Genomic DNA, 121,896 nt, shown 5'->3' on the forward strand with positions numbered 1-121,896 from the left:
AGGCTGTCTGTCATCTGTCCTGCATCTCCTTGCACATAAGGAAATAATCCCTTTATTCTTATAAATGGATCACTATGTACATGCAGGCAGATAGTTGGGTTCTTGGGAAATAGATTGAAACCCACATTTTTCTCCCTGTGAGTACAACTCCATGTAATTGTGACTACAACTAACAAAAGAGAATGACAGGCAGAGAAGTTTCCACTGCTCAAGTGAAGCCAGGAAGAGGTTAGAAAAATATTTTGATGCCTATGAAATCATCTGAAAAACACATTTCACTAATGTAAAGGGTTTTTCTTTCTCTTCCTGTTTAACAACTGTGAATATATTTTTAACTGGATTTCCTTCTGAGCTCATACTGAAGTTAATTGCTTCTCTATGGAGAAATTCCCTAGTGCTAAATGTGGTTCAGTCCTGTGTTGCTGGATGTGAAGGTGTTCGGAAATCACACAGCAAAGGCAAGTGCCAGCCTGGTGTGAAGAGAGTAGGAATTAATCATTTTGTATGTGTGTAATAGTGGCTTCTGAGTATCAATCCAGAATTCTTCATTGTATTCTACTGGAGATTGTTTTGGATTCCTACATTTCAGTTTCAAAATCACATCCCAGTCTCCCACTCTGTACCTTCCTTCCCCAGTAGTTCTCCTCATAGTAGGAATGTGCAGAACCCTCCTTTGCAGATGCAATTTTTCCAACTATCCTGCAGAAAGTATGCTTACAATGCTGCATTATATGTAAAATATATGAAGAACTCAATCTAAACACTTAAGAAGACCTGACATAGTCAGGCCATGCAGAGATACTAGCCAGTCTGAAGCTGAATGGCATTCAAAGAGCAGTATTGGCTTCATGTCCTTGCTCAGGTGGCAAAGTCAGTTCTGAACCTGCAGGAATCACAGGGGCTGTACCTTTGGAAGATGATCAAAAGGACCATTTAGAGTTGTAGTTTTCCCTGATCTCCAGGATCTTAACTCTTGTTCACACATAAACTACTCAACTGGTTTTTTTGTTTTAATTCTCTCCCTGTCCTTTCTATGTGTATTTGGACACTTCACCTGTTACCATTCCCTTCCAAATATATCACCATCCTCTTCTTCCACTCCTTTCTTCACAGTCTTGTTTGCTGCTCCCTTCCCCTTCTTATGTGTCCCTTCCCCATTGCTTTTGTATCTAAAGCACCCTGCCAATGTCTCTACATCACTACCTCTTTTAACAAGTTAATTTCAAAATGCCCACAAAGAGAAACTAATAATGGGCCAAAAGAACACCGTGAAGTTATTCACCTCTTTGACACTGTCATGTGTCCTGTCTCCTTGTGTTCAGTCCTCCCCAGTGTGGGGGCTGCCTTTCCCCTCTCTCAGTGCTGCCCAGTGCCAAGAAACTTCATCAACAATTAGGGGATGCGCTTTGGTTTGGAGAATGAGGCTCTGACCTCGCTCTGTTCTCAGCCCTGCCATTAAGCTGCTAAATGACCTTGAATAACTTGTGTAACCTCGTCTGTCCCAATCTGTCTCATCCTGTGACTTTTCCCAACAAAACATGTAAGCTCCTGGGATCATGTAATGTGCTGTTAAAGCTGCTTGAACAAAAGGGACCTATTTTCCCACTGGCTGGCTCAGCTGGGACTTATCCCCTGTAACCACAGACATCTATACTGTCAGTATTGACATCTGAGTTATTTGCTGAAGTTTCCTAGACAGTTAGAGTGGAACAATAATCAGGTTTAGGTTGAGATTTACCTAAGCAAAAATAGGCTTTGACTTTGGGATGAAATGAATTGCTCTGTCAGAATGCTTACATGTTGAAAACACTCCCAAAAATTAACTGATTGAGATTCTTTGTTGAATTTAGTTGAAATATTTAAATGATTTTGGGCCAACTAGATTGCATTTTTCAATAAATGAACTATTCTGTTAAAAAAAATTACCCAAATCTTTTGGGAAATGTTCAATATTTGAAAGGTGAAATTTTTAGTTCTTTCCAGATTTTTTTGTAAGTAGATTCTTGAGCTTCTGTTTCAAGAGGAAGTTTTATCACATTTCATACTCCTGAAGAGATCTAAGTCTGCACAATGCATGTAGACATACTGGTACCAGCAAGTCAGCACACCAGACCCACCTCAGAGATCCCTTGTTTGTTTTCTGTAAGCAGAAATCATGAGATCTTTAACATCTTGAGAGCTACATGAGTACCTAAACCTGGATGTAACCACAAATATAAGATACTACAAAGATGCTTTTGCCATTTTAAGTGAGAACTTCCATGAAATGGCATCTACTGAAGAGCTCATGGGAAGGAATATTCTGCTTTTCTACCCAAAGGAAGAAGTTTGGAGAACAACAGACCTTTTGCAAGGAAACTAGATGGAAAGGTCATGTCACTCACCAAATATGCAGAAATGGAAGAGCTGAATAACTGAACAGCATGAACATTACACCTATCACTGCTAATCAACATCACCTCATACAGCTGAAATGGCAGTAGAATAGTGGAGTGTCTTTGAAAAAGACTATAATAACAGAATGAACTTTGAAAAAAGTTAAAGTTTTGCCAAAACCTATTACATGTGCTCTACAAAGGGGTGTCTGTGAGCAACTGGGAGGGAAACAACAAAAATAAACTGGAGGAATAGCTTTCACAGGGTAATAAATGAATTGCAAATAGCACACATGTCAGACACACTAATTCTAAACCAAAAAACTCTTCCAAAACAGAAATAAAATGAGATTGTGACTGGGACAAATGGTCTCTTCATCCTTAGAAAAGGAGAGAAGCTTTCCTGTGTAAAGGATCCATTTATTAAAAACAAAGAAATCTTTGGAGTTTAAGTGCCATTTTATGCAGCAAAGGAGATAAAATATATGTGCACCCATATAGCCACCTTAAAATCCCAAGCACCTAGAAAGAATAGTACACTGAATATGAGGTCTCCAATGCCCCATCAAAGGGACCTTTTAGGGACTACCTGAAACTGGATTAGCCAGAATTAATCTAGTCCTAGAAGAAAACCTTCCGCAAGGAATAAATTCAGGGAATGATTCAGTTATTAGTCAAAGTTATTGAAAATGCCTGTGCTAACTGTATGAGGCTGGAGAAGTCATCGTGGACAATGGAAAATGGAAATGGACACAGATCCTGTGAAAGAGACAGAGGGGTCAGTACCTTCCTGTGAGTCTCTTCCTCCCAGTGCTCCTCAGGAAGGGCTGGTAAATGTGGAGTCTTAATTATTTCAGCTCATGTGAGTTTGATCCTCCAGAGCAATATCAGAGTGGCTTGTAATTCTGAAAACTGGAAGTTGCTCAGCCAAAACCTGAGTTTGAAGCCAAAGAATTCCCCTCTCCATACAGCAGCTGGAGATGTAAAGAAGAGGAGATATAACTAAATAACTGGACAGAAAGCTTCATCAGTCCCCACATCCTCCAATCCCATGCCACTGCACTGACCTGTAGATCATTGCTAAGGAAAGAGGAGATTGTCTGATTTTAATAACTCTGCTGAGACCACTGCAGTGCAACTATGTAATGTGAACACCTGGAAACTGAGGACAGAATGGAGGCTAATCATCTCATTTTGCATGGGCCACCGGCCCAAATACCATTTGCATTTATTATCAGGCTGGACTAGATTTTAGCTGAGCTTGGAAATGAAAATTGTATCTTTCAACAAGCCCCTTGAGCCAGCCTGTCTGAGGAAGAAACAGCACTGAAACATCACAATAAGGTAATGGAAAAAGAGTCTTCCTTGAAGTATATGTCTAATATTTAGAGCCATCTTCCTTTGGTGGGAAGACCATGCAGGCCTATAGGAAACAAAAGCTATGTGCAGGTGCTCAGAAACACCCCAAGAGCAGCCACAGATGAACCCAAACTGGGATCCTCCAGTCTTTTTCGAGGTAGGGCAGTGTCAACCTGCATCTTCAGACAGTTCTACTGACACATTCTCAAAGAGGATCAGCAGCAGTCTTGGAATCAACTTAGGAGTCCTAATATTTATGTCAAAGACTTTTGGAACTGAACAGGGCTAAAGAAGGAAAGTGTTCCGTAGACACTAGTCTGCGAAACAACACAATGTCACAGAGAGTAAAGCCTTTCAACATGAAACATATAAGTTTTGTAGTCTTCAGAAGAATTTGATCGCTGGTTCAAATGTAAACAGTTTTCATTACTTGGGTTAGTAAATAATGCTCTGTGGTAATGCCAGTGCTTGTGTCTGACACCAGTAAAATTACTGCTTATTTCTTTCTTTCTGGTCAAAGAGCACTCCTGATCGTGGTCAATAAAGGATCGGGATGTCTGAGAAACAGAAGCAGGAGAGTGGCTTTATAGTGAAGATGCATTTAGACAATTTGATATCTATTACAAGCTGAAGTCAGACAAGTGTCTGCATGCAAATGTGGGGAGGTAATGAAAGGGAACCTCATACAGTGAAAGGGTTCTTTTTCTTCATTAGCATTTAGAAAGTAAGAAAGTGGCATAAATATGGGATCTGATGACTGGAAACACACTGGACATGTCCTGCATGTCACAAGGCTCTCAGGGCTCTCTGCTAGCACCATGTGCTACTATCATGTTCAGGTGATCTCTTCATCCCATTGACTTTGAGCATTTATTATCTTTGTGGAAAGGGTTTGTTATCTCACATCAGCAGGATGTGTCTGTCTGCTGCTGCACACAAGGAAAACCTTTGTCACTTAATTCTTTATCCCTTGAGCAGAACAACTGCACTTAGGGGAAGGTAATAAGGACATTCTCAGATACCCTAAGTCCTTTACTACACTGTCTATGTGTGGAGAGCAAAGAAAACAGAGGGTGTGACATTGAAAAACACAGAGCATGCCCCAAACCTGTCAGTATTTAAAAAGCATTTGGACAATGCCCTTAAAAGGGTGCTTTAACTTTTGGCCAGCCCTGATTTGGTCAGGCAGTTGGATAATGTGATCATTGTAGGTCCCTTCCAACTGAAATGTTCTATTCTGTTCCATTCTATTCCATTCTATTCTATGATAAGGGCAGAGGTTGTATACCAAGAAGAGGGGGCAGTTGTATTTGCCTTCAAATTGTGTCAGGAAAACAAGCCATAAATTGCTCACAAAGCATGGCAACAACAACTGGCTATATCAAATCATTTCTGTCATGTCCTGTCACCACTGTGTGTGCAAGAGGGGATGGGAGCAAGGGAAGAAGGCAGTGGATAGGCTTGCACTGGGGCAGGTGATCTTAAACACCTTCCAGATGGCACTGGAGCAATGTGTTTTATCTGCCTCATGAAGAAAGGGGATCTGTCATTCAATTCATCCAGAGGGGGCTTCTTTTCACTCTCCTGGAAATGTTTGACTTTACCTGGCAGTTTTCTTACTGTTACCCATGAAATAAAGATTTCTATCAGTTACAGTTGAATAGACATAACTCTGTTGCCAGCTCTGTTGAAACAGGAGGCCAGCAATGACTGGAAGAGCTGGCAGCCTGTGCAAGCTGATGTGAAAAATAATTTGCTGAGCCCTGTCATTCACATAAGGATGAAGGACCAGGTCCAGCTCTGAGAAAGAGTGTGGCTTAAATGAAGGTCTGCAATTTGGCAAGAGCCAAAGCAGCAGAGGGGCACGGATGGGGAGATAGTTCTGAAGTGGGTATTGTGTGAATAGCATCTAAATGATGAAGCAGAGGTAGCTAAAAAACATTTACAAGGTTCTGTGCAGAAAGGAAGAGACAGAAAAACCATATTGCAAGACCAAGCGTGCAAAATCTTCCCACTACTCTCATCTAATCCTGCTACTGCACAGAAAAAAAACATGGAGGTATCTTGGATACAGCTTTAAAACAAGCAATCATTTGCTTGAGATTACAGAAAAAAGCTGGTTTTAATTTCCCTGTTGAAGTACTTAATTCTGCTTGATGTCAGTAAGTGGCCAGAACAAGACAGCTCAAAAGAACAGTAGGAAGCTTTGTGATGTACGATGGCAAAAAGGAGTTAGCAGGGACAGTAATCTGAATGCCTTTAGACCTAATATTAATTCCTTTTAACCTAAAAGTGGAAATGGAATATACCATTAGTAAGCATTATGTGCCATACCCTAATTACAGTACTTGCATACAAGAAATAGTTGCAATGCAACAGTGCATGCCTTGGCCGCCTCACACACAAATGAATGAGACAATACAGTTCCCACGAGTCTTTCAACATGCGAGAAAAAATGTTTTTTCCAAAGAAAAGATAAAAAACAAAAGGAAATTTGATGAAGGCTGGAGCAGGGCTGATGAGAGGAAGGAGAGGAAATGGAGAATGATAAAATGGTGAGTAAAGAAAGGCAATTGTCTGTGCAGAGGGATTGGCCAGGCTGTGGCACCCTCTTTTTTGGAGCATGTAGTAGTGTTTGGTCACTCGAAGACAGAAGAACTGGCACCGGGATCTCCTGCATCTTCCATCCCCAAAGATACAATCACTGCTGCTCTGGACCATGAAAAGCAGCAGATGAAGAAGATATTGCTGATATTACTGCATTTAAAAGACGGGTTCAAATTAAATTGCTAAAAAGTGTTTCAAAGTTGGGTGTTTTTAATCTCAAAACATTCCTTGAAGGCAATTCCTCAGCAGGAGCTGAAGGAAAATAGGCTGGTTATGGTTTAATGGACGAGTCCCAGAGAGCTTTTCATGAAATAGTAACAATATTATAAACGAGAAATGTTGTAGGAACAGCTAAAATGGGAATTTGCACAAACTATAGTGCTTTTTATTTGCATATGACCTCAATGATTATGTGCAAGATTTGGCCCCCTTCACAATAAGTGCCACATTCTGGTTAGAGAAACATGATGCCTTTGTTTTGGCAGAAAATAAATCTCTTAAGGCAATCAAAAATTCATGTAACATGTTCTAAAAATACCCCCTCCAAAACTGTCTGTGCCAGACAAAACAGGAGGAAATATTTGCCTTTGACAGGGATATTGATCTGTAAAATGTTTCTTCTCCTTCCTTTGCCCTCTTGAATTTCTTCCAAGCTCCCCTTTCCTGGTGCTTTCAATGGAGAAAGGGTTTCTTCTGGGAAGGAATTTCTTGAAACACAGCTTTACCATCTATCCCCTGGTTTTTATTTACACTGAGGCCCTTTGCACTGTTCCGCAATTTAGAGAGGGATTACATCCATGTTTAGCTTTTTAGACTTCCCCCAGCATGTATAAGGACCTTTGCTTGAACAAGGACTTTAATATGCACATTACTGCAAAGTTGCTTTGGATGCCCTCTCACCTGCATAGAAATAAATGGAAGTGAACCTGGAAAAAATGTTTTCACTTCCTATGAAAGTCAATCCACCAAGAAATGAATCCTCATAAAGAGGAATACTGCTCAAAGCAGGGATTTCTCTGAATAAAGTAAGTGTCTAGATGCTCTGGAGGTGGATTTCCGATTCATTGGTGCACACTAGTGGTTTTACAATGCTATGGTGATCCAAAGCACCTATTCTAGCTTAAAAATACAAGGTTTAGGATCACTGGAACAGCAGTGCAAAGCAGCTGGGATAGACCAATATATCTGGCAGTGCTATATTGGTTGTGGAAGCTAATTTAGACCATCTGTGGCTTCCTTACATTGGTCACTGCTCACCTCTCGCATCTTTTTAAGCTTGGGTGAGGAGAAATTGCACCACTATACCCCTCCAAAAGCAGGATTTTGTTTAATGACCACTTTTCTTCAGAGGCCCACAGTGCCAAAAGAAAACCTTAGATCTCTGATATAATTACAGAATGGGGGGTATTGGGTAGAGTGAGGTTATTTCTTCTTTAGCACAAAACACCAAGTTGTGGGGGAATGGCATTTCCAAACAACAAATATCCCACCTGTCTCTCTGACCTGGCACACTGTCACATCAGAAGAGTGATGGATTAAAGCTTTTATACAGTTGACTGCTGTTTCTGGGTCTCATCTTTCCACCAAGGGCTCTATTTCCCCATTAGCAAATGGTTTTATTTCAGTCAGACTACAGTGCTTTGCATTTGCCATAAGCCATGGTTACACCTGGTCAAAAGAAAGGTGGAGACACATCCCATCCCTTCTTTGACTGTCTTTTAACAACACTGAAATGCTGCTGATAGGCAGCTGTCCCTTCTGCTCCTATACTGTACTTTAGGCAGACCATTACTGAGATAAACCAATATAACCTATCAAGCATCAGCTGACATATGGCTTTTGAGGGGCAAAATCAAATATTGAATCAATTTGCATTCAATCAAAATATTGAATCTATTTGCACAGACTTAGAATTTCACCGTTTGCAAGGAGGAACAACACAGAGGCTTACTCTGAACTCAGTCAATCATTTCAAAATGCAGTCAATAAAACCAGTGTATAATAGCTGCTGGTAACCACAAGCATGTGTCAAATGAAGCATTGTATTTTCTAGGAAAGAGGATGTAAGAAAATCTGGTTTTTGGACCATTCTTTTTCCTGGAATATTATATGTCTAAAATAGCAGCTTAACAAAACACCACAAAGATCAAGGGACGTTTGCTGTCAAAGAACAAAGAAATCACAGGGTTCCTAAACTGAGAGGCCTTCGAGGCCTGAAGGAGCACTTAGAATGGTCTTTCAGCTTCTCTTTTTCTCCTTTCTAGTCTATTTTTTATTTGTAGAAGCAAACCTTTATTTCTCCAAATTCTCAGTTCATATTTTGACATGGAATAGGCTTAACATTTGTTCAAGACCTGTGACATAACCTGGCATTCAGAAATCCAAAAATATACATCCATATCTTTGTGCATACACATAAGACATGAAGGGCAGCCAGCTACTCTCCTACCAGTTTCAGGCTAACAATATCATAAAATCATCAAATACTTTGTGCTGGAAAGGGTATTAAAGTTCATCCAGTTCCAAATCCTGCCATGGGCAGGGACCACTTCCACTGGAGCAGCTGCTCCAAGCCCCTGTGTCCAATCTGGCCTTGGACACTGCCAGGGATGGGGCAGCCACAGCTTCTCTGGGCACCCTGTGCCAGCACCTCAGCACCCTCACAGGGAAGAGCTTCTGCCTAAGAGCTCAGCTCAGTCTCCCCTCGGGCAGGTTAAAGCCATTCCCCTTGGCCTGTCCCTACAGGCCCTTGTCAAAAGGACTTTGTTAAAAGTCCCTCTCCAGATTTCCTTGAATTATGTGTCTAAATCGAATAATTTGCATCTATTGTTGCAAAAGCAGAAAGAATCAGATGTAATAATCATTCACTGCATGGAATTACAATGTTTTACACAGCTTGGTTGAGTTCCTTCATTCACCCCCTTCTCCTGCCAGATCCTCCCAAAAAGAGCTAAAATAATAATCTCTTGAGACTTTTACTGACAATTCATTGCACTAATTTGAATGGGATTCTTGCTTTTAATTTAAAACTGGAGATGGTTTTGCCATTCATGAATGATTTCATATTTGTTACAAAAACACAGCCCTGCGGGAGTACGGCATTTCAGTAACAAACTACTTTTCAACAACACTGTTGGCCCCTTTCATATTATAGTTAGAATCACTCTCTGATTTTGTTTTAAAAGATAGGAAAGTACTTAGGAGCTCCCTCATGCTGGGCTGCTCTTGACTTCTTGCTTAGAAGATGGGTCAAACAATATGATAAGACCTTCATGTCTCCAGGACCAGCGTTAATAAATCAGTGGGACCTATCCTTATTTGTTAGTTTCTGCTTTCATTAGTGGGGCAATATTTTACTATAAATTTGCAGGAATGCAGCCATGTTCAAAACTCTTCTTCCAGAGATTTGCCAATTTATAAATTATTTGTAATCTGTAATTGTACAATAGTCCTTTTTTCTATCCCTGGAGTGCCAGTATTTTGTATTAGGATTTTGCATGTCTGTGAAAGAGCTTGTATAAATACTCACAGAAGCACATACTGTTGCATGACTTGCCTTTGAATGGAAATTTCCCATAAATATAAATTAAACTATTCCACACAAGTGCATACAGTGCAAACACAATTGCATCAATGTGTTTCTTACATATTTTGGCAAATTAGTAGGATCTGGTTATCAAATTTACGATGCTCTGCTCCCGTAATAATCTGTGAGCCCATTAAAACTGTGTTTCTCATATGCCATTAACTACAACAGACCCGGCACATGTGGAAGCATAATCTCCTTCCTAAAGCCAGATACTGTGCATCAGACTTCAGGGTTTTCTATGTGGCCTGTTTGTAATATTATTGGAACCAAGGGAATGAAAACGTTTGCTATATACCTGAGACCTATAAAAGATTGGGTTCATTCCTCCAAATGTCAAACAAGTTTTCCACTCAACAGATTCATCACTGAGTTTTCATTCAATACCTCCCGCCATCAGATCCAAGCCTCAGTCTGCTAATTACCAGCAAAAAGCAACCCCTCTACTCTTAACTTGCTCAAAACTGCTGGGAGAGAGTATTTCCTGCTGATGTAGCACCTTCCAGCTTCAGTGTCAACTCACCAATATTAGACCACTTCTGTTGCCCTCTACCCTTCTATCTATCCATTTTACAGCCATGAGCAGGAGTTTATTTTCTTAGCATCCTGCAGTAATTAATCTCCAGAGCATTTTATATCCTTTGCCTCCTCCACCAAATAAAACCAAAACCACCTTGACTGTGAAAAAAACAAGGGACAGAAAAGTTAAATGATTTGCTCATGGTTGCAGTGGAGCACTGTAAATAAGGCATCTTGCGGAGTGCCAGCTCAGTACTAAGCCACCCTTCCTTGGGGTAATAAATACTGATGCTTTTGCAAATACTCTGTTTTCAACCAGAGAACAGTGTTGCTCTTCCATCCAGCAGCACCAGCTCTCACTGCAAAAGAAGCAAATTGCAGTTTGAATAAAGTATGGCCATTGTCAGCACTCTGTGCTATTGTGCAGCAGCAGAAGTTGTGCTCAAGCTTCCAGATATTCGTCTCTCCCTCTCAACCACATTCATTTGTGAATTTTCATTTGTGAGAACATTTTCACCCCATTCTGTTTCTGACAAAGCTCAGAGAAGAAGCCTCAGTGATACTGCAGCCATCTAGCATACTGTTTACTAAATAACTCTTCATCACATCCCAGTGACTGTTTTCTTTGGAGGGAAACAAACACTCTTACAAATACAGCAGATGACATATGAAATGCTAAAAGTGCCTATTGTGTAAGTGAAAGATCTCCTTTATTCTCAAAAACCTCCAGCTTTACAAGTCTAATGTGGAGTGCTGCACTATGCCAGATACACTTGGAAACCGTCCCAGCTATCACTTTGAAACTCTGCCTATTTAAAAGTTTTGGCAACTTCAATCACAGCCACAAAAGCTTCAGCAAAATTGCTGTTTTAATGAGGCCAGCCCTGCCAGGAAGCGACAAAGTACCCAATGCCATCTGTTTGCATCTACCCACATTTAATCTATTAATGGGAGCCAAACTTACAGTCCTCAGTATTGTTTTACTGGTATCATTATCTGGCCTAAAAATAAGCTATGTGTCTTATTCATTGCTGAAGTAACAGAAATCAGCACTCTTACACCAGATAGAAGCTTGACCATGGTTTTTCGGCCAGGAAAGAAAACAGGAAAAGTTCGGCTCCATATGCCATGAACGCAAGTGAACCTTGGCTAAGCAGACAGATGCTTTTTTCACATATGCATTACAAGCTGAGAACTAACTACACTTGTGGGTCACAGTGACTGTGTTTGGAATCTCTGTGGAGTTAAAATACATGGAATAAGAACAAGTTTAAAAGACGTTACTGTGTTCCTGTGCTACTATCAAGTTTCTATCCAATGATCCAACATGCAGTAGCTAAATAAATCCAACTGGCTTCTTCTCTAGGTCCCTGAAGATATTTTTCTTTCCATATATTTTCCACAGTTATAAAGTCTTTGGATAATTGCAATGATAAAACATGAATATGGGCATTAGTGGCTTCCTTACACTTCAGTGCAAAACTTCAAATCATGAATCAATCTGACACTCCAAAGGAAGACTCTGCAGAGAAATGTCAGCTTACACTTCGTGATGTCTCTGTCTACATATTAAGAATTGAGTAATCAGGGTTGAGCGTGAATTGCAGGAACCTAGAGTGATTCTTGGGCTTTAATTCTAAGTATGAGCTCTAGTTACTTCTCAGCTCCCATGCATGGAGCACCACTGGCATAAATCTCTACTTTGCAACTCTTTATTCCACCCTTCCCCAGTTTGTCCTCATTTTCTAGCCTCCGGGACCCCAGAACACAGACTGAAAGGAAGCCAAAGCAAGATCCACCAATATCCCTGCTCTGATCAGCACCAGGATTGTAGAGCTTGTCTTAAAGCACACTTGTCCTGCAGTCTGAGGTAGTTTAAAACATTTCAAAACTCCCTGAAGAACATGCAAGGCAAAGGTGAAGGTTTTCATATAGGGAGGACGTCATCCTGTGATGAACAGAGAATTATCCTCCTTGGTTGGCAACAGCCATCCTTGCTGCTGGAATATTTAAACCCAGAAAGAGAAATTCTTTATTTCATTTTTGATGTTGTGAGACTGTGCACACACAGCAGGAGATGGACAGACAATGTCTACATGTTGTTTAACAAGTTCTAACACAAAATAGGAATAATAAAAGCAAAGGAAGAGAAATCGTAAGCTTTTTAACACCTGTAGGATCTGGAATAGGAATTTCTAGTGGGTAGAAAACCAAATTTTCCTGGTTTCCTGCTTGCTTCCTACCCATAAGAATAAAGGTGTGTGAAAACACCTTTCTCAACACTTTTAAATGCAGTTTACAACCAGAAAGATGTTAGTTTCATTGGCTGACTATAGACATTCTCCTGCAATAGGGATAATTCTTCCCAGTTCCTTAGGCCTTTCATGACTATTTCTTACTTGTTTGAAAAACTGCTTATGATCACCTATATCCTCTGAGATAATGGTGCAATTTTTTCTTGTTGTTTTGGGCAGCTCATGTTATGATCTCTGAGGCTAGACTGGATTTAGGGATTTCACTTTGGTCTTCAGTGGCTCATAGATATCGCAAATCTAATATATATCACAGGGCACAGACTAACAAACTGTGTAACTGAGGATGGCATTTCTGTGAAAGCTCAGAGTGCTGTAGTGCATTGGCAGGCTAATCTGTCATGACTAAGAATTATTGTATTCATAAGTCTACACCACTCAAACTGAATCCTCTGATCTAAATGAAAGTACTCTGGTTTCATGGCAGTTTTACTTAGATTGCATTATAGTCCATTATCCATGGCCTTGTTCTGGCTATAAGTGATGACAGATTCAGGTACCTTATATGGTTTGCCTATTTACTTTCAATGCTAGAACTATAGGTGTAAACAAGTCTATTTTGTAGAGACTTGGTACAGCTTAGTTCCCGTATCTACCTCAGTCTTCTCTTTGGCAAATATTATATTCTACTTTTTGAATATATTGGTCTTCTCTTTTATCAACACTGCTTTTTTTATTTGTGTGCCTGATTCTTAATCATTAGGATTTATAAACTATGACATAAGCAAATTTTCCAGCACTTTCTGCCCCTTTCATGCCAAAGTTCACAGTGGTTTATGGATTTTAAATTACCGTGTTTACTTCACATTTCATTCATATGATATTAGTGTATCATATTCTGGCATTGTAGAAGGCCAGGATTTAAAGTTAATTTCTCTTAAACACAATAAATCACAGTTCTCAAACCCAGATTACCTTAAGTATCACTGGGCTGGATGACCCCAATGACATAAGCACTGCTGCACTCCTGGAGAGAAGCACAGTGACCACTATGCCTGGTCCAGCCCTGACTCATGACTCTTACACCAGCTACTGCAGAACAAAAGGTGAAAGCAAGCAGATTTAGGGGAACATCCATAGGAAAATTCTTCCTAACCATCCAGACCTAGGTATTAGATTAAGCTCTGAAGAAGATGCATAGCAAATACCTATGGAGAATGAGAAATGTATGTTTTTGTTGGTTTAGTTCCCTATTATTTTCTTAGTGCGAGAAGAGGTTTGTACTGGCCTTGGGCAACGTGGCAATGGGGTGGCAGCAGCAGAGGCAAGGGAACATCATGCAGTAGTTGCATTTAGAAAGGAAAGTAGTAATGACTGATAACATATTTCTGCGCTTTGGACAGTATGCTGTTGTACAGGAACATATAAATAATTCCACTAAATACATTGACACAACCTCTGCTGTCTAACACCCATAAAACCAGACCTTCGCCTCCAAATGCAAAAGGGGAGATAAACTACGATCTGCTTGATTTTAAAATAGCAATTTAACAACTGTTATAACAGCCTCTGATATTTATTTTCCGAAGCTAAATCCAGACCACCAGCCATATTTAGCAATCAGTGGAGCATGAGCTGCCTCTCCAGCGCCGGTTCCTCCGCACGGAGCTGGAACGATGCAGCAATGAATCAGTTACATGCTGCAGACCACACTCCAGCTGTCTCACAATAAACTGAACTGCAGCAGCTCCAGAAGTTCACAGTAGCGGCACTAATTTTTACCAGCTGAGGGCTTGAGTCTTTATCTCTTGTTTAGACTTCAGAGCAGACCTCAGCTTCCTGCAGTGTGGGTCTCCTCTAAACAAAGGGCTGATCATTGGGTTTTCCCCTTGTGCTCCGCTGTCCCAAGTACCCAAAAGCCCACAGGACCCTTTCCCCACAAGTGATGGGGTGTTTACATGGTTCACTGAGAGCACAATCTCCCTCACACTGCCATAGCGTGCAGCTCTGGTGACAGAATGACCCCTATTACCTGGAACAATGCTGCTGTGGATGCGGGAAATGGAGTACCTACCACATGGGTGCTACTGAAATGAAACTGGCCCCATGTGCCAACTTCACAAAAAAGAACACTTTGTTCCTGCCTGGCCTTGGCAAGCTTTTTACCCTGGCTAATTTAACATTAAAGCTACACTAGCTGTCTCAGATCCATATTGTTAAAGCCAGCTGGGTATGCCAAAAACTACAAAGAGAGTGAGCTTTTTGCCTAAACAAATAATACGGACTGTCACTTTGTATCAGGACTTAATCCTGTTAATGAACTACAGGTGGGGCAATTTCCCTGATTGAATGCATTTTTCAGGGACCATTTCCATTCACTGTATTGCCTGCTGATAGCCATAAGGTATGTACGGTAATCCGGGCTTCGCTCTTACTCAGCAGTTCATTATTTAGAGTGCCTTTAGTCCGCTCAACCCTATTATCTCCACCAGGGCCACAAGAAAATGCTGTTCCCACTTACTGCAGGGTTTTGCAAGCTGTATTCAGATTTGCATCAGGCTGCAGATCCATATTTTGTGTTGTGTAAAGGGTTTTGGGAGGTTTCAGCTGGTTTCACGTTAGTTCCTTTCTGCTGGAGCTGAATGTTGGAAATTTCACATGGAATTCAACTTACAGCAATGAAAATGAGGTAAAATCATTGGTTATTCCTGCTCAGATTGTAAGATCTCAGTCTGTGATGCATAGGAACATGGATTGGACAAGTTTAACATCTGATTAGATCTGAAAAGTAGTCCAGAAATCCTATTTATGTGAATAACAAAAGACCTTTTCACTTTTCATATATGTTGCTTTAATTTGATCCCACTGTGTTTTCATGGATGTAGAAGCAACAAGAGAAAGTTTTTCTTTGCTTCTGAAAACAAAAGGTTGAATTCATTTCACTCTATGCTATATGGAGATCCTTGGAAGGAAAATCCAGTGCTACTGAGTGAAAAGATGCCACCTCAGCCCCTAGTAAGTAACAAGTAACTGTTCTTGATTAATCCTGTTCAGGTGACATGAGTAGTTCTTTAGCCAAGTTTTGCTACTTAACATCTTTGTTTTCTTAGCTCCATTTGTTCTCCTGGGAAGAAAAAGGAAGAGAGGAGGCTGCTAGGATACCAGTTTACCTGTTCTCTGAATATCAAAGTACTATTTCAGGTAAAACATTTTGGGTTTATGATCTTTTTGGGTTAACAAGTGGCCAGGTTGGACATAGCCTTGGGGGACGTGGTCTAGTGCGGGGCATCCCTGCCTATGGCAGGGGGTTGGAACTGGATGATCTTAAGGTCTTTTCCAACCCAAACCATTCTGTGATTCTGTGAAGATGAAAAGCCTATGTGCTTTTCACTGAACATTAATTTGTTACAAATCACCTACCTTGGAAAACACACTTCCCTAAAAACCAGTTCTGCTGCTGAAAACCACAGAAAGACCAGTGCTAGTTGCAGGTGTAGGGCCTGCACACCTAACTTCCCTAGGCTGTTTTGCAGGTCACTAGTGCAAATGATTTGCTGTTTTCTTTTAAACAAAGTATTAGACAAAAGGGGCTATTTTGGGTTAAATGAACAAACACCTCTTTGACTACAGGAACTAATAAAAGGCTGGCCTCCCGCAGACTGATATCTCATGCTTTGTTTGTTTTTACCTGAATTAGATTAGTGCTGCAGTGTGATTTCACCCTTATTAGCCACTAGGAAGGCTACACAATGTAGCACTAAGCTCAAGGGAAAGTTCAGACAGAGTTCACAGCTAATTAGACATCCCAGGCTCCTCACAGAAAAGCAATCTGGATGGTGGAGCCTCACAAGCTTTACTGTCACCAGCCCATGGGGCTTCTCAGGTGCCTGAACACTGTTGCATCCAGCTGGTTGCTTCCCCTCAATGGTGAACTAACAAGTGCTGTCTCTCCCCTCCCAGTCTGCATGCAATGTTTATTGGAAAACACTGAGAATTCTGTTAAAAGTGAGAGGTATATGTCATGGAATCATAGACTCATAGAATAGCTAGGGTTGGAAAGGACCTTAAGATCATCTAGTTCACATACTATTTATGGCAGAACAACATAACGAGGCATAACTGGGACCCCAAGAAAGGATATATGTACCTACTACCATTGAGTAGAACTTTTTGTCTGAGTTCTCTAAATAAATTTTAAAGCAAGTTGGTATTTTTGTTCTTTTTTTAAAAACTTATTTTTAGACTAAATAATCAGAAGTTAAAGCTATATTTGGTACTGCCAAAGCAATAATACCCAGTTTACAGAAAAGAATTCAAACATAAACCCCACTAATTGTGAGGCAAACTTGTTACCTTCCCAATTATAACAACATGATTGCCAGAAGCTTGGTTATTTACGAAACCATGTGGCAAAACACATGCATGTATCCCTTTTTAAACCACCAAACTCGGGCTGTGGGTAGGAACTATGACCATGGCTGGTGGTGTTTCACCCTTGCTTGACTTTTATGGAAATTGTTTCTTTCCCTTTAGTATAAAAGAGAATTGCTTCTTTATTTTAAAAGTAATTGTTGGCAGCAAATAGTCATATTCCAGGCACCTCTGCCCAAAAAGCTTCAGAAAGAACACAATTCCCTCTTACTCAGATGGTCAGGCTCATGTATCACTTCTGCCCTGCTTGGTTGTATTTTTGGGGTGAGTGGGAGACCACTGGCTCACAAGCTGTTTGCTGACAGTCTCTGCTGGGCTCTTCAATGGCAAAGTCTGGCCTGTGCCCACTGTCCTGGCTTTAGCCATGCTGTGTTAATATACTCTTTCAGGATCTGCTTATAACTGCTTAAAAGGAAAACATAAGGGGCTGTATTCCCTGAATAGTCACAATTTTCACCATCTTGGGGTATAAAGGTTGTGGATTAAACACTATATAAAGTTGGGGAAAATATAGAACTGGTACAGCAGTATCTCATTAAGTGTGATCTAGACATTACATATGGTGTACCCAAAAAGTTCAATACTGTTGACCAGCAATTCAGATAAAAGAAAACATCCATTAGCATATCAGAAGAAAGCTCTAAACCAGTCTATATAAACTTCTGTGCTTTGATTTTTTACTCATGAACTAATTAATTTTTTTTTGAAACAGGCTGCACTGATGAATTTTGGAAACAAAACGAAGCACGGCAGGGATTCCAGTTTATTGCCTAACAAAAACTATTACTCTTCTAACAGCTCTGACAGGCACAGCTGAGTCTTACAAGAGCTATTCCCTTCTCTCCAACCCATTTCTTTTTGTCCCCTCAAACACTCTGTTGCCATATTAACAGTCACTGTAGAAAATTTGCAATTACCTCAACAACACATTGTAGGGAGCTGATTTTTGTGATTTATAAATTTCTCAACTGATTCCCAAGGAACGGTGTCTGAATTAACCATTGCAAACAATGTGGAGGTTTTCAATGTGTATGTGTTTTATATACAGTGCATATGTTATGTTATATAGCTTGCATCTTTAGTGGTAATATTTATAGCTCCATCATCAATAGTCTAGGTAAGAGTTTTAAGGGAATAGTAGTTCAAAACTAAGATTGTCCTAAAGAAAGAGGGCTCAAGTTGCGATGCATTAAAATGTTTGCACATATGAAAAATACTCATGAAGTCACCCCTTGGTCTGTGTTACAGAGCCAGAATGCGTGGAGCACATTTCACTGCCGAAGTGTTACAACAATTAATCATGGGCTGTAGAAAAGTCACTCTGGAGAGTTATGGGAGGAGAAGTGTAGGGGCACCACCATGCAAGGACTCCAAAGAGGTTTCCATACGCAGCACAGAGATGACTTTCTGCCCCATCTACACAGTTCCTACAAAGACTGTCAAAAGCTGCCAATTCCAGCCCAGCAGTGAGACTCTAAACTCCTTATTCCTTAACCCCAAAAGGCTGCTGTTTCATCCAGTGTGCAAAAAGGCTTCAGCACTCTGACGCCTTAGCATTATTATTATTAGCTGGCTGTGATTTATGGTGTGGAGAAGAGGGACTGTGGCTGGGAAGTGGTTTGTTAGTTTCCAATTGGAGTTGAACTGGAAATATATAGCTGCTTCCCTCTAAATCTGCAACCACAGCATCAATATTTACATGAGCAAGTGAAGATACAGATATTCCATGTCCACGTGCATCTATGGCAGGGTAGTAACTTATGCATACGCACACCTATCACTGCCTCATAAGTGTCCTGTAAAATGTGACTGGATGGGTTCTTTAACAAAGAAATCACTCTGGGGGTTTGTGTAATTATTTTTAGGAGGGCAAGATTATACTACCCAGCATATTGTATATGGCAAGGGCTGTGAGAACACCAGTTAGGTTGAAGGAAAAACCCTTGATTATATGTGAAAGCTGCTTTATAATTCATTTGCACATTTTCCACGAGAACGATTGAAAACCCTGACAAAATGATATATGAGCAAATAAAATGTGAGTTTACTGCAACCAGACTCACACTTTCTGATATACGTTTTTCCCGAAACTCAGTGCCAACTATTTCCCTTGCCATTTTTCTCAAAACCCACTGTGCCAACCAAATGTCACTGATATGTGACTTTCCATGCAGACAGATAGTATTGCAATTTTTCAAAGTCCTAGACTAGGGCTATTAAGCATATTGCTTTAAACCAGCACCAGAATCAGAGGATATGAAGGAAGCAGACAATTGGCAGAGCTAGCCTCTCCACCACATATGTCAGCAAGACCTATAGCTCCTGAAAATGATGCTTTCTGGAATATAACACTAATGTGTTTACCGTATGCTGTGCTAGAAGCTTTTTACATTCATGCTAATGATCTGCAAACTCGGTAATTTCACACACACACAGACTAGAGCTCCCTTTTTATGTTTTAGAACAGATTTAACGTATGTGCTGTAATGTTACTAGGTTGTGTTACTTTTAGCCACACACCCCATAGACTCTACTGGTAAGCTCTGAAAGGCAGTGAGAAATAACAGTAACTGCACTATTCTTAACAAAAAGTCCTAAACCCAGGACACTCCTCTATATTATGAAGGTTATGGCCTTGCTTCTTATCCCTCATCTATTTATTCCTGAGAAAAGCTGCATAAGTTGTAAATTTGCTAGCCATTACTAGGAACTGCAGAGATTCTAATAGAAGGGGAAATACTTAGAAAGCTGTAAATGCCTGTTTCAGAGCTTAAAATGAAAGAAATAAATAAGACAATCTAGGTGTGCATATGTATTCCAAGAAGAATGATCATGAAGCACAAAAGAGCAGAAGTCTTGACCAGGGGCATTCAACCAGCTCTCCTTTAGGTATTCCACAATCTCTACAGTCTCTCCTTGCTTTTAATGCCTTTCAGGATTAGTCTACCACTAATGTTTCATGAGCAACAGCAGAAAGTAGAACATGAATAAACACCTGAGTACACAGAAGGAAAAAGCTGAGCAAGACTGGAATGAGATTGTTAACACTGAAAACATTCCTGATGCTCCTGGCTGCTTTTGTTCTTCCTGTCTTTATGCTTCCCTCTATCTCCCAACTAGGCTTTTCTGCCCCTCCCTAGCAGCGTCCCCAGTGTATAATGCTTCCATGTTAACAAGAAACTGTTAGCATAACAGAGAGCTATACGCTTGGTGCTATACGCTTGGTCCTCTTGGCAAACTTAGGTCAAAACCGTAGCTGAAGGCCTGACTGGGTAGTCCCAAATGGCCCATCTGATCCTTGATCCCTTCAAGGGAAGCCTTGCCCGTCATCACCCACTGTGACTCTCAGAGCTCTGACCTGCCTGTTTCAAATCAGTTGAATTCAAAGGTGCTGGAGGTGACTGAGTTTTTTCACTGTATTCTGCACAGCCAAATGCATAAAGACACAGATGTACTTAGACCATCTCCAAAGTCAGCTTCTGTTTGGCTCAGCACTGAGCTGGGCGAGGATGTCGAACATGGCTAAAATGTGTGCTTGGTTAAGGCAGGGGCCAGAAAAAGCCTTTAGGAATGTCTAGTGGGACTGCTTTCCCCTTCTCTTTTGTATTTTTCCTCCAGACGTCTTAACACAAGGATAGACAGCCTTGATCTTGTTATGGAGGCTGCCCTGAGAGCAAACGTGTTATATGCCTTTATTTGAGAGGCCCTGTGTTGGTTAGGACAAAATACCGCCTGCATGGGGTGATTCTTTAGAGTGCCAGAAATAAAGCAGATTCTCTCAGCACTGCTGATCTTCTGCAGAGGTTTTGTTTGCCTGTGGGCCTTGGCAGCACAGCTGGGGTGAGTGCCTGGTTTCAGAGTATTGCAAGGTGGACCAGGATTTAGAACAGCCTCTTTTCAAGCTTTGGTGGCTTCTGAATAGCTCTATGGCAGCAAGGTCAGGGACTGCTGCTTGCTATGGGCAGGGCTGTGAGGAACCTTTCCCACGTCCTGCTTTGAAAAGGAAAGCAACTCTTTTCATCTGCAGAATAGAGATTTCCTCCTTTGCTGGTGGTAAATTGTGAGTAACTTGATAACACAGCTTGTTCACTGACTCCTAACACTGAAAAGCTTTTAATACATACAGTCATGTCCTTCCCCACCTCATCACCACACAAATATCACTTTGTCCCAAGAAAGTTCTTTCCCTATCACCTCCAGACAGCTGGCACCCCAGTCCCTGGTACTACTGCACTCTCATGAGTTCAGGATAAATGTTCCGTGTCTTTTCAAGGGATAAAGTATCAGGGCTGTAGAGGGAAAAGCTGACCAGAGTTCATGGGGCACATCAGCCAAAGGATCCCTTTTTGCAAGACATCACTAACCTTCTTCATGAAGCCATTCAGCAAGCTCATCTTTTCTTTACAAGGGACACTGGTGCATATTGGTACAAACTGGGCAGTTTTCCCTGCAAAGTGATGTAGCAGTCAAGGGTTCTAGTGATACCAAATGATTTAGTGACTGCAAAGCTTGCTGTAGCTGATGGGATACTAAAGGTGCGATATGAAGGATCCTCAAACACTCACAGCATGAACATGAGCAGTGTCCTCCTGCCCTCACACATGGTTCTATTTGCATAGAAGAGATTTGTAGGCTGTCTGGCACAACAGCACGTCTGACCATCAGACAGCTCCAGTGCACACAAAGCTGATGTACAGACTGAAGCATGTTGGCACATTTGAGATAGAGACCACAGGAAGATAGAATTATCAAATTGCATTTCCTTAGGTCATGAGCAGGTTAAATTTGAGAGGAAAAATAGGACTATCCTAGATAAGCCAGCAGTGCTGCATCTTGATGAGTTATGGCATTCTTTCCTAACTGCTGGAACATGAGAGTTCAAAAATAAGTGGTAGCAATTTCGCATTTTAATTGGCACAATTGTAGAAAATGCTACTTGGCAAGTATCAGGTATTATGTCCAACATAATATAGCATTTGTCCTCAACAGACTTCCTTTGTGTTACAAAGCAATAAATAGACATAATGTTACCTTATATAGTATAAGTGTCACCTTGTGAAAAAGAGAAGTGATGACTGTGAAATGAAGCTGAAGCTGGCAAAGACAATGCAAACAAGAGGATGCCTTGAGTGTTAGTGGTGACCCATTGCATGAATAGCATGATTCTGACTTGTAATAAAATCTCATGCTATTGTTTATATGTGCATAAAACACCCTTAGAGTGAAATATATAGTCTGGTTCCCTCCCAGAAAACTGCAAAAGATAAATTAGTGCCTTCTTATGACTTCAAACCACAAAGCTGCAGCCAGAAACATTGGAAAGAACTTCAGTTCAGGCTCTGTATATAAAGCTGTACACCATGGCTTTAGCACCAATATCTTAACGCTGAAATCCTGAACACCCTCTGTGATGGTGCACTGACCCTATCCCAAGAGACCAGCACCTTGCTGAAGTACTCTGTTAATAAAGTTTCCCAATATCAAGCCAAATAATTTCTTCCTTCAGACCATTACTGCTTACCCCACCAGCATGACTAATCCCTGCTACCTTTTTTACCCTTCACATATTTGTGGACTCCTGTATCTGAATTACTGTTTTAACATCCAGTTCACTCACATTTGTTTCTCACCTTCAGGTGCTTTTCAGATGTTTTATCTTCAGACTCTGCATCACATTGTTACCCTTCGGTTTGTTATCTGTACCTTTTCTATATAAATTCCAAACTGAAAAGGCCAGAATAGTACAGATGTTACTCAAGCAAGAGTGCTACGACTAAATAAATGTGTTTAGAGGTAAGTTAGCACCCTCTGGTGTATCATTAGTGTACTGCAAAATTCCTTAAAGATTAAAGGACGTTGATTCCTCATAATAGCAAGAAAAATTCGGTGAAGATGGGTGTCTGAGAGATGTATATAGAAACTTTAGTGCTTATTGGCAGATAAAAGAAACTGTTTTTCCATTTTTTCTGAACTGGGAAGAAGATGATGCTATTCAAAGGTGTTTTGTATAGTTCCCGTGCCTTTTCTTTTAACACAAATTACATTCTATTTTCTCCTTTAAATGCATTTCAATGCTGTAACATCTCTGAAGGTGAGCAGTTTTTTTCCCTTCAGGATTGGGCTGTGGGCTCAAATAGATCAGGTAGATTACCTGTTAAATAGAAGATATTACTAGATAGCACTAATTAATTCAAACCAGAAGTAAATTCTATAAATACCCATTTTTATATTTCTTTTCTTTATTGATGTGATGTTTCAGGCTCTCTTCTCAATCTACAGCCACAAAACACACTCTGCCTTTGTCAAGGGTTTACCACAGAAAAGGGTAACTGGGAAAGATTACCACGGCCGTGAAGATTGTTACTGAATGTGTGTGGAAACCACAGTGGTGAGCAGCAATGCAGAAATCATTCATCTCTTTGGGTCTACTTATCCACATCTTTGAAAGACAGGGTGAATTCCTTATTATTATTAGTTCTGCAGAACTACCATATGTGACTCCTTCCTGTACGATTCCTACCAGGGAAACTTTAGATATGTCCCATTTATAGACACAACTTTGGAGCTTCATCAACCTCAAATTTTGTCTTCCTTTACAACCATGCAATTGAAGAGGGTGAGGGGGGAAACAAAGCTAATAAACCCCAGATATTTCACCTGATAGTGAAATGCAACTTTCAACAATTATAAACCTATGGTATGACATTACAGACTTCAATGATGACTGCAGTATGATAAAGTGGAAATTAGAAAGAACACCATTTGGTGACCCGAACCAACAGGCAACCACTGGGGCACAATTAATGTGGAAGCTGACAATCATATTTTACTACCCTCATTTTTCAAGCTATTGTAGCTCATATGGAACTAAAGGAGAGTATTAAAAATTTACAATATATCTGTGGTATTGTAAAACTAAATGTTTCAAATGGAAGTTTGCTTGAAAGGAAGTTAACTCACAAATCCCAACCTCCAATACTGTACAGGCACAACCTATTAAAAAGAGAGCTCTGCTAGGGCTCAATATGTTCACAGCAAGAAATGCTCATTGACTGTTTTGTCTTAACACTTACTTAATAAAGGTTGATAATTTATACAACATATATTAGGCAAAAATTTCTAATTCTAATGCTGAATAGGCACCTCGTTTATGCCAATGTGATATTTTATAGCAACTACTTTGATATACAGAGACTGTTTAGGGCTTCTCCAGATGTTTCTTGACCAAAACAATTCACAGATGCTTGCTTATCTTTCTGTTGAATGTCTTCAAAAATTAGTTGGTCCTAGAATAGGAATACAAGTACAAATGGAAAAAAAACTCAGTAAGACTAAAGGAAAGCTTTATTCATGTAAATTATTTGGGGAACTTATTCAAGGAAGGAAGTTAAAACTATCAAAAATTAAAAATACATTTTGATGACACCTACTGCATAGCTCTTTTTAAGGATATGAATATGCCCCTTTTTATTTCTGTAAAAGAATTATGTCTCTCTTTCCCTTAAAAAAACTTTTGCCATATTCCAATTTCAGCTACACAGGTGAATGTCCAAACCATTGTTCTGAATACGAACTGCAATTAACTTGCAAATGTATCATTCAAAACATTTTTTTTTCTTCCTATCATTTCCTTATTCATTTGGGGTTTTTTGGTCTGCTTGTTATAACTATCCAGAGATCTCTTTTCTGCTTTTCTTGCTTCACAGGAAAAATAACCTTTATTGTCCTCCCATCTTTTTCCTTTGGTCCATCCTGCTTCCTCTTTTGTATTGATTTTCTGCATTTTTAACTTAATTCTTCATAAATTCTTTAATTTGTTTCCTCAATAGCATTTATTCTGTCCCATGCACTGTTCTAGGCTCCTTTTCTAATCACAACCCTTTTAGTATCCTCACCTTTTTTTTTAATATTCCTTATCACATCTTCCTTCTTGTTCTCTCCCTCATCATATGCTCATACTCTATCCTTTCATTTCCTCAATGACTTCATTCATTTGATCATTTCCATTAATATTCCTTAGTTCCTAATAACCAAGTGACTAATCTTAATCTCAGAATACTGCACTTCTTAACCTCAGAATACTGCAGTTCACTTCTACATTCATTTTTTCTCTGTTGCACATACTGAGATGCCACCTGTCACCTGCTTTCTCAGCACACCATTCAGTCACACAGGAGTTGTCTCCCATTAATTCTTTTCATTACAGACATTTTTTGTCCTTTTCCACGTGTTATCTCAAGTATTCTGCTTTAATAAAGGACTCATGTTGACCATCTCAGTCTTATTATAAATCCCACAGAGTTCATTGCACTTCCTCCACTCATATTTTTATTTTCTCTACTCCTTACTTGAGATTTGTTGAAAGATTATTTTCTTGCCAAATTATTATATGCTTTGCAGTATTTAGAAATTATATTTTTTCTAGGAAACAATTATGGGCATTATCAGCTTTAAATCTCTAGTAAAATATCATCCTGATGTAAAGCAAGAATATATTTTCACAGCAGATATTCTATCACCTAGAAGACTAAGGAAAAATACTGATCATAAATATTTTTCATATTTGGCCAATAGCCTACTTCCAATTATGAAATATCATTTTTGTGTTGCTTTATTTATTTCTCCATTAAATAAGTAACGAGCATTATGTTATGCTGAATATTTTTCAGGAACTGGTAAAAGTTGCTGCTTTATAAAATTCACTTGCCTAAATGTTGTCTTTGCAGAAGTCCAGAGATGGTGATTGGATGTCTTGTTGCAGATGGCTGTGGGGAAGGTGACGTGTATGAAAACAGCTGAGGGGTTCTGAGATCTGAAATTCCCCATGTCCCCATTCTGCTGCTTTGTGACACAGATGATGAAGGAAGTGAACATCCACTATGTGGTAGCCTTATAGGTGTGGACCTGTTAATAAAAATAATTCATGGGTATGATTTCAGGCTACTTTCAATGTACAAGAGATTTCAAACCACCTTAAATTTATACTGTTAATATTTTAAAAGAAATGTTACAAGTTACTGTATTCTACATATTCCTTATTGGATTTTTTACTTTAGAACTCTTACATATTTTCAAAAGCAGAAAGATAAAACAAATTATGTGAGAATCAGAGATGGAATAAAACAAATATTTCGTTATGTACATTTTAAACGTGTGCTAGGAGGATGTAATTTGCTTAATGATTACAAAGAACAAAGGTTTACTTTTTATGTAACCATTATAAGTTTGCTCTTGATGTTACTAATTTTCACACTTCATTTTCAATGTTCAGATGAAAAACCTGAAACACCTGTTGCACGCTGCATGAAGTTGTTCAGGTTATTCAGAAAATAGCTTTTGTGTAGATACTGTGCTGTCATCTCTCATTTTTAGAAGAATTATAAAACAGACACATTGTTGCACCTTCTTACTATAAAATTGCAACCATTTTTATAGAAGTATTGTGACTGTAGATCTTCACAGCTACAGGAACTCAGATTTTTGAAGAAATTGATTTCAAAATAAAACATTCCAATAAAACACATTCATATATATGATGACTAGTCTGCACTATAACATTTCTTCAGTTATAGAATATAACCTTTAAATGTATAGATTAATACAGGACAGACAAGAAAATTCAGTCTCTCGTAGGAGACGATAACATCTTAAAAAGGTATTTAATTACCTTGTAGATCCTGCTCCACTATATTGACCCGATGTTATACCAGATGACTGAGAACTTCTGTAGGATACACTACCTGTAAGAATTGAATTTTTGAAAACAGGAACAATGTGAATTACCCATTTTACTAAACAGATAACTTTGGAAACAAAGATTAGTACTTTAATTGCCTCATTTGCGACAAATTCATGGTCGGTTTATTAAAAAATTCAAAAATGGTGTATAATTACAAAAGACAATGAAAGATAAGGATGTGGCTGATGAAATAAAGTCACCATGTCACTTAAGAAAGGATTAAGATAGCTATAAAAATTAGAAATGTATTTTTACAATTTAACACAGCAAGGTATTTTCTGAGGCATGAGCTGTCTTCCAGTAGTACCTCTTCCTGGAAGAAGTTCCAGCAAAAGTAAGTTATCAAAAGTCCTCAGCAGTACTCCAACAGAGCATGAAGGTGAAAAATTGTCTTTAGCCTGAACAGGTAATTCCTACATAGAGCTTAGCGGTCACAAAAAACACCATGTTGCATCATTCCTGAAAATCTTTTTCTAGTTAAACAAGTTGCTGTCTTTAACCTCCTCTCATTTATTAACGATTATTAGGTTATCAAGATAGCTCTGCTGAGGTCCTTCAGTTCTTCAGCTATTATTTTTTGCCCTGTCCACGTCTGAGAAGGAAACACCATTAATCATTTTTTCTATTTGCCCTATTGCAAGTATGCTTTGATTCGTTCAGCTTTGTCCACTGCAAAACTTTCTGGGTTGAGTCTGAAATGTGCTGAACAAAGCTGTTCTACATATAGTTTTACTATCTAATTAAATATCTATTTATATTTAGATACAAAGAAATACAATAACCTCACTCACTATCTTATTATCTATAAATTTATAGACAAGCAGGCAGAAGGATCTGAATACATAAATCAGACATAGCAATGAAAAAGCAGGTTTTGCTCCTTCATTACAATTGCATTGCAATTGCATTTGTCTTTGTTTCAGGACATTTGCACCATGCAAAAACACGAGCGTTTAAAGCTCTTTTATGTGGCTGGAGATGGTTTCTATTAATTACTGAAACCAGATGAAAGACTGCCTGAGAGCAAACTTTTGTGGAAATTTGCTGAATGGAAAACCAAGAATGGGGGAACACACATGAACTGCGGAGCATTAGTATTCCTGCAAAACTGCTCACAAATAAACAGTACTCATGAAGACTACAGTAATTTCAACAGGTTATTCATGTCTTAATTGCGTCAAAGTGTTATCCAAGTTCTGTAACAACCCAGGAATGAAAGGAAGTACAGGTAAAAAGTTTTATACCTTATGAGAGTAAGATGGTGAAAAAAAAAAAAAAAATCACTTTTCTGAAGAAATTTTTTACCTCAACTTAATTACCTCACTTTTAGTATGAAATACTTTGGTAATTTCCATTTAGTTTCCCCACTTTCCTCATGTGATTTTAACATAACATTATGGACAATGTTAATCCCTGGTAACTATAAACAAATATAATTATGAAGTTCAATAGAAGGTCAGCAACACAAATTGCAAGCATGCCTGCTCTCTTCAACCATCATTACACTATTTTCTTTGTAAGCTTTGACTATGATTGCTCAGCAAAAAATATTTTGGTTTCAAGTTATTATTTACAGAATAGAGTAGGTCAGTACTAGAAAGACTTATTTCATTCTACATTTTCAATCATTTCCCATCTGCTGGAATGATGTTAACATAATAAGTTCCTTATACTTCAACACAATTCAAGTTTGCTCAGTAAACTGCAAATATGTGGGCTTTATTTTATTAATTCTCCAAACATAATACAAATGTTATCCAGTTACAAACTTTATTTTTACTCACCCATGCGTCCATCTTGTGGTGGACTGATTAATGATAATCTTTTTGGACCAGTTGGTGTCTCAGGCTAAATGAATGGAAAGTTATTAATTACAGTGCAATAAGTTTGTTAACTATTAAGGTATTTTAAGAAACAGTGTTACATTCTTGAGGTGTTTAAAACCTGCAGATTTCTGGTGCTCTCCAATGTGAGTTTTGTTCATAGCACTAAAATGCAAAACCTCAGAAATAAGGTACTGCTTCTCAGACATTCTCATCAGAATACTAACACAGTGAAAATCTCCTGCCTTCATTCTCATCTTAAAGATGTCATTCAAGGCTTGCAACTCACCACTCAAGTATCATTTTCTAGCATGGATTTCAGACCACTGACTTCTACACTTAGTTTTTACTGCACATGTGAAGATGCTATACACTTCTTCTTGTCACAGAGCATAGACAGAAGCAACAAGCAAAAAAAATTGTTTATTAAAGGTGAAAAATAATGACTGGTTTGATTTGTGGGTTAAAAAAAAAGAACTTTTATCCATCATAAACTAAATTTCAGGAATGTTTTGAGAGTTAGTGTGATGTGAAGTTCACAAAGTGATTCATCTCTTGTAAAAAGACATCTACAATAACAGCATTTACATACAGGCTGATGCCCTGAAATTACCTTTATGACGAGGGAAGAGAAACAGGAATGAGACAAATAAGTTTCCTTTAGAATGAGTTTTATTGCAAATACTAATCCATAGCTATAACCTATGGATATTGGTCCATCAATGGGCATAACCAATCCATAGGTTATAAAAGAAACCCTGAGAGGTTAGCTTGAATTTGCACTGCAGATATCTGCACGAGGTCGGGTGAAGGTAGAGATCTTACATGTATTTCCATTCCTTAATATATTAGAACTTAAATTTAACTACAACTCTCAGTTTCCTGTGTTAGTAACATTTATTGTGAAAACAGTTACAATATTTTTATAACATAAGCATATTGTGATCTCAATATAGGAGGTTTAAAAGCCCATATATGGCATACGCAGAATATAATTCTAGACATTAATGTTGTGATTTATTTCTTTCTGGTTCCTTTTGGGGGAGCATCTGACTTCTATCAAGCACTAAGCATAGCTGAAATCAGCATGTACATAAGAATTGCTTTGAAGGAGGGGGGAGTATGAGCAGTAAGAGAAATCAAAAGCATATATATGTGCATATATATATATAAAAAACATATATACAAAAAAACCCACTTACTTTCCTCATCGGTGAAGGTACAGGATCAATCTCCATTGACCCAAATCTTACAGGAAAAGTAAAAAAAAAGTATGACATTATAATAAAGCTAATACATTCATTATAATGATTTAAATTATGTTACATTCTCATGTTCAATTTGACTGCTAATGGAAAAGCATAATATATAATGCATAACACAAAGAGTATTTAGGACTTGCATTAAGAAAAATCGATTAATTGATTCTGAGCTTTGGTTTAGACATTTACAGAGAAATTCATTTTATGATTAGCATTGTTATTCTTGTATTTAAGTCAGAATAAATATGCGTGTTTATATATATGTCACTTGTCTTCACAACAAGGGCATTCTGTAATTTTACTTTTTATTAAAAGTAAAGTCACAGCCACAGTTACAGAAATCTTTAAGCCTTAACATGCTATATGTTCAATTTCTTTAAAAGTTAATGAGCCTTACTGGAGTCCATTCCATGTAACTTTAGACTACTACAATATACATATAGATGTCTGTATGAGTCATTAAGATTTTCCCTACATTCAGTTGGAAGAGGTCCTCACTAACTCATCAGTCTATCTATCCAAAAGTTCTTTAGATTAAGGTGCATCATGCCTTAGATATTTTTCCAGTGAGTACAAAAGCTACCTATGCAAGTAGTTGTTATGTAAACTTGGATAGGTAAAACCATTCCCAGTTCTTTCATACTTACTTACCAAATTTGTAGAACAAAACACAAAAACAGAAAATATACTCATTTTAAACTCACTTTAAAATGGTTTTGTGTATAAGGTATCAGTATATAGTCACTCTTAAGCTTTTTTTTGAAAGTCAATAATTTATACCTACATGTCAGAGGTGGAGGCATGACTAGGATGAAGAGAGCATGAAGGATATCCAGTCTGTTTTCTTGAAGGATCTAAAGCCATTGATACATTTTAAATTAAAACATAGTTATATCCAGTGATATCTATTCCATATTTAGCATCTTAAAATAAAACTTCTTACTGGAAAATGGATTTCTATTTGTACTGGAAAATGGTAGCTGCGCAGTTTGTTCAGGAGTTTTCATACTAAGGGGGAGAAAGAAGAAACAACAGATACGAATTAAAAGCTAGTTTGGTTAGTTCACTTGTCCAGCTGGTCAATAAGGTATAAAATCAATGCATTTTATCCATCAATAGCTGGTTTTAACACTAAACCATTTGCCATGAAGCAAAAAAATAATGTATTAAATATAATGTAAAAAAATGTAATAAAGCTATTAACTTCTTCATATTTTAATGTCTGTATCAGTCATTACCTCCCCAATGAGATCAATTTAGGATAACATTATGGCAAAATACTTTATGGAATAACAGATGTTAAAATACAACTACTAACTACAGTTGAGCCAAAAATCTTTTCAATGTATATGTTTCCCAAACTTTAAAAAATATACTTATCAAAAGAAATGTTGGCATATTTATGCTACTTACTAACAGCTATGTAAAACCTGTAAGAGTGGTATATTCAGGTAAGTATAACATAAATAATGTTAAAAGGGAAACAACAACAAAAAAGGGTTAAGAGAGTGCAGAAATGTTTGTAGTGATGCCCCTTTCAGTTTAGTCTTGCAGCTGATCCTGTTTGACATACTCCATGATGAGTCAGGAATAGCCTGGAGGCTGTGAAATCTGAAAAGTTCTGAAGACAGAAAGTTATATCAATATTGAGAACTCAGAATGTTTTTAAAAATGTGACTTATCCCAACAATAATTGAAATAAGATGTAATTAAATGAAAAGCAATAGCATAGAGCACATTTAGGGATCAACAAGATCTGTAAGTTGGAAATAAATACGATAAAAAGATTAGGTTGCATCAGTCAGTGAAGAGGGGGATAAGGATGCACTGTCTCTTGGCTGTCTCTTGCTAAAATCTCACCTTTAGAGTAACTCCTAAGTTTTAAAATAAAGGGATTCTTTCCTGACAGGATTGATTACTGAGAAGGAAATGGAGGTGATGACAGAAATTACTATCCATTTATTTCTGTCCAAATATGCATCTTCTATTTATACAACAGAATATATGAGAAAGTCAAAGCAAGCATAACTTTTATATGGCTTTATCAATTAAACTTACTGATTTCAGATTACAAAGACTATTCCTCGTTTACTTTTGCTGCATGAAAACCCTTACCGTTGTAGCTGCTGAATTTGTTGTGTTACTTTCTGGAGAGATTCTTCCAACTTCATTGTCTGTGAGATAATCATAGATTTAAACAAAATCTATTTATGTGATATAAACTTAATTTTCATACAACTAGTATTAGAAAGTGTTGAAAGGCTGTTTTCTACTGGTTTTAATCTTAGATTTCATTGCTATTGCAGATTTATTGATGGCAAGACTATAGCTACTATAATGATCCATTAAACAGTCTGAAAAAGATGTTTCTTTGGGGCAGTTACAGACGTAGTTTGATTACCTTTTGTTGAATGTGCTGGTAATAGCGAGTAAATAAATACTAGGAAAAGTGCTTAAAAATAGTTTGGTTTTTTTCCTTCCTCTTTTTCATATCTGATATAAAAGATATCAATAACTGTACAAAATACTAAATACTATGCTCCTGTATTTCTCATTTCAGACTCAAAACTTATTCAGTTCTTTTCAATATTTCTTTGAAATAAGCTTATGAGAAGAGTATTTCCTATTATGTTTTAGACACAACCAAAAATGTCTCCATTAAAGAATGTTATGAGCTTGCAAAATTGAAGAACATTAAGGTCAAGAACATTAGGTCATCTCCCTAGTATGTGTATTTTTTACAGTCTTTCATTACATGATCATACATTATATTTTATGAAGGATGTAAAACTTTACTCAAAAGCCTCAATATTGCATCTGTATTTTATCATTAATTGCCACTGTGTGACCTTAGTCTTTCATTACTTCACGTCTCATATTTCGATTTGAAGACAAATTCTGAATTTTCCTGTTAACTTTTCATGCTTCTCCTTTCAGTATTATTAGAATTCTTTAATAACAATACCTCCTATACCTTTATAAAATAATATTTTTGGTGGGAGATATTATGCGCTTTTTTTTGCAGATGTGAAACTCTGCAAAACAGATTAAAGACAAAATCTAATTTATGCAAGATATGGGCTTTGTTTTCTTTCTTCTGTTTCCTAATGAGAGCTAGGTTTGATTAAGAAAGGGACCAGTATGGATGTCAGGAAGAATGTACTTTACCCTGTTACTCTGTAGGACTGGACTATTTTAAGACCAAAATGCCTTAAAGAAGGTGAATAACTACTTGGTTATCAGTATCTTTGGGTCCTGTCATAACATAGAGTCTAGACTTGCCAGGAGTATGGACATCAACACCCACATCACATGCCATCCTCTGCATCCCAGTAATCTGTACAACTCACAGAAACAGCAACAAGGAAGTTTTTATCAAGGTTATGAGAGCTGTTGATTGACAGTGAAAACAATGGCATACTAGAAATAAAAAAGGGGAGCAGAAAGAAGTTAGCCTAGCATGAGAACCCAGCTGTGAATTTCCTTACACAATACTACATCTTTCCCAAAGGCCAAGACCTGCAGAGTGGAGACTGGCAGGAAGAAGCACCTGTGTCAAAAGGGTAATTTGTGCATCTTCATCTCCCCAGGGATCATTGCCATTCACCAAACTATTTATATTGTAAATCATTCTTGTTCCATCCTCTTCCCACTCATCTTCATCTCAAAACCAGTGTCAGGAAGACTCAGGAGATTAAAGCCCTGAGTGTGAGCACCCACTCCCACTCTCTCATTCTGTGTGACTGCCAGCTGTGATCTAGCCTTCCCAACCTCCTTCAGGTTCCCTCCCAGCAGCCCTGAAAGAGGTAGCATTGCTAGCTGAAACCTGCAGGCATGTATATCATTGCACAGGAGAACACTTCTTTTCCTTGCTCACCTCAGCTCCACTGTTAAAGTATTTCTCTACCAAAACAACCTCACTGATACTAGCCATAGCTCACATAGGGTGTTTAAGAAAGCCAGTCTCTTCTGACCCTGACACAATGCAGTTTTAAAATACTTACAAATCATAAATTATTCTAAGCATTCCAATAAAAGGTGAATTTATTTTCTAAAAATAAACCATAACAAGACAAACATAAGGAACCAAAAAAAAAGGAAAATAGCAGTTAGAGTTACCTTTTGTCTGTGGTATGCTAATAAATGTTTACGATGTTTCTCTTGAAACTCTGAAACCTAAATACAAATACAGTTATATCAAGCTTCACCTAATGACATTCATGCAGACTCAGCAAAAAAGTTATGGAGAAGAACTGTTTCACAGTATTCACATATTTCTATATTTGAATAAGTATTTAACATATCTTTAAATCCTCTCCAACAAAACATTCTAAGTTGTTATCACCACTAAAGTCTCATAAAGTTTATTTAATCTAGTACAACCTACCTTAGAGTTGGTAGATTTATTTCACTGACTTTAATATTTAAGCACTATGTTCAATAATAAGGTAAAGACATTGGAAAGCCAGTTTAGCTGTGGTGTTTCTTATTCATTAGTGCTAAGCAAACACATAAAATTAATGGCAACATAAAAAGTAATGTGTCTTACTGGCAATTATAACTTGCCTTGTAAAAGTACCTTGTTAATTAAAAAATAATTGTTAGACACACTGTCTGGTGGCGTGTAAGCACTTCTTGGGTCCAAATGAGGATCATAAACCACAACAGGTTAAAAGTGAAAAAATACAAGGTAAGCAAGACAAGATCTTGAGGAACAAATTACAATAGGTAATAACTTACTAGTAAATCTTGCTTCTCACGTGTAAGAAATCTGCTAGAAAATTTGTAGGATAGAGACAACCAAGAAGACACACTCTGAGAAATTAAACCCATAGTGGAGTATCTAATTGAAATGGTATCTAATTACTTTTATTTCACTGTAGAAAAACCTGAGAGGTTCCCACTGGACACTCTACAAAAGATCAGAAATTTCTTCAGAAGAACTGATGGAAGAAATGGCCATTCAGAAAGTAATGGCTCTGAGTTGCCTCCAACCACTCAGAAATGAGGTCTTGTGTTCACAAAGGAGAAATCTATGAAAACGTCAAGTCGGTATTCAGTCAAAAAAGCAAATTAGAAGTGGTTACAAAAGCAATAGAATTGGGAGCATCAATATTCCACTTAAAAAAGAAAAATGTTTGTTATTATATCCCAAGTCTGCTTCACACCAGGAAGGATATAGTAGGTCTAGAAAGAGTTCAGATTAACCAAAGGTATGTAAGATCTTCATTAAAAGAATGACCACACAGAGCACAAATCTTCATGGCTGTAAAAAGACAGTCAAAGAAGGGCTGCATTAGCAGCTCAAAACCAATGATTAGCACAGATGAAGTGCATGCGAATGCTACTTCTTCTAAAATGGGATTTCAGAGTATCAAATTAAACTAGCATGTAGCAGGTTAAAACCTGAAAAAAGAAATCATCACACAGTGTATAAACTGTGGACCTTCATTCCACAGTATGTGATAGATGCTAAATATTCAGAAAACAACTGACAATTAAATGAGGAAAATTATTCACCAAAAGCTTTTGAATGCAAAGACACTAAGCCCACCTTGAGAAATCCCTATGCCACAAACTATTGAAAGCTAGAAGGCTGTTCTGAAGAGATACCACTACATGCCAGCTTTGCTCTCAAATGCTTTCCTAAGCACCTGTTGTTCTGGCCACATATGAAATTAGATAAACCTTTGCCCTAGCAGAGTACAAGCTGCTCTCATGTCTTTTGATGCTGGTAGAAGTTCTGAACATACCTTAAGGCCTTAATTATGCTTCAGTATTTTTTCCACAGGTTATCTCAGGCTACAGAAAGCCCACCTTAGTCTTTTGTGATTGTGTCCTCTTTTTTTTTATTTTGACACATTACAGAAGTTTGCATTTGGCTGTGATGGATTGGTTGTATAGCTGTCTGGGTTTGTTAAGAATGATCATCATATATGCTGTTAAAAAGTGTGTATGAAGGACAGAGAAAGGCTTCCTGTTTTCCTTATTCACCTATACATTTTAGGAGAAAGAGTGCTGAGGAAAGGAACCATGCTTAGCTTTGGAGAAGTTTATGAAGCACGGAGTATAGCAAACATGAACCCATAATCACCATCAAAGAAAGCAGGAGATGTTCCCTGGATTACCTTTCTGCTGGATCAGGAAGCTCATCACAAGATCAAACAAGTAACAGCTTGAGGGAGATAATAATACACAATGAAGGTACAGGGGAGTTCAGGGAGAATGTTCTGCAATTCAACCTGGAGTACTTGAAACTGACACTGAAATGCTCCGTAAAGAGGGACAAGGGCAAGACCAAAAGCCAAGATGAAGAGATGAAGAAAACAAGCAGTCAATGAGAGTTTATATGTATTAGTTTCACCCAGACAGCTACTAAAGTTCCTGACTGGATACTCAGCCTGAAGGGATCCTGCCTGGAGTTTACAAAAAGCAAGAAGGAAAGTTACCTTGGAATCATTTATTGCTTCTGTCTGAAAAAGCAGAAATGGTTTGATGAGAGAGAGAGAGGGAGCATGCAGCTCAGGACTTTAGCTAGCTCAGGTTTTGCTGTGTAACTTTTTATTGCTACAATTAGGACACACTATCTAGGTATGTTTAAGGTTGTGGCCGATCAAATTTGTCATTGCACAGCATTGAAAGTGATTTTACACCATTAAAATAACCAGACTAGTGGTCCTCAGAGAGAGCTTGAAAACATAAGCAGTAACTGTGATGAATAATTTATGATTTCTTAAGAGCTTTGAAGCTGTGGAATTAAGACAGTAAAGATAATAATGTATATACATTCACTTTCAAGCATTCATTTGTGTATTTTTCCCATTAATATAAAAATCATTAGAGGTTGCTCATTATTTTATAGAGTTAAAAAATTTTAAGGCATATTCACCTGTGCTATTTCTTTTGAATATTTCTTGCAGAGCTTATCTATTCCCATGAACAGTGACTGAATATCAGGACTTGTCTACCAAGAAAAGAAAGTATATTAAGGTTAGCACTTATATTTGCAAGTTATATTAAATAAATCATTTTGAGAAGCGTTCCTTAAATTGATAGATGTATATAAATAAAAAAAGACAGATCAAGAGTAAGCTGATACAGAAACTGAAAAAAAACACCCAGTTTTATTTAATGTCCTTACTAGCCATCTGGAAGATTTTCTGCCTTTGTCTGAATATATTACACACATATGTATTTATTGTAACTAAGACAATAATAATTTCCAGAGGACATTCAGGCCAGATGTTGTGGTCTTCTGGAGGACACATAGCCTTCCGACAGACAGGTTTCTGCGTGTCCCTTTCTGAGCTTTTTGGCTCTTACCATCCCCACCCACATGGATGCACTTTACAATCAGTTTTGTTTCAAAGTCCTTGTTCAGAATAGTCCCAAAACTGACTGGGGGCTCTTTCTTCCTCCTGCCTGTCTCTCCTAATATAAGAGAAAAGCCCTAAAATGACATCTGAATTTTCCAAGTATTTTATGACTGAGTCTTTCAATGAGAGATCATGATCTGGCCTCACAAATGGCCATTTGTGTTTTTAGAAAATGCTGAGTAAGTGCTCTGTAGATAAGCTATCATTGTAACAAAGATATATTCATTATTCATGGTGAGAAATAAATGCTACAAAATATTAAGAAAATTTCAGAATGATAGTGACATTTGGACAGCTATCCAAATCTACAAATCAATATAGATAACCTAGTTAAGTATTACTTTAGTCCAGAATACATGTATTCTTAATTCATTCATAAGAAAAATTAAAAAAATACAATCCCAAAATGGTTACACTAGTTATAGTACTGAATTAAAATAGTACATTAGTAAGAACTAACAGCAGTCACATTTCAATTATCTTCTAGAGTATTGTGTGCAGTTCTGGTGTCCTCAACATAAAAAGGACATGGAACTGTTAGAACAAGTCCAGAGGAGGGCCACAAGAATGATCAGGGAACTGGAGCACCTCCTGTATGAAGACAGGCTGAGAAAGTTGAGGCTGTTCAGCCTGGAGAAGGCTGCATCGAGTCTTCATAGGTGCCTTCCAGTATCTGAAGGGGGGCTATAGGGATGCTGGGAAGGGACTCTTCTTTAGGGACTGTAGTGACAGGACAAGGGGTAACAGGTTAAATCTTAAACAGGGGAGGTTTAGATTGGATATAAGGAAGAAGTTCTTTACTGTTAGGGTGGTGAGGCACTGGAATGGGTTGCCCAGGGAGGCTGTGAATGTTCCATCCCTGGCAGTGTTCAAGGCCAGGCTGGATGAAGCCTTGCGTGACATGGTTTAGTGTGAGGTGTCCCTGGCCATGGCAGGGGGGTTGGAACTAGATGATCTTAAGGTCCTTTCCAACCCTAACTATTCTATGATTCTATGATTCTACAGTAACAGCGAACAGCTTTTAAAAACAAGGAATCTAGCAAAAAAAAAAAAGTAATAATCCTTACATCTAAAGGTCCATTTCAGCATATTGTGACTGTATGATAGAAAGTAGGTTTATAACTAGTCTATTTGAGTAAAAAGCAAAAAGAAAAATCTCAGCATACTTAGATGATAAAAGAAGATTTTCCCAGAAAAAAAAGGCATCCTTCATGTAAGAAACTACCTTTCAAAATCCAGTCATAAAAACCTGAAACCTTTGAAGGCAAGATGTAAATTAATCCCAGAAGTACTAAAGAAGCTCGAAAAGTTTTGAAAACTGAAAAAAAAATTAAAGAAAGCTCAATTTTTGAAAGAAATAAGAAGAGGGCCACCTGTAAATAAAGAAACAGCTTTCTGTGGTACTAAGAAAATAGAGAAGTGCAATCATAAATTAAAAATATCCCATTGAAATAAAAAGGAATTAGGCTTTGCTCCACTTGGAAATGCACTAACATACAGATAGACAGTATTTTTACCTACTCCAAAAATAGTACAGTAAAAAGTCAAGCATGAAAGACTAAATAACAGCTGCATTTGCCACACTAATTCTTAATGCCTGCTTGAATTATATACTTACATGTTTATAATGATAAGAGGAAACCGTTTCTCATATGTATGAAAAATAATTATGTGAGGAACTACATTAATAAACTGCATTGGCAACAGATTTATATCATTTGTTCTTTATATTCTGACATCAGCTGCTTCGATGTCCTGTATAGCAATTCATCTCAGCAATTCATCTTTATGGCATGCACTTTGGTTAGCGTAGAACTGTTCGTGTGGTTGTCAAATGTAGTTCTGGTTATTGATGAGTTGTACTTGCATTGCTCTCACTAGGGGAAACAAACTGCTTTTCCTTGCTTTCCCCAGCTACTAGTTTTTTTAGAACTCACAGGAAGAAATTAATTGTATCTGAGACTTCTTCTGCCCTTTTGAATTTGGTTGACATTAGCCAAAGCATTCAAAAATTTCCACAGGGTGAACTGGCAGACAGAGAAGGAGAAAAGCAGATTGACAGTACCGTCTAATTTATCTACAGTATTTCAGTGAAGAAAATACCAAAAAGACAAGTTCATCATATTCATAAAAATACATTTGGCACCTTTAAAATGCCTTCATGAGGAGGCTAGCTCTATAAACCTATTTAGGGTCCTAACAAAGCAATGACCTTGGTTTAAGTACCTTTCCTGTCTGAAAAAATAATATAAAAGCCAACGAGCTTCATTGCTGATGTAAAAAATCTTTAAATAAAGGTTTGTTGAACACTATTTATATTTTATCTGTTGCACGGAGGAGTAGCAGATGTTAATATGATATTCTGAAGTAATGAACAGCGAGACTCTGATTTATCATAACACTTAACCATCCTCTGGGAAAAAGCAAGTGTGGATCATGAGACATAGAAGGAAGATGTAAAGGTGACAAGCATGCATTACTATAAAGATGAGAATATTTAATTTGTAGATGTTGATTGGCCCAATATACAACTTAATGAGGAGTTTTAATACATTTATAGGACCTCCTACTCATTAGGAATTCTTCCATTGCATCAAGCTCATAAAGCTTACCAGGTATATTTCCACTTGGGCTCCTGAATTATAGAGTCATGACTTTTTTATATGCACCTTTAATTATCATTCCAATCATTTTATCTGTTCTTAATCAAGGCTAAGCAATCATCATTAATGTCTTTTTTAAAGAATATGGTAATTTGCTTCCTTCCAGTCCTCCAGAGCAGTAGCAGGTTCTAATGAAACATCTTTTTGTTAGCATCCCAATCATTACTTTTTAATTTCTTCAGTAATTTTGAAGTAAATTATCAAGGTCTGTTAAAATGCTGCAACTTAAGCCTGATCTAACTTGAAAATTAGCTTTGTTTTGAGCAAGGTGTCGGACAAGGTCCCTGACAACCTAAATTATTCTGTGACTGAAATTCGTAACAAAACTTGCAGCCAAGTTAGGCTGATATTGAAAGCTTAATAAAATACCTCCTTTAGGAGTTTTATGAGGAGCTTTTTTTTTAAATTTGATCAATGTGCATTGTTCCTGTGTATTATGCTTGCATTCTGCTCGTTTGATGTAATTTTTTATGTTTGTTAGCATTGTCTTCTTCATCCTGTTTCAGTTCTGCTAGTTTCTGTGTCTATAGCAATGAAATATAACAGCTTTTTACTTTAGTGTATACAGTCTGTACAGTTAAATTATAGTATGTGGAGTTAAAGATTTCAATATTTAGATGTACAACAGCTCAGTTTTAAACATATCTAAAGAAATCATGCCCTCTTTCAAGGTCACTTCTGCAAGGTTAGTCCCAAATTTTCCTCCATTTTATATACGACTGCCTTGTCGAACATTATGTGTTAGTTATATCAAATGCTCTTGGAAATTTTCTTCTATCACTGTAGGGCAGGCTTGTCTCTTAGGTAGGCATTAGTCAAGGAAAATAGAAATATTTTCCCAATCCATTTATGAAATTAGCAAAGGAGAAGATGGTTCCTGAGAGAAATAGGAAAATTCAATCTTTCTGATGATACTCATGAAAAGGAATTAAAAGCTACTCATTCTCTAGTGAATAATAAGAATTCCCAACAATATTTCAGATCCTCTCTTAATCACATGGCCATGAGGAAAAAAGTTAAGCTTAAGAGAAAACAAGAAAAAAATCCCAATACACTTGAGAACATTGAAGCACCACCATACAGATTTTCAATTCAGTCCATTACTAGAAATAATTCATTACAGTCCACTTCCTCTGATGCACAAATGCCAAGGTCAACAAATATTCTTCCTAATTTTTAAAGTAGTCACTGGTCTTACGCTGTAGCCAGTCACATTTCTGGAAAAGGTTGGAGTGATTTACAATGCAGCAAAATCTGAAAACCTAAAAGGTCTCTGTATGCTTTTATTTGAAGAAATCCATAAAACTAAAAGCTGTATAGTGCATAAGTATCTTAACTTATTATCAGTAAACAGTTGTGTCACAGTGGGAATAAAAAAAGGAAGTATTTTGTAATGCAAATAATTTAGCTGTTAAGCAAACTACACATTAATGTAATGGAGTACTAAAGCTTCATTTACCTCTTTTGAAAGAACCAATGTACGACAAGGAGTTCTACATACCAAACATTCATCTTTTTTGCCTGCAAGGTAAAGACAAATTTAAAATATACATCAAACTGAAAAGATATTGAATACATTTTTAATAGAATTTGATGTCTAAGCTTTTCTTTGGAGCCTGTGGAAGGAATCTGGAAGTTATATAAAAAATGGAAATAAACCTGAATAAAGAATTTGCCTCCATAACCATTACACACAGTTGCATGTGAACAGTGTGTGTGAATGTCATCAGGTCTTACTCTTGTAAATATGCATTCATGTAAACGCTTTTATGAATATAATTAGTATCAGTGAATGCAGGTGACTTTCAGTTTTGTTGATTTAAACAGGATTACTTGTCTGGCCTAATTAAATGCATGCTTAAATGCACTACTAATGCAACCAGATATGTGGCTTTAGATTGGGACACAGTCTGGCTCTATCAACAAACGACATGAAAACTTAACTTCTAAGAATTAATAATTTTACATGGTGAAATTTTCCAGCTAAAAAAAATCACCAAATCATTTTTAAAACTTTATAATTTTTTAAATGCCTCTTTGATTATTTGCAAACATATTATCAAATATTTCTAGCAAATGCATATTACTACAATAGTTATAATTGATAATTTTTCCAGCTCTTCTTTTCTAAGAATTATAAGGATCAATGTTTATAATTATCTTTAAAGAGTAAATACATTTTAAATGTGACATTATCAATATTATTGAATTCACAGCAAAAGAAAATATATCTCAGGGGTCTTTTTCTGCTATAAATATAAAAAGCAGAAATAAAAGCTGGTGTTCACGTTCTAGGATCCTGAAAGTTGCATTTAGAGAGTGCATTTTATTATATGCACATCTTATGATATGCATATCTTATGATATGCATATTTTATGCTATGATATGCGTTTTATTATGGGGTGTCCCTGCCCATGGCAGGGGGGTTGGAACTAGATGATCTTAAGGTACTTTCCAACCCAAACCATTCTGTGATTCTATGATTTTCTCTCCTTAACAGTAACACTAGGAAAATTTTTAGTCAAAAGTTTTCTGAAATACACAGTGATTTTATCCTGTGTGCTATTAAAAAAAACCCGGAGTGTTTAGCATGGCCACAAGGAAAAAACATTGCTATTTGTCTGCTATTTTTGTTCGTTTGTTTTGAAAAGCTACTTCTTTATTCTGCTATCTTTTCCACAGCTCTGCATCTAAGCACATCACAGAGTCTCAGAATATGACCCAGGAATTGCGTACAGCACACAAGAGTTTCAAAACATCATTTCCAATCCTCTTAACACTGCTGAAAATGTTCTGTTTGTGTCATTGAAACACTGAAACTGTACCAGCAACAATGCTGAGATACACAATGTCTTGAGACTCTTAGCAAAACCTGCCCTAAACAAATCCTATGTTCTGCAAATTGCTCTTTCACTAATGAAAAAGCATGCCCTTTCCAAAATCAGGCTGAACAGAATGCCATCTTTGGGTTTTCTTTTTACAGTACAATCATGCATCATTAGCACCCAGACTCAACTTTTAGTCAAGCCTCCAGTTTTCTGTGTCTAAAAGCTTGCTCTCAAAGCCACATCACTGCAGCCCAATCCATCTGGAGGCAGACACAGGTGGTTTTTACCTTTTGAAGAAAATCAGTGACAAGAACTGAAAATGTTTATCAGTAACATTCAATTGACAAACAGAAATGCTCAGGCCTGTCATTTTCCCACAGTGAGTCAGGAATGCTAATGGTTAGAGTAAATGTGCACACACCAGCAGCTGAAGCAGAGGGCCAAGCCGCCCTGCCTGCAGTAGCCATTACCTTTCTGGAGGCAGATCTCACAGATAACATGTCCACAGCTCGTGAGGTTGAACTGTGGGGTGGGCTTGCTTGGCTCACAGAAGCAGACATTGCAGAATATGGGGACAGACATGGGGTGCAGGAGGGCCCGGCAGGGAGCCGGAAGCTGAGGCAGGTGCTGCGGTGAGACCTACAGGCTTCCTGCCGCCATGCTGCTCCTCCTGAGGTAGCTCCATGCACTGAAGTGAGAGGTGGCGGTGCCCCTCCCACCGCACGGGTGCCTGCAGTCAGCAGGTTTGGCACTCACACCCCCAGAAGGGAGGCTTCCTGTCCCTTCACTACCAAACCAGACAGGGTGTCCATGCAGGGGATCCTCTCGGAGAGATTTCCCCTTCTCTTCCCCAAACGTGGGTTACTTGAAGTCAACCAACGTCCAGGGCTCTGGGGAGGTGCTTCGCCCATGAGCTCTGTCCTCCTCACAGAGGCAGCTATGCAGCAGGGGCTGCTGTCAGGACAGCGGCTGTGTGGGAAATGGTGGTGCTTTTTCACTGTTTTAAATGCAGGAATCATAGAATCACAGGTTGGGGTTGGAAAGGACCTTAAAGCTCATCCAGTTCCAACCCCCTGCCACGGGCAGGGACACCTTCCACTAGAGCAGCTTGCTCCAAGCCCCTGTATCCAACCTGGCATTGAGCACTGCCAGGGATGAGGCAGCCACAGCTTCTCTGGGCACCCTGTGCCTCAGCACCCTCACAGAGAAGAACTTCTTCCTTTTATCTAACTTAAATCTCCTCTGTTTAAGCTTGAACCCATCACTTCTTGTCCTATTGCTACAGCCCTGATGAAGAGTCCCTCTTCAGCATCCTCTGTAGCCCCCCTTCAGATACTGGAAGCTGCTCTGAGGTCTCCAACGCAGCCTCCTCCAGGCTCTGTGCAGTCTATTGTCACAGGTTTCTTGTTGTTTCTTTGAGTGAGGAAAAAGAGCAAAACAAGGAGTTTTGAGTTTAATTTCTTAGACTGTAAAATGCCCCAGGGCTTGCTAATTTCCCTTGATGAAAATTTTATGGGAAAATTCCCTTACAGATCTACTTACAGTGCTGGCTGTGCCTCTGGGTACAACAGACACAGACTGCATAGGAGCAACCTTCGGCTTTTAACTGCATAAGGAATACTGACCCCAAAGTGCTTCCCAAAAGAGCTATGAATCAGCTTCTACTTTATAGAGTTAATTAAAAATCTTGAAGGAGACTGAAAGCATTTCATCAAAGCAAAGATATTTAATTATTATTATAGATAAAAAATGCAGTACTTTCAAGCTATAGTCAAGGCTCCAAGTCTCAGTTTGAGTAGAGACCTAATTAATATAGAGGAACATAATCAGCTCCTTTATAGATTCTGACATGGTGCCTATCCTTTTGATTGAGAGCTTAAGTGTATTTTAAGTGAGAAGAGTTTGTCATTGGGATGTAGTTAGATGTTCTTTACTGTTAGGGTGATGAGACACTGGAAGGGATTGCCCAGGGAAGTTGTGCATGCTCCATCCCTGGGGGTGTTCCAGGCCAGGCTGGACAGAGCCTTGGGTGACATGGTTTAGTGTGAGGTGTCCCTGCCCATAGCAGGGGGGTTGGAACTTGATGACCTTAAGATCCTTTCCAACCCTAACTGTTCTATGATTCTATGATTCCATGTAGTTACACTAAATATCAGCTAAATTCTGAACCACAACCTTGTAGCATCCGTTTATTAAGCTTTCTTCATTGTCTTCATATACCATATAGTTTTAACACATCTTTGCATCTTCCCAGCAGCAAAGATGTTATTACAAGACATGTGTATGAGTGCTCTATAAAAGTGAATTTAATAACACTTATTTCAACTTAATAACGCCTATTTCAAGGGCATTTCAAGTGACATCTCTAAGGTCTCAGAATTTGTAAATCTAGGACACACCTCAGTGAGTAGCTTTATGAGATTTAATTTTGATTGATGCAGTCCGTAGAGCATTGTCTTTTGTCTCTACTTTTTATCAGCTTTATGGATTCTCACATACACACAACCGCATTTTAATTCTCATGCTGGAGATGTAAGTGAACTTAAAGGGCAATGTTATTTCCTTGCTAATGAAAACAAAAGGTGAGAAGACAGAAAACAGAAAAAAAGCAGTGCCTTTGAAACAATAATTAGTCTAGAGTTATTTCAGCTTTTACTACCTTTTATATTAGTGAAGGGTCTGGAAAGAGAAATAGGAAGCCAGACCACAATATTCTACTATCACAGCACTATCAAGAAACTTTTTCAAGTTAATTATATTTTAATTAACTGCTGAGGTAGGTGATGTTATAACCACCTCCAACTCCTTCTTACAGTACTGATGCTTTATCTGAATTATTAACCACAGCTTTTGACTTTTAATTCCATGATACTGTAGCTTGTTCTGCTAGTTGTACATAAATTAAGGCCTAAAGATATATTCAACAAGCTGCAGTAAGTGAAATGTAAATACACGATTAAGTCAAAAACTGGCAAGCTCCTTAGACAGTCATCATATGGTTGCTGAATAATTAAAATAGAAATAATTCTCCAACACAGAAACAGACTGAAGAATTCAGTATAGTAATAAAAAATATAGTCACAAATTCAGTGCTTATGAAGAAACCTGTAATTTGACTTACTTTGGTATACTTCATAAATACCATAACTTACATAAACAGCTGTGGGAGAGGTCTGATCTCAACTCTATAGCCTAATGTTTAAGGTTTATCTGAAAGTAAAAAGGAAGTGAAATTCCAAATTGTGTGGGTCTCTCTCTTGCATAGTCAGTGCTGCAGTCACTGGTCGTAATCTTAAGGGTGGGCTCACTGAAAATGTTAACTATTTTAAAAGAAAACATTCACAATTATATTTGTGAATATAGGTGACTTCAAGACACTGACAATAAATTAAGCACCGCAGGGAATATAGTTGCTTCTCTGCCTACTATCTGAACCTTAGTCAGTCTGAAATGCTGAACGGTTTATGGTAGTATCAAATAAGATTACTAAGCAAGTAGCAAAACTAAAAATATTGTTTGGGTTTCTTTTATTTATTTATATTTTAGATATAACAATCCTGATTTGAACTTAAGTGCTGCCTTAGTCACAGAGTTCTTTTAGATTTAGCTTTACATCTGCGGGGGGGGGGGGGGGGGAACTGATAAAGCATGGGATTCAAGGAGTAAAATATAAGGGGATGCCAGTGGTTGTGATATAAATGGAGAAAGCAGGGTTAGAGAAGCCTGAGAGTTAAATACAACCAATTTTCTTGTAGGAGGGTTTTTTAATACATTAGGTGTTACATGTTGTGCAATTTTTGAACCTGGGCATTTACTTTATAAGACTTAAACAAGCTTCTTAGAGATAAAGAAATCTCTGAGTGATTTGATTTGCCAGATTCCAATGGAGATGAGGATCAGTGTTTGTACAATAGCCCACCAAACAATATTGCTGTTGGTTGCTTCACTTGTCTTCCGAAATTTTTCTTCACGCTCCTAAAGAAAAAAGGAAAAGCAGAACTGTTACCTTTTGGCATCTGTATGTTTCATGCAGCTGTGCAGGTAACTAGACAGACAACCCTATTCTGCACAGTAGTGAACAAACACTTTTTTCATGTTGATAAAAATTAAAGTTTGTTCTTATCCAGAGGGTGGGTATCTTTGAAAATAAAAAATGAGAAGCAGATACTGTATCCTGAAGCAGAAAGGCAAACAGAGCTTTCCCCTTTTCACAGAAGATAGATGGTGCTAAATGTGTTCCATTAGTGCAGCTTAAGCCTTTTTAGCTTTACTGACACTTCCATATTGCAGTCAAGAATCTTTTTGCAGCCAAATTTCTTTATTTAGGTAATTAGTTGATGTACTTCAAACAGTCTTACAGCCTGCATACATGTAGAAAAGTGAAAACAATAGATGTACACTTGTTTAAAGTAAAGCTTTGTTTCTAACTGCATGAAGATGTATAAATGTATGCACTCAGTCATTTCCCACCCACTCCAATAAAGCTTATGCACATGGACCAGCATAGAAACAACAGCTGGCAACATCATCAGCAACCGTACCTGCCACCTGCTCAGATCCTGTTACTGACTCTGACCAAGAAAAACATACTTGGCAACTCCTGCTTGAAAATAACACCTGCTGCTACAAGCATGAGTTCACAGTGACTAGTTTTTATGTTACTGCTTAAAAATATTTTGCAAGGCAATGTAGGCTATTTTGGTTAAACACCTCTAGATTTTTATGAGTTAGTTAAAAATAACACTGTAATTAAATAATAAACTTCATAATACTTTATAAATCTATAAGCCTAGGTACAATATTTTTAACATTTCCAATACGGAACATACATACTCTTTCATAGTTTTGTTCTTTGGATACATGATGAATTTGCTCAATTAGATGTTCTAGTTTAATGTTAAGTTCATTCACTTTGTCTTTTGCTTGAACAACAGATTCATCCAAAAAATGCTCTCCAACTCTAATGTCCAAATGGATACGCTGTGAACAGAACAGATGTTCTCATTACTGTGTTGTGTGCTTTCAAAGTTCCTTAGAAAAAAAGAAACAATGGATAATTTCCCTTTAAGCTCATGACAGGAACCAGTTTTAACTGCTTGCACAACTCCTTCCTAAAATTAAAATCAGGTGTGGTATTTAAAGTGTTTCTTAATTTATTTTTTTAATTAATTATATAAATTTACAATTATCACTAATGTTAAGGCATTATTTTATGCTAGTATTGATGTAACAACCAAGAAAATGTTTTCTTTGTCAATCTAGTTAAATAAATAAGCAGCATTAGGACTGCTCATTGTGTTTCACATTCCATCCCAATATTACAGAAATTACATTCTTCAGGAGTACTGCAGGAAGCTCTTTATAGATGCACTTCTAGGTTTTCTGCACCAACAGGAATATAAGACTGAAGACCAGCTGAATCATCATCTGCATGTAGCATAGGTGTTAAAGCAGAACCATCCATAAAGTATCTTTTTTCTTTTTCCATACACAGTTTATCCAGTATGAAATAACTCCAAATAACCTGTTAACTATTTTACAATCTATAACAAAAATGCCCCAAACCTGCCAAGCAATAGACCCAGAGGAAGAGGAGAATGGAACTTGCAATATTATGCAATTTATCTTGGCATGAATGAAAAATTTTACTAAATTAGGAGAAATTTCTCCTACAAAACCAATTTGTACCTAAGATAAAATAAAAATATGTTAGCGAAACAGATGATCTGCAGAAATCTTAGAGCTTGGTATTGCCATGATAGAATTTTGATCTACTCGCACATCAACTGCAAATGAAGAGCACATCTTCTTTCAGCCCTCTTAGGGTTAGCCAACTCAATATCCAGAAGTCCATCTCACAACCTCATGGTAGCCTTTGTTTAACTTTGAAGCAGTTCAGATAAGCACCACTGTATCTGGTTCTTCTTTTTTAATTCTGTGCCCTTATGCTGAACAAACCACTCTATTTGATATCTGTGTTATTAATGTTCTTCTTCCCTGCATCTGTTCACTTCTTTCAAACAAGATGACCAGAACTGTACATGGGGCATGCATCATGTACAATTATATTAATACAGCTCCATCTGTACGAGATAAAAATCTTCTTGTGTATCCTCAGAATCACATGCATGGTGTGTAGTGAACTATGACCAACCAATGCTTTATCCCCCTTAGTCTCTCTAGTTGATGAGCTTTGCAAATTTTTTTATTACTAGAACCTAAATACTTTTTCAATGTGTATGATTAAATTTCCATTCATTTCCATAAATCAGCCTATAAGAACAACTTCTAATTCCTGTGTAATAGTCCCATTTCAGTATTGTTAACTCTTCTTGGTTCTGTGTCATCTACACATTCTAAAGCATGCATCTAGAATGAAATTTGGCCTACCTCAATCTTACATACTTATATTTTGAACCAAGTAGTTCTTGTTAATCAGAATCTTTCACACTCAAAGTACTGTGCAAATATTAAACCAGTTTACATTTATTAATCTTTCCTCATTAATCTTGACTTCTTAAATAGCAGAACAGAGTCTTTTTATCTCTACATCTTCATGATTCTAGGTTTGTCTTTTTTAATTACTAGGAAATGTTAAATTATCTGCTACAAGTTAGACCAACTTCTAATCTAGTTTCTAATCTCTGTAGTTTATAAACAATGGATACTATTCCAACAATGAATATTTAAGGAATCACCTACCAGTTTACTTCCTGCGAAGGCCACAAGTCTTGTGGAGTTAGACTGCAAACAGATAAAATGCTCCCCAGAAAGGTAGGATGTAAAAGAAAATGTTCCTTGAGGCCCATACAGTTTTGACAATTGTACCTGTAATTTAGATATTATATATGTTGGTACATAACAAATGTCAATGAAACAAAAAACAGTACTGTGAAATGCATGTGAAATGTAATCAGTTAAACCTCCTGACATCATTAAATTTATCTCAATTTCAGAATAAATTCAGAATAGTATTAAGAATGACTTTCAGAATAAATTTTTACTAGAATTAGAATGAATTCCAGAATAGATGTAGAGAAAAATCAACAATTTCAGCTTACAATGAACATTGAAATGTTATAGATTTCTGCAAAGTACAAAAGCCAAGACTCCCTAAAGCACTCAACATTTCAAAACTAAGACTTACTCTAGCCACAGATCTAAGTTGTCTATTGTTGAAAAAGCTTGGGACCTCACAGCAGTGCAGGCAGTTACTATGCAGAATGACTACATGCAGCCTCATGGTAACTTTGAGTTCTGCAGTTTGGTTCATTATCAGCTTTCCTTTCTGCTGCTTAAGTACATTCTGTATCACCTTACTTCATTAGTGAATTTGCAGGTTTTTTTTTAATTTACCCTGTTTTCTCAGTTGTCACATACTTAATAACAGATTCCCAAAGCCAGTCCTAATGCAAAAATTGTCCACTCAAATCATTAGCAAACATTTTCACTTCTATTTACCGTGGTATAAATCAAGAGATGTTTATAACTTTCAGCATCAAAATACTGGAATAGTTGATAGACTGAAGATCTACCATTTCCTTGAAAGTGTCTACTGTCTATTATTTTTAGATAGTGTTGACTGCCAGTACCAAAAGTGAACTCATAAATCATACAGAAACATTCATAAAGCATATTTACCTCAGCAGAAGGAGATTTAACAGTCACAATCATTCCTAAACCAGGAGCAGATTCAAGAAAATCTTGGATCCGTATATCCCACCGTTGTACTTTGTAATTCCCTGAATAAAAACAGAGGCAAAAGTCTGTTAAATAAAAACAGAGTTTAATATTAAATATCTTTATTGCTTTTTCAGCAAAAACATACAGATAAATGATTAACAATAAAGTAGTAGATGTATATCATATGCTTTTGATTAAAATCACTCAGGGGGCACTTTGCAGCAGTGTGAAATGCAATAAATTTTTACTACACAAGAAAATGTTCTACAATATTACAAAAATGGTCTATTAACAAGTAATACCTTCTGATTACTTCTACTGATGCTCTGGCAAGATAGTATACAGAAGACACTGTAAGATCTCTAAAAGCATAAGTATGCTGTATTCAAATTCCATTTTTAAGATAGTCTTACATATTTATCAGTAATTTAATTTGCTTGTTATATCCCATGTGAAATGGAACTTTTGTACATCTTGAACTGATTTTTCCACACTAGCATTAAACAAAAAAGTAACTCTCCCGTTCATATGTGGAAAAATATGATACAGAAATTCTGGCGTAAATGAGGAAATCAGTCAGACTGTATAAAAGCACACACTGAAGCATCAATTCCACTGCTGTAGAGTTAGAAGACATTCTTTTTCTTTGTCTAATCAGTTAAGCACCCTAGAAACCTGCATTTCTTTGTGTGATGGATACACAAAATATGTGAGGACATTATGACTAGCACCCGCTGTGGGGAATTATTTTCAGTGTGCCCTCTTTTTTATCCCCATAGTTTTACCATATTCATCAATCCTAGAATTTCCTGTCACATTACAAGCTATCCTTATTATTGCATTGATTAGAACATCATATAGCATTGACAGATACCTACCAATTACCAACGTGTCCCTGGGAACATCTTCAATTATACATTTCTGTTCTCTTTCTCCACTGTGAAAATATAAAGCAAATGAAAATGAAATCCAGAAGTCCATAAGAAATCCTATTAGGTGGATTTGCATGTTTTTTATGTATCCCAGTTGTACTGCTTTCAAAAGTAACTATTTACAAATGTAGTTTTGTGGCTGTTCTCTGTTTGCTGCGTATCAGTGTATTTTTGAGAGGAAAAAAAAAACTGTGAGAAAAGGCAGCTGGTGGTTACACATTTATAAATAACTACAGTATGTTCTGCAGAATGAGATAACATGAAAAAGATAACTTGAAAAATCTCTCTCCTTTCCCAGCATCTAGATTAAAACTTTATATTATACACGCAGAAGAACATGAAAGTGGAAAGGACCTTTCAGGTACTTGAGATCAGTTCCCTTGGTTACTGTAAGCAACCACATTGGCTATTTCTTCCCATAAACTGCTCAATTTTCAACTAAAATGAACTTGTTAATTTATCTTTCTCATTTATTTTGGATGACTATTCCAGGGCTTCACTCTTCTTTTATTAAGAAGTCTTGTAATTTGCAGCCTAAATCATTGAACATGCATATACATCTGTACAAAACCAACAGGGAATACATACAAGGGCTGAAAGAAATATGAAGAAGTCAAACAAACTCAAGCAATGAAAGAATCTGAAACACTAATGAATAGGATACAGCAGGAAGAAAACAACAAAATTAACTCTTTCTGAATAAGATTTTTCTACATAAGAATGTCTTATTTGTAGATACTGCTTAATAAATTCTCCAAAGAAAGTTATAGTGCAAATTGATGATTGAGGCCTTTCTTTTTACTCCTTGTACTAATATAGACCAATCTATATGTCAGACGATGATGTAATTTACCATTCAGGTGTTCCTTGTCCTATAAACTGAGATCACTGTGTCTGAAAGAGTGGTTTTAAAGTGAGAGGTTATGCAGTCATTTATCAGCAAGGAACGATCCACCTATGGGATCATTCCCAGTAGGAAGAATTAATCTTCAAGCTAATTTTTCCCCTGCCAGAAGCTTGCTACACTCCTGTTGAAGGTACTGATTCTTTCGAGCCCTGCCATGTTCCTCAGCAGCATCTGAGATTTGATTATGAAGTTGTTCAGTGGCTTCCTTGAATGTATCTTAAAGAACCTCTCAGTTTACTTCGAAGTTCTGTCATCCTACTTCAGATTATGGGGTATAAGCTTCCTCTACTGCACACACACATGCTATATATGCATGTAGAAAGGGAAAACAATTTCCTATGTGGAAGTTTATTAGCATTTATTTTGCTTGAAAAGGTCGAATTCAGATTTTGTTTTCTTTTTTATATAGCTATCTGCTATAGAGCTGTCTGCTCAGCTGCAGAAGTTGCATGCTCAATCCAATGCATACACCAAAGGATCATGAGAAGTCCTTTTCTCATATTATCTAACACCTTCTTTCAATTGCCTCTCAAAATGTCCCATTTGCATTTACTGTTATTTGGTTACACCTATAAATAAAACTATGCTGAGCTTCCTATCCAATCCTGTAAGCACAGGCTTACAAGCATCATTAGTTCAGCCTGTTTCACATCTTGAAATATCTTCACAGAAGTTCTGGCACAAGTGTTAGTTCACCTCCAGCAAAATACAACATCCTTATATTGATAAAGAGATTATGAGACAAGGAGAAGTGGTTCCTTAAGTATTTCTTCTCTTTCTTTGACTCCATATAGTTGAGGATAAAGGGATATAAATTGCATCTTATGGCCATTGAATCCTTAGGAGTCTCAAGGGTGATATTAAGACTCTGTTAATGCTTTAGCATTTATCCATCAGAAATAATTTTAGATTATATAGATTCTCATCATATAATTGGACTCTCGTGCCTCCACCACGGAAGATCTTAACTGGCGTGCACCTGCGTATATTCTCATCCCCTGCTACACCTGAAAGAAGTAAATATTTATTGGCAGTTTGTGAGCTACTTAAGCAATCATCCTTTTAGTTCTTCATTGACTACTTGAGGTTTCCAAAATTCCATTTTTCAATGGCAGAACACAAGATATACAAGGGGACACCACTTTTTCCTTTACTCTGCCCAGACCACTTGGGACAGACACATTACCTACGTACTTTTGGTAGCAAATGCTGACACAGTAGGGCTGCTGGACTTCAAATAAACAAAAATAATACAGCCTCCAAGTGATCAGGTTGTTACACCATACATTGAGAGCTTTTTGTCTCAGGCATGCACAGTACTTGTAAATTATGACAGGCACAACTTCTGCATGCAACATCCCATTAAACAGGATTCAGCTGACTTCAGAATTGCTGTATCTATCAAGTGCTAGATTTATTTTCTGAGCACATTAAATATTGTCATGGGTAGTCTGAGTTACTTTATTATGTTGGATCATTCGTGACAGATCTGATATTCCCAATGTATTTAATTACCTGGGACTTGGAATACTATGAAATAGGATTAGCTGCCTTCAATACCACAAGTTACTCTCAGATCTTTTCTTCACACTCCAGTTATGTCCTACTGGGGACAGTGCTCATTCTGCTCAGTGATCAGAAAGGCTGCCATAAACTTTCTCTTCCCTTCTAGATAGGCACATATCAGTTTCTGTGACCATGCTAAACTTAGTGTACCTAGGGTATTAGAACTGTTTTTTAATGAATCCAAGACACTCCCTCCCCAGAATGATCTTTAACAGCAGACCCTGTGCCATTTTGTCAATTGCCTGCAACTTGGTGGACAAGATTGATTGGATAGAGCTGGCTTATCTATAATGTGCACTTATATAGTATAGAGGTGGCCCTCTGATACAGCTTCTCCTCAGTTATGGGAACACAAATTTACCTAGGAAAATAGAACAGGGCCTCAAGCAGCAGTTGTTAAGTTTGTTTCACACACACACACATGCTGGGCATCCATCCCAATCATTTTAAAGAAGTTGGTAGAACAATATGTGTGACCTCTCCTTTAGACTACCTAAGGCTCAGACAGGTTACATTTATGGTATGGTACTAGCTTTTCTGTTCAGTTCAGTTCTGTTCATAGACCACATCAGTCCTTCCTGTACCATGACTTATCTACAATATTGTCATGTATTTTCCTTAGCATTAACCACCAAGCTGGGGTATTGGATGTTCACAGAGAAGCAACAGCCCATAAGAAACACAAATATATATGCAGCTTCATCTAGCATTCCTAGCAACCAAGAGACTATAGGAAGAGCTTTCATGTGTTCACAGCTAGCTGACCTTAAATTTCCTAAGGTACTGGACAAGTTGTTCTCAGTAATGAGGTACCCTATTCCACTACACAAAATCAATTTGTAGTTTATGGTAGGACCACAGTTCAAGCCTATGGTGCCGTTTTTGTTGCTACACTTACCTTTAACCATCTCTTCTATCCTGCAAGAATATCTGCCAAGGCATCAAATGTGATTCTTCCTATAAAACATTCTTGCTAATAAAATTGTCTTTACAAAGATATTTCAAATTTCCTCCCAAAGTGTTTTCTGAGATTAACTTAACCCAGGAATTAATTTACCTATTTCCTTCCCTAAGTCTCACGTATTTAGGACCACAGTGTCTTGGCTGCCAGCCATCTGTAACACTGAATGTAAAGGAAAAGAAAGAGCTTCTCAGTGTTTCTTCACTGTCCCAAATTTTTTAAGACAAATCCAAGACTCTGCTGAAAGTAAAAGCTACAAAGGTCTATCCATATTCACACAGGCATCACGTATCTCATCAATCAGTTTAATTGAGATGTGTTATTAGAAATGTCTCCATCATTAGAATGTCTTTCACTAGAACTCACTGTTCTGCAGTCTTGCCAAAAAATGTCTTTATCTCTAATGTTTGCAAAGGCAATACCTGGACCTGTATTTATGGCCAAACATTATACAGCCACAAGGGCATCCTTAGTGCCATATTTACCAAGGTCTCCTGTAGTCACTGCTTACAAAAATCCCATATCCAGGTAATTGGCCAGGCAGGAAATTGCTTGAAGGAATATTCATGCATGTAAAAACTCTAAAACAGAAAAGTTATTTATCACTAACTGGACTTTCCTGAAATATGATGTTTTTCTACATATTTGATTCCCTTTCTACTCCACACACACCCCCCACCCCCCCACCCCCCTTCTCATCCTTCTCATTCATTCTCTTTTACTGTCCTTTGGGAAACTTGTAGCTTCAGAAGCAGAGTAACCACTGGGACTGATCCACTATTAAATCATGTCTTGCAGGACTGAGATCCTAAATTCGAGTCATGTATACAGGAAAAACATGGCAATGCTTATGTTTTCTGGATGGTGAGAACCATTTAACTATATAGTAAACAAATCAGCAAAGAAAGCATAGAATGAGTAAAATTAATATAAAAAGAAGAAAAACATTGAAAAGGTGGAGAAATTAACACAAAATATGAAAATGATAGTGCAGTAAAACTATTTCCATTACAGAATGGAAATGGAGGAACCTGAAAAAAAATAGGTATAATAAAAAGAGTAAGTGAAACCATTTTGAAAACCAGGCAACAGTGGGAATCTGAAGAATGCATGATGCATAAGTTCCTATACTTAGCTCTAACAACTGTGTGTTTATCAGCATTTGCAGGACCAGCTTAGTCTAGTCTGATAAAGTTTCAAATTTCTTTGGGTCTTTGCAAGACTTATGTCCTGAAAAAAAAAGCATATAAAGAGACCCTTTTACATGTTTCAGCCCTGCAGAGAATCCAGTGCACTCTTTTAAATAATAATACATTTTCTAATATTGGCATATTCCAAAAAGAACCAACTCAAATCAACTCTCCTCTTCGATATCTGTGCTGTATATGTATAAAATTGCAGTGTGCTGTAAAAGTTTTGTGGCCTGACTGTAAACATATTCTATTGAACAGCTATTCCAAAATTCTTTTCCTCATTGTTAACCACAACCCTTTATAAGCCATATGTTACATTCACTGTGTAACAGCTATTGAAGCATTAAAATTTGCAGTCAGGAACATTTTCAGACATGCTGTGTTTGTTATATCTGTGTACACCTTAATTTTAGATAATAGCACTGGTAAGATTAGGATGACACAAATAACAGCAAACAAAGAAACAAGAACACATTTACTGAATATATAAAGATGATATAATTTATGGTATGGTCAACAGTGTTAACTTTGAGATAGTTGTCTTATAAGGGACACACACCAACAATCAGTTAGGTTTTAAATCTCAGGTAACACTTTTAATTAAGTTCAGAGGTTAGCTACTAGTATCCACACTTCTGATTTTTCTAGTAATTTTGTTGGCCGAATGTCCTCATAACAGATATTCTTCGCATTCTTGAGAGAAAAAGATATTTTCATATATTCCTAAGTCTCAAGACAAGCTTACTCAGTTATACTATTGTCTTAACCACACTGCAAACATCTGATCATTCTGATTTATGTAGGTAGTTTCTGAAGAAATGCACGTTAAACACATCGTTTAGAAAGACGACAACAATGCCAATAAATTATAAAAACATAATTTAGAGACAAAATTAATGTCTAGGTATAAATAGCTGTAGAACAACAAATTATAGTATTTAAGAACGTTATAGTTTATATTTTGTGACTGAAAGATTTTTACATGCGTGAAGTATAATTCCAAATGTCTTATTTTCTGCCACTAGAGGGTACTCCAAGAACTTACAGTATATTTATAACAAGGATCTATTTGGGGTTTTTGGTCTGTAAATGATAAAGTACTTTTGTCACACTAAACCCTAGGAATTTAACCCTTCAAAATCTTGATATTAAACAACAGCTTTCAAAATCAGTCTTAATACACCTTTCCAGCAAAATAATGCAGCATACCCGAATTATAAGGAACATTGACTGACATGTAGAGATTTAGTTAAATTTATTCTACTTTTAAATTAACTAAATTATTATCTTTTCTTTATTTCAGATACAATTCTCCGGTTCACATCCTATTTCTTCATCCAGATTTGGACAAGGCATTCCATTGTTGGCAGGTTGAAGAAGTACAAAACGAGTTCTGATCTTGGTCCCTGTCTTTCTGCAAATACCTTTACAGAGACCCCAGGAAGACCATTGTGAAACCTCACAGTCCAGTGGTGTTTCTGCAATACACACAATAAAAGGGTAATGTTACATAAATTTGTGCTTATGTCAGATACGTAGTTGGCAGAGCATTAAGGAACAATGATCAAATAATGTTCTTTCTTGTACAAAAAATACATGTGACATTAGCAAAATCCATATCTCACAGACAAAAAAGTCTGTTTTCAGCTCCTAAACTCATCAACACTGTTATTATTATTACTATTGCAGTCTACAGACTGTCTGAGCTAACACATAAGTAGTGCTGCATATTATCTACTGAACTGAAAACATAGAATTCCTGTCAAAGAAAACTGTGCTTTAAATAATTGTATTCAAAAGATTGCATTAAAAAAGCATTTACTATTGATTTTGCTACTCATTTGCCTTTGCATGTCTTACTGAAAACACTGGGATTAAAGGTTTTCTCTGGTTTATTTAGGTATATTTACATTTCTTTGCAGATAGATACTGTTCTTACAGTTGTTCATGTAGAATTCCATTTAACATTTTTTCCTATTTGCTTCAGGATTAGAGAAAAGTCACATTTTTTTATCATTAAGTCATCTTGCTATTGTTTGGTATGTACACTGCACTTCCCTTTGCCAATAAAGCTATTCTGTCACTAGAAGCTTTTTAATACTAACAGGGATTTCAATACAGTTTTAATTTACTGCAAAAATAGAAGTCAGAAACTCTAAAGTGCTTTTCATAATCTGTACTTCCATTGAAAATATCTCTCATAAAAATATAGGTGACTATTCCTAAACAGGTTAAATGAAAACTTTGTCATAGGAAATTGCATTGAAATCGTATTACAGCATCTGTGGGTAAAATAGGTGCGCACAAAACCAGCTTTAAATACAATACTATATGTGACCTCTGGCACAGATTTCTAGTATTACAATGGAAATCACTATCTCTTCAGTGACCACTCATTCCCATGTTTCTATAGGGAATGAGGGGGATAGTTTGACCTTTAGTAATTAAACCTGTCTTTTTGATTCTGCAATATGTTTTTAAATAGACTGATTTGCTGGTTATATAGAGTAAAATGGGGATCTGTGATTAAAAATAACTTTTGAGATATCATACTTTAAATGCATTCTTTTAAATTTCTATCCTAAAAAGGGCCAGATGTTCCTTTCAAATATTGCTGGAAAGGCATATGTCTAAAAAAGAGATATGTAGTACTCATTTTGAATATAGTATGTTTAGTAATAGAAATACATTTAAATGCTATGTATTGGTAGGGAAATACATTTATTAAAGTATAAATCATGCACTTTTAACTGTGTAGGGAAAGAGTTTAATTTTGCTGCCTGTGAGGTGACTTCAGCACAGAGCTACAGGCATGCAACCTTCAGGCATCCTGGAGAAGCTTTTGGACATGGCAGCTCTTCTAGGAAAATGCTGGAGAATTAACCTTTTGTTATCTCACAAGTAGTGTTTTGGATGTCAGTCTTATTATTAACCCTTCTTCTTACACTTTGTAAAAATCAGCTAGAAAAGCATAATGAGAACGTCTCAGTGAACACTGTCCAACTGCTACCTTTCACTTCAAGCAACTATTATGTTAAATATGTATTTATTAATTTGGAGATTTAAAAATTACCCATAAAACTGATTTGATTCCATAGTTTGAGTATCTTCCTACCTAAACAAGATGACTAGCCAGTATTTTAAAGAAAAATGAGAGAGAACATTATTTTGCTGTGAGGGTGTATGTTTCTATCACAAGTATGTCCAGACCAGTTGAATTATATCAATTCTTATTGCATATAACCATCAAACCCTCTGACCTGGAAAAAGGCAATAGTTCCTTTGCTTGGTCAACATGTATAAACTTAAGGATGAATATTTACTTCAAAGTTGCAAAGAATTTGGAAACTCTGTTTCTGATCAGTATTTCTCATAAAATTCCCTGATCTATGCAATACTAAGGCTTGAGAAGCACTTACTGTGAATAGAACCCAAACCACTGAACCACAGCTCAAATATGCAATCCTTATTCCCCATTTTTTCAGGGATTCTCCTTTGTCAGCTGGCTTATTTCCCATGGGTGAGTCTGGAAACTATTCCTATGCAAATAAGAGAACATTCTGCCTTATCACCTGTTTCATCCATATCACCTACCAGATTTCCATATATTTTCTGAATGAATGGGAATAACAGAATTGAGCATATTGAAAAACTAATCACTTACCTAAGACAGAGTCTATTACTTCATTGCTTTTAGCTGGAGGATTAATAAAAGGTGCAGAAAGACCCAGCTGGGTTTTCTTCAATTTCACCATCGTTACTTGAGCAATAGGTGGCAAAATCTTGAGTTTGGGATAATAAAATGAGTTTGCTGGGTGGCTTGGAGAGGAGCAAGTTATCTGTCAAATAAAAAGGAGAAACTTAAAGAAACTATATCCTCCTAGTGAGAGGATAACTGTAAAATCATGTTTACACACGATACTAATATTTTTTGGTAAGTAAAATGCATATAACCAGGTTATATGAACCGCAGCTCACATAACTACTGATGGTAATCCTTGACTTTTTGTGCATAATGCTCTGAGACTAGGCACAATGAGTTGTGCCAATCTTTTATAGAGGACTGCAGTGGGAGGTACTGAAACCACAGTAATGTATGGAATGGTTTGATGGAAAGAAGTAGATGTTATCACAAGGAAGAATACAAGAGTATCATATTATAGTAGTAGGTATGCTATAGCAGCTATCATACGTTTCTAGAAGGTCAAATGTATTGTTTTCCAGCTTCTCAATCCTCTTATTCATTAGCACAGCATTTGGCTACAGAAAACATTAAAGAAGGGATTAACTGAATGTTTATAGTATTTAAAACATTTGAATCAAAATCCTTTGTTCTCCACCACCCTTAAATAACAAAAGCAAAGTACGAGGCATATAGAGCATCAAGCAACAAAAGAGATTGAAAGTGGGGTCACCTCAGTAGTGATGAAGTTCTCCTCTGCTTTCCCTTAGCTCCTTTCCTTCAAGTGTAAGTTTCAGGTTTCAGCAATGCTTTTAACTGAAGACTCCTCCCCACATCAGTATTCACTACTAAGAATTTTCCTGTTTAGATACATATTTAGGAATGCCAGGACTTTTGTGAATACTTTTATTTTCCTGGTGGTTTATGGATTGTTAAAAATGATATAAAAATGGTCAGATTTTACAGGAAGGCTCTACGCCAAATTTTCACGAACCATTTGCATTTACCTGATTCGAATGATACAGAAAATAAACAAAAGCAGTAGGATTATCAACTATGCAATAAATCCATATAAAGATAATACCAGCACTCTTCAATATCAAAATCAGATTTGCAAGGGCCTATTGTTTACTCATAGGATAGTTATCTTTTAGAGGGAGGACTCAAAACATATAGGTGTTAAGTGCTAACCTGTGTATATACACCTACCTCTGTAACTGTGTCCTGTGGAATAGTGGCAAAGTTTGGGGAGGAAAATGTGAAACCACTGTCAGTTCCAGCATCATATGGAAATAGGTCTACTGATACTTCTTCCATCCAGTGGTTTCCTTCACAGAGACTCAGGCTGTCAATACCCACAAACCAGTCGGGGCTTGGAACAATTCGTACCACAAATGAAACCTAACGAAACAAAATGATCCATCAGGATTGCATCACTTTTTTTTTTTCAAATGCTCCAGTCCTGCTTATAGTTATTTTAACTTAAAAATTTTGTAAGAAATGTCATTGTAATCATTTACTTTACAGAACCTGTACAGTGCTCCCTGCAATGTCACATGGTTTTTAGTAGCTCTCTGCATGATATTATTCCTATGTGTGCGAATTCAAATATTTAATTTTGGGTGCTAGTGACATAAAATAAACTTTCAAAACTAATATGTATATTTACTTACTAAGGGATGTCTTGGATGCACTTCTAATTCAGTAGAGGTTTGTCCTGTACCGCTGGGAATGGCAGGAGCAGAGAAGATTCCATGCACACTCTGAATTTTCTCACCAGCTTCTTCTATTTCTTTCATTAATACCCATGCTTCACCCTTTTCAGCAAAATCACGGACACCATTGCTGGCATATTCATTTTTTTTCCACATGCTGTAGTCAGAACTATGAGTAACACCTATTTGAGTGAATACATGGCATGACATAAAAGTCTGGTTTAGATTGTCCCTATTTATTCAATTCCTCTGTTTTATTTCTGAGGTTAAAAAAATGTGTATAAAAATGAGTGAACACTAAAACATTTGGCTTATCTCTGTTTATTTCAGCTGCAGCCAATTGAATACAGAAGTCGATTGAAAACAGTTGTGGATTTTTGAAAGCATTGTGGATACTTCACATGTCTGCATTTCATTCTTAATAACTTGGCTATTTTTTCCTTTTTAATTCGTTATCTTAAAATTGACTGTTAAGAAATAAAAAGATCTCAGTGGTCAAAAGATTTATCTGTTCTAAAAACTGGGTGTACTTCACTTACCTAGCAATGATGACCACTGTGCTGGGGGCCTATAAAGTGGGTACTGCTTAGGGAAAGCAGTCTGACTCCATTTCCCTGTGAAGATTATGCTGTATTTAGCAAGTTCCTCCGTTGTGCAAATAGAATCATCACCCACAGGCAAGCTGCTGGCATAACCTAGTATTGTTACAAGTAACGTCCAGATAACTTTACAGGAGCGGTAGACAAACGTCAGGTTTTCCATTCCCTTCCACACAAAGAAGAAAAAAATACGTTAGCAACATTAGTCACTCTAAACTCAAAATTGAATAACAGTTACCTAATAAAATGTAATGTACCGTAAGTTATAACCAAAAAGAAAGCATCTGAAACACTAAAAACTGTTCTGCTTCTAAAAATATTATTATAATGCTTTCAGATTTGATCTTTTCATGCTATATGCTACAAATCTCTAACTCTACCTGAGACAAGAGTTTCTAATGAAAATAAAAATATCTTAACCTTGCCCATAGTCATACCACTGAGAAAAATCTGTTTCTGATTTTCTTTTGAAATCTTATTAGAGTCACATCTTGAATTAATTAGAGTAGCAACTGTTTCTGTGGAAAACATTAGTGGTATATTTATTCTTCTAAAGATTAAATTGCAGGTTCCCTTGCCAAAAGAAATGATTTATTTTAAATTTGTGTTCTACAAGGGCTGTTTTATGGCATAACATTTAAAATCAAATGCATTTCATATTTATATAAATTACGGTGCTGTCATAACTTGTGCATTTAAAAATACATTGTAATTCCTTCAGATTGTTTAAGCTGCACAGTTGTTAAAAACCAGTATTTTTTAAAAGTTGCTGTCATAGGTTGTGCAAATTTTGCTTTTGAATTAGTATGGCAATTGCATCAGACTGTTGAAATCCAGCAATTGTTTAAAATAGCAGCTTTTAAAACTTACTTTTAAATGCTTTTGTCCTTTGAGAAAACTATACAAATATAAGTAAAACACTAAGAACGTATTAATTTGTAAAAAGAACTGTGAATACTCACTAAATATTTCCTCTGGAGCACTGGTAGGGGGAGAGCACCTGCTTTTGCTGGCAGCCGAGTTGCTCTGCAAGAGAAGACAGTAGGAGCCTTGCTATTTATGCCTGAAGAGGGTCCCTTTGGTCCAACAATTATTGCAATCTTTACACTTTCCAGGTTTGCAAAAATCATGCCATCTTCTTGTTTGCAGGCTTTTCGGGTGCACTATTAGAGGTTTCCTGCCTGTCAACTGGTCCAGGTTCCTATCAGAAGACTGTGATGCTGAATAGACGAAATGCTTTAAAAAAATACCTTGGATCCTTAGCAACAGTTTGAGTTTTCTGGTGCCTTTACAGTTCTCTGCTCTGATTAATGCCTCCAAGCTATACAAATGAACTGATTCCAACGCTGGAATAGTTCTAGTGAATACACTTTAAATGAGAAGCATGTTTGCTTGTAAGTTTTATTGTCTGACAGATGCTCCTTCCAAACATTTACAGAGAGCTTGCTCACCCTCACACACCATATGTATGTGTTCAAATAAAATGGGTGAGGCAGCTAAAAAAGTCAAGAGGAAAAAAAAAAAAAGTTACATTTCCTAATTGCACATACAGAGACTGTCTCTGCTGCAAATATGAATTAATCTGAAGTAGTACAGTGTATATTTTTGTGTCCTACAGTACCGTATGCTGGATGATGAAAGGGCTCTGTAACACTGTGGTTTCTTTGGAAAGAGTGGTTTTGGGAAGCTCTGAGATTTTTCTTAGCTGTCTTCAGAGTAAAAACCCCAAATAAAAATCTTATTCTTGCAGTGAAATCATACATCCTCTGTAGCACAACACATATACTTTTATCACCAAAATTCAATTTTCTATGAAAAATTATAATATAACGACCCAATTAAGAAATAATATTTAATAGTGATTTTAGATTCTTTTCCCCACTACATTCCAAATAAAGGGAAAGAGGGGTTTTGTGCCATGCCTATAAGGTTAATAAATGCTACTGGGGCTGGTCAGCAAAAGAAGTTCAAAAGTTTAAAGTGAATCATGAAGAAAGTCTTTCATAGGATTTTCTATTGAAACTGTGAAGAACGTCACTTAAGTACTTCCACAGATCTCCAATAGGATGGTAGAGCATATGGAAAATTAGCAAAACAAGCAACACAGTAATTTTTCCAGATGAAACTTCTAGGCCATCACAGTTATATATGATGATATATATATAATGATATATATATATATCTTAAGTGACATGCTGTGGTCAGCGAGGAGGGTGTTACCAAAAAAACAGATAACTTTACTGGCACTTTACTGTGGCACTTTAACTGGAAACTTATCCTTCCCTTCTGCCCCTCATCCCATGGTAAATCAAGAAAAGCCAAAAGATGAATAAACTAGGATGTGTGAGTGGAATTTCCATTGATTATTCTCCTGGCAAATGGAATTTATGACAAGTTTCACATAAATGGATTCAGCACCCATAACCGCAATTCCTGTATATCTGGATAGATTATGGGAATTCTGTGACAGGTTAAGCCATCTAGACATGGACATGCCCTTTATTTCCAAGACCCCTTCCTCCATCCTGTGTTAATGCAATGTTTTCCAGAATTTATTTCTGTTCCAGGAGCCAGACTCCACCAAGAAAAAGAGCAAAGAGACTTCATGGATACTTTTATCCAGTACTTTGAGTGTTTGTTGAAGGATGATATTTGAACTACATCCAGCTCACTTCCTCTTATACACAGAATTCCAGATCCATGGGTTCCTTAGAGAACTGAGTGTTATTTACATAAGAAGTGGGTGATCTTTCCCACCCATGCAGCTACCTAGAGGAACTATACAAAGGTCCCACAAGTTTTAGTGTATATTGCTTTGAGCAATGTTAAAATTACTTAAGACTTACTTATTTATTACTAAGTATCTTCAAACTTCAGTAGGCTTTGTTGTTTACCATCTTAATTACTGAATCAGCTAACTTCACATATTGAAACATACTGTGACGCTTCCAGGACAACACTTAAAGTGAGAAAAAAGCAATTAGCTCTGGATATAGCACAGAGCTATTTAAAATATCAGTCTAGCTTTTTCCTTTCAAAGAATAATTACTGGCAAAAGGCATATCACCAGACTAGATCATTCTGGTTCCATGACTACATGTTATGAATGTGTCTAGGCACAGGACAATACATGCAGGCTGCATAATTTGCCACAGATATTACAAGAAAAACTTACTAAATGATGAAAGAAACTGAATTACTGGAAGTCATTAACTTGGGAAGTTATTTGAGGTTTCTAAGTACAGAGTAGACAACCAAAGACGAAAAATCACAAAAGTTATAGTCAATTCTTCCCTTGGAATAAGAATGCATGATGTATGACCATCAAAGAGGTTTTCCAGTCCTACAGTTCTCTAAAGTCACTTTATCCTTCTTGTAGAGCTCCATTACTCCAATTTCTTGAGGTTATCATAGTCTTCAACATCAGATATGCAGTTAATGGAATATGTAGTCTGAATACCGATCTACCAAGTCTAGATGACTTTTCCTACCTTACTGATGTGGGAATGAGGTACTTTGAAGCTTTTTAATCTGAAAACTAAAGAGGGATGCTTTCCTCAAAGACAGATGCTTGCAGGGAAACTGTATTCTAGTCCTTATTCTTGTTCTCCAATGATGTCCAAAATGGAGATTTTCTTCCTTGCCATTCCTGCACTGGACCTTTCCCTGTTTACAATGATGGTTCTACCATGACAAGTTTCTCAGGATTAATATCTTCAGGAACTACAGCCCCATTCTTACGTTTGTTGGATTCATAATGAAATTGTTGGACAAAATACAGTGGTTGTAAATTGATTTAATTATCTTCTATCCTCTCCCCACCCCCATGGCCAAATGAAGAGAATACAGAGAAAAATAAAGTAATACCGAGTAATGGTGTCAGAAAATACTAACATGAGGATTCCCAGCCTTATTTCTTTAAATAGGACTGTCTTAAATATAATCAGTCTCTGGCATTATGAAGGACATCAAAACACCAAACATATCTCATAGATGAGAAGGAAGAAAAAGAGAAAACAGAAAAAAAAAAAACAGATTTGCACTCAATGGGCTACTTTCATGGCTGCGAAGCCACAGATGCCAAATTTCTGTGGGCCAGCAGCTGGAGAAAAAAGTTGCTGTGGGATCAGAATCTATGCTTACATTCCTTCTTCAGTTATGATGTCCCATTAAAAAGCAGCTGAAAACTCATGGAAAACTGGAAAAAGTTTCCTTTAAAAAACAGTCTACCTACATATAAAATCAGCCTTTTTTCTTTCTCTTTTACAGCAAAATAGCTTCTTTTTTTCAAGTTTGTGTCTCTTCAGGTACACCTATTTTCTATCCACATGCATACCGCTGTAAACCTTGAATGTTGAGACACTAAGCATAGAAAGCTTGCTTCACTTAAGCATTAGTGCCAAAGTGTGTCTTGTGTTTCGTTGTACTTGCAGGAACATGGAATTTCTTGTCAGTAAGTCATACAGGCTTTACCTGCAGGCTTTAGCAAGATTCACAGGATGAAAGCTAGAACATATAAAACAAAAGTAGTATCCATATATTTTGATGGTTAAATAACAGTCATAACTGTGTCTAAAATATTCTGTATTTTTGCTAAGCAAAAATAATAAATAAACAAGGAAAAAACACCACTTAAAAATATAGAAAAACACTCAATATATTGATTTTTGAATCTTTTACAATGTACCAAAACATTTATATGACTACATTTAGGCAATCATACAGGAATATAGCACGTTAAAAGGGTGTAAATCCCATTTTGATCAGCCAAAGTATAACTTAGCCCTTTTCCCAGTAAACAAGACTGGCATGATTAGTCATGACTTTTCCATTAAAGTGTAGGATTGAGAGAAAGGAGGTCTAACCAGAATGATTGCTCTCAAGTTAGTTTGCCCACCTTTGTTCAGCACAGGAGCGTTCAGAAATTTTGTATGTGTATTCCTGAAGTATTACCACACATTGCAGTTTTATTAAACCAATTTCGATTCCATTTTGCTGGTAAAGATTATATGTGGAACTTTGATATTCACAGGCTGTTTAATATACTTATGGCTAGCTAGCATCTCTTTGTCTATCAAGAAAAACATAACATTGTATTACTTAAGAAGGACTGTATACCCATACTTTCTTTTCTGTAGTTACCATGGATACACATATGATTACAGACACTCAGCAATGCCAAAAGGTTTACATTCAATCAAAACCGTCTGAGCTCTAAATTGTAAAATCTCAGTAGCAGAGTGGCAAGCAGCAGAATACTTTAGTATGGAGAAATTGTGGTGTTGTCTTGAAAGCTTCTACAACATAAAGCATTTATATAATCAAATAAAGCATTCCCAATATTGGATGGTACAACAGAAGTGAAGGCAGCTTTAATCTCTATTTAGTTTTTGGGATAAAAATTTAGTTTGCATATTGAGGTACCTGAAATAAGCGTACACATGCGAACTAGATATGTAAACTACCCCAATATATGATGGAAGTCTAATACACAATGAATAGAATCTAGAAAACTGCTTAGCTCACCCTTTAATCCATACTTTTATTTGACCAAGTGAATAACTGATTAGTTATTATGAGAGCATGAATACACTCTCTGGTCTCCACTAACTGTATTGATAAGTTCTCCATTGATCATATACCTAGCTCTCATGTAAGCATATATACATAAGTAATTGATTCAGGCATCTGGGGCTGATGGGGGGGAAGGTGCATTCTTCTTGGTTTGGTGGGTTTTTTACTTTCTAAGACCAATTTGAAGCTTTTTTGCCTTGTAGAAATGTCAGTTCTTTATCTCTGTGGCAACACTGCAGGAGACCACCCAATTATATTTCTAAGGTAGTCATTCTCAAGCCCACTCTTCACTTACATTATTTCCTCTTTCAGTCAGTTTTGTCTATTTCTCTCATATTTTTTTCAAAGGTCTTAAATATATTAAACTATAGGTTTGGAGTTATTAGAGTTACAGCTTTAATTCATGTCTAATTCATTTAATTCATTTAGGGGAAGTCATACATAGGACCTTGGGTGACATCATCTAGTGTGAGGTGTCCCTGCCCATGGTGGGAGAGTTGGAACTGGGTGATTTTAAGGTCTTTTACAACCCTAACCATTCTAAGATTCTATGATTCTATACATCAGTCTGCACATTGCTCTAATTCTGTAAAAGATCCATCTTTTGACACCATGCCACAGTATCTTCTCCCTGCCCCAGTACAGGTAAGGAGGCAATGAAGATTTAAGGGTAGCATTGAAGTACTAAGTGCAGTGGACACAACTTGAAGCAAGAGAGGTTCAAACTGAATATAAGGAAAAACTTTTCCACCACAGCAGTCAAGTGGTGGAGCAGTCGGCCCAAAGATGCAGTGCAGTCCCCTCCTTGGAGGCTTTAAAACAAGACTGGATAAAGCCCTGAGCAACCTGATCTAATCTCAAAACTGACTGCTTTGAGTAGGAGATTGGACTAGAGATCTCCTGAGGTCCCTTGTAACCTCAAGTATCCCATGATCTTATATTATGAAGAAAATTTGTTTCTGACCTCATTCTAATGCTTAATGTATCATTAAAAAATAAAATCCACTTGCCTAATAACTTCACAGGTTCTCTCCACATCAGGGATTTCTCTTTCATAAGTAATACCAGGAATGTAATTACGAAATTAAGGTTTATAAAGGAGGGGGATGTAGGGCTGACTTCTGTGGATGACACGACTATGCCACACAACGGAATTCAGTGCAGAATTCCCTGACTTCGCACCAAGGAATACGTCTCCAAAATCAAGTCACTAAAGTTAAATTAACGTGGTGAACCTGGAGTTAATTAACTGACTGAGAAATGGGCTTTATAACTTCAGAAACAGGGTAATGCAAACACAGCTGCTTCTTTTGAGTTTTGAGGAAAGCTCCATGCAGCTATCCCTGCACACTGATCAGAGACAGCAGCTTCCACAGAGGTGTTTGTGTGCTTGTGGAGATCTCTGGATGAAACACAACTAATTCTGTACAGAAATAAATGCATGCCCACAAAGTTTATTATGGGAAACTTCAAGTCTTCTGTGACCCTCCTCACAAGTAATATTACCAGGCTTTTTTTACAGTCTTTTATAACAGTTGTGAAGTAAAAATGGGTATTCTTAATTGGATATTCTTAATTAACAATATTCCTATCATTATGCTGAAGGAATCAAATAGCCATCCTCATTTAATATCCAAAGTTGGACAGAACTTTGGGTGACATGATCTAGTGTGAGAAGTCCTTGCCCATGGCAGAGGGGCTGGAATGTTAAGGCCCTTCCCAACCCAAACCGTTCTATGATTCTACAATCTAAAGCATTTGGAACTGGGAAGTTATCATAGAGATATTATGCTGCATATGGAAATAATTGTTTTGTAACTTGGCTGTAAATATGCCCCAATGCACAGAAAGAAACTTTAGACAAAATTACCAACCCTGACAGCAGAAAAAAAAAATCAGAAGCTTTCACGACATACACACCCAAGAGCACAAAAAGTATTAAAAGTTATATAGACCAGAAGAAACAAGACTATTAAATATAAGACATTATTGTTTCTGACTACAGGCTGGTATCTCTTGTCTACAACAAAATAGTTGCTCTTCTCCAGAAGTAACGATTGAAATAAAATGTTAAATTCACCCTCTGCTTTTCAGCAAAGCTCAGGAGACTGTGAACTATAAGAACAAATTTCTTTGATATGAGTATTCTTGCCAGCAGTGCAGAAAGTGGTATTATATAAAGAAAAAAAGTTTGCTATTTGAAATTGAAGAAAGCTGCTGTTTAAATAATGGTTTATATAGTTTCTTATAATTGTTACTGTTGTTTCAAATCCCTATATTATTAAGTGCCTGCGTATTAATTTTATTTATCAATTATTACAGTGAAAAAGTGAACTCAACAAAGAGATGACAAATTTAAGTTTTCTCCATTAAATTCTGCATTAACTACAAATTAAGGATAAATTGGTATCAGTTTACATTTCAGGAAGCTGTACTGCTCCTTCACTACTTTTGCTTCTAAAACTAAATCAATGTCAAGTATCATGCTAGGAGGCACTGTATTGCTAGAAATGCTTGTATGGATTTTAAATTCTGAAGCTGATATAAATATGAATTAGCATCAACAGAAACACTCTACAATTATGCCAATGTGAATATAATCAGATTCTGCCCTATTCTTTATAAAGATGTAAAGCCTACATTTTAATTTCTTTTGTCAATAGAAAAGCCATTGCCCAGACCACATTTTAATTAACCCCCTTGAATTCTGTTTGCAGATTCAATTAAGAAGAGATATTATTCTTCACTTCTTGTTCTAACCTGTTCTTCAAAGTTTCAGTGCAGCTTACTGAATATATTATCACTTACGAGTTCTGAGAAACTGTTCTAGCTGATATTTGGACAACATGTTGTCATCAGCAACAAGATACATTATTAGATGAAAAAAAATCCACTAAAACTAAGAGTAAATAAGTACAGAACCTGGGAAAGACTTCAGCGATCATTTACATTCTTCTCTTTCCCAGACCCACATGTAGCTTGCCATATGAGCAGTAACAGCCCTATGAGATAAATACAATATGTCACATTTCTGATTGTCTCTAGAATTGCTATAACAGAAAAAGCCAGAACAAACAAAACCAGAAATTTAAAAGCATGTTTTACTCATCTATACAATGGGTCAAATATTCTGTAACAAACAAATTTATTCCTAAATATTTTGTAAACAATATTTATTCAATTTATTTTATCAAATTATAGAAACACCAGTTAGAAGGGACTTCTCGTTATGTCTTGTCCAACCTCTCCTTCAAAGTATGGCTGTCACCTAACTAGGTCAGGCCAGCTCTGCCTTTGTCTGGCTGAATCATAAAAAGCACCAAGGGTGGAGATTTCCACCACCTCCATGGGTAACTGGTCCCAGTGCTGCACCACACTCCTTGTGGGAAAGTCTTTCCTCCTCAGCAATTTGAACTGCAATCTGTGGCTATATTCCCTTACTATTTCATCTGCCATTAGTGAGCAGAGTTATGGCTCTGATGTCTTGAGAGGAATTATAGAATCAGTTAGGGTTGGAAAGGACCTTAAGATCATCCAGTTCCAACCCTCCTGCTATGGGCAGGGACACCTCACACTAAACCATGTCACCCAAGACTCCATCCAACCCAGCCTTGAACACTGCCAGAGATGGAACATTCACAACCTCCTTGAGGAACCCATTTCAGTGCTTCAAGTGATTGCAAGCCTCTATTATATTGCCCTGGACTTCCTCTTCACTAGACAGAATGAGCTCAGACCCTCAGCCTCTCCTCATACAATGTACTTTAGTATAGATTGTGTTTATAGCCCTCCACTGGATGCTCTCCAGTCTTTCAATATCCATCTTGAGTTGGGGATCTCAGAAATATACTATAGTAATATGGTGAGTATCGGGTGTAAGAACTTCCCTCAGTCTGCTGGCCTTGCAACTCCTGATGCAGTACTGTCATAAAATTTACCAATACTACTCTATTTTATCAAGTGCTATATGTATATATATATACACACACATTTACATAGCACAGTGTAGTATGATATAAAGAAAAGGCTCTTGCCCTTTTTGAAGAGTGGATTCTCTGCCTTTTCTGGAAGCCCTGAAGCCTTTCTCTGGACCTTCTTTTAACAAGCTTTTGATAACACCAATACTCTACTTAACACATTTCTGTTGCATCCCCTACTTTTCATGTTCACTGTTTTTGAAACTTCATCAGCATTTGCTTTCCCTGCTGTTCTGATGCAGAAGCAGATGTATTTATCTTAATAGTGATTTTGACACTTCTCTTGGCTAAGTAACTTCTGGCAAATTAGATTGTGTAAGCAGCTTACTATTTGACAGTGAAAGAATTCTCAGAAGCATCAATCTGCCAAATTTTGGATTATCCCCATCAACAATATCAATATTTGTCCTTTAATAATTATCCCAGTGTTATAAAAACTGATATAAATACAGTCATTTCATTTCATCTGCAGGTAAGTAGAACTTTCCTCACTCTTGGCATGAGAAGCTACCTTTACAAATACTTACAATGATGGCAATGGTGCTTGCCCTGCCCTCTTCCTCACAATAATAACGTATTTCTGGAAGCAACAGTTTGTAAAATCTACTGTGAACTGCACAGTAATTCATTAAGGTAAATCTGTACATGTTATATCACAAACCTCAAGCCCCTATCATGTTAATGCCATCATTTCACAGTATCAAATTACTTACATACTTTCTTTGCTGGATACCTCAACAAAGTACCACTAAATATGGCAACTCAATCAACGTTATACTTTTTGCCAACCACAAGTCTCTTACACCAATCCATCAGTATCTCAGCTAGCTAGTGTAATGTGGCTGATACTAACAAAGCAAAATATGGGGGACATTTGCTCAATAAAGATGATGCAGATAGGATTTAGATCACAATGCTTCTACAAAGCATGGGACATTTGGATTTCAGTTCATGTTCAGTAACACTGCCAATTATCCCAAAACAGGAAAGGGAGAGGGTTAAAAACAAAATGCATAATGCATTTACAGAGGGATCAATGTCTTTTGTTGATAGACTGCTCCTATAGCTTATGCATTTGTTTTCCTGGATTGCAATAGGATTGCTTGAGGATATAGGACAGCAGAGAACTTGGCTGACTGTATGGGGGCCCACATGTCTATGAATTTGTAATGTTGAACCACAGATTTTATAAATATGTAATTTCTTAAATGGGATGGAAATATTTGTTTGTAGTGTGTATTATATGATAGGTGCTTTCTTGGAAAACCGAAATGCTTTGTTTTAGCATATAGACATAAGAATAGCAGGCAAAAATTAAGCAAAGAAAGTAGTATTAGAGTATGCTGTTAAATCTCTTGTACTAACTAGAGACTAGTTGCTGTCACTAACTTCAAGAGTCTGAACAGCAAGATTAATGGAATGGAAACCATGGAAAAGTATAGTAGCTACTTGTCTCCTTCTACCAGCACGACAGGCCAAATAAATTACACTAAGGATAATTGACTGATATTTCTGTAGTCATTTCCAAGTAAGGAAGAGGGGCCCTCCATCCCAGAAAGCTTATATATAAATATTTGCCTTTATGAGTTTTTGATGTGACTCTGTGGAGGTCTTAGCCTTGAGGTAGTACTAACTAATCTTATCTGTAGAATGAGCATAACCCAAAACACTAAAGTAATTCTAAAATTTGTTTCTTTGAGCACAGACAGCCTCTTAAAGGAGAGCAAATGCAGATCTTCCGGATAATGCAGATAAATAACATGCTTTAAAACAAATCTTCCCCCTGTTTTCTATTTCCTTTCAGAATAAGCTTCTCCTTCCAGATGCTCTGGAGGCCAGCAATTTGCACTGCCTTCCTGGGTTGCAGCAACCTTCACATAGTCTCCCTCTGGGTCTCTAGGAATGTATCCTCTCCTTGACCTCTGAGGCTTGGCTGTAGATCTGCTCCTTTGCAGCAAGCAAGCCATGTGCTTTGTCAGGAGTCTTTCAGTCTGCATTTAGACTTGTAATCTCCTCCTTTTCCTCCCCTCTGTCCACCTGACACAGACTGTTGCAGCCAGGAAAATCAGAGGCAGCCTGTTCTGTAAGACCCTTTCAAACCAAATGAGAAGGAAAAAAAACACCCCAACCACAATAAAATAGAGACCAAACCATGAACAAAACCTCAGTTTTGTCATCTGTCATGAAGGCAAAAAGCAGTAGGACTTGGAGGCACTCTATAGTGCCTCCATCTAAACTGCAAAGGCTTTCCCAGTTTTCAGGCTCATATGTCTGCCCTGTTCATTTTCCTACCTCAGGTAAGACCTGAAATCATCAGCTCTTCTGGGGTTGTGGTTTCTGGGAAGAGAAGATGCAGGTGTATGAGCCAGAATGGTTCAGGCTCACTGCTTCTCTTTCAGAGGCTGAATTACACTCGCATAGTCCAGAATGCAGATGATATGAATTTACTTGTATTATGCAATAGAGGAAAGAGCAGATGGATAGATCTTCCTAAATAATTAAAATGTGTCTATCTCTTTGTCTGACCCTGCCAGTCACTTCTCAAAGATGTTGTCAAATAATTGTCTGTCCAGCATCTAACACTGCCACCTGTTGTCATGGCCTCTGACTGCCTCCTAAAATAATAAAATACAAGATTAATTCCAATCTGTACAGACAAAAACCAAATAGTAACATTAGAAAGTTTCCACTTTAGCAAAACTAAGGGAAGGAGCTCATTATTACTGAATGTACATTTTTGCAGGAAGAAGACATTACGAGTTGAAGTTCTCACCTGAAGGAGGAATAGTTTCTGGGATGTGCTGCTGTCGGATGCTAGGGAAGAAAATAAACAAGAAATAGGAAGTGAACACTTTTGGTAACACAATGGCTTTCCCATAACCATACCCGACTTTTTCTGTAAGCTTTTCTCTTCAACAGCATTAATTGATAGTCATATTTCAAAACCTCCATCAAGTCAAATAATCTCCACAAAACTGAGGAATTCGAAACCTTGTTTTCTCCCATTTATTGGCTTCAATTTTGCTTAAACATGAAAGACATTACCACTGCAGACATACACTATATGTGTATGTCTATAAACTCAACAAATTAGATTCATCAAGTATTCATGGCATTCTCTCATAGAAAGGCTTTTTCCTTGCTGTTACCTTTAGATATATTACAAATTCTTTCCAAAGCTACCTTGCAAATCCATTCCACTCCACTATTTTTCACTCATGGTAGCAAATATCTTGGCAGGCACCAAGTAGTTTATGCCCAAATCGTCAAGAATCAATGTATTTTTCTACAAAGACTTTGCATATGACATTTTTCACTAAACCCCAGTATGGTACTTACATTATGAAACCACTGATAGCATTTAGGATATATGTCAGGTTGTATCAGCCTTTAATGAAAACAGATTGCCAACTCTAACTTTTGCATCATAACAGCTATTCATAAGCTGCATAGAAAAGTAGTAATAATAATAATATATAGATGTTTTTAAGACCTGTAGACATCTGCATTTCACTTCCCAGCCTTCTCATTTCTCAAGGAGAATCCAAGACAGAGGCTTCAGAGACCAGACTGGAGAACATAGACTATGTCCCACCTTTTATACCCACCTGTTAGTATTCAGAAAAGGGACACGATGTTTCTTTAGATAAACTGCAACAGAAGTCTGTGGTAGAAGAACACAAAAAATTATATGTGCAAACCCCACATTATTAAATATATTATTATTAAATAATATTATTAAAATATTATAATGAATGAAACAATAAATCAAATAATAAAGCAAAATTAATGTATTATTAGTTATTATTAAATATATTATATTATTAAATATATCTTTATAGAATAAAAATTACATGTTATAAATTATAACTTTAAAATTGCCTCCAAGATTACAGGTATGTAGATAAGCAGACTAGGAAGCCTTGTTCATAAACAGCCTTCCATTTCAATATGTTTAGAGATTCTCTTTTCTGCATAGCCGAAGAAGCAATTTGGCTAACAAATTGAAAGACCATGATCTTAAAAAAATGAATCTTGCTCCCAAACCTAGAAGCTTTCACAAATTTAAAACTGGAAGGGAAGAGACACCATGCCAATAATTTCTGGGAAATATTGTTTGCTTTTGTTAATTTTATAATGAGTATTCTCAGCAACTAAAAAACTATATTAATTAAAAATATTTTCTTAGGGTAATGTGGAGTGTTAGATTTGGACCTTGTAAATTACCTGACAAGCTGTACTAGTAATGTAAATGGATGATATAAGCACAGTAGAACTTCCACTAAAAAGACAGAGGAACTGCTCTACATATACAGTACTGGGAAGAAAAGAGGAGTATTATACTTTCATAAGTCTACCTGCTTTAATTTATCCGTTAGACTAGCAGGCTCTGAAGGGACATATTAGGATATCACAAGTCCTTCTGGCAGTAACATCTGGAAAATCTCTAGAAGTAGCTTAATTTTCTAGAATGACAGAAGACTCTCTTGAGCAATCCATAGTATTTGGTACAAATCATCAAGGCTTTAACTTTCCCCTCAGACACTAAGATAAGGAAAGGATGTGGATTAGAATATCTTTTTACTTGGGAACAAGTCAAGAAAATACTTACTGTAGTCACCTTATACCTGAGGTCTTAGAAAATAAATAAACACATACATAAATACATAAAGATGCAAAGAAGTAATTTTTTGGTCTGCAGAGATTTTTCATGCTGTGTTACTAAACTCTGACCCTACTCAATTCAGCTGGGTGTTTTCAGTATCTGTTGTTTGTACCCTGTATTTTTAACTCTGATGTAATATTTCAGGGCATGAAAAGGCTATTAGGGTAACAATGAACATTTTTTTTTCCAACATTCTTTTGCTGACCTCTCTTGAGTAATGCTCATGTGTATTTATTACTTAAGGGTCAGCATTACTAAAGCACAAGGAAAAAGGGGAAGAAATCTAGACAGCTTAGAAAATCTTGTACATCTGTGGTTACCACATAGGCTGGTTTGCTTTGGGATTTTATTTTTTCATATGTATAAAGATAAAAGATCTTCTGGAAAAAAAAAATAAATCATTTAGGTTAGAAATATCAGTTCTCAGAGAAGCTCTCATATGTCTATGATATTTCTCTGGAAAATGGAGTGACAAAATAAATTCATTCAAAAGAATGACACAGCAGTTACAGGATTTAGCAATTCCAGGAGATCTTTGAAACGTATACCTGGCTGAAACTCTCAACTATATTTGTTCTTTGAAATTTTAATCTCTCTTTCACCTTATTACATGAAAGTGTATTTAATTTCATAAATGTTTTTCATTTTACTCATGTACTTAATAACACTGGAATGAGACATTTCTTTCATTTTCTTACCATATGGAAAATTCATGAAAATGTGAAAGCAGTGCAGTGGATGGAAAATTATTGCTTTCTCTTATAAATATGTCCAAGAGTCAGAATGTTGACTAAAATAATCCCAGAACACAGCAATATTTTCAAAGTTGGACAGGTACTAAGTATTTTGTTTTGTTAAGTTGGCTCACCTTCCACTTGAATGAAATATATCCTATCTCAAGTTAGTTTTAACTGTTTCTGTCCAGCTTTTCAGTGAGCTACTTCAAAACAATCTAACCATACTTTTCAAATGACCAAATCTGCTTACTAATACTGACTTTTCAAGCAAGACTACCAATATTCTCAACCTCTACACAGAGAAATGTAATTACTTATACACTTCTTTGCTTGGTTTTTTTCAAAGAATCACTGAATGAGCCTACATCAACATTTCAGTGCAGGTGTCACCTTTTGAAGCAAATTTCCTCATCAGTCCCATTTAGTAATGCTTTCATACATTACAGACTGGTCTTGGATCCCAGCAAAAACTGGATTTGGGAATGAAGGTGAGCAGAAGGTGAGTTTTGGCAATCATTCAAGTCCACAGAATGACTAGAACTAGGCCAACACTTAAGCCTCCTGAAATGTGTAGAAGACAGATCTTTAGTAAAGATTGTTTGTTTTATTAATCTACTTACATTGTTTTCTGCTACTTGCTACTGGGGACACAGTTTTCAACTGGCATTTGACTTCATAGACCCTCACAAGATGCAGAAACAAATTCTAAAGTGATTTAGAATGTTATTAAAATGTATATAACATGGATGAGATCTTCTTTTTGACTTATGAAAATTTCATTAAATGGTTATCTGCACTTTAAATACTCAAGTATCTTTGGAAATCAGATACTTATGTTTCTGCATTGCAGTTCCACTTTCTTAAAATAAAGATAAATAAAAATACTTAGTTTGACAGCATCTGATGAGGATAAACATTAAAAATTGTGTGCTTTTCAAATCATGGAATAAGAGGGTTGAATCAATCTGTAACATAGATTGCTTTCATATCAAAGATCAAGGTTAAACAAAGGCTAAAGCTCTGCATGCATGATTTGCAAATGCAGTTATGCTAATACCATGATGATCTTAATTAGATGATCAGCTGCATATCTGACTTTTGATAATAAGTCCTAATGTGACTTGCTAATCAATGTCAGATATGGGAATAGAATGTAGAATTTCTGACTTGTGAATCCATGCACTAATTGCTAAATCAGACTGCCTCAGTAATGTCATCCTTCATTTCAAAATGTTCTATCTCCTGCTTATACTCATAGTGTATTATTTCAACAAATTTTGTAGGTCCACAGACTGTTAAGATGAAAAGAAACAACTATAATCATATTATCTGACTTCCAAATAAAAAGAACTGAAGAATTTTTTGTTATTTCATATTGGGAAACTATTATTTTTTCCTTTTGACATAAATAAACATTATCACTCTTAATTTTTGACTGGGCTACAGAACATTATCCTCAAAGACATCTAATTTTGATTTCAAGATTCCAAATGACAATTAATTTGCCACTTTCCATGAAAAGAAATGTCAATTATTAGCTGCCCTCAACATAGGGAAATGCTCAAAAATAAGGTCATATTCATCCTGGTTTTGAAAGTTGCATTTAATTACCAGTTTAAATGCTTCTGACTTCTGCTTTCAGCCACAGTAATATCTTATTATGCCTTTAGCTGCAAGATTAAATATTCTTACACCTCAGACCATAGATTTCTGTATAAAGGAATTTATGGAAGAAATTAATTGCTTTAATCGCATTGCTCAATTTATTGTGGGAAGGAGTTTGGATAACTAAGAAAATAATAGAATTATTTTTGCTTTGACTGTTTTCGTTTTCTTTTTAATTTTGTAATATTGCAGACGAATTCTGAAAAAGAACTATTGCAAAGATGGATTTTTAAAGTGAAATTGAAAGATTTATGTGGATTGATTCTTCTTTCTAATGGACAACCCCTGTATTTGATACCTGAAGAGGAGGGAAAGAAAGGAAAGAAACCATATTTCTTCTTGGAACAAAAGTGTATGGTTCTTAGCTATTTCTTTGGGTTTTGTCAACATATCAGACAATAAACTTAAAAACTGGGATTCCCATTAATTAACTCACCGAAATAAATACAGCTGTCAGAGCAAAAAGGGGTATTATGGAATTTCCACTCACAATAAATCATTACCCCTTCAATGGACAAATGTTAGAATGAATAAAACTGAAATACATGAAGCTGACATGCCAGCACACTGAATCTAAGCTTTGTTTTTGTAAAAGTATGACATGAAATACATATCAAGATGATGCCTGTGCATATAATTGCTATCAATTGAAAATATTAATACAAAACTGAAGAACAAAATCTGAACCTACAGGATAGAAGGTAGATGGTATTTTTGTTTTTGAATGCATAGTACTATATACATGAGCAATAATATGTGCAAAAACCAAAATCTAGGGAAAATCTGCTATACCTTTATTTAATTTTATCTCTACAAAATCAAATGTTACAAGATTGTGGCCTAACTGCAACATGATGTGGTATTTTCATCTTATGCAAAATTTTATTGTGGGCAAGGGGAAAACACCAAGATGTTTCTCATTAAAAAAGAGCGTGTTTGCTGCTACAGCTGCAGCTTTGGCTTCATTTTGTAGCTTGAGCTCTCAAAGGGCATAGAAAAGAACACTAATAGTCACTATGGCCCCAAACTTATCACCTCCTAAATATAAATGGAGAATTTAGACAGGAAGAAAATTAGACTTGGTTTCTAGTAAAAAACTTACACTAAAGAAAAAATACACATTCAGTTATATAGTTAAGCCAAATTACATACAAATATAATTATATAGTTAGTGAACCAAATTCTAGAAAAGAAAATAATGGCTTTTTGGTAATTCTGAAAATATCCAATTTCCATTTTCTCCATTTTCAATGAGCTTTTCTGATTAGTCTTCTTTTTACTAGGAAAGCCTCTGTGATAAAGGATTATATAAGCAGAAGGTCAGCTCCCACAAAGGAAGAATTCTGCCATGCAATTCTTTAGGATATATACACACATATACCAAAAAAAGTCCATCTAGAGCAGTAATATCCACAGTATAGATCACGGAATAATATAAGCATACTTAGTATCATGAACTCTCAACTCCTCACCTTTGCTCTGCTCATGAATTCATTCCTCCTGGGATGAGTGGAACAGTACCAGACAGTCAGAAATCCACCAAAAGTGGGAGTTCTGGGAGACTGAACAAAAAGTTGATTTGCAATGTGAAAATAACAGAGGGGGGAAAAAAGAAGATCTATAGGGGAGTTCTGAAAACTGAGGGGAGGGATGATTTTCTGCCTTTTTTTAAATACAAGGTTAACTTCTTGACATATTTTCCTAATTAAAACATATGCAATAAACTAACTCTTAAAAGCATGACAAAATAAAGTGCTACAAAGACTGGGGTGGAAAATGGAAAAGAATGAGCCACAGATAAACAGGCGTAACCACAGCTCTTAACTGTGTACTGGAAAGTGCTCAGTGTTACAATGTTAGTTTATAAATTTGAATAGAGTGGAATGAAATGGTATATTAAACAATGAAAAAGCAACTGGAAAGTAATAAATTCCTTAAACTCTGGAAACAAAAATTTTAATAGTTTAAATAAAGAAACATCAGTAATTTTTATTTAGATAGAGTAAATAAATTCTTGTCCTGTATTCATGTATCTTCTAACCCCAGTGATTAATATTCTACAGAAGGAACATCTTTGTTAGTTTCATTATGCTACAGTGTGAAAACCAGCCACATGCATCCTATTATTATCCTTCCAGGACACCCTCAGCCAAAACAGAGTTCTGAATTATGCTCTGAATATTTACAAGGTTAAAAAAGCAAGCATGCTTTAAAATTAATACTTCCTAACATATGAAAAAAAGATGAAAAATTTTAAAATGCCATCATCTAGGAAATTCCAAAGACAGACACATTTTTTCAGGAATTAAACAGAATTATTTTGTATATAATTTAAAATCTGAGCCCATTGCTTACTTACTAAATTTGACCTTGGTGCTTAGTGATAGCAAAAGACGTAATGTCTCTTTTGTCCATTCATTATAAACACACATCAAATATTGCAGAGAGAGCATCTGGTTTTAAGAGGCACTTACTTTAGAATGACATTCTCAGACAAGCAATGTACTAAAGTGATACATTTTGATTTCTATTACTGGCCTTCACAATTATCATCAGTTTCTCTATAGCGTGTTTTTCCTATTCTGCCAAACAAACCGTATTTCTGTTAATTATATGACTAAATTAGTCATTCCAAACTTAATACCTCTTAAAGCCATCAGCAGATGTTCCCTTTATAGTCACTCATGTCATTCTATAAATGATTGAAAAGGAGACATTAAATGGAATGCTATGAGTAAATGCTAACTTTGGCATTCTTCTTGTCGAACTTTAGATATCCAACAGCATAGCATCTGGCCTCAGTCAAATGGGCTGTCTCCATAGACAGTGACACTTCCAAAAGGAAATTCATCCTGTTTAAAAACACAAAGAAGAAACAACCCCATTACACTCTTCACTGTCTTTAGAGGCAGACTGATTATTTAGCCCAAGCAAAATTGCTACCTTTTAAATTGCAGACTGGTGAGATTGATGCTGTTAGCTGAATGTGATGAAAATCTGCAGGTCAAAATTAGTTCTTGGCTTCAGATGATCTTGCTTTATGTTTTAGTCAGATCAGAAACCTGCCCAGCCTTGCAGGAGAGGTGTCTCTGCATGGTCAATACTTGTCTGAGCCCCTTCCACAGGTGGCCTCCCAGTCAACTGACACAGTTATATCAAGGCAGAGATAAATATTCTTGGACAGCTGATGCTAATTTTGAATTAAAAAATCAACAGTAATAAGGTTACCTCACTTATGAGATCAATGTAAGTACTTAATTCAATATTTTTAAACATGGAGGGAACATAAGGAGCAGAGAGGCAATGGAAGGAAAAGGGATTTACTTGGACTTTTAGGTGCATACTTTATAAATACCATGTCTTTTCTGTTCTTTTCTCCATCAGTCTGTAGCACAATTTACTACTGTATGAGTCTGCAGGAGAAAAAAATATTACTGTTTTGCTTCTAAATAGCTATCAGCATGTTCTTTCTCTATAAATCCTGGTGAGATCCCTGGTGGTAGCATAACTGTTAACAAATACAGAAAGTGATATGGAACAGCTCCATTTCCCCAGCATATTAAAACTACAGTTGTCAGCATTTAATGTCTCTGATATCCTTAACCCCCTACAAGCTGTAGAATTAGCTAAAGCTTTGCCTCCAGGTATCCCATCAGGATGCTCCAATGCAGAGATTTACATTCAGTGTAACTCTCTAGGAATAAAATATCTTTTTTGACATACTTAATGCGTCATAATAACTGCAAATTTATTGGATCAAGCATTAACCACTTTCTCCTTCATACATGCCTGGAGCAAGGAAGAAACATCACTATTACCATAAGTTTGCTACACTGAATGAACAAATATGCAGAAGCCTTACTGCAGACTTCAATCATTTACATTATTTTTAAATTATATCATTTTAAAATATATTCTTTTTAGGGTCATAAATGAGAATGGAACAGATGGTTAGAGCTTAATTTAGAGTAATTTGTCTATTAAAATACACTGCATTGCCAGAGAGTCTCCATTATAACACTAACTCGTTACAAGAGAGTTGTAATTTATAGGGTAGATAGAAAGGTATTGGACCTTTAGGAAAAGTTTACAATCGCAGATGATTCACTAGGAGAAGTGAACACAGATGAGCATTTCAATATAAGATTTTTGAAAAAATGGGAAAAGCAAGAAAAACTTGAATTAAGATTTATGGTACTTTCAGACTTCCCAGCGTTCCTAGACATAAAGGATATTCGCATCTACAAACAAAAGGACCATCTTTAGAATTTTATTCATGGATTTCTTAGCACTGATTTTGAACTGACTGTCGATGCTTCACATATAAAGACATTTTTATAAGTAATTCCTTAGAAGTATTTTAAATGAGCAAATGATGCATTTTAGATTTCATTATTGCATTTTTCTTGGTGTTAAAAATCTATTTTAAAGATTACTTTTTTCTTTTTAATACAAAAGCTCAATAAGGCTGTTAATGTTCTTAGTCTGTATTAGAATTAATTTTATGTTCATTATATATCTTAGGGGAAAAGGAATGAGCAACAAGGAGACAATAACCACATATGGGTTAATTAAAGCTAAGGGTAATGTTGGGGACTTTAAAGGGACATAGAATATAGAAAGTGTAAGTTTCTTTCCAGGAAAATTCACTGCTTATATAGTAAAACTGAAATTAAGTGAAATAAATCTTTGGGGGTTTCACATACCTTCCACATGTCTGTTATTTTTATTCCAAGAAGATACATCTGTTGTAATGAGAGCACCAAAAACTTTTTATTAATGCTTAATAATTGTTCAAAAAAATGTGAGTAATTTCATAGCTACAAACAAAATGGTGTAGAAAATAATACTAAATCTATTATGAAACTTTTAACACATAACTCTATACGCATGCACATACATTCATTTAAATATGTATCTGTATGTATGCATGTAACTTCTCATATGTTCATGTTTGGTTCTGGATTAGCAGCAATAAGAAAACACTGACAATGATTAAACATATATAAAACCTGCAGTATCATGGAAATCCTATAAATATTTAATTATGACAAAGTGTTAGAATAATTGTTTAGGGATGGTGCTGGGTCAACAAGTTCACATCATAGAATTGTGCAATAGCTTGGGTTGAAAGGGAAGGAACTTTAAAGATTATCTAGTTCCAACTCCCTGCCACAGCAGAGACATCTTCCACTAATCAAGCTGCTTAAAACCCCATCTATGGTCTTCAACATTTCCAGGAATAGGGCAGCCACAGTTCCTCTGGGAGTCCTATTCCAGTGTGTCCCCACTCTTATAGTGCAAAATTTCTTCCTAATGTCTAATCTAAATCAACTCTCCTTCAGTTCAAAGCCATTACCCTATCACTATAGGTCCTTGTTAGAAAGTCTGTCTCCAGCTTTCCTGTAGCCCCCTTAGGTACAAGAAGCTGCTCTAAGGTCTACCTTCTCCAGGCTGAAGCCAAACTCTCTTGGCCTGTCTTCATGAGAGAGGTGCTCCAAATTCATGACCTCCTTTGTACTCCTTCCAGGAGGTCCACATTCTTCTTATGCTAAGGGTCCCAGAGCTGAACACATACTCCAGGTGGGGTCTCATGAGAGCAGAGTAGAGGAAGAATCACCTCCCTCAACCTCTTGGTCATACTCCTTTTCATGCAATCCAAGACATCACTAGCTTTCTCGCCTACAAGCACACATTGCTACCTCATGTTGAGCTTACAAAACAGCCCCCCACAACCCCGAGGAAAAGCAAACCACAAGTCCCACCTCCTAAATGAGTGCTGTGATCACAAACACCTGGCTAGCTTAGCATTCTCCATCTTTCTTGTTGAAAGATAAACAAAGAATGGAAAGTTTGCTGTGACTAAAACAACTATGGTTCTGTATCTAGTGGTTAGAGAATTATGTTAATGTGACATTTAAATTTGATGTGTCATGCAAGTTTGATGTATCAAGCATTAATCATTTTCTTTGGCATAGGTGCCTGGAGCAAGGAGGAAACAGAAGTCTAGGACAGAAGAGCCCTAATTCTGCTTTGCTCCCAGTACCAGTTAAGTATTTTCTCCACAGCTGTATAATGCCTTAGAAATATCCACATATCCAAAGACAAATTCTGATTGAGATATTTTAAAGTTAGCGATGAAGACCTGCTGTGCAATATCTAATTTTCTAGTCTTACATGAAAGTGTTTTATTTGATGTAAACAAAGTACTCTGTTTTCCAAAATGACTGCATAAATTAAAGCTTTGCTCAGTTTAGAAGCTCACACACAAATATTAGCATGAAATGGAAAAAAACCAAAACCAAAAAGAAATAAAAATCCACCCACATAACTACAGCTTGGTTTTAAAACAAAACAGTAACTAAATTTCACATAATGGTAGTTTCAGTTGGTAACAGCCTTATCTCCTGGATAACATAGAACTAGGAAAGGGAAAGAACAAGATAACAGTGTATGATTTCCTCTCCTCATATTACTCTGAAGCTTGCCAAATATGTATCTTCTCCAGCCTGCTCCAAAAACATGAATAAGTGTCTAATATTCCTCATAGCTTTAATCTAATTTATAAAGTATATTTTATAAATATCAGCAGATATGTTTTATCTCTTTGTCAAATATCCAAGCAATTACCAAAGTGTCAGGCATGGCTGATGACATCTGGTATTACAGTAAGAGAAACCATTTGCAAAATTTTATGTGTAGTATCAACTTTAAGTAGAAATGTGCAAATAAACACAAAGAAATCTCAAATATCGGAACTTGATGAACTGAAAGAAGAAAAAGGCAGTTTACAACAGTTATGAATAAAATTTCAAGTCACTTCTTATGTATGTATAAACTATTTTAATAAGATAATAATAAGAACTCATTTTTGAAAGTGTACAAAAAGCAAAAGAGCCAAACTGTAGTCATGTATCTTAGCGCAATCTTCTGAGAATGAGATCATAACCCCCATCTGGTCACCTAAAGCATCCCTTTTACCCCGATTTTTTTATAGAAGCAGATTTGCTTGGGTTTATTGTAAGTTGATCATATAAAAGCAAGCCTCTATCACAGTCCTGTGTCTTCTTCTTGACTACAATGGGAGCTGAAGGTAACTAGCTGAAACGTAAACATCTAACTTCTGTGTTCTGAAGTTCTGTGAAAGCAATTCCACCCTATTTATAACATGGGATTGTGTTGTGTCTTCCTTGCAGTATATCCACATACTAGCACTAAACAGCCATTTTATTATGGCATGAATCACAGAATCATAGATCAATTAGGACTGGAAAGGATCTTAAGATCATCTAGTTTCAACCCCCTGCATGAAGTTCAATTCAAACTATTTCACTCTACCAGGAAACTTACTCATCTAGCCCTGACACTTGCACACACAGGGCACTGACTTTCTGCATTGTGATGCCTATATGTGTTGCATTCTTACCTGCAAAACAATATCTTCCATCCTAAACTGGAACTTCACTGACTTTGGCAACCAGCTATTGGATGTAATATGTAGTCCTTCTTTAGATGAAACACACATACACACATATATATGCATATATATATACATATAAATATTCTGGTATCACGTAAGCTTCTGCTTAAACACTAAATTCAAGTAAAATTTTCAAGCAGTAATTGTGCAATAAACTGAACAGTTCAAACTGTATGACAGACATAAGCTATAGTTGTAGCTATTTTAATGTTCTCCTAGATTTTAACACCTATAAAAAGTCTTTGTACACAATCAACACCAAAATGAGACACTGTTCCTTTAAAAGTCTCATCAAATGTAATTTCCTCTTTCTTAAGAAAATCCTTCTAGATCAAAGATTGCATTAGGTGTTTGTCAAATATCATTTGCTTTGTTTCAGTCAAACATATTCAATGATCACTTTGGAGCCTGTGCTTTCTTTACAGATCTTTTCCTAGAAGGTGGTTCTATATAGAAGGAGAAACAATGACCATGAAGAGTATTAGACTACTTCCAGAAAGAATGAAAATATTATCAATACCAGATGATACATTTAATGAAAAACACATTCTGTGAAAATTAATTCTGTATCATTCTATAGCAAGAATAAGTCTAGTCAAAACTTTAACTGTGTTAAGTTTAAATGTATCTAAGCTCATTTCACATATACACCTTTATTCAATTAATGTCTTTGAGGCACGCAGAGATCCTCAGATGAAAAAAATCGTATGAGAAAGTATTTTGTAAGTGCAAAAATACTTTGACATTATCTCAAACTTTCCAGGATTCCCAAAAGAAAACTATAATCCTCTGGCAGCTGACAATATGATATGAGATTTATTACATTGCCTGCAATAAAAGCCTTGGCAGTCTGGCTTCAGGAAGGGTTGCAAGGATGGCCTCAGTCATCACAATATTGAACCCAGTCATTGAAAGTCCACAGGGCTACACAGTTACATGCTGCATGCCAGGATCCACACTGTTCAGGGATACCCTCTAGACAGGGTGAATTTAGAATCATGAAATAACTTCAGGATGAACAGTGAAAGGATTAGTACCAATCCTTAATGCTAAAAAGTGATGCTGTGAATGGATATAAACCCAAAGCCATTTGTTTACCTATTAAATATTCCTCCCCTAAAAAAACAGTATCCTACGTATTCCTTCATTCCAAAGGTATCTAGGAATAAACCAAATACAGACACTTTCTAAAGGATGGAAATAGAAATTCCCTACTCTTATTTTTTGGACTCCCTAGAAGATTCAGTGTTGCAGGGCTATTAATTGTGGAGCATACTTTTAATGGGTATTGAAAAGGCAGGACTTCATTTGGTTCCAAGCAAGCAACTGTAAATAAAATTCCCTGCTCTTTTCTCTAAAAAGTAACCACACTTTAAAGAGTTGCAATAATACAAGAGCTGTAACACAAATGGTTTCTAAAAGTAATAATAATTTTTATAAGTTTAATAGAAATTCACTTTTCTGTATCTTACTGGTAAAAGTGAAGGCTCTAGATGATTAAACAAACCATGTGTAAATATTCAGAAAGGTTTTAGAAACTGGAAACTTTTCTCTGAGCCAAAGCAGAGATTTTACTGTTTGTGTAGCAAATAAACAATATAATTTACTCTCAAAATCTCTTAGAAAATTGTCAGGCTAATGTCTCATAGAAATAATTTGAATGTAAGACCAGTAAAGAACTTACTTATTCAAGTATTACTTTCCAACTGCTGAGTAATTTCAAACCTACATTTTTCTTATCAATCTACTCCATAGCTTGTATCTTAAAATATTTAGCTTATAAAATCCTTCCTTTACAGAGACAGACATTAAGATTCATAGGAGCACATAACTCTGTAATGGATGGGTGAGTACTTTTTTTGGTATATAGCTAAAGTTATCATCTCTGCCTCAGATTTTAGTTATAAAACAATGGATGGCAGGGTGCAGCAGGGCCAGCGCTCCCTTAGCCTGAATACTGAGAGCATCAGAGGGGTCCCATGGGGCTTCATAGGGCTGTATCATCCCACTGCCGGGGAGCAGGGCAGGCTGTGGAGCAGCTCAGTGGCCCTGCAAGCCCAGTGCATGGAGCATCTCCCTTGGGATGGGGACAGGGACAGGATGATGCCAGCCTACAGGTCAAGCCCAGCTTAGCAGGGTGATGAGGGCCAGGCTTTGGCAGAGCTTGGAACTGGCATCCTACAGCATCACTAGGGCAGGGGCTGATGGCCCTGGGTTGAGCTGAAATAGGGCCCTGGACCCATGGGTGGTGGTCCCAGGTGCAGCTGCTCAGGGCCATTAACACATACTGGTGTCCTCTTGGTCCTGGCAATGTAAGCATTTTATCATTTTTAATCAATAAAGTAGTAGAAGAATAAAGAAATCAAAATCCTGTTAGCAAGAGGAAGGCTTTAAATGTTGCACGTCACTTGAATAGAAATTTTTCTTAGTCTTTGAAAACATGCCTTTTTTTTCCTAACCAGGTTAAAAATTTAAGTTCTAAACACAAGACTATGAGCCAAAGTTTTGAGCAAAGCATAAATAGTATCATTAGTTGCACCTATCTCTCCAAATAAAGCCTTCTATTCTCTGCGCACTCAAAAACTGGTGTAGTCCATTACTGAACTTACTTACATTGAACGGATTAACTGCTTCTGTTCCAGAATTTATAAATAATATCTCAGACACTTGAAATGAGATTCAGCATCATTTTCATCCAGTGACTCGAAAACACATTTTCCCCACAGATTTTGCTAAAGCCTTCAAGCATCAACCTACACAATTTTTATAGCACTTGATGTTTCTCTATAATGTACATCCCTCTAAAACATCTCACATAGAATCATAGAATCGTAGAATAGTTAGGGTTTGAAAGGACCTTAAGATCATATAGTTCCAACTGCTCTGCCATGGGCAGGGACACCTCACACTGAAGCATGCCACGCAAGGCTTCATCCAGCCTGGCCTTGAACACTGCCAGGGATGGAGCATTCACTACCTCCCTGGACAACCCATTCCAGTGCTTCACCACCCTCACAGTAAAGAATTTCTTCTTTATATCCAATCTAAACCTCTGCTGTTTAAGTTTTACCCTGTTACCCCTTGTCCTGTCACTACAGTCCCTAATGAAGAGTCCCTTCCCAGCATCCCTATAGGCCCTCTTCAGATACTGGAAGGCTGCTCTGAGGTCTCCACGCAGCCTTCTCTTCTCCAGGCTGAACAGCCCCAACTTTCTCAGCCTGTCTTCATATGGGAGGTGCTCCAGTCCCCTGATCATCCTCGTGCCCCTCCTCTGGACTTGTTCCAACAGTTCCATGTCCTTTTTATGTTGAGGACACCAGAACTGCACACAATACTGCAAGTGAGGTCTCATGAGAGCAGAGTAGAGGGGCAGGATCACCTCCTTTGACCTGCTGGTCACGCTCCTTTTAATTCAGCCCAGGATACGGTTGCTTTATGGGCTGTGAGCACACACTGAAGCCGGCTCATGTTCATTTTCTCATCGACCAACACACCCAAGTCCTTTTCTGCAGGGCTGCTCTGAATCTCTTCTTTAAAGCTCTGAATCAGTCCTGAAGAGCAAAAATAATTGAGAAAGACAGCATAAAAAGTACATAAATTCTCAAAATATTTCACATCTTCAATGGCTGTGCCCAATATACAACCCATAAAAATTACTGAGAGTTTATATTAATGTTTAAGTTTTCTGTTAATAGCAACATCAAATATACCAGAAAACTTTATATACTCAGTATTGGACATATAATTTTAAAAGATTAAGGTGTTTTCTTATATTTGGAGAAAATCTATTTGAATGACAACATAATTTGTAAGTCTTAATTCATTCCTGAGGAGAAGAGCAGCAGTCACACTTCACTCACTTTAATACAAAGTTTGTGCACAGGTAATTAACTCTTATATGCTTCCAGGGAGAAAAAGACAAAACAGTGGGTTTTCCTTTTCTCTATAGGCTACAAGAACACCACTGAGATCCAGGCAACACAATAGTATAAAAAATAAGGTTTTGTTTAAGTGTCAGAAAATTAATTGAAATATTCTTAGCAGTTTTTGTACATGCAATTTAGTACTTTCATAACTGTGCTAGCTGGCCAACAGTTATAGGAAGAACCTTGCAAAAGGAACACTTTAGGTTAAGGAATTTGCAAGAATATACATAAGGACAATGGAGGCACCCAGAGGCTTTCTTTTTGTCTGAGTTTTTTGGGGGTTTTACACCTCTGATTTTTAATAGAATTCCAGCTGCCAGGTTTGTGCTGAAGTGCTCAAAATTTGAGAGAGCTGAGATGTCTCTGCACCTACCTTATGTCTTATTTTCTGATTCATCTTGCCTGCCAGGCAGCCCTGACAATATACAAATCAAAGATGAAAACTGGCAAGCCTCTGGAGGGTAGAGTATTTCTTTGAGGTGTACTTCATACACAATCAGATAGATCAGATAGAGCATCTACCCCCTTGCTATCAAAGCTCTCTAAGCCGAATTTATTGATTTGATGACAAATGACCCATCTACTTCTGACTTACCAAATTATCATGTTAAAGATTTGTGATTTATCAGCCTCTGAATGAGAAATGTTACTCTTTGGGTTTTTTTGACTATAGTTTGCTGTATGTACGGTATATTGTACTCAGCATTTAATTAGGATGTGGCTGAGCATGAAGGCAGACCACCTCTTTCTTTTATCCTGCCCGTAAGCACCAGAATGCAAATCATGATGGAGTCAATAACATACAATTGTCAAATAACAGTAAACATGTTAGAACGCATAGGGAGAAAGAGATTATCCAACCTATACCTCACTGCTTCCTGAAAAGTCCTTGCTGTACTACATCCCATTTCAGATATACTAGTTTACTTTAGTTCGAAAAAGCTATAGAATGGCAAGACTGTATGGTTAGCTGTACCCTGATGATGCTATAATACTTCTAATTCCTGACATAGCTGTTTGGCCTTAGTTTGACTGAACACAGAGCTACACCTACATGCTTCTAGGGACTCAGTGCCCAAACCCAAAGAAAGCGTAGCTGATATATTACATGTGTGAATTGTCTTCTGACCACCGTTATCTTAATGGTCCACATGGAACAGAAATTCAACATTATGTTTTCCTTAGTAGCCCTCTGCAGTTCTTGACTTGCAAGATATCTGTCTGTGCAGCTCATCCAAACATCTGTCCTGCAGATAAGAGCCTACCCTCTACAGCACATTGCACATTTGGTCTTCTCAAAGAATCAGTGATTTTTCCTCTGTACCTTGCAATACTAACAGTTCATGAACAGCATCCAGATTTACACTAACCTTGCCAAAAAATTATTCATGTAAAGATCATCATAACAATAGATCCAATTCAAGTATTCATAAACCTCTTTGCTTTGCTAGGGCTCAAGGTCAAGAAACAAACATCCAAGTGTATTGAAAGTCTGGGTAGAAGAGCATTGAGGGACTGAAGGTCAGCAAGTGCTTATCTCCTGTGAAACTTAATCCAAAGAGCCACAAGTCTCTCCATTCAGATTCAATTCCATCTTTCTTGAATTCTTATAATCAAGCTCAAGCTTATCTTTTTTACATCCCCAGATACAATATTCTTGCCCATTGGCAAATTTCAGACATTATCTCAGCTTTTCAGATGACATTTCCACAGATTATTATGTTGCAAAGCCTTTAACTTCTAGCGTTCGTGGTCTCTCACGTGGATATCATCCAACACTTTAATCCCTTCTTACAACCTCTAAGGAGTTGGAAATATCAATAGAACAGCCTGGAGCAAGTTCTGGAAAATTGCTCAAGTCTCTGAAAATATGGCTCACAAAAAAACCCTAAAAAACAAACAAACCTCGCTGCCCTCATCAGCTGTTTATCCTGATGGAACAAAAGTAGATATTTGTTTCTACAAAGGCGAGTGCAAAAAACATCCAACCTAATTTATGGACCATGGGCTGATGAATATCACATAAAGACTGATGACCGCAAACCTAAACAAATGCTTTATTTACAACGGGATTACAGCTTCAGCTATTAATCCAGAAACATAAAGATTGACTTCCAGCTGCCTCCTGCAGATTATCCTGATCTATATCCAGGCTCCTTACAGTTTCTTTTGTTGCCTTTTAAATAATGCTTTTTCTGTGTCTTTAAAGTGTTTTATAAGTTGTTGGAACTAAAGGTTACTGGAATGTAGATGACGTAAACCACATTGACACTGCATATACTTAACCATCACAATCCTCCCCAGATGATAATCTTCAAAAGGTTTAATGTCTGTGATGTTGTTAGTGGGAGTCACACAGTTATTTATGTCTACAAACTATTAGGTGGCATCTTCATAGCTCCTTGTATACATTTACCTTTTACATTTCCCCTACACAAAGCCAAGTGATATCCAAGACTCTTGGTGGTTTTTTGAGGCCCTCTGGCCAACTATTCTGCTATGGTTTTCAGTCTTGCAGAGACATCATAGAGCACTGCTAATATTATCTCATGTTTCGTTGCACTCTCCAGGTCCTGACAAGTTTGCCTGACACTGTATTTCCACCATAAATGGCTTTTTTGAGCAATATTTATTCTAACCTCACAGCAAAGAAGTTACAAAAGCAGGTCTTGCAACAATTCAGGTACACTTGGTATACTTTTATACAGCCATTTTATAATGACTTTGAGATAAAACTAACTCAAATTATGCAGTTATTCTGGATGCATTTTTTCTAAGCATATTAGATATCTGCTAGCAGCAGCTTTGGTCAGCCAGTTTTAAATTAGTATTTTTCCCTAATTTGCCATTGAAAATTATGGCTTCACCCTAATATTCTTCATTTTAGGGTTGTGGTCATGATAATGATTTCTTTTTTCTTTAAAAAATCTGGGTTCTGAGTGTTTGACAGTTTACTTGAAGGAATTTTCTCCAATTCCAGACAGCTGCAATGAAAATGTCAATGGTTGAAATGATGTATTTTCTGTAGGCAGCTACATCCATCTTTATTAGCTATAACAACATTAAAGACATTCTGTGTTTTTGTAGTTTTACAGACTGCATGAGGAACTATTTCTAGTTTCATCTTGCCTTTAGATGTGCCATTTCCTTAGTTTCCTTGTCTGTTGGTTCATGGGCTTCTTACCAAGAGTCTGTATTTGTCCACTGGTTCCTGAATGATTTTATTGTAGATGAACAACACTTGGCCCCACTTCTCCAGTCTAATGTTGCCGTTAGTTGGTGTTCTTGGCATTAAATTGTATCTGGCTCCATAAAGCAGTGGCACTTGAACTTAACCAATGGTCTAACAGCATAGTTGCAAACATAGGAACACAATCATTGGCATTCTTCTGGAAAATTTCATCCTCAGCGTCTCTTAGTCTTCTAAAGTTACATTGAAGTTATCCTTCACTTTACTAGAAATCTTTACAGCCCTGCTGATGTTAGCTATGTTTTTCCATCTTGAGACAGCATGACTTTAGAGGATAAAGTGATTCAGTTCCCCACACACTGGGTTTTATGCCTAAAGAGAGGGCATTTCTATTTTTGCCTTTTTGCACATTGTTTTCCACACGATGTGCACCATGACAAATACGACTGTATTTCAGGTCACCTGTTTCCTTTTTTGATTCTCCCTTGTATTCTGAATGTATTATCCATGTAATTATGTTGGTATTAAGTGTTATTTTTTATTAATTCACAATCTTGACCCTTTTACTGGGGCTTACTTTTAATATTAAGTTGTCTGAAATGACATATCTTGTGTACAATCCTATCCCTAGTTGAGTATTTTTAATATATTTAATTTATGGGTGGATATTGGATTTCTCATTGCTGAGAAATCCTTTTTTCAGCTACTTGGTTGTGGGTGTGAAGCCAGCATTTTTCTATGGCCTTATTAGGTGCATGTTGTTAAAATCTTCCAATAAAGCTGAGGGACCTTACCACTACCTGAGAGTATTCCTTGCAGAGATACTGATTACCTGATACAATACCAACAAGGTATTAGATGATTGGACATGCAAGCTCCCCCATGCTGCATCCACACTGGATGGACATGGAGCCTACACTTGAGAGCAGCTTTGAAGAATGCCTTTAACTGCAGTACAAATGTATATAGACACAGATGCCTGAAATCTATGAAATATCTATAAAAATAACTTTTCCTGCCTTTTAGGTATTTTTCCAGATACTGACATGTTGCTGACTTGTCCTTCTCACATTTTCCTTCATTTTCCCATCTTTATCCCTCATTGTCTTTGCAAAGAGACCAAACTTCGTTGTTCCCTGTTATCTGAGATTTCATAAATTCAGGAATAGTTGAGGCAACTGTAAAGGAAACAAGTATTATGCATAGTAGAAGCACACTAAATCAAACTTACATACGTGATGAATGTTTCATACAACATTAGTTTTCAGTGGATATATCAGAGGTTTATTCCTCTGTACTCTATCCTTGGGAAAATATGTAACTCTTCACTATGTTCAGTTTTGGCTGCCACAGGTCAAGAAGGCTGAAGTTGGGCTAGAGATTATCCAGATGATATTAACAATAATAAACAGAAATCTGGGGTAACTTAGTCTTAGTCTTGTTTTACATCTAAGCACTAAAAACTGAAGAAGCAATAACTAAAAACTGTCCAAACACCTCAATATTAATTGAGACATCACTAAAATTCATGTCTTTTTTATCTTTTTATATGCCAAAGAGAATTTACATTTCTTTATGAAACAATAGCATTAGGTGTCATAAGAAAGCATCCTTGCCAGAATTATTTTGACTACAATTTTTATTACAAATCTTTTAAAAAGTTTACTTTCCATATTTCTCATTATATTAATTTTGTAGCATTATATCACAATTTATATAGTCTGTAATCACAACAAAGCAGCTCAAAGGTAAACTTATAATTTAATCAGGATATACAATAGAAATATTTCCTGTGAAAGACTTGAAGAAGAGATGGAAAAAGCAAGGACATGAAATATGTGATGTCAAACACTCAAGCACAAGAATTGAAAAGAGAGCAATTCTGTGAATTGTTCCATTTTGCAATCATTCAATTTTGGACTACAAAAGTGCCTAGAGTGGTTACAATCAGTGATTCGCATAAGGAAAATGTAGCACCACCAGCCTCCAACACACATCAAATGTAACATGAATTGCAAAAGGCAGCCAATTTCACAAAGCAGCTGAGATGCAGGAGTATCTAAATCATACCATTAGCATTAGTGGCTTAAGATTACTTGAAATCTGTTTGTAGTTTAATTTTTAACTCTTTTCTGGTTTTTATAGTAAGGAATTTTTAAATGTTTAAAAATTCGGTCTCTTGGTAAAGCTGGTTCTTACTGACCTGGTTCATATTCAGCTTTTCATTTCCTCAGTTGTGGCACTTCCTGAAGTCAAGTTACTGCAGCACTCTTGTACAGTTACATATTCGATACAATATCCAGTAGATAAAAGAAGTTGACCCACTTCTTTACACAGAAACTTCTGGTCATTTCCAGGCTGAAAGAGACATCTTCTTGTAACAGTCACCAGCTCCTTACCAGGCGGTAACATATGAGAACCTCTAACAATCTGGCATTTATATGTTACCTGAAGAAAAGACACATTTGTATGAAAAAGAAGGAAAAGTTATTATAAAATACTTCTTTCATTTCCCTCTGGGGGAAATCTTTGCAGAGGTCTGAGTTTTGTTTGATTTTGTCTACTTCATCTCTTCCTCTGCTCAAAAAAATATTTGAACAAGATAATTAGGCTTAAATACGTTTTTTGCAACATTATTGACGGGATAATAACAGAAAAAAGGTTTCAGGCTGTGCTATGAATAGAATGAATTGCAGGATTGTAGTATTTCAAGATGGAAAAGACTTCTTAATTCATGTGCTCTTTTAATCAAGAGACAACTCTTTGTAAGCGAGGTCAGATTCTTGGGTATTATTTTGAACTGCTTAAAGTGTTGTACCCTCCAAAACTTTCCTCATGACTGAAATTAAAGAACCAAAGTTTGATTTTGGGGTGGGTTTTTTTATTATTATCTTCTAAAGATTTTATTTACTTAAAAGTAAATAGTAGTCTCACTATCAAAGATGATATTTAGGCTATGTCAGTAAATAAGAATCAGAACACTTCTGCTATAAAAGAAATGATGCATTTGTTTATCCACACATTCCTTTTGCTTTGTAAGTGTTCAAATACAAAACAACATGAAAAATTTATGGGTAAAACATTAAAACAGAGCACATCTTTCTTTATAAGTTCACTTGGTAGAACAGAAGGGAAAGGTCTCAAACCCTTGTGCTCTCAGTTCTGTTAAGCAGATGTGTTCACTTATGATCTCCCACTTCAAAGATTCTTTCAATATTTATATAAATTGCTGAAAGTTTTCTAGAGGCCTTGTACTGAGAGCTACTGCAAAATACATTTTGAAACATCACAAGAAAGAGGAGATGAATAATTTTCAATTTCACTAGATCCAAACTATGTCATAATGACTTTAACAGTGCAAGAATCTCTGAATTACCTCTAGCAGGGTAAGGGATAGAGGAGGGAAGACACTGGGTTTTTCTCTCTGTATTAACATCAGTGGAATCATCTGGAGTTCATCAAGTGTGGGTCTGTTTCTAGTATCAGTATTTCGAAACATGCTTCATATAAGGTATGAGGCTACTCAACTGGAGCATTCTTTTTCCTCAGCTCAGCCTCATCAGCTGAATAAAATAGACTGCTAAGACCTTCACAGTTTTTCCCCTATAGCTGCCATGTTACAGAATCCCAGAATCCCAAGGGTTGGAAGGGACCTCAAAAGATCATCTAGTCCAACCCCCCTGCAAGAGCAGGGAAACCTAAAGTACATCACATAGGAACTTGTCCAGGTGGGCCTTCTTTCTTATGGCATCTGTCAGCATCAGTAGGCAATAGCATTTCAGATTTCATGAGACAATGCTCTGTAAAGGAATGAGACAATACTGTCAGCTGCAGATTGACAAAATGTGTTTGCCTCATAAAGCCAATCCATTGCTCATATACATCCGCTCATCCAAGAGAAATGCTGGTATAAAATATTTTCTGACGAACTCTAGACCATTGTGTAGAAAATATAAATAAACTTGTGGTGGGACACAGCTAGCACCATAGTACTGGGAATCGGGATTATTCAGAGTTCCTCTAATCAGTTTATTCTGTTAAAATGGTTGTGTTGGAAAAGTATCACAACTAAATGGAGGATATTAAAGGCTTTCTTAAAATCATGCAGATTCCACAGTGTTGGAAGAAAGCAGATACACTGCAGTGGCAGCCAGGGCCTCTCTGCTCTACTGACACAGTAACATGGATCATTCTGAAGCTATGCTCCTGTTTGCATTGCACTCATCTGGCATGAAGTCCGATTTAGAGAAAACATCAAAATCAAAGCAGAATCCTTACTCTCCACCATCCTGTGAGGCTCAGAACCTTTTTACCCCTCCCTTTCCTACCCATCAATATCCAATTTTCCCATCAGTTTCTTTCAGCACAAAGGCCAGGTGATGTATTGAGGAAGTGGTTTAGCACCTTCCCTAATTGAAAACATGAAGAATCTGCCCCAGAAATCTCTTATTTGTATGTCTAGGTCCTGAAGAACTTCCCTTAGCTGACTATAAACTATGTTAAATTTTCCTGTCTAGAACACCAAGAAAGGAACAAATCTTTGGCTGCCATCATGACTGACATTTTCAATGCGAGGTGACAACACCTGAGGTGAGAAGGAATCTTTGACATCCTTTAGTCTAACCTCCCTTCTCAAAGCAGGACCAGCTAAAACAGATTGATTGATGCAATCTACGTCCACTTTGATGTTGAGTTTCTCCAAGATGGAGACTCCACAACCTCCCTGGGCAACCTTTTCCAGTGTCCAACCACAAAATGAAAACATAAAATAAAAACAAAAACCAACTAAGAAACCCTCTTATAATTAAATGGAATTTGTTGTATTTCCATTTGTGCCCGTCAACTCTTTTCCTTTTGCAGCCCAGCATAGAAAAGAGTCTGGTTCTACCTTCTTTACATCATCCCATCAGATATTTACGCACATTGACAAGACCCCCCCAGTGAGCCTTCTCTTCTCCAAGATGAACAAATCCAGCTCACTCAGCTTCTCCCTCTCTGATCATCATATCCCTAACAATTATGGCTCACCTTTGCTGAACTTACTCCAGTAGGTCCATGTATCTCCTGGGAACACACAGTACTGGACTCTGGACTCCAGATGTGTCTCACCAGTGCTAAGCATAGCGGAAGGATCACCTTTCTTAACTTGCTGGCAATGATCTTCCTAATGCAGCTCTTACAAAGTTTCCTTTCTGCAAATCTGCTTTCCAGATGGTTTGTCATACAGTCATGCTCGAAGCTGTAGGGATCTCCCCTGGAAGTATTATTAGTGCCCATGTAGAAATGGAGTAGGAGACAGTAACACAAGAGCCATTCAAGCCTAAGGAGCCTCTCTACAATGTCCCAGATCTGAACTCCCATCAAACAGCAAACCTCCCTAAACAAGAAGTCTGGTTATCACTCCTAAGGCAGTGAGCTGCCTAGTGCTATCATGTGCTGCTTCATCCTGGTGCTCCTCTATGATTCAGACTCATCAGACTTGGTTGCTTTGCTGGAGAGAGCTGATGCCCCTCACCTGGAGCTAGGACACTGAATATATGCTGTAGCTGCAGATATTCAAGTGGAATATAAAATTATCCTCCTGATGTCAGAAATCACCAGCTTCTAGACTTCACCATCATGGAAGTCTACATTTCCAAACCTGATACAAAAGACTCTGCCTGTCTCCTTTTTGATGTGGCAGGGTTGGTCAAGCTATTGTCTCTGTGGGAACTATAAGATCTGCTCTATCCCTTTCTCATGATCTCTGATGCTGTGCAGTTTAATGACATCCTCCCATGGTACTTCTACCTGGGGGCACACATTCTCCATGAGCGCACCTTTTGCAGGCAAGGAAACCAGCTCTGCCTGCCTCAGGAAGACTGGAGCTTGCTATTTCTGCCTCTTACATCATGCTTGAGGTAAAGAGGGTTTAGAACAGAATGGTTACGGTTGGAAAGGACCTTTAGATCATCTAGTTCTGACCCCCCATTATGGGCAAGTCAACTTCAAGACAGATATGTCTTGCAGAATACAAATCTGTTGATAGTAACAGGATCTTCATGGTGCAGCAATTTCAATTCCTGTGTTCACTCACAAGAGCAAAATGGTTATTAAGCTCAGCTTACCTAACAAGCAACACTCTGAACACATCACCCCAGTCACAAGCAGTCATCCCATGATCTACTAAAAATTGCCAACCCATTTTTTTAAACCAGCTGCCTTGATTGCCTCCAGCCTTCCTCACAGATGTAGCTGTCACCTCCTCTGACCTCTGCTCTGTGGTCTTTCTCTGTTTATATAGTCTAGGCACTGTGAATGTGAGCATCTTCTTAGATGCTGTTTCATATAACTTTATTCCATTCATATTCTCTATATTTTTATGTCTCATTGAGCCCTGATCACATTTATAACCTTAGATAAAATCATGCCTCATCTTAATTTTTATTTCCTTCAAAGAGGAATATAATGAGACTTTCTTCTGTGTTTTTAATTTTGTGAAATATTTTAAGATATGGTTTGTAAGATGGAAAAAAATGAGTATGTGAAATACATCTGTTCTCTATCCTTTGCACTCAGACTTGTAGTTTGAATGTAATCTTATATTTTGCTGATTACAAAACCCCATGATTTTATTAGTCATTGTAGTGCTGCTAACCACAGGCACTCAAACACTGTGTGTAAAACCCCCAAAGTCCTACAGTGAAGCTTAAAACCACCAAATCTAAAAATATATACATGAGGACATTTCATTTCCTGGGTTAAAGCTTTTAGGGCATATTGAGGTCAAATTTGCAAACTTTTTGTGCAAACAGGAAGACTATAAATAAATCTCTTTCAACAAAAGTTTATCTGTCTCCTTCCTTTCAGGAGCATGGACAATAAGAATCATACTAGTCACAGTATCATAATAAAAGCTGGCAAGAGTGCCATTTTCTTGCTAGTAGGGTGAACAGTTTGCTGTTTCTGTTACATGCTGATTTGTTTTGCTAAGCCAGGATCTGCAGATAATGTTGAACCAGGCTTTATTTATTTCAAGTTTGATGGACATTAGTGCATGTTCCAAAGATGGGGAATAAACTCACTGACAAAATTGCTTCAAACAGAGGAGAAATGAAAAGAAATACCCTCTGTGGTGGTAGAGATTTTCATCTCTACCTTTTATCTGAGGTACAGTCAGATAGAAATACAACATCACAGCCATTCAATGGCACAGGAGCTAAGACTGATGAAACAGGACAAGAAGAGACAAAGCTAACATGAAGTAGGGGAGTGTCATTTTAGAAGGTAGAAAATTTAGTCTACACTTCATTTTCCACCATCTCAAGCTCCAACCATCACTATTTGTTAATATAATTGAATAGTCGAGTTACATACTTGGATGTTTTTTGCAGTTTTGCTGCCTCAAATACAGCTTTTACAAGCTACATGGTCTCCCTGCACTTGAATGACAACTAATCAAATGGCTGCCATCCAGTCAAGGAATGGAAATGGTTATGAATAGTTTGGGGATGTACGCACACACATAATGATAGCTTTGTGGCTTCTGTAAAGCCAGTCTCTCTTGAGTTACAGCAAGATTATTTTTATAAAGGGCAAATATAGGTATGCTTGAGCCATTGATATTCGAAGCATGCAGTGATTGTTATAGTCTATCCATACCTAAGCAAAGAAATTGGGTAACAAAAAAATGTAAGGTGTTCAGCACAAAGGCTCAAAACACCTGATGAAGATTCAGGGCTGCAGAAAGCAGCCAGAAAATATACCGTCCTTCTGGATATCTTGGGATTAATCTGAGCAAACAGGTCTTTATATCTTGTATCTTAATTACAAGATATAAAATACTCTAAGACATCTTCATTTCTCTCAAATGCTACTTTGATTAAAACCATTTCAAAGTGGGTATCCTGCCTGTGCTGCTTCTCCTAAATAAAATCTAGCTCAGAGAATCACCAGGTATAAAGAAAAATTATTTATAAGCTGTGATAATGAAGCAAAAGAAATCAATTGTTTTCAGCCAAGCCACATTCACAACCCCATGTTAGGCCTTCAGACTCTCAAAGTGATGCCGGGGAAGCATTAGCCATCTCAAAATGAGATTCAAAATAGTGAAGTCTCTGGGGAGGGAAATATGTAACACTGAGCAAAAAGGAATACCTAAGAACACATCTTAGATCTTGCATCTTAATCCCTGCTAAGGGGTCATTCCCTGAACACCTCTCTTTAGAAAAGACAAGCAGAATTATTCTTCTCTTTTTCTGTCCAACAGAAGCAACTTACCCAACCACTAATCCTCCCTTCTTCTCACACTGTAACCCTCAGTACAAATCTGATTAGTCTTCTCAACCGGAACATGGAAGAGACAGGCTCAAATTCTCTCCTCTGCATGACAATGTTTCAGACCACATCCTCCAGCTTCTCTGGAGAACATCTTCAGCACCAGGCAGTTATGAACCAGATATATTCTCTGCTCCTTTGGTTGAAAATGCTCTATTGCACAAGAATAAAGAAACAAATCAAGATGCATTGACACAGTAAAAGCAACAAATAAGAGTTATTCTTCATCCTAGTGTTCAGGATCATCACAGGAAGGGAATATTGTCAGGTTCCCATTTCAGTGCCAGTGTCAAAGCCTGTTTACGCATTTTATATAGTGCCTGCTTCAGGTAAAATGTATTTAACATTTTAAATTCACAGTATATGCCATATAAACAAAGGATCCATTCATTTTTCATTCTTTACTCATATAGGAAAACAGTCACAAATATAGCAACATGTCACTCCCTTGCAGAAAGAGCATGGAAAAAAACATAGAATTCATCTACATCTAACTCACTGGCTCTTTCTATCAGTGAGCCAATAGTTGAAAATATCCATTAAAACCTGACAGAATATAGATCAATACCTACAACAAAGAACCCACTCTGGCCACACACAGTTTTAAGAGATTGATCCTTTCTTTTTTAACCATCTCTTTGTAATGCAAACTGCGCTACCATGAAACATCAAATGAAGCTTAAGTACAGTGGTTAAGAATAAGGAATTTGCAAAACACTAAAATTCAAGCACACATTTTACCAAAGTAGTTTTATCTTTTCCTTTGCAATGCACTCAAGGATATTTACATAAATGTAATATAGCATCTTAAAAATCTACGGATATGTTGTGCTTTATTTCTAATTCAGATTTGGAATATTAAAAAAATAATTCTAAGAACAAAAGACTTATTAGATTTTTTTTCAGACTAAATAAAATCATGAATTAGCTGATTAAAGCTGGAAACAGACATTCTGACCTCAGCATAATTAAAACACCCTGCAAGTTATATAGTGAAAGACTGCTGGCTCTAGGTGGTGCTTGTTAAACGTGTTCTGTTCTTTCCATAGAAACATAACTTAATTTTCTGTATATGGTTTCAATTTGTTCAACTCTCTGTATAAATTACCAGTGTTATATTTTGTTTTTCCTGGGGAAAATATAGTTGAATTTCACATCAAGAGAAGTTGACTCTTTTTATTCTTTTCAATTCTTTACCCCACCCTGCTCAGTTAAGCTGTAGTTTTTCCTTTTGTACTTCCAAGTCAATGCCATCCAAATGCAGGCTTCTCTTTGTTGCCATATTTATGTGCAGCAGTGTCTCCAAGGAGCAGTAATAATCCCCGTTAGCCCTTGCACAACCTCTAATCGAAAGGAGCAAATTATTTAGGCTTATACTTTTTGGCTCTTACTCTCTTCCTCTTAAAATGTGAGAATATCTCAGAGATCAGGAGATGGGCAGGGCTTTCCTCATTATTCTGCCCTTAGTTCCTCACATCCTAATCTCCTGCTTCAGCAGGATGTTGAGGATTCTGGCTCTAAACCCCCACATTTCTTGAGTAAACCTATTGATATGAATGTGACTCCTGAGGTGCTGAAAGTTAAATATGTGCTGAAGTTCTTTGCTGGATAGTAGCTGGCTGGAACATTCAGCAATATATGGGAGCAAGTTCTGAGTAATTTCCTATGCTTTTTATGCCTAGAGAAAATGGCCCAATTCCTTCATATAGCAGCGCAAGGATCAGCAGAGGAGCCTTCTGTCTGAACCAGGAAGTTTAGGAGGTAATGCATGAAGAAGGATATATGAGCATTTTTCAAAAGTTAATAACTTTATTAAAAAGAAAAGCAGCATGTTGCTACCTTCTGTCTCGTTAGTACTAAATCCAAATCAGAAACTTCTCATAATTCCAGAGCATGTTGGTTTAAACTGTCTAAGAAAATTAATGCTAACTCCAACGGTTTGGCTAGAAATGCTCATGAAGTGAGAGGTTTAGTTTGGAAATATTCCCATGTTACACTCTTTCATTAAATAAACACTCTGGATTTAAGAAGTTTGCCTTACTCAGTCCTTCAACTGTTCATTTTCACAGGATTGGAGGTGATGTGTCAGACTGTGGTCACAGGATACATTAAAGAAAAGGCATTGAGGATATAAATGCAAAGCCCTTAGACCACTAGCCATCAGTTAGAAACATAACCCTTCTATCTGTGTTAAAGAGTTGCCATCAGCATGAAACAAAAGACATTTAATTCATTTCACACTGATATCAACTATATATCCTTGACTCAGTTCTCTGCTTTGTAAGAGAAATATAGCAGTCCTGGTACTTATCTCTGTTCAGCATGAGATTTCAGGGCAAAATCACTATGAAAAGGGGACAGGCAGGAAAAGAGATGAGGCTTCCCGTAAACAAATTTAATTACCTGAGAAATATGGCAAGAAAAACTTGGCACACGAGGGAAGAGCATCTAGAGACCAGATCCTGCCAACACAGAGGACCTGTTTTTCCACTTCCTTATGCTTTATAATGTCATGCTTATATGAAGAAATTAGAAATTGCTTTACTCACACTGGTAGCATTTTGCACTCATTTTTTCACAGAGGTAAATGATGGCTTATGACTGAATGGAGAATGAGGTGTGTACCATTGAGCTTATGCTTCTGCTTTGAAAAATAGAAGGGGTATAGAAATTTCCCCATCTCATCAAAAGACCAGGACAATAACTAAATATCTGAATGTAAACTGATTTAGTTCTAAGAAGTCAGCTCCCCAGGTACCTTGACAAAGTATTGGTTCTGCATTAACCAGCTGCTACCTCTGGACAGTAGTTCAGAAAGTAGAGTGCATTGTTATACCACAGGGAAAATATTACAAACTAATGGAGATTCTTTACCCATAAACTAAATATAATGAGCCAATTCCACCCCCAATATAACCCCCTGAATGCTAGGATTAATTTAATCCTGTGTTTATTTGTTGAGCAATCCAGCCAGAAAGAATAAAAGAGGATAATGCCAAACAATAACATACCAGTTGCACATAACGCTTTCTAGAAATTGTCCACAACAGTTTACTTTTGAGAAAGTATTACCCCAGCAACTCTGCCAAGACTTAGCAGAGTACAGATTATGTGCTACAGATGTATAAATTAAAGACCAGTAAGGTTTATGTACCTGGGGTGCTATTCTTACACCTACTAAGATTATTGACTTTGGTACAGCACAGGAAATGCTCGTGCTTTCATGAGGATGTACTTTGCATCCTAGTTACAAACTGGCTTTGTGCTGTTGTTCCAGATGTCTCCTCTCACCACGTAACTGTCCCCCCTCAGCCCTGTGTTGTACAAGAGACCTTCAGTGTATTAAATTAACCCTGTGCTGATTTACAGCAATGTTTTGCACAAGCTGCATTGAGAAAGCATCAGAAATTTCCCATTCAGTTTATAACTTGTCAACATACAGATCGTGTTCAGGACTTTGTAAACTCAGAAAGCAACTGTTGTTCAAATCTAGATGGCTAATGACTTTCCCATCTGTTGGCTGGAAGTCAAAGGCAGTTCGGACAGCACTTAGCACAAAGTGTAGAGAGCACAAACACCACCCATAAACTGTCCCTGGTAACTTATCAGTTTATCCACATATACAGCTGTTTCAGGAGCCCATATTTGCAGAACATTGGTTATATCTGTTGTAGATTTCTCTGTCTACAAAAGTCTACCAATCCAGCTCTTAAGGAAATCTAAAGGAATGAGCACTCAAGGACTGTACATAGTTTTCACATCTGCCAGTTACCAGTGAACTGTGGTTTATTTGTGAAACTCCCACGGCAAGTTCTTGTAACTGACAGCTGATAAAAACTGTGGATTATCAAATATTGAGCAAAAGATTGCACAAGTTGAGGGAAAAGTCACAGAGTTGAAGCCTGCAGAGCACACCCCACTCTTGTATCAGTATAGAAAATGTGTACTTACAGATAAAACCTTGAGAAGCACTACTGATTATTTCTTGCACTCATAAAATTTGTTGCAAGGTTTGGTGAACTCTCTGCAAAGCAGACTTTCTCCTCAACTCTTCTTTCCAAAAGCATCAGACATAAAATCATAGAATCATAGAATAGTTAGGGTTGGGAAGGACTTGAAGATCATCCAGTTCCAATCCCCCTGCCATGGACAGGGACACCTCACACTAAACCATGTCACCCAAGGCTCTGCCCAACCTGGCCTTGAGCACTCCCAGGGATGGAGCATTCACAGCTTCCTTGGGCAACCCATTCCAGTGCCACATCACCCTAACTGTAAAGAACTTCTTCATTATATCTAACCTGAACTTCCCCTGTTTAAGTCTGAACCCATCCTACAAGGCATTTAAATTCAGTTTCTCTGTGTGCAACACTCATCTCCCAGAAAAACAAACCGGCTCAAAACATTTGTATCATCTTCAAAAGATACTGTGTTATTTCTTCTAATGAGATTAACTTTTGCAATAAAGGAAACAGGAAGCTGGTGAGCAAAAGGGTCAGAAAGGTAAAAGTTGTGTATGTTTGTTTCTAGTCAATGTTGTGAAACTGTTCCCCATTCCCTCCAAATTACAACAAATCAATTCTCAACAAATTGCACAACACGTCTTGTTTTGAACTCAAAAGATTTCTTTCAGATGAGCAGAGGAAGATACCAAAAGATGTAAAACTAATCAGGACAACATAAACAGAGTGATAAATGTCTAAGCAACCACAACAAACCTCTCATCCAGTGTGCATGGAGATAGCACTTAAACGGCAGAGGCAAAGGAATGCAACAACGGCTTCCATTTCATGCAAGTGTTTTAAGTATACACTAGAGAAATTCGGTAATGTGCTAATAGAAAGGATTTTTTAGATCAATTTTATAAAACAGAAAGTAGATTTGCAAGTCTTCAGAAGAATGAGTTGTGAGTGGAAAGGAGAAAAATACAGACAAAAAAGGCAAAAATAAAGAAAAAACCCAATCTTTTTACAAGAAAAAACCCCAACAGAATAAATATAAAAATATTCCAATGTGCAAAAGAAGAGTGAGTTCAGAATAAAAGTTATTTGTTTGCATCTTTTATTCCAAAAGTTCTATCTCTCCATCCGTATATTAATGTGATTCCAGGTAAAACATATCTACACAACAACACCTCTAATAGACTTCATGGAGCCAGCCTCCCTTTCCTGTCCTAGGCACCACTTGATCTAGATATGTAAATTATGGAGAAAATGCATTTTTATGCCTTTTGGTGCCCAGGCAGATTAAAAGAAATAAACCAGGATATTTCCACATCAGCTAAATTATACTTATTTTTAAATAAGTTCTTGATTCTTTCAGGGACTAGTGTCATCAAAAAGGCTAGAACAATATTAGGAAAACATTAACCACAACATGACCCACCCAGAGAGACACTACAGGTATGACTTGCTCCAGCCATCACATTGACTAGACTCATTGCCAGAACAAACTGCAGTGGCCTGACATCTCACACAATAACCCCCCAGTGATTCTCCCTTCACAGTAAAGTTTTCATTCCATGTTTCAAAATTCCATTGTTTTCATCATAAAAAGAGGAAGATTCCTTTGCCCTTCCAATCTTCTGAACATGGGTTGATTATCGTACTGTGGCAAAAGAAAATTACCAAAATTAGAGAAGGGTAACAAACCTACTGGGTTGTTTCCTATTTATTTTGAAGAAGATAAAGGTGTTTGGTTACACCTCCTCTTTTAGCTGTAAGGCCATAGGTATAAGGATGGCCTCAACATAAAGATCAAGACCTACTTCCTCTAACATCCATATTATTTATGTATTTACATGCAAATTCGTACATTTTTATTCATGTTTGTATATTACTGAAGTGTTCTCAGAGCTAATGTGAAAAAGCCCACTCAGTGCACTCAGAAAATTAAATTCAAGTACCTGTCATTTTAAGATGCTCTCATTCTTACCTGCTCTGTCCTTGCTGGCTTTACATCCACAACTCCCTTTTGCTTTGCAAGAATACCACTGGGAAGATCAGGGAAACCAGATTTAATCTAAGCTGCCTACAGGACAACAGGTACATCTGCACTAGCATCCTACAGGGCCCTGTGTGAGCACAATTATACAAGGTATCACCCTCTCCATCCAACCTTGTCCTCCAACACTATCCAGTCCACCTGCACACTCCTCCAACAACTCTGCACCCCTCTGAACCTCAGCTGTAGTGTCTAAACACAGCTCTAAGTGCATAGATACACAATTATTCCCAGGATAAATAGACTAAGATACAGTGTAGAGGTTCTGGTTCTACTTACTGTCATTTTCGATATCTTCAATTAAATAAAATATTCAGCAAAGAAAACTTCAAGAGGCTTGATAAAGTTTGGTGATAAAATCTGGTGTGTTAAAGCATCTTTGTATGCCAAACTTTGTTAGGTTACACTTTGTTCTTTCTCCATTTATGATATCCTCTAAGGAACCGTCCAAGTCCTTTTGCAACTCTTCTTTTTGTTGCTGTTCTTCCAAAAACTGTGACTAAAAATGAGGTAAAAATGGTGAAATTTACAACTTTTCTTATTTGAAATAAATGTGACAATGGCAATGAATGAATCAGATAGGTATAAATCTAATTTCTGCAGAGCACAGCTGGAAGAGTAGAGATCTAAAACCACAAAATCGGTGCAACAACAGTAGTCTTTTACAATCTCAGACATTTAATACAAGTTCATGGCAAGCAGCTAAGGTTCATATGACCCATTAGTCTTTGAATGATTCTATTTTTCTAGGCTTTTGAAGAGCTTCAATTCATCGCTGCCTCTACAGCCCATTTTTGTTGTTGTTGCTGGGGGCTTTTTTTTGGTAAGAGCATCCCATCATGAGGTCGTTGCTCATTTTATTGAAGGGTATTTTTTGTAGATCATCTCCTGGAAAAAGTCCTTTTAATATTTTTAAGCCATCATTGGGAAGAATCTCCTCTGCCCTTAGGACACAGCACTGGAGTTAGGAAAAAGAGCTCCAGAGTTATAGCTATATTCAGAGTCCCACACACTGCATTCTCCTATGGGGTCCACATTACAGAAACCACAGAGCAGTCATTCACTGGTATGTTTTCAATTATGTACATTTTTTACTTTACTTTGTGGTTTTCTTGTTGCTTTTACTTCTGTGACATCACTTTTTTACATCAAAAGCTAGCAACAGAAGGGGAAGCAGACCCAAACTGCCAGAAATATTGGGAAGGATTTTACAGATTAAGACAAAAGTTTGCAACCTTCTTTTCTATACAGTTCCTAATTAGGAAACATGTTACTCCATCTTCTTTTGAATTATATCTCTTTGGACTGTGCCTCTGTACATCTCTCAGCACAGCCGGTTCTAACAGTTTTAGACACATTAACAAACAGCTTAAATGATGTGTTTCCTTTGGGAACTGATTATTTCATGCCTGAAATAAAGAGGGCTTTTAGGCTGTTATGTTAAATTCTACTTACAGAATAAGCCAAAACAGAAATCCTACTTGTGAACTTTCAGTTGTTGCATTTTTGCTGTGCAAAAGGAAGAAAACTCAGCATAGATGGTATACAAAATACTATCTTTACCCAGAGGGCTGCTCATGCACCTACTCCTCCTTTTACCTGCATTCTTGCTGACAAAGGAGTTTGTCAGACACCTTTGATTCACGTGTAATAACAGCCTGAATATTTGTGGCTGCAAGGAAATGTTAAAAGACTGTAAATACCAAGTGTGGTTCCCATCAAACATAAAAGAAAACAAACTGAACTCTATCTGGAAAATATCTTTCTCACAGCCCTTGAAAAAGGAACATCATGTCACAATGATTCACTGTTACATGCTGATTTCGAGTGAATGCATGGAGAGTACACCAGCAAAACCCTATTATCTACGTACCAGGGCACTGAAAAGAGGAGGGGGAGGCTGTGCTATTAAGGCCCACTTACAGTGCCCCAGGACCTACGAAGGGCGTTTTGGTCCATGTGCTGACTGCATGCCTTCCATTACACTTAGTGTGGGGCCCAGCATGTCCCCCAGCTATTTCATCATATCTGCCATTACTAAGTTCTCTGAGCCAACAATCTCTGGGTTTTTTCCTACTCTTTGTGATACAACATGAACTTTCCTTGTTTCATTTTGGTTCCAGGAGACAAATGATGGGGAAAACATTTCTGAAGCTCTTTCATTTGTCAATGACAAATGCAGAGATTTATATGAAACACCAGCAAAATGGAAATACTGACTCTGATCATTCAGTTCAGATGAAAAGTGCTACCTAGGTGAAAAGTGTCATTATTGTTATGAATCAAGGGTACACACGTCACAGGCATAACAAAGTAATGTTCATTGCTGGTAACCTTTGTAATAATCATAGTTTCCAATGGGGACTCTTTAGTTAAGGATCAGACTCTACGGGTGAGATTTCAAGAACTCTCTTAAGCACATTTGGTGCCAGCTCAGATGGAAAATTGCTGAGAAATGGGTGCATAACTCCCACAGGGCCTTTCAAAAAAGGCTCATCTTGCATTAATTGGAAGTGGGGAGAAAACAGAAATTCAATATAGTATCACAAGAAGAGCATGCGAGAGAAAATGCCATATTGAGCAGCTGTGAAGGAAAAGTTCTGTGTCACCAAAGGACAAAATATTGCCGAAACTTATTGTTTACTGGCATTGTACTTAACTTCACCGCCAGGAGACAGCAGAAATTAACAAAGATGTCCTGCAGTGTCTCGGATCCTTCCTTTTAGTTCTCCAAAATACTTAGTGGCAAACTCCATTCAACCACAATCTCATCTCCAGCATTATTCAACATCTGCATAGGGTAAAGAGGAGAGACATATAGATACCACGAGGATGGGACCAGAAAGAGCAGTACATGCTGCTACTTGAGTTTCTTTCTGCCTTACATCACAATATCTCTGTCTGCATTTTTTAGTATATACCTGGAGGGAAAACAACTAGAACTGTTGACTGTCATCAGTGTGATGTTGATGAGATACATTTCAAGCAAAACAAGTACTTTCCACAGCTTCATCTAACATTTAGCCATCCATCCTCAGGTTGTCAATCTCTTCAGCCCTAGAGATCTCCTTGAGCTTCTAGAAATTCATTTAATGACAGTATAAAAACCACTGATTTGCATCTGAAATGGGACTGAATATTACATGAGTCCAGATACTGACCCACTCTTAGTGAGGAAAGCTATTTTTTCTTCCCCATAAGACTTCCTATCACAGCTCTATCTTTGAAACCTGTTGTGTTGGGGTTTTTATAAACAGTTGTTGAGACAGCAACAGAAGTCACCACAGGAGCCACACAGGCTTTCATCCTCTGCACTTACTGCACTGCACTAAACAGACTGAATTGACACCCAAAGACCTCCCTGGATTTCACTCTAATTAGCAGTTCCTCCATTCCCCACTAATGGTTGTCCAAGGATATCTGCTCTTCTGTGGAAACACAGTGAATGAGGGCACCATTGCCTAGGGAGGACTGGAAACTGTTCAGGGACCAGCAGCTGGGAACTTACTTCAACAAGCACTCAAGCAGCAGCACATCTACTAAAACAACAACATTTCCTCTAGTAGATGAAGAGTTGAGTGAGATTATTACAGCTTTATCTAGTTTTGAATACCTAGTAGGTTAGATACCACAATGAAAGAAGATGCCCAAATAAGCAGGTACCAGGACAGACACTTTCAGTTGCCTCACTGGTGAAAAAAGGTAGCCTTAGATAAGTGGCTATACTTAGACTGTGCTTCATTATGAGTCAAAAATTCCACCATGACAATGAGCTACAGGATATTTATTCAACTCCAAAGATAATTTGTACTTTGGAGAAACATACAGGACCTGACATATAGTGAAAATAGAATCATAGAATAGTTAGGGTTGGAAAGCACCTTAAGATGATCCAGTTCCAACCCCCTGCCATGGGCAGGGGCACCTCACACTAAATCATATCACCCAAGGCTTCATCCAACCTGGCCTTGAACACTGCTAGGGATAGAGAATAAGCTTGTTATTATAGTAGCAAGTTAGAGACGGCTGTCACATTTCAGAATGTTAGAACAGCCTTTACTATTTTTTACAAAGAGGATTCTGTACTAAAATGCATCCTGAGTTCTTGTCCTGCATCCATATGTTACAAAAACATCAATATATCCTCAAAATAATTTTACTTATGATCCAGTATTTTCATCTTGCTGAGTTGTTTCACAAGCCTCAATATTCTATTTGTGGTAAAGCAGTGGGCTAGCAAGGATTATACACAGTTTATGTCAGGAAACAGCTGTCTGCAAGACAAAACCTTTCATAGGAATCTTTGTAACTCTGTGGGTGCCTACCCTTACAATTATTCTTGACCTTTCTCCTGCTCATGGCTCCTCAGCACACTTTAGTAAATGCTGCAGTCTTGCACAAGGAAAGCTAAAGAACCTAATGACAACCAACAGGTTTTTCTGATTGTGGGGTTTTCAGTACTTTTTTCATTTCATGATCATTTTTTCCCTCCTATTTTAAGCTATTCCTGTTGATTGAACTTCTAGTTTACCCCCTTAGTAGGAGCCTGCAGTAGAAGTGGTCTGGTGCCAGGGAGTCGAGAGAGATGATGATGTGCAGCACCTTCCTGAGACTGACAGACTGCAATTAAAAGAGAAAATCATTAGTTACTATAGAGACCAAATCCCATCATTTTAATTAATGTCAAGATCCTTCTATTGCTGAAATTCAAAGAACAGGTAAATACCAATTGTTTTTGCAAGAGGGCTCTATTTTGTCTTAAGATAAAGCACTTAAGTTGAAGGCAGATACTGGTCAAAGGAAATTATCTTCCCTTACAATTTAGTATTAGGTTTTGACCTAGGTTTTGACTTACAGGTTAAAAGAAGGTGGCAGAGGTGCAGTGTGATGAAAGGGTTGAAGCACTGCAAAACCAGAGAGCTGGCTTCACTATGACAACTACATGATTTCCATTTTATTATCCCTGCAGTGGTGTAATGACACCAAGGTGGAGAACACTAAGCTTGACCTTGCTCAGGGCATGTGAAATCCCAGTGCTCATGGGCTGCTGCAGCCTATGAAAAAGGGAGTGTTTCAGGCTTACAAGGAGACTACAACCATGCTGGAAACCCCGGGTGGCCTCATTTAGATAAGCTTTCAGCTGGAAAACAAACCCTGTGACTATGAACCGGGAGCAGTTATGAATTACCCTATGCAAAGCAAATCTGGGACCATAAAGAGACCCCCATAATATCTGTAGTATGAAATAGTTCTCTGGAAAGATCTCTGGTGTAAGAAGACAAAATTAGTCTGTGAGAAAGAAGGGGAAAACCCAAAGCTATGACTTTTTTCAGTATGAGTATCAGGAATCTCAAGAAACCTCAAACCACTGCCTGTGTTTTATTTTAGCTGCCTGTACTGATACATATTGGCTACAGGGAGCAATTTCTAGGCAGTTTATGAAAGTTTAGCTGTCTATACATTTATACAGAGTATACCAATATTGTGTAGTAAGGAAAGATTGGCAGCTAAGTTTTAAAGACTAGATCAAGGATTTGAGATCCAACATTTGCAACAATCCGACTGGGGCATTTGAAAAAGAAATCTGTTTATTTTGCAAATAGTTCTTATTTCTAGAGCCAAAAATGATTGTAAAAGAATTAGATTAGTAACCAGGAGCCCAAACAAGCTTATTCAGCTTATTTTACTGCTTGTGTTGATGACACTCTCTTTTGTCTTCATCCAGTAGTGGGAAGCACTTTATCATCTTCTGGTTTGGAAAAAGACCCAAGCAGCTAATGTAAAAAAAATATATTCTCCAGTAGCTGCAGCGTGATTCATTTTCCACCCCACAAGATCACTGTGTGCTTGAAAGCACCCTAGAGCTTTATTTGCTACATTATAGTCATCAACAATCATAAAGCATCTTCTTCCTTCTGCACCGCTAGCACTTGAGAGAGTGAGTATGGTCGAGTGGAATGAGCAAAGGGTTGAAAACCAGGGACTTTTTATTATAAGCCTAAAACAGCTTGTGACTTGCCTTTGGCTTTGGTTAAATAATGCTGGACTCAATTCCCTGAAGCAATAGTCCTCTGCTCCAGCTACAGACATTATAGACTCTAGCCCATATGACACTCAGACCTTGATATCAGCATTCTAAAATGTGGATAATAAAAATGGTTTCTGGTCAGGCATTTTGGGGTTCATCAATAAAGAGTAGTAGGTAACAGAAAAACATTTTAATTCAGGTCTGAAAATCATTTTCAAAAGAGAAATTACTCATTGATGTTGTTCCACATCATTCTCCTCAGATGAGAACGTGGAGGAAATCCTGTACATTATATTTCCCTGTTGCTATACAGAAAGTAGACTTGGGGACTTCTCCCTTTTCTACATCGTTAGAACAGTCCAATCCCAGCAGTAGAGAATGAAAAGTCTGGGGTTTAGACTATTCCCCAATCTCCCTACAGCAGCAATCCTCTGTACCTTAGAGGTATGGTGCAGCCTTATGAGTACAGTTGTACTTAGAGGTACCTAAACCCTCCCCAGAACAGTAACAGACATGATTATTGTAAAAGTTTATAATCTTACCCAAAAGCAGTTCATCTTTTCCATCAATCTACAATTCTTCGTCTGCCATGTGGCCAAATGGAAACATGCCCTGGGACAGAGAGGGAGAGACTGAGGCAGGTTGGTAGGACCATGCACAAGACCTTTACTACTGCCACTATGGAAATAAGCCAGAGGAAAAAGTATGTGTCCAGATTGCATCACCATGACCGTACTACTCTTGAGTGACCTCCAAGGACAATCCTTAGAGAAACAGCTTCTGCCAGGGAATGTGTAGGAGAAATATCAGGGACAACACTGTACTACTCTCACATGTATATAGAAAGCTGAATGGTTTGGAGCAGGGCAATAGATTTACTGGCCTCCACCACTCTGGACAGCCACACAGAAGCCATCAGAATGACTCACAGAAACGAAAACTAGACAAAACTTTTCAATATCAGCATCCCAGTATTGATCTCAGTTGGTGCTGCCCACAGTTGTGTTAGAAAGAAACAGGTATACAAATATATTCAGGACATGACCTTCAGCATTGCTTTTAAGAAAATGTGTTTCTCCTTAGCATCTTTTGGTTCTGTGTCCATAAATTAATTATAGACATTTAGACATTGTCAGGTGACAACAAAAAAAGAAGTATAAATAATTATTTTCATGCTTTTCAGGCTGGTTTTGTTTAAGAAGTTTAAAAAAGCCCATGTCATCTGAAGCTAAAGTTCATCTGCATCTTTTTAAAATGCCATTACACTGATTTTTTCCCCATTCATTTTTACTCACATAATTTTTCCCATCCTATCCTTCCAGCTCCTTGCTGCTCCACACGAATGTTCTAGATGCCAGCAGAGATCTGTTTGCCTGCATAACTTTCAGTGAAAATGTAAAACAAACACAGCAGTGTGTGGAATATAAAACACAATTTTAGCAGTGAAAATTTCTGAGTTATATTTCTCCCAGTCTACTTTTATATCAAAATCTTTTAACTGAGTTAAATGTAGCATTACTCTTCATTTTACATATTGGATGTATTTTGCTGATGTCCTACAGTTGTGTAGCTCCCTGCTGTATGAGTTTATCCCTTCAATTTACTTTTTGTTCACTTTGCTCATTTTCTGAGGTGATGAATTTAACACCTGGTACCATTTTCCTCATGTCTCTTGTTGTTCTCTTCAGGATATCTATGCAAGCCACAATCCATGAGTGTTTATGTTCTGTGTCATTGCCAGCTGAAGACAGCACTGAACCACTTCAATAGATTAATTTTCTTGAGGTGGACCTTGCTACTAGTCTATTTTCCAGCTGGACAGAATAACCAGGTTGTGTCACCCCAACCAACAGAGAGTTTAATCCTCAGGCCCTCGATATTCCATAAATCTGTCTGCAGAGAGCCACTGCTAGAAATTCCTTGTCGTCTATGTCATATCTTGTAAAATCTGTTGAGCCTACTTCGAGCGTGTGTCTGCTTTGACTTTTCCTGAAGAACAGTCTCTCTCTGGAAGGAAAGTCTGAACCACAGCATTTATCTTTCCGCGCATTCAGATAGGCAATTGTGAAAGTCTCTTTCTCATGGGGATATTTTCCAATGAGTCAGATTTGCTTTCTCTGGATTGACAAGTTCTGACAGAGAAGTATTCATTATGTCTCACAGTGTTAGACAACTGGACACCCGCGGAGAGCTGAATAAAAACACATAACTCCATCCTGAAGCCAGTTCTCAGGCAAGGCTCCCATTAAGGAAAAACAGGACCTTTTCCTGAGTAATCAAGAGGGACTAAGAAAACGAGGCAGGATTTCAGATGTCTTTGGGTGCATAGGAACTGAGATTCGGGCTCACAAAGTATCTCCATAAAATAACCCTAAACCATATTTGTGTTTAAAATATATTACAAGAAACAGCACAAATGCACTCCTTTTGATAATCCTGAGCAGTCAAAAATAAACAATTCATTCCACTTCATAATCAGAGGCAGTTCACAGCAAAAAGATTTGGCAAAAAGAATAAATCTGAAACATCCTTTTCCTTATTTTTATCATTGCAGCACAACACAGATAAATGAAACAGCTGAGCAAAAAGCTATAAAAGAAGCACTTCCTTCAGATTGAAAATTGAAGAGGAAAAAACAAGAAATGATCTTAATTGCTAATCCCCATTCATGCTGGATCTTTACCAGGTCCATACTAATGTCTTCTTGTTCTAAATAATTTCTATATTTCCGATAAAACTTCTTCCTTTCTGAGAAATTTTAGCATCTAGTTGTCATAAGAACATCTTCATTTCAGATTCAGTTCTTGTATTTAAATGGGAAAATACAGTGTCAGATTATTCAAAAAAGGAATTCTTAGAATGACATCTCTATTAAATATTACAGCCCTTGTTTCTTACTAGAAGAACTGGAACTTCATTAATAAAGAGAATCAACAAATGAATACTTCAGTTCTTCACAAAAGAAGGAAAGAGAAGGGGAAAAAGAAAAAAAAACATAGAAAGGGGGAAGAAGAGCACAAGAGAAAAGACAAAATTAGTAAACCGGGATGGAAAAACCTAGTTACACCTGAGCTCAGTTCTTTAAGCCCACCTAAAAAACTCACATCAGTTAGGCTGCCCTTAGGTTTTGCATTGCTAGTGTAAAAGAATTAGGATTGGAGATCCCAAAGATGAGAACAGAAGGTCAAATACTCAACAGCCAGCCAAGAAATACAGACTTCTCCAAGGATTAGCTGTGAGAAGCATTTGTTAGTGGAAGGACAACAGGGTAATAACCTGGGGATGGGGCCACCCCATCCCTGTTGCCATCTACAGGTGCCTTTCTGCTGACCGCAGACAGGCATGGAACAGATTCCAAATCTGTGATGTGGATCAGGAGGCAGTGGTTATGTTCTTCCTTTTCATCAATCATTCATTTGCTTTCCGAATACCCAAAGGGTTACAAGAGCTCAGAAAAAGCTGTGGATTTCAGAGCTTCCCAGCCACAAGTTTGATGCGGAAGTGATCCTTTCTTTGCATAAACCAACAAACAATTGCCAACTAACATTAACTTCTATATTATGTACTCATACAGTCTCCTTTCCTTCTGCACATGGAAACCTCCCAGTCTTGTAATGTTTAATATTACAACATTCTTCTCTATTTCTACACATATTCTCTTTGTGCAAAGGAGGCAGAGAGATTACAGGTTGCAGGGTGGAAGGTAGGGTGCAAACTGTTCAATACATTGTTATTGGGTCTTCAGAAGTGCCTAGATCCACAAGAAACTCAAGAAGCTGGGTGCAGAGCTGCTTCTTAAATGCTCCCCACATGCCTGCTGCATCATAAAGTGCTTAACACCTTTCCAAAATGTGGCTTTAAGCTATTTCTCTCAGCTTGGTGGAGAGTTTCGAGCAAGAAATCCCCAGTCTTCCACTGGAACTGACCATCAGTTTCTTTCTTTCCTTTTTCCTCTCATTTTCTCTCTCCCTCGATGACCTTAAAACAATGTAGATAGACTAAGGAAAACAGAACCATATCTTTAGCTGGAAGAAGAGCAAAAGAATGGAAATTGACTCAATATGTTCCGGAACAACTCACAGTTGATATTCACGGAAGTTGAAGTCAGACAAATTCAGACCAAAAATAAAGCTGTGCCTTCTTTTTTCCCCCCCAGCAGTGAAAATGATTGATCACTGACACTGTTTAAAGATGCCTGCAATATTTTCCATCACTAGCAACTTGTAAATCAGCACCGGATGACTGCAAAAAGAAATGTTCAAATTCAAGTAAAAATTAATTGAGGGAAGACCTATGACCTCTGCTACAAGGGATCAAATGGTCACAGTAGTCTTTTTTAGCTTTACAATCTATTAATTAGTCCTTTCTATTCCTTCCTCTTGGATGATACTTTTGATTCTGCTGCTTCTCAGTGCTTGGGTTCATCTAGATTTCTCTTCTTGGGCACCTATAGGCAGGTCTATTAAAGGTCTATTAAAAACACCATTAACCCCTGCAAAGCTTATTTAGCTGCTCCCATTTCTCAGGCACAGGACACCTGTTCATCAGATGGCAGTACAAAGTCTTGAAGGAAAGCCCAAATCCTAAAGCAGCAAAACAAGCCCTGGAAAATCCTTGGGGGTTTCGGGGCATCAACCACACTGTGAAGCACATCTGCAGTGGCAATGACAGCCAAATGTGGCTGTAACCCATTCTTAAGCTCAAATTCATTTCCAGACTATAAGACTGAGAATGATGTATGGTTTGAACTTCAAAATGTTCTTGCAGAAGACAGCCTTAGCATTGATGTTAATTTATTCATAGAGCATACACAAATTAGGCACAGGCCAATCCACCAGTAGGTACATGAAGTTCAGCTATTCATAAGCACAGCACGGCTATTTTCAAGATGTGCTATAAGCAACCTGACACTAATATGAATAAGAAACACTTCAGTCCAGTATGCTTGAATACAGTCATCCATTCTTCATTTGACAGCAGAACTTTTGCATAATTCTCACTGGCTGGACCAGCAATCACAAATCTATGCACTCTGTGGTTTTGCAGGAGACTAGCAAAGACCTGATTGTCATTAGCAAAAGAGTTTTAGTTCCAATCAGTTTTTAACAGCTCAAGAATACTTACCTTCTGGTTTTATTTCTCAATATTTTAGTTTGACAATACAATAGCTCAACATTTTAGCCTCTCTATGAAAGGTATACGCTTGAGACACCTTTCCCATTTGGGTACATCCAGGAACCCCGCCTTTCCTAAAGTGTCTCTACATTACAGATGTAACTAAAAGACAGTACAGAAACACCCAAACCAGCTCTAAACTAACCTCTAAACTAGGCTCTGTTAGTACCCTGGGGCAGCAGCATGGACCTCAACACACACATTTTTTCTGCACCATGACTGTAAATTAAGAACACATCCATCATCATACAGCACATACCAAGATAAGGCAAAACTGATAATTCTACCTGCATTACTCAGTCCCTCAGACAGGCAAATGGTTCAAATTATTTGAGGGTTTGGTAAATAAGTCATTTAAAGACACAGCAGAAATTGCTGGTGTTACAGTTTTGTCCTTTTTTACAGGGATAGTATTTACAAATTACCACTTAATACACTTTTTCTCATGACCTCAAAAATGCACCTTTTTACTGTAAGGGAAATTTTATTGGTGACTGAAACCTACAGCAGGTCATGAGGCCAGAAAGCAAACTAAAATCTTCTCTCTGTATGAAACTGTATGAAAAATATTAGACACAATATTTTATGTAATATTAGTGCTGTTTGCTTGGTATCAGAGGGAGATGCTGTCAGGTCAAAATCCCTCCAGCAAGGCAAGATTCATGTCACTTATCACAGAATTACAGAATGGTTTGGGTTGGAAGGGACCTTAAAGCTTATCTAGTTCCAACCTCCTGCCATGGGCAAGGACAACTTCCACTTGACCAGGTTGCTCAAAGATCCATCCAACTTAGCCTATTTAATTGTATATATCTATAATGTGAACACCTATATCAAAGCTAGTCACCTTCAGTTTCTGTTATCTCACAACACAATTTTAAGACAGAGTTCATCTGTCTTATTTATTTTAGACGTCCACTGTAGGGTGAGATGCATCACAACCTGAAAGTGCCCATTTCTCTGTACTGACTCTAAAAGAGCCTTTACAACAGGCTCAGCTGTAGACATCTGCACTGCAAACCTTCCCTGTTGATCAGTGTGTGTGGCTGCTGTCTCCAGCAATTGCTATTTTAATAGGCTGAGAGGACATGTGCCAAAATATCATTATTCAATGACATTAATAAAATTATGTAGGCAGCTAGTGTCAGTCACACAGCAGATGTTTAAGTGCTGCAAAAATGCCATGATTTTCTGAAGGATGTAGTTGTAGGTGGCCTAGAAAAAAGTATAGTCATTTTTTATACAGATATCTATTTCTATGCACCAAAGAATAACAAGCACTGGTTTAAACACTGAGCTTGGAAAAGTGGGCAACACTGCAGAAGCACAGCAAAGAATTCCCAGATGCAGTTATTATATTCACAGAGATGTGGACTGTACACAGGGCACATTTATCATAAGTGATTTATTAAACTTGGGCTAAATTAAGATTACAGGAGTTATCTCCCTGCTGATTCAAGTATTGGACTTGTCTGTTGATTATTAATCTATTTTACCGTGAGAATGAGTAATATAAAAAACCTCAAAGACTTGCCTTTGAAATTTTATGCCATATGAGTAGGTTTGAAAAGTTTCCTTAGAGTGTCTATTTAGCCACTGGAAATGCTGCTTATTTTTTGCACAGGTAGGAAACCAAAGAATTGGGCAATTATCTTTTTCCATGTTTCCTGAACTTGTATCTACTTCGATATAACAATCTACCGTGACAAACTCTTCTCCCAGCTTATAAAAGGACCATTCTTCGAAGCTGATAGCAGCTGTTTTGTAGCTGTCATACCACAGAATATGGGCAAGGTCACTCCCTGTAGCAAATCTGTAAGCTAAATTGCAGAATTTGATCTGGTGCCAAATTCTAAAAGCAGAGATACCACATTATGGTGAACTGTGGTGGCCAGAGTTTAATGTATTTCTTATTAAAATCAATGGAAAGTTTATTTCAATGAGGGTTGGATTGAGTCCTAATTACATGTCGACAAATGCTTCCCGTATGCCAGTTGTGGTGTTAGAGCTGCTGTTGATTAGATGTCCTTATAATGTTCTCTTCAGTCCTGTGGCCAGTGATGCAATTAATTTCTATTGTCAAAATTAAATTTAATTAAAACTAATTTTACTATTGAACACCAGATAATTCACCCTGATACTTAATTAGCCAGCAGCCTCACTTCCACTTCTACCAGCACAATTTTCCACATGTTGTAGGGATATACAATAACTGGTATAATTTTTACACTAACTGCACAATGACCAGTGTCTACCAAATTGCTTTGCAGATACAGCAAGACTATAACAATCCTGATTACAGTTCTCTTGCTTTAAGAACATTTTTCTGTATCGTATTTTTTCCTTTGTTAATAATAGTAAAGGTTCTTGAAGATCTTAGACTGGAATACAGGTACATGCTTATGTTTCATAACCACTTGAAAATATGAATCTGGCTCACCTCTTACCAAAAGAAGCATGAGTCTTCCTGCTGGTTTTAGTGTAAGATAAATGAAGATCTTAAAGAAATAAATACAGGGTATAATAAGAAAAATCAAGGAATTGAGATTGTAATGAATTTCTGTTTGATGTTACTATAGGAAATGGTCACCTGATAACTGGAGCTTATATTGGGATGAAATTTTCTAATGAATTAGTTTTTATGTATATTTCTTATTCTACTATGAGACTGGTCCCATGTATCGGAACGTGTGTGCACGCATGCATGTGTGTGTGTGTTTTTGCCACTCATTTTCTTACAGCTTTTTTTTGATGGTTGATGTTTTTCCCCCAATGAAACATTGTTCTCTCTGTCTCATTTTTGTCTCTCTGCATTTAATTTGTCTTCTGGGTTGGGGGCCACTGTTGGCTGAGGATCTATCCTTCTTGTAAGTGAGACACAGCTATTTCTGTTACTTAGCTCCTGCTGTGCCAGAGGATTTATTTGTGTGTGGCTATTTTGTTTCTGGGCATTGGATTAAACTACTAAAGGAGCAGTCTGGGAGGTAAGGAATGCTGGGAACAGCTTTGTGTCAGCTCTGCTGAGCTCCAAAGACAGGCTTTCAAAGCCTTCCTTTTACCTAACTCTCAGATTTTCCAAAGCTAGCTGTTGATGACATGA

General features: G+C 37.2%; 3 protein-coding genes and 2 long non-coding RNA genes across 6 annotated transcripts; all 5 read right to left on the reverse strand.

Moving 5' to 3' along the window:
• Positions 1-25,828: 25,828 nt before the first annotated feature.
• RNF212 (ring finger protein 212) lies at positions 25,829-43,403 on the reverse strand. The gene is made up of 11 exons (XM_005148581.2): positions 43,292-43,403; positions 41,452-41,513; positions 36,843-36,917; positions 34,073-34,129; positions 32,069-32,127; positions 30,897-30,961; positions 30,738-30,807; positions 29,894-29,939; positions 28,653-28,716; positions 26,797-26,869; positions 25,829-26,033 (listed from the first exon to the last, which is right to left on the reverse strand). The coding sequence occupies exons 1-11, from the start codon at positions 43,401-43,403 to the stop codon at positions 25,829-25,831; spliced, it is 888 nt and encodes a 295-aa protein (XP_005148638.2).
• Positions 43,404-46,498: 3,095 nt separating this feature from the next.
• On the reverse strand, positions 46,499-51,636 carry LOC101872566 (transmembrane emp24 domain-containing protein 11-like). Its single transcript, XM_005148548.3, has 5 exons — positions 51,383-51,636; positions 50,463-50,563; positions 49,524-49,649; positions 47,655-47,801; positions 46,499-46,796 (listed from the first exon to the last, which is right to left on the reverse strand). The coding sequence occupies exons 1-5, from the start codon at positions 51,510-51,512 to the stop codon at positions 46,647-46,649; spliced, it is 654 nt and encodes a 217-aa protein (XP_005148605.2). The 5' UTR covers positions 51,513-51,636; the 3' UTR covers positions 46,499-46,646.
• Positions 51,637-56,542: 4,906 nt separating this feature from the next.
• SPON2 (spondin 2) lies at positions 56,543-74,424 on the reverse strand. 2 transcript variants are annotated; one of them, XM_031048398.2, is made up of 7 exons: positions 74,384-74,424; positions 63,022-63,085; positions 62,000-62,225; positions 61,419-61,642; positions 60,955-61,146; positions 59,728-59,902; positions 56,543-57,541 (listed from the first exon to the last, which is right to left on the reverse strand). In XM_031048398.2, the coding sequence occupies exons 3-7, from the start codon at positions 62,220-62,222 to the stop codon at positions 57,363-57,365; spliced, it is 993 nt and encodes a 330-aa protein (XP_030904258.1). In that variant the 5' UTR covers positions 62,223-62,225; positions 63,022-63,085; positions 74,384-74,424; the 3' UTR covers positions 56,543-57,362. The 2 variants fall into 2 exon arrangements, with proteins under 2 accessions (XP_030904258.1, XP_005148604.2); XM_005148547.4 differs by lacking the exon at positions 74,384-74,424 and having other exon boundaries at positions 63,022-63,632.
• Positions 74,425-94,295: 19,871 nt separating this feature from the next.
• Positions 94,296-110,231, reverse strand: LOC115946402 (uncharacterized). The gene is made up of 4 exons (XR_004080481.2): positions 107,873-110,231; positions 101,534-101,743; positions 95,478-95,722; positions 94,296-94,452 (listed from the first exon to the last, which is right to left on the reverse strand). It is a non-coding gene; the product is annotated as an uncharacterized lncRNA (long non-coding RNA).
• Positions 110,232-110,264: 33 nt separating this feature from the next.
• LOC117436475 (uncharacterized) lies at positions 110,265-114,289 on the reverse strand. The gene is made up of 3 exons (XR_004549844.1): positions 114,164-114,289; positions 112,125-112,213; positions 110,265-110,384 (listed from the first exon to the last, which is right to left on the reverse strand). It is a non-coding gene; the product is annotated as an uncharacterized lncRNA (long non-coding RNA).
• Positions 114,290-121,896: the final 7,607 nt, after the last annotated feature.

This window comes from Melopsittacus undulatus, chromosome 7 (assembly GCF_012275295.1).
Source record: "Melopsittacus undulatus isolate bMelUnd1 chromosome 7, bMelUnd1.mat.Z, whole genome shotgun sequence".
NCBI lineage: Eukaryota > Metazoa > Chordata > Aves > Psittaciformes > Psittaculidae > Melopsittacus > Melopsittacus undulatus.

Coding starts and splice junctions, on each gene's coding strand:
- LOC101872566 (XM_005148548.3), bottom strand. CDS start 51,512: ATGCAAATCCACCTAATAGGATTTCTTATGGACTTCTGGATTTCATTT. Junction 47,802..49,523: donor CCTTCGCAGGAAGTAAACTG/GTAGGTGATTCC, acceptor TTCTGTTCACAG/CGTATCCATTTGGACATTAG. Junction 46,797..47,654: donor AAGAACAAAACTATGAAAGA/GTATGTATGTTC, acceptor TTTTTTCTTTAG/GAGCGTGAAGAAAAATTTCG.
- RNF212 (XM_005148581.2), bottom strand. CDS start 43,403: ATGTCTGTCCCCATATTCTGCAATGTCTGCTTCTGTGAGCCAAGCAAG. Junction 41,514..43,291: donor TGAGATCTGCCTCCAGAAAG/GTAATGGCTACT, acceptor TTTACCTTGCAG/GCAAAAAAGATGAATGTTTG. Junction 26,870..28,652: donor ACCACAAGATGGACGCATGG/GTGAGTAAAAAT, acceptor CAATTCTTACAG/GTAGTGTATCCTACAGAAGT.
- SPON2 (XM_005148547.4), bottom strand. CDS start 63,189: ATGATTTTTGCAAACCTGGAAAGTGTAAAGATTGCAATAATTGTTGGA. Junction 62,226..63,021: donor TGCTCCAGAGGAAATATTTA/GTGAGTATTCAC, acceptor TTTGTGTGGAAG/GGAATGGAAAACCTGACGTT. Junction 61,643..61,999: donor ACAGTGGTCATCATTGCTAG/GTAAGTGAAGTA, acceptor TCACTCAAATAG/GTGTTACTCATAGTTCTGAC.